This window comes from Oncorhynchus mykiss, chromosome 4 (genome assembly GCF_057628025.1).
Source record: "Oncorhynchus mykiss isolate SJ-2025 chromosome 4, ASM5762802v1, whole genome shotgun sequence".
NCBI lineage: Eukaryota > Metazoa > Chordata > Actinopteri > Salmoniformes > Salmonidae > Oncorhynchus > Oncorhynchus mykiss.
In genome coordinates this window covers 67631552-67745328 of record NC_143025.1, presented here as the reverse complement: position 1 = coordinate 67745328, position 113777 = coordinate 67631552, and the positions used below count along the sequence as shown (strand labels likewise).

General features: G+C 41.7%; 4 protein-coding genes across 9 annotated transcripts; 1 reads left to right on the top strand and 3 right to left on the bottom strand.

Moving 5' to 3' along the window:
• Positions 1-5790: 5790 nt before the first annotated feature.
• ccdc25 (coiled-coil domain containing 25) lies at positions 5791-10971 on the bottom strand. Its single transcript, XM_021600454.3, has 8 exons — positions 10752-10971; positions 10315-10362; positions 10164-10203; positions 8302-8429; positions 8080-8183; positions 6759-6961; positions 6606-6651; positions 5791-6455 (listed from the first exon to the last, which is right to left on the bottom strand). The coding sequence occupies exons 1-8, from the start codon at positions 10774-10776 to the stop codon at positions 6426-6428; spliced, it is 624 nt and encodes a 207-aa protein (XP_021456129.1). The 5' UTR covers positions 10777-10971; the 3' UTR covers positions 5791-6425.
• On the top strand, positions 10946-15464 carry esco2 (establishment of sister chromatid cohesion N-acetyltransferase 2). The gene is made up of 11 exons (XM_021600451.3): positions 10946-11102; positions 11628-11690; positions 11806-12694; positions 12796-12883; positions 12978-13017; positions 13192-13342; positions 13463-13594; positions 13797-13886; positions 14041-14184; positions 14602-14786; positions 14960-15464. The coding sequence occupies exons 2-11, from the start codon at positions 11641-11643 to the stop codon at positions 15090-15092; spliced, it is 1902 nt and encodes a 633-aa protein (XP_021456126.2). The 5' UTR covers positions 10946-11102; positions 11628-11640; the 3' UTR covers positions 15093-15464.
• pbk (PDZ binding kinase) lies at positions 15460-26517 on the bottom strand. Of its 4 annotated transcripts, none has more exons than XM_021600452.3 (6): positions 26367-26517; positions 25977-26167; positions 25521-25830; positions 24764-24893; positions 16137-16307; positions 15460-16026 (listed from the first exon to the last, which is right to left on the bottom strand). In XM_021600452.3, the coding sequence occupies exons 2-6, from the start codon at positions 26153-26155 to the stop codon at positions 15779-15781; spliced, it is 1038 nt and encodes a 345-aa protein (XP_021456127.1). In that variant the 5' UTR covers positions 26156-26167; positions 26367-26517; the 3' UTR covers positions 15460-15778. The 4 variants fall into 4 exon arrangements, with proteins under 4 accessions (XP_021456127.1, XP_021456128.1, XP_090088902.1 ...); XM_021600453.3 differs by having other exon boundaries at positions 15460-16011; positions 26367-26482; XM_090232776.1 differs by lacking the exon at positions 26367-26517 and having other exon boundaries at positions 25977-26179.
• Positions 26518-30402: 3885 nt separating this feature from the next.
• Positions 30403-84422, bottom strand: LOC110522231 (scavenger receptor class A member 5). 3 transcript variants are annotated; one of them, XM_021600448.3, is made up of 9 exons: positions 84019-84422; positions 81423-81541; positions 78947-79078; positions 62829-63503; positions 60239-60319; positions 59479-59586; positions 54507-54572; positions 40327-40515; positions 30403-32312 (listed from the first exon to the last, which is right to left on the bottom strand). In XM_021600448.3, exons 2-9 carry the CDS (start codon positions 81532-81534, stop codon positions 32179-32181), a joined length of 1497 nt encoding a protein of 498 aa, XP_021456123.2. In that variant the 5' UTR covers positions 81535-81541; positions 84019-84422; the 3' UTR covers positions 30403-32178. The 3 variants fall into 3 exon arrangements, with proteins under 3 accessions (XP_021456123.2, XP_021456124.2, XP_090088901.1); XM_021600449.3 differs by lacking the exon at positions 84019-84422 and adding an exon at positions 81795-81941; XM_090232775.1 differs by lacking the exons at positions 30403-32312; positions 40327-40515 and adding an exon at positions 49928-50368.
• Positions 84423-113777: the final 29355 nt, after the last annotated feature.

Sequence of the window (113777 nt, the reverse complement as noted above, 5' to 3'; positions counted from 1 at the left end):
AGGCTAGTTTTATTGCTTCTTTAATCAGAACAACAGTTTTCAGCTGTGCTAACATAATTTTAAAAGTTTTCTAATGATCAATTAGCCTTTTCAAATTATACACTTGGATTAGCTAACACAACGTGCCATTGGAACACAGGAGTGATGGTTGATGATAATGGGCCTCTGTACACCTATGTAGATATTCGATTAAAAATGTGCCATTTCCAGCTACAATAGTCATTTACAACATTAGCCATGTCTACACTCTATTTCTGATCAATTTTATGTTATTTTAATGGACAGAAAAGGAGCTTTTCTTTAAAAAAACAAGAACATTTCTAAGTGACTCCAAACTTTTGAACAGTAGTGTATATTGTCCAATGTATAATAATGAATATGTGATTATTATTTATTTATTTACTTGGGGCAGAGGATGGTGGTCCACATGTATCTGATGCCCATCTTAACATTTATTTTGAAAGAATGACCTGTCAAAATTCCAGGCACATCTCCCATCCATTGTTTTTTTTAATATTGTTTTCCCCCCCGTTGTGTTGCTGATGTATGCACCTTCATCATTCAGTAGACCTATTGGCAGTTTCATAAAATACTTTAGGCCAGATTATGAACGGACTATTAATTGTAGGTCTGCCTACCTCTGGAGGGGATGCGGTGGGTGGGAATGGAAATAGTCTTGTTGATGTTAGACTGCATATGTCTGTGTGTGTATCTTGTTTGTTTAATTTGGTCTCATCTGAATAAAGAAAGAAATGATATATATATATAAAAAGAGAAGCACAGTCCATGTTGTTGTATAGAGTGCTCTCTATCAACCCCATGTGCAAGCCATGTTTCCTTACATCAGAAGGAGGCCTTTCCAAAGACAGCACCCCGACTCTGCATTTTACGGCCTTGTTTGCTTTTGTTGGAGGCTTCAGCTGGTCAGGCTGGACACGGGGACCACAGCAGAGCAGGTGGGTCTGTTGGTCGGAGGGTCGGCAGTACATCATAGTCTGCCCTACAGAGCCAGACCCTCCATAAGTGGCGGTGTGTGGTCCCCCTGCCTCTGTCAGCCACAGGCAGATGTTATTATAACCAGCACAGGGGTAAAGCATAGCTGAAAGAAGCCACAGTTAGGGAAACTTTCCTCCTCTCTCTCTAAACAGGAAATTACAGGACTGTCTAGCTATAGATGACAATACATCCATAAAGCAGACATTTTTAGAGTAGGAGTTACAATGGGCCACAAGTTGGGGGCACCATCGTTAGACTAGGTGGTACCCCACTGTGGTAAAGCAGTATATATGTCTGATACATGTTGTACTGCAGGGAAAGGGAGATACCTAGTCGTAACTGCCTTGCTCAAGGGCAGAGCGACAGATTTTTTCCACCTAGCCGTCTCTGGGATTCCAACCATCTTTTGGTTACTGGCCCAACACTCTTAACCACTAGGCTACCTGCCACCCTGAATGGGCTGGTTTCCTGGACCCAGAATAAGAGAATCCCCATTGAAAATGCTATTTCTGTCCATGAACAGGGTTAATCTGGGTCCGGGAAACCACCAGCCCTAAATCTCAGCCATAAAGCACATAAGCATCTGGCTCAATAGTGTACTGCACCGAAGCAAATTAACAACAATTTGCTCCCACGCTCTCTCTAGTCATTTCCACTCTCCACCCCACTGCTGCACTGTGCTTGGGTTCTGTGAGAATTGGGCTGGAATGAAGCTGAAGCTGAAGCTCTGGCAGGGTCATGGGCTACTGGAGGAGATGATTGCATATTTCCAATAAACACATAAACATGCCTTCTCCACGTGGAGAGAAGAGGACCATCAGAGGTGGCAGCATTAAGAGGTAATTCTTTCCACAGGACCTTACGTCCTGCCAGCATGGCTGACGCCCTCCTCTGCAGAATAACTCCTTTCTCAGGCTTCCATTACTGCGTGTGCCATCTCTATGTTGTGTAGGCCAGCTCTTCTGAAATGTACCCTCTTAAATCTACTGTGGGAGAAACAGTCAATTCAGAGCTGTAAAAGCTTTGTAAGAGATTAAACGGGGCTACCTTCAGGTTTCTGAAGCAAAGGTACTGAGCACCGAGTTCAAAGTTATAGGAAACATAGGGCTTTTTGGCAGGATATTCGCTTGTAAATATGAAATTAAACTATTGTGACAGAGCTGGAAATGATCCCTAGTAGAGGCCTGTCCGTATTTGTCCTGGTTCAGTGCTTTACTTTTAGAATGTCACTGCCAAACTATTATTTTGTGTGATTTGGGTAACCGTTGCCTCCCGCTGCAAATTACATACAGCCCACCAAAAAAACGTTTTATTTTCCACAATATACAGGCTCCTGACAACAGCTAATTAGCCACCAAAATTCCTGGTTTTGTCCCCCCCCAAAAAAACATTTTAAAGTTACAATATATTTTTAAAAATGTACATATTAATTTATGCCAAAACAAGACAAAGGTGTAAAAATTGTGACGCTGAAAACATAGGCATATAGCTTTGTCTCTGTGAGATCATATTGAAGAAACACTTCGAAAGAAACAAATCTGTAGTCGACATCAAGTTTGATTATAGATCAAATCAATCAATGAATGACAAATTATACCATTTACCATGTCAGAGTGACCAACTCTAGCGTGATATTTAGTAAATGTGAACCTCCGGAAATAAAGCAATAACCTGCCATCTAGTGGTCTTAAAGAAAATGGAATCTCAAAATGTGAAATAAAGCAACAGCAACTATTTTTCAGACTTAGTACAAAGTACATGTTGCTACAATGGGTGTAGCATAAGTTCTTGACTCTGCACTCATAGCTGTAAATCTATGTAGATCTCATTATAAAAAGAACTGGGACGTCTTCTCAGTCCTGGAACTGACTCATACAACAGGACTAATAAAACGAGACAAGAATTACAAATTCTGGCTGAACTCTTAATGACTCTCTTGCAAAGGAACAACTGAACTGCCACAGCGGTACCTCTCAAGAAGTACATCTCTTTAGAACAATACAATGCAGGCTACTTCTAATCAACACTGAAACACGACAGATTCAAAGGAAATCTCTAGCCACCTTAATAATTGGATGTAATAAATTGATCACTAGCCACTTTAAACAATGACACTTTATTTAATGTTTACATACCCTACATTACTCATCTCATATGAATATACTGTACTCTATACCATCTACTGCATCTTGCCTATGCCGTTCGGCCATCGCTCATCCATTATTTTTTATGTGAAATTGTTAGATTAATTGTTAGATATTACTGCATGGTCGGAACTAGAAGCACAAGCATTTCGCTACACTCGCATTAACATCTGCTAAACATGTGTATGTGACAAATAAAATTGGATTTGATTCCCGTGTAGGCCTGTTGTGATAAGAGCAATTTAAACACACATCCAACTGTTAGGTCAGCTATAACTTCAATATCATACCTTTCTCCAACAGTTCATGTCTTGAAAATATTTTAAATAAATGCCTCAACCATGAAATAACTTTCATTCAAAAATGGATTGAAGGTGTTACCAATATTCCAGTCAGATTTAAATTATACTTGCATGTGACAAATATGCATATTCACAGTTAGTTGATGAACACACAGGGTCCTGTAGTTACATACAGTTGAAGTCAGAAGTTTATACACCTTAGCCAAATACATTTAAACTCAGTTTTTCACAATTCCTGACATTTAATCAGAGTAAAAAAGTCCCTGTCTTAGGTCAGTTAGGATCACCACTTTATTTTAAGAATGTGAAAATGTCAGAATAATATTAGTGAGAATAATTCATTTAGGCTTTTATTTCTTTCATCACATTCCCAGTGGGTCAGAAGTTTACATACATTCAATTAGTATTTGGTAGCATTGCCTTTAAATTGTTAACTTGGGTAAAACATTTCAGGTAGCCTTCCACAAGCTTCTCACAATAAGTTGGGTGAATTTTGGCCCATTCCTCCTGACAGAGCTGGTGTAACTGAGTCAGGTTTGAAGGCTTCCTTGCTCGCACACGCTTTTTCAGTTCTGCCAACAAATGTTCTATAGGACTGATGTCAGGGCTTGTGATGGCCACTCCAATACCTTGACTTTGTTGTCCATAAGCCATTTTGCCAGAACTTTGGAAGTATGCTTGGGGTCATTGTCCATTTGGAAGATCCATTTGCGACCAAGTTTTAACTTCCCGACTGATGTCTTGAGATGTTGCTTCAATGTATCCACATCATTTTCCTTCTCATGGTGCCATCTATTCTGTGAAGTGCACTAGTCGCTCCTGCAGCAATGCACCCCCACAATATGATGCTGCCACCCCCGTGCTTCACGGTTGGGATGTTCTTCGGCTTGCAAGCCTCCCCCTTTTTCCTCCAAACAAAACGATGATCATTATGGCCAAACAATTATATTTTTGTTTCATCAGACCAGAGGACATTTCTCCAAAAAGTATGATCTTCGTCCCCATGTGCAGTTGCAAACCTTAGTCTGGCTTTTTATTGGCGGTTTTGGAGCAGTGGGTTCTTCCTTGCTGAGCGGCCTTTCTGGTTATGTCGATATAGGACTCGTTTTTACTCTGGATATAGATACTTTTGTACCTGTTTCCTCCAGCATCTTCACAAGGTCCTTTTCTGTTGTTCTGGGATTGATTTGCACTTTTCGCACCAAAGTATGTTCATCTCTAGGAGACAGAACGTGTCTCCTTCCTGAGCGGTATGATGGCTGCGTGGTCCCATGGTGTTTATACTTGCGTACTATTGTTTGTACAGATGAATGTGGTACCTTCAGGCGTTTGGAGATTGCTCCCATGGATGAACCAGACTTGTGGTCTACAATTATTTTTCTGAGGTCTTGGCTGATTTCTTTTGATTTTCCCATGATGTCAAGCAAAGAGGCACTGGGTTTGAAGGTAGGCCTTGAAATACATCCACAGATACCTCCAATTGACTCACATGATGTCAATTAGCCTATCAGAAGCTTCTAAAGCCATGACATAATTTTCTGGAATATTCCAAGCTGTTAAAGGCGGTCAATTTATTGTATGTAAACTTCTGACCCACTGGAATTGTGATACAGTGAATTATAAGTGAAATAATCTGTCTGTAAACAATTGTTGGAAAAATTAATTGTGTCATGCACAAAGTAGATGTCCTAACCGACTTGCCAAAACCATAGTTTGTTAACAAGAAATTTGTAGAGTGGTTGAAAAACGAGTTTTAATGACTCCAGCCTAAGTGTATGTAAACTTCCGACTTCAACTGTATGCCATCCTGTCACTGAGAATAACCCACTTGTATTCATGTAGTGGGAAGCAAATCACATGCAGAGTGAAACAAAGGCCTTTTCTTCTGCTTGTCAGTTGTTTGGAGTGAAAATGTTTATGCAGATGTGAAATGAAATGTAAGTCTTCTTGGAGAATTAATTTGGACGCGCTCCTCATACCTTAACCTGCTCCACGCGTTTCAGTCTGTGTGATGTGGACCAGAGGTCAGCCACAGCTGCTTTCCATTCATACATACACAGCATTGAGAAATGAAGAGATGTCGTGCTTTATACTGAAAATCCAGCATGTTAAATCCTAGCTCTGATCATGACCCAGGAAAGAGAAACCTGATCCGTTACCCTGACAAAAAGCACTTGGAATAGGTAGGGGAGAGACTGGTACCCATATGACTAATAAAGGACCAAGTAGCTCAAACCATTCAAATGTCTCACTCTTCATTAGCAAAGCTACTTCAACATGTTTTCGAAATAATGACCTGGGCAATTACTCTACCTTCTGGGCAGTTCAATTTAAAACAAAAACGGAACTTTGCATGGATAAACAAGGGGAATTTTATTAATAACGTCAGCGCTCTTTCGGCTATTACAAAGAAACATTCAAGATAAAAACGTATTTTGCATGGCCTCATGGGGACACATTTACTAGACTCCAGTCTCTGGACAGGACAAAGTCTGCACCATCGGCCAGGTAAATTATAATAGATGTAAAGTACATATTCATTTCACCCATAGCTAGACATACTGGTCAGGAGATCATATATTCATTCATATCATTAGGTCAACATGCACCAATACTGAATTAGATCATAGAGCGTGTAAGGAATAGCAGTCCCAAGACTAAATCCTTGACAGCACTTGTCTAAAGATATCTGGAATTGCCGTTACCCTCGTCAGTCAAGCAGAGGATGTAAAAGTACAAGATACCAATGATGTTTGAATTTTTCCTTTGAAATTCAAGAAGCGTAGGGAAAACAAGCAGTTCACTATGGTCCTGAAATTGTGCATAATTGGCACGAGTACTGTTCCAAAAATACAGTAGCAAGTTTATCGATCTATACACACAATGTCAAAGCACTGTCCGGTATAACAGTGTGTATAACAGTGCAATCCAACAATGTCAAATTTCAGGGGATGGTGTCTCTCCGATGTCCCAGATTCTCTTTTTACATGAAGTCATCCGAATCATTTCCATCCTGAAAAAGACTCCATTATCCATTTCTGACATACTGAATGGTCGTATTGCAACAACAGTCATATAAACGATTAACAGACCAGTCTATTTCTGAAAGAAACAGATAACTCAGATTATAACTCGGATGTTCGGATTTTGTTAATCAACTCACCTCATTTGTTGTCATATTGTCACTCGTCATCAGCGAAGAATAACTTCTGTTTAGGAACAATTACAGTGTAAGTTCATATCATTCACAGAAGTGACACGTGGTGTTTTGGGATGCCAGTCGAACATAGATGATGTAGCTAGGGAGATAACTTACTTGAGCTCCTCCAGCTCTCTTTTCTTTTTTATGTCATCTTTCTCTTTCTTTTTCAGATCTTGTATCTGGGCCTTCTTCTCGTTTCTCTCCTCCCTGTCTCGAGACTCTTTCTCTGCTGCTAAATCAGGGTATCGCTCGTCCTTTGTTTTCTCCACCCTGTTCACTATCTCATTGACCTTTTTCTCTACTGCCACGACCTTCACCTACAAAACAGTTGACAAAACAGGTCTAAATGATCGTTTTATAGAAATGACCAAAACCTCACAATACGGTGCAGTGTTGGATTTGGCTGCTCTGCTAAAACCATTGACAACTACATGCCGTTTTCAAAGGATTGTTAAATAAATGTTATAACCATTTGGTTTTAATGTCATCACCTCTTGAAGAGCATAGTCAGAACTACACATGTCCAATTATTCCACATTTAGCTTTATAATTAGACGTATACAGCATGTAACTGCATCCCTTTCATGATCAGTAAACATAAATTGACAATATATTTTTTAGATATGCGAGGGTAGTCTATCCATTTGGCATGTAGCTAGCTACAACATGTGTCATTTAGCTTGCTTCATCAGAGATTAGGCTTTTGGAAAGAGCTTGACATCGGCAAATCCTCGTCCTGGTAAAGTTCTGTCGGACTACTGTCATCAGCACTGAAAGTTAGCTTGTTAACTAGCCATATTGACGTGATCTGTTATTAGCTAGCAAGCCAATTTGACATGGTCCATCAATCGATGTAGCCAATCATGTCTGTCAGCAGCAATTGTGATTTAACCCTCTTTAAAACAATGTTGAAGAGAATAATTTGTATGTGTCCTGCCGCTTGACAGGCAGAGCACACAAATTAACCTAAACCACACATACTTGTCAGGTAATTAATCCAATTAATGGAGGACAACATTGAGAGACATCGTGAGTCTACCCTCAGGTATCTGAAATTACATGATCAATTGATGTTTACTGATCATGAAATCATGCAGTTACTTGCTGTATAACTCTGATGACAGAGCTAAATGTGGAATAATTGGACATTTGTAGGTCTGACAATGCTCTTCAAGAGGTGATGATATTAAAACCAAATAGTTCACATTTATTTAACAATCCCTTGAAAACGACACGCAGTTATCAATGGTGTTAGCAGAGCTGAGGGTCTCCTTGCAACCCAGCAGGCAAATCCAACGCTCTGCACCTTATTGTGACGTTTTATTGATAACAACCTATAGAAACAAAGAACATATGAACAATACAAGATGAGACACATATAAAAGTGACAGATCTGAAAGTAACACAGATTAATTTTGCCAGAAAGATCACTGACCTCCTTGTGTCGATGGAAACCTATTTGGCCTACATCCATGTCTCCTGTTTTCTTTAGGTTAGCCCATGGTGTGTAGACAACATTGATGTTGTTCATTTTACAACCTGTTAAATAGTAATTAAGAGTTAAAAGGCTATCACCAAGTTTCCTGGAAATACTTGTGATATTGTATTAACTACTCTGTTATTTGTATCAAACTCACCAGGAAACTCAATGTATTACCTTGGATGCTGTTGTTTTTCACAAGCTGTGCACAGTCAATCAAGACTTCCTTGGGAATATCCTCTATTGTCAGTCCCTTAGGCATTCGCAGGTACACATGGGCAGAGGAGAGTTTATCCACATGAAACCTGTGGACACAATTATGATAGAATTATTATAACAGCCTTAAGGCACACATACTAAAATAATCAATGCCATACAGTACCAGTCAAAAGTTTGGACACACCTACTCATTCAAGAGTTTCTTTATTTTTTAAACTTTTTTCTACATTGTAGAATAATAGTGAAGACATCAAAACTATGAAATAACACATATGGAATCATGTAGTAACCAAAAAAGTGTGAAACAAATCAAAAGAATTGTTCAATTTGAAATTCTTCAAAGTAGCCACCCTTTGCCTTGATGACAGCTTTGCACACTCTTGGCATTCTCTTAACCAGCTTCATGAGGTAGTCATCTGGAATGCATTTGACTTAACAAGTGTGCCTTGTTGAAAGTTAATATGTGGAATTTAATTCCTTCTTAATGCGTCTGAGCCAATCAGTTGTGTTGTGACAAGGTAGGGGAGGTATACAGAAGATAGCCCTATTTGGTAAAAGACCAAGTCCATATATGGCAAGAACTGCTCAAATAAGCAAAGAGAAACGACGGTACATCATTACTTTAAGACATGAAGGTTAGTCAATACGGAACATTTCAAGAACTTTGAAAGTTTCTTCAAGTGCAGTTGCATTAACCATCAAGTGCTATGATGAAACTGGCCCTCATGAGGACCGCCACAGGAAAGGCAGACCCAAAGTTACCTCTGCTGCAGAGGATACGTTCATTCGAGTTACCAGCCTCAGTCATTGCAGCCCAAATAAATGCTTCACAGAGTTCAAGTAACAGCACATCTCAACATCAACTGTTCAGAGGGGACTGTGTGAATCAGGCCTTCGTGGTCAAATTGCTGCCAAGAAACCACTACTAAAGGACACCAATAATAAGAAGAGACTTGCTTGAGCCAAGAAACGAGCAATGGACATTAGACCTGTGGAAACTTGTATTTTGGTCTGATGAGTCCAAATTTGAGATTTTTGGTTCCAACTGCCGTGTCTTTGTGAGAAGCAGATTAGGTGAATGGAAGATCTCCACATGGAGCATGGAGGAGGAGGTGGTGCTTTGCTGGTGAAACTGTCAATGATTTATTTAGAATTCAAGGCACACTTAACCAGCATGGCTACCACAGCATTCTGGAGCAGAATGGAAAATGACCCAACACACCTCCAGGCTGTGTAAGGGCTATTTGACCAAGTAGGAGAGTGTTGGAGTGCTGCATCAGATGACCCGGCCTCCACAATCACCCGACCTCAACCCAATTGAGATGGTTTGGGGTGAGTTGGACCACAGCGTGAAGGAAAGCAGCCAACAAGTGCTCAGCATGTGGGAACTCCTTCAAGACTTTTGGATGGAAAAGCATTCCAGGTGAAGCTGGTTGAGAGAATGCCAAGAGTGTCCAAAGCAGTCATCAAGGGAAAGGGTGGCTACTTTTTTGGTTACTACATGATTCCATGTGTGTTATTTCATAGTTTATGTCTTCACTATTCTTCTACAATGTAGAAAATAGTTTCAAATATATATATATATTTTAATAGAATGAGTAGATGGGTCCAAACGTTTCACTGGTACTGTACATACTACCACAGCCCTATTAGCTGATATAGGACTACTGTACCTTTGCTTAGCTCTAGGTGCCACCATGTGGATATTTTTCAACACTGCATAGAGTAATGTATCAGACAAATGTTCAGACTCAATGGTCAAATCCCAATAAGAGGCTCATGGTTTCAGTTATAAGCAGAGAGATATATGAGTTTCTCACCAAATGTCTTCAGGCCATCCATATTTGATGAGATCTTCATCTAATTGTGAGAAAGAAGCAGACAGTTAGCTGAGTAGGCATCTTTAATGCCGCTGACAACATGAATCATGGTTTGTTAGAAAACAACACTTTAAAATGACCAGCTACCTACTTTCATATTTGTCTTTCCCCATGTAGATAGTGTAGGGAGGTGTAACAACTGTACAATAAAAAAAAAATAAAAAAAGCAAATGTTAGTTTTAGTTAGCTATATCAACAAGGCTTTGGGGCTAATAAAACACGAATAATATGACAATTTGCCTAGCTACACATTCCTGTCCATTCTCAGAACAGGACAATAACTCTGCCATCATCCACTCCACATGATTATTATTCCTAATTAAATGCCTAGCTTCATCTGCTGACCTGAATATGTCAACAAACATCCATGACGAATGACAACTCATGATTATATTTGTCAAGAAAGCTTTCTAGCTAGAAATCAAACGTAGCTATCTAACAAAATGATTCAAGAATATTCTCTAGGCTAGCTAGTTCAGTGCTAACTATGGGCGGGATAGCCAGCTAAAGAAAAGCTCACTTACTCACCGGCACTTGTGAAGTAAAACACCATCTTGCATAAATCGAAGAAACTGTTTTAAACTTTAGAAACAAAATAGGAATGGAGTACTTTACACACTTTCCAAATAACTAAATGTCCCTCATAACGAGATGATAACTGTGCTGACAGTCAATTTCGCATGGAAAGTTGACCCGGAAGTTGGCGGCGGTCACAAACCAACTATTTCCGCTTAGGTCATGCTGCTCCACTTTTTTTTCAAAGTGGGACGCGCTCATATGGTCATTGGGCGCGCTGTTCAAAAACAGTCTGCACGGGAACCGCGGGGAAAACAAGCCACACTCCAGAACTTTGCTACGTATTGGATCACTTTGGATTTGGTATGCATTTTTGAAGAACAATTTATTTGGTCAAAGTTAGCTAACTCTTTAGATGGCATTTTACATTTTGTCTTGCCTGTCAGCTGTTTGTTTGCACCAAAACGTTGCTAGCTAAAATAGTTAGCTCGCTAACAAGCCAATAATAATTTCAACCACAATAATAACAACTTAGCTAAAGTTAGTTTTTATATTAGTAACTTTTTAGTGAAAAGTCGCCGTCAAGTTTTATCATACAAAGGACATTCCCTCAAACATTTCGTTAACTTTGTAACTATATGCCACACAGTGTAATATTTGTGTCAGATCCATCCCGCCAATAATTATTCACTCAGACACTGAACTAACGTTAGCCAGCTGGCAACGGCTGCGCTGTCTATACATAATACACCATTACGTTTGTATTGCAATTATCTATTATTATTGCTAGATATGCTAGCTGATTCTGCGTGGTTAATTTATCTATCTATTGATTATCCAATGCGGGACCTAGCTAGCTAACGTTAATACTTCTACTTATTATTCCAGTGAAGTTACAAACATGCCCAATACTACAAGGAAGAGGAAGCACTCTTCATTTGATTCTGACAGGTGAGTGACATGATGTCTATTAGTAAGTAATGTGTTAAATCAGTTATTAATCAATAATTCATGCATAAAACATTAAGTAGGGCCTAACATCCTTGTAATTCTCCAACATTTTTAGTAACTCAGCCAAAAGGCCTGTTACAGATGGAGAATCTCCCCTAAAAAGGAAGTCATCTCGGTTGCCCGAGTCTCCACTAAAGATGTCCGTAAAACACCAGGAGAAAGAGAACTGCCCTTCTCCCCAGAGATCCCCAGCTCCATCTCCCCTAAAGATTGCTCTGAAGAGAGGCTCTCCGTTCAAGGCTGCTGTGGTAACAGGGTCCTTCTATGGTAAACGCAAACCTTTGTACCTGACACCCCTGGAGAGGAAGATGCTGAATGAGACCAAATCACCTCCAAGGCTGACCAGTGTGGATCCTTATGGAATGCCGACGGCTGCTGTAAAGAAAAGGATGAAGATTAAAAGTACCAAGGCCAAAAAGGTGGCCACTGTACACGGAATGAAGACTAGCGTAACGGGAAACTCCAAATCAAGCCTAATCAATTCCTCAAAGCCTAAAGCACCCGCCAGCACAGAGCAAGTGGAGCTGAAAAAAGGCATCACCTTGAACTTTGGCGGTTTAAAGCCTAAGCCTAAAATCTTCATTGGGGCTGCCTTTTTCAGCACAGGAAAAAAAACTTCCTCCATGTACAAAAAGTCTGCCTCGAAATCTACCAAGCCAGCTTTGAGATTTGAGAAAATAAAGGCCATGGTTCCTGCCTTAGAGGGAAAGCAAGAAAAAGTACAAGCCCCCTTTCCACAGCGACATGCTGTTGTAGTGAAGATACTGCAGGAAGAGCCAGAGTCTCTGCCCGGTGTGCAGGATGTACCAAAGAGTCCAGAGTCACTCAAGGCCCAGTCACCCAGAGCTATAGCAGAGAAATACGGCATGAACAAGGAAGTCAGGATTGTGTTAAGCCGATCTCCGTCTCCCACACGTCCAGCATCCCCAGAAATAAACACTCAGGTGAGCTGTATATCACTTGACTAGTGTTTAGCATAGGTCTCACTGTCTGTAAGCATATTGTATCTGTATTACATTTAGGATATTGTTCTTTCTGTTTGTAGGAGGAATTGATCACAAATACAGGTTCTGATGCCGTGTTTGATCTCAGTGACATTAGCCCATTAAACGGCATCATCAGTCCAGTCAAAGGTTGGTTGTTTATCGTTGGTCAATTAGCATTCATGTTTTTACTTAATGTCTTAATTTTCATTCATGGTTTCTCTCCCCTTTATGGAATCCTCAGCCGATGCTGTGTATCCAATCTTTGGATCTGCATCAACGAGGTAGGCAAAAACACTTCCATTTAATCTTTTTTTTTATAGCTAGAATGGTTTACTGCCCTCCAGGGATGGTATTATTTTCGGTCTTGCACATGGACAAATAGTAGTAACTCCACACACTGTCAACATGTGTATCGATGTATATATGCATTATCACTTTCTATTTTCTGCCTTTAGGCCCCAGAGGAAGGCAGCTCTGGACTCTCCAGTGAACTGCAGCACCCCCTCGACCCTTAGTCACCCCCTTCCCTCTGCTGCCAAGGAGAGGAGTGCCAGGAAGAAGAGGGAGACTAACAAACAGGCTGAGGCTGATGATCAACTCATCATCGTAAGTAAATCCTCTGGAAAGATGATGGATGGAAACATTGATGATGACCGTTGACTGCCTCTCACACTGTCATCTGTGAGCTTTGCCAATGCTCTTTGTTCTGTTCTGTGTTTACCTCAGGATGCTGGCCAGAAGCAGTTTGGTGCCACTGTGTGTGGGTCCTGTGGCATGATCTACAGTGCAGACAGCCTGGAAGACAACTTCCAGCACACACAGTTCCACCAGAGTTTTCTGGACGGAATTAAGTTTGTGGTACGTATGACTATGCATTTCCTCCCTTTCATCGACGCGTACAAGTTGCCCTAAGCATGTTGCTTTTAGAGTGGCTCCTTAATTTTTCCCCCCACAAAAGCTTAGCCAAAACCGTTGCCGTGGTTTAGCGAATAAAGTGAAACTGACCACTCACTCTTGATTTCTGACGGTTACTTAATCAGTGTTTCCTTCTCGTCCCCAGGGCTGGAAGAAAGAGCGGGTGGTAGCCGAGTTCTGGGATGGAAAAATCATTCTGGTTCTACCTGATGATCCAAAATACGCTGTCAAAAAGGTTTATCAATCATATCAGTGCCTGGGTCTGAAACAGCACCCTATTCCCTTCATAGTGCACTACTTTAGGCCCATAGGGTGAGCTTATGCACTTGGTGTGAATGGAATCGTGAACGCACTTGCTCATGCTTAATGATTTCTTTATTTTTTATTAGGCAGAAGATGTGAGGCGACTTGCTGACAACGAGTTGGGCTTCCAGCAAGTGTCCCTCCGCTGCCCCAGCCAGGCTAAAACCTACCTGTATGTGAACAGTGACGGGATGGTGGTCGGATGCCTCATTGCCGAGCACATACGACAGGTAACTTCTCTCTCCTCCTGTGCTGCTAAACTTTTGCACTCTGCTCCGATGTGTAACGTGCCAAACAAATGGTGGGTTTTTCAGTAATGGATCAGGAGTCTTTTTACCACAATATGATGTAATGGCCTGTGATAATGTACTTTTTTTGTGTGTGTGGTGTGCACGTGAAATATTGTCTGCTTGATCAAGAAATTAACAAATATACGCTCAGTCAAATACGATTAATCAGACGTTAGCTTTTGCGGACAGTAAAGGGGTGGTCATTACCTGGCTCATTGCAGAGCTTGTAAGGGACCACGGGTCTCCTTCAGAGATAGAAAGGTAGCACACTGGAGGTGATAGCAATTCACTCGCTATCTTACAGGGGTATTTAGCGGAGTGACTAAGTGATTAGTCTATCTTGCCCTTTGTTTCCAGGGCTTCAGAGTGCTGGAGCAGCCAGTGCAGACCAAGGACATGACCAGGGAGGACTTCATGGAGCACCACAGAGCCTGGTGCTGCTCTACCACGCCAGAAAAGGCCATCTGTGGGGTCAGCCGCATCTGGGTGTTCAGCCTGGCCCGGAGGAAGGGCATTGCCACACGCATGCTCGACACAGTCAGGTTAGGAAATTATTACAGGTTAGGTAGTGCAAACTTACTTTTGATTTGTTAAACCGAGAAGTACAACAATTAAAATCAGCCAATACTGGTTTGAGGGCCAATTTCAGGGACGTATAGCTAAATGGAAGATGTATGTATGGCTTTTTTAAAATCTCTATGTATGTCATTTTCAGAAACTCCTTCGTGTATGGGGGCCACCTGACCAAGGAGGAAATAGCCTTCTCTGACCCCACCCCAGATGGCAAACTGTTTGCCACAAAGTACTGCGAGAAGCCTGCATTTATGGTCTACAATTTCATTGGTTAACTTAAAGCACAAGTTCAGACTTTTTTTTTTTTAATGCTTTGAGTTTGATCAATGTTTGCCCCTTTTTGAGGAGTTTAATTTAAATCAGAAAGTTGGTTTGTTGAACATGCAAGTTATGGCTGTTGCAGTCAAATTCCATTAGTGTTGAACTCAAGTATATTCTCTTCTAAAGCTTATATATAGTTTTAATAAAATTTCTCACACTTCAAAGCCCAACTTCTTGACAAAATACATCATGCTCCATCAACACTAAATGGGTTTTTTTTTCTCCCCAAAATACACCCATTTCACTAGTTTGTCTGTAATATGACAGTTGTGCCACTGCTATTCACAGAAATGTTGTGGGAGCTAAATAAAGAGTATGGCAGAGCATCTGAGCAATTTATTTAATCACATGATTGACATTCATGACACTTTACAGCATATAATGAATCTACACTACACATTCCATTTTAGATTATGCAGCACAAACCATGTATGCTCAAGTATTAGTCAACTCTAGTTTAAACAACTGGAGGAAAAACCTACTTCTTTGAATTCCTTCTCATAGCAGTATACTGAAATGTAAATAAAATGATTTACAAGTTTCACCTGAAAAAGGAGTACAGGCATAGAGAAGAGTACAGGACAGAATAATATTACAAAAGTCAAGGTTTCTGGACACCGGTCTAGCTTGATGGGACTGGTCAGTCTATGACAATGACCTCACTATTTTTGTTGTCCACCTGCATGTTGGACTCCAGAACCTGAACTATTTGGGTAGCTGAGGGGCGTTTCTGTGGATTCTCCTCCGTGCAGAGCCAGAACAGCTCCACCATTCTCTGGTAGGCTCCCCCGAGACTGTCAGAGTCCAGCACTGGCCTGGTGCCCAACTTCTCATAGTAGGCATCCTCATCAAAGCCGTCCTCCAATGAATCATCTGAGAATATAACGTCTATCCAATTATTTAAAACCATTCTTGTTTGGAACAGAAGTCTTACATAAATCCAAAACAAGTGAAATTGCCTTTTTAAATGAGCTCTAGACATATAGAACTCTCCTTACCCCCCTCCTCACTGTCCAAAATCTCCATGTGAGGCATGGCCAGAGTCATCATCTCCCAAAGGGTCAGTCCGTAGGCAAAGATGTCTGCCTTGTCAGTGATCACTCCTCCCTCCAGAGCTTCCTTGGGCGTCCACGGCTCAGTCCCAACATACTCTGCTTTGGGGTTACTCACTGAGAGAGGAGCAGAAACAGGAAGAGGTTTAAACATGTCATACAGTGATTAAAGCATTGGTTTTTAGGCTTACTGGGCATTGGTATATTTGACCAACAGTTTATTTGTGAGTATTGGTGGTTCTCAGAAAATCCAAAAGTAGAATTTAAAGATCAAAGTTGGGAACATATGTGAGAAACACTAAGAATAAAGATTTTTTTAAATGTATTATTTATTTAACCAGGTAGGCTAGTTGAGAACAAGTTCTCATTTACAACTGCAACCTGACCATGATCAAGCAAAGCAGTTTGACACACAGAGTTACACATGGAATAGACAAACATACAGTCAATAATACAGTAGAAAAAGTATATACAGTGTGTGCGAGGGAGGTAAGGCAATAAATAGGCCATGGTGGCGAAGCAATTACAATATAGCAATTAAAACACTGGAATGGAAGATGAATGTGCAAGTAGAGATACTGGGGTGCAAAGGAGCAAGATAAATAAATGCAGTATGGGGATGAGGTAGTTGGATGGGCTATGTACAGGTGCAGTGATCTGACAGCTGGTGCTTAAAGCTAGTGAGGGAGATATGAGTCTCCAGCTTCAGTGATTTTTGCAGTTCGTTCCAGTCATTGGCAGCAGAGAACTGTAAGGAAAGGCGGCCAAAGGAGGAATTGGCTTGGGGGTGACCAGTGAGATATACCTGCTGGAGCGCGTGCTACGGGTGGGTGCTGCTATGGTGACCAGTGAGCTGCGATAAGGCTGGGCTTTACCTAGCAAAGACTTGTAGATGACCTGAAGCCAGTGGGTTTGGCGACGAGTATGAAGCGAGGGCCAGCCAACGAGAGCGTACAGGTCGCAGTGGTGGGTAGTATATGGGGCTTTGGTGACAAAACAGATGGCACTGTGATAGATTGCATCCAATTTGTTGAGTAAAGTGTTGGAGGCTATTTTGTAAATGACATTGCCGAAGACGAGGATTGGTAGGATGGTCAGTTTTATGAGGGTATGTTTGGCAGCATGAGTGAAGGATGCTTTGTTGCGAAATAGGAAGCCAATTCTAGATTTAACTTTGGATTGGAGATGTTTGATGTGAGTCTGGAAGGAGAGTTTACAGTCTAACCAGACACCTAGGTATTTGTAGTTGTTCACATATTCTAAGTCAGAACCGTCCAGAGTAGTGATGCTGGACGTGCTGGCAGGGATCGGTTGAAGAGCATGCATTTAGTTTTACTTGCATTTAATTTAAAAGCAGTTGGAGGCCACAGAAGGAGAGTTGTATGGCATTGAAGCTCGTCTGGAGGTTAGTTAACAGTGTCCAAAGAAGGGCCAGAAGTATACAGAATGGTGTCGTCTGCGTAGAGGTAGATCAGAGAATCACCAGCAGCAAGAGCGACATTGATGTATACAGAGAAGAGAGTCGGCCCGAGAATTGAACCCTGTGGCACCCCCATAGACTGCCAGAGGTCCGGACAACAGGCCCTCCGATTTGACATACTGAACTATATCAGAGAAGTAGTTGGTGAACCAGGCGAGGTAATCATTTGAGAAACCAAGGCTGATAAGAATGTAGTGATCAACAGAGTCGAAAGCCTTGGCCAGGTCGATGAATACGGCTGCACAGTAATGTCTCTTATCGATTGCGGTTATGATATAGTTTAGGACCTTGAGCGTGGCTGAGGTGCACCCATGACCAGCTCAAACCAGATTGCATAGCGGAGAAGGTACGGTGGGATTCGAAATGGTCGGTAATCTGTTTGTTAACTTGGCTTTCGAAGACCTTAAAGTCAGGGTAGGATAGATATAGGTCTGTAGCAGTTTGGGTCTAGAGTGTCTCCCCCTTTGAAGAGGGGGATGACTGCGGCAGCATTCCAATCTTTGAGAATATCAGGAGATACAAAAAAGAGAGGTTGAACAGGCTAGTAATAGGGGTTGCAACTATTTCGGCAGATCATTTTAGAAAGAGAGTAGAGGTCGACCGATTAATTAGGGCCGATTTCAAGTTTTCATAACAAAGTCGGTATTTTTGGACACCGATTTGGCAGTTTTTTTTTTTACACCTTTATTTAATCATTATTTAACTAGGCAAGTCAGTTAAGAACACATTCTTATTTTCAATTACGGCCTAGGAACCGTGGGTTAACTGCCTCGTTCAGGGGCAGAACGACATATTTTCACCTTGTCAGCTCGGGGATACAATCTTGCAAACTTACAGTTAACTAGTCCAACGCTATAACCACCTGCCTCTAGCTGCACTCCACAAGGAGACTGCCTGTTACGTGAATGCAGTAAGCCAAGTTAAGTTGCTAGCTAGCATTAAACTTAACTTATAAAAAACTCAATCAATCATAATCACTAGTTAACTACACATGGTTAATGATATTACTAGTTTATCTAGCGTGTCCTGCGTTGCATATAATCTGACTGAGCATTCAAGTATCTGACTGAGCGGTGGTAGGCAGCAGCAGGCTCGTAAGCATTCATTCAAACAGCACTTTTGTGCGTTTTGCTAGCAGCTCTTCGTTGTGCGTCAAGCATTGCGCAGTTTATGACTTCAAGCCTATCAACTCCCGAGATGAGGCTGGTGTAACCGATGTTAAATGGCTAGTTAGTTAGCGGGGTGCGCGCTAATAGCGTTTCAAACGTCACTCGCTTGGAGACTTGGAGTGGTTGTTCCCCTTGCTCTGCATGGGTAACACTGCTACGAGGTTGGCTGTTGTCGTTGTGTTCCTGGTTCGAGCCCAGGGAGGAGCGAGCAGAGGGATGGAAGCTATACTGTTACACTGGCGATACTAAAGTGCCTATAAAAACATCCAATAGTCAAAGGTTAATGAAATACAAATGGTATAGAGGGAAATAGTCCTATAATTCCTATAATAACTACAACCTAAAACTTCTTACCTGGGAATATTGAAGACTCATGTTAAAAGGAACCACCAGCTTTCATATGTTCTCATGTTCTGAGCAAGGAACTTAAACGTTAGCTTTTTTACATGGCACATAATGCACTTTTACTTTCTTCTCCAACACTTTGTTTTTGCATTATTTAAACCAAATTGAACATGTTTCATTATTTATTTGAGGCTAAATTGATTTTATTGAGGTATTATATTAAGTTAAAATAAGTGTTAATTCAGTATTGTTGTAATTGTCATTATTACAAAAAAAATAAAAAATTGGCCGATTAATCAGTATCGGCTTTTTTGGTCCTCCAATAATCGGTATCGGTGTTAAAAAAAATCATAATCGGTCAACCTCTAAAAGAGAGGGTCCAGATTGTCTAGCCCGGCTGATTTGTAGGGGTCCAGATTTGGCAGCTCTTTCTGAACATCAGCTATCTGGATTTGGGTGAAGGAGAAATGGGGAGTCTTGGGCGAGTTGCTGTGGGGGGGTGCAGGGCTGTTGATCAGGGTAGGGGTAGCCAGGTGGAAAGCATGGCCAGCCGTAGAAAAATGCTTATTGAAATTCTCAATTATTTTGGATTTATCGGTGGTGACAGTGTTTCCTAGCCTCAAGCTGGGAGGAGGTGCTCTCCAGATGAGGAATTGATGTGCCTAAAAGCCCAATTATATAATACATTGAGGTATTGTAAACTTTTTTAGACCCTTTTTGTTCATACCCATGTTAATGTCTATAACTATAATTAATTACACACACACATTGCTCAAAATATTTACTAAAAGAAGCATTCAAGTTACCATGATAGGCTCTTAGGATAGGATTTTACTCTAAATACAAGTATCGATATGCAAACAAAGCTTTTCTGCAGTTGGTTTGAGGTTAACAAAACTCTTATTGCATTTCACTTGACAGTTCAAATGATTCACTATTGTGTCTTGACATATGTATAGGCCTACAGCCTATTTCTGAAATACAATAATATATAGACTTGTATTGTCCTGCCTTTTTCTTTGAGAGGTTCGACAACCTCATGGACAAGAGGAACACCGATGTGAGAATGCTGTTCATGGACTACAGCTCAGTGTTCAACACGATGGTGCCCACAAAGCTTATCACTAAGCTAAGGACCCTGGGACTAAACACCTCCCTCTGCAACTGGATCTTGGACTTCCTGACAGGCCGCACCCAGATGGTAAGGGTAGGCAACAACACATCTGCTACGCTGATCCTCAACACTGGGGCCCCTCAGGGGTGCGCGCTTAGTCCTCTCCAGTATTCCCTGTTCACCCACGACTGTGTGGCCAAGCATGACTACAACACCATTATTAATTTTGCTGAAGACAACGGTAGTAGGCCTGATCAAAGACAAATATGAGACTGCCTATAGGGAGGAGGTCAGAGACCTGGCATTGTGGTGCCAGGACAACAACCTCTCCCTCAACGTGAGCAAGACAAAGGAGTTGATTGTGGATTACAGGAAAATGAGGGCCGAACACGCCCCCGTTCCTTGGTGTCCACATCACCAACAAACGAACACCAAGACAGTCGTGAAGAGAGCACGACAACACCTTTTCTCCCACAGGAGACTGAAAAGATTTGGCATGGGTCCCCGGATTCTCAAAAAGTTCTACATCTGCACCATCGAGAGCATCCTGACCTGTTCCATCACCGCCTGTTATAGCAACTGCTCGGCATCCGACTAAGGCACTACAGAGGGTAGTGCGTACGGCCCAGTACATCACTGGGGCCAAGCTTCCTGCCATCCAGGACCTACAGCGGATTCAGAAAGTATTCCGAACCCTTTACTTTTTCCACATTTTGTTACATTATAGCCTCTGATTCAGTGCAGTTTGGTTAAATGCAGGAGACATTTCAGTTGAAGGCATTCAGTTGTACAACTGACTAGGTATCCCCCTTTCCTTATTCTAAAATAGATTACATTGTTTTTTTCCCCTCATCAATCTACACAAAATACCCCATAATGACAAAGCAAAAACAGGATTTTAGAAATATTTTCAAATATATATATATTTTTTTTAAACTATCACATTTACATATGTATTCAGACCCTTTACTCAGTACTTTGTTGAAGCACTTTTGGCAGCAATTATAGCCTCGAGTCTTCTTGGGTATGATGCTACAAGCTTGGCACACCAGTATTTGAAGAGTTTCTCCCATTCTTCTCTGCAGATCCTCTCAAACTCTGCCAGGTTGGATGGGGAGCATTGCTGCACAGCTATTTTCTGGTCTGTCCAGAGATGTTTGATCAGGTTCAAGTCCGGGCCCTGGCTGGGCCACTCAAGGACATTCAGAGACTTGTCTGGAGCAATGAACCGCCCTTGCTGTCTCTGCCTGGCCGGTTCCCCTCTTTCCACTGGGATTCTCTGCCTCTAACCCTATTACAGGGGCTGAGTCACTGGCTTTACTGGGGCTCTCTCATGCCGTCTCTGGAGGGGGTGCGTCACCTGAGTGGGTTGAGTCACTGATGTGGTCATCCTGTCTGGGTTGGCGCCCCCCCCCCTTGAGTTGTGCCGTGGCGGAGGTCTTTGTGGGCTATACTCAGCCTTGTCTCAGGATGGTAAGTTGGTGGTTGAAGATATCCCTCTAGTGGTGTGGGGGCTGTGCTTTGGCAAAGTGGGTGGGGTTATATCCTTCCTGTTTGGCCCTGTCCGGGGGTGTCCTCGGAGTGGGCCACAGTGTCTCCTGACCCCTCCTGTCTCAGCCTCCAGTATTTATGCTGCAGTAGTTTGTGTGTCAGGGGGCTAGGGTCAGTTTGTTATATCTGGAGTACTTCTCCTGTCCTATTCGGTGTCCTGTGTGAATCTAAGTGTGCGTTCTCTAATTCTCTCCTTCTCTCTTTCTCTCTCTCGGAGGACCTGAGCCCTAGGACCATGCCCCAGGACTACCTGACATGATGACTCCTTGCTGTCCCCAGTCCACCTGGCTGTGCTGCTGCTCCAGTTTCAACTATTCTGCCTTATTATTATTCGACCATGCTGGTCATTTATGAACATTTGAACATCTTGGCCATGTTCTGTTATAATCTCCACCCGGCACAGCCAGAAGAGGACTGGCCATCCCACATATGCTCTCTCTAATACTCTCTTTCTTTCTCTCTCTCGGAGGACCTGAGCCCTAGGACCATGCCCCAGGAATACCTGACATGATGACTCCTTGCTGTCCCCAGTCCACCTGACTGTGCTGCTGCTCCAGTTTCAACTATTCTGCCTTATTATTATTCGACCATGCTGGTCATTTATGAACATTTGAACATCTTGGCCATGTTCTGTTATAATCTCCACCCGGCACAGCCAGAAGAGGACTGGCCACCCCACATAGCCTGGTTCCTCTCTAGGTTTCTTCCTAGGTTTTGGCCTTTCTAGGGAGTTTTTCCTAGCCACCGTGCTTCTACACCTGCATTGCTTGCTGTTTGGGGTTTTAGGCTGGGTTTCTGTACAGCACTTTGAGATATCAGCTGATGTACGAAGGGCTATATAAATAAATTTGATTCGATTTGATTTGATTTGACTTGTCCCGAAGCCACTCCGGCGTTGTCTTTGCTGTGTGCTTAGGATCGTTGTCCTGTTGGAAGGTGAACCTTCGCCCCAGTCGGAGGTCCTGAGCGCTCTGGAGCAGGTTTCATCAAGGATCGCTCTGTACTTTGCTCCGTTCATCTTTCCCTTGATCCTGCAGCTGAAAAACATCACCACAGCATGCTGCCACCACCACGCTTCACGGTAGGGATGGTGCCAGGTTTCCTCCAGATGTGAGACTTGGCATTCAGGCCAAAGAGTTCAATTGTGGTTTCATCAGACCAGATAATTTTGTTTCTCATGGTCAGAGTCTTTAGGTGCCTTTTGGCAAACTCTAAGTGGGCTGTCATGTGCCTTTTACTGAGGAGTAGTTTCCGTCTGGCCACTCTACCATAAAGGCCTGATTGGTGGAGTGCTGCAGAGCTGGTTGTCCTTCTGGGAGGTTCTTCCGTCTCCACCGAGGAACTCTGGAGCTCTTTCAGAGTGACCATCGGGTTCTCTGTCACCTCCCTGACCAAGGCCCCCTCCTGATTGCTCAGTTTGGCTGGGCGGCTAGCTCTAGAAAGAGTCTTGGGGGTTCTAAACGACTTCCAGTTAAGAATGATGGAGGCCACTGTGTTCTTGGGGACCTTCAATGCTGTAGAAACGTTTTGGTACTCTTCCCCAGATCTGTGCCTTGACACAATCCTGTCTCGGAGCTCTAAGGACAATTCCTTCGACCTCATGGCTTGGTTTTTGCTCTGACATGCACTGTCAACTGTGGGACCTTGTATAGACAGGTGTGTGCCTTTCCAAATTATGTCCAATCATTTGAATTTACCACAGGTGGACTCCAATCAAGTTGTAGAAAGATCTCAAGGATGATCAATGGAAACAGGATGCACCTGAGCTCAATTTCGAGACTCATAGCAAAGGGTCTGAATACTTATGCAAGTAAGGCATTTCAGTTTATGTTTAATACATTTGCAAACATTTCTAAAAACCTGTTTTCTGGTTGTCATTATGGAGTATTGTATGTCGATTGATGAGGAAGAAAAGTAATTAATTTTAGACTAAGGCTGTAACGTAACAAAATGTGGAAAAAGTCAAGGAGTCTGAATACTCTCCGAATGCACTGTATATACCAGGTGGTGTCAGAGGAAGGCCCCCAAAAAATTCAGACTCCAGTCACCCAAGTCAGACTGTTCTCTCTGCTACCGCATGGCAAGCCTAGGTCCAAAAGGCTTGCTACCCCAAAGTCCTAAGACTGCTGAACAATTAATAAAATGGCCACCCGGACTATTTACATTGACACCCCCTCTCCTTTCTTTTAACACGGCTGCTACTCGTAGTTTATTATCTATGCATAGTCACTTTACCCCTACCTACTGCACATGTACTAATGACCTCGACTAACCGGTACCCCTGCACATTGACTCTGTACAGGTACCCCCGGTATATAGTCTCGTTATTTTATTGTTTTACTTTTGATTTATTTATTTAGGTTATTTTTACTTTAGGTTATTTTGTAAATATTTCCTTAACTATATTTCTTGAACTGCATTGTTGGTTAAGGGCTTGTAAGTAAACATTTCACGGTAAGGTCTACAGCTGTTGTATTCGGTGCATGTGACAAATACAATTTGATGAATAAAATAGATTGTTTACATAGCAAACCACCTGCACATTGTTTGTTACTCTATACCCTTCCCTACTATGAATAGAAACGCTGTGTTTCCCAGAAAGCATGAGCATGATGTAACCACTGGGCATGTGTTCCATTAGGCCCAGGACATGAGTGCGCGCAACACTGTGAAAATCATCAACAGCTATGTTGCAAGAACAACAGATGTTTGGCATTACACCCCAAGACCTAAACTAAAGAGGGTTAGGAATGCATTTTGTTCAGGTCCTACATCCGGCTAATTTCTCAGGTTCACACTTTCTAAACAGAGACAAAGACAGGTTGTCTAACAACAGCAACAGACCAAAATACCAAGTCCTGCCTATTTTACCAGTGTTTGAGTGTATGTATTGAGCTCAGATGGTGATATCTACCTTTCATATTCTCATCCAACTGCAAGGAGACTCCCACATCACAGATTTTGACAGTCTCAAAGTTTCCCTTGATGACAACATTGCAAGACTTCATGTCGCCATGTAGTAGCTTCTTCGCGTTGTGAAGGTACTGAAGGTGAAACAAATATACATTTCAAGCATTTCCTTAATATATTTTCTATACCAATTGTACACAGCCATATGCGTTTGATTCCCATTAAAATATGGAATAACATGAAGCATCTGGTAACTGACAGTGAATGAGAAAACAGGAAAATCATTTCCATTTAAGAGGGGTGTTTCATGGTGGTTTTTCAGTTAATTTGGTCATAGCTAGGCCATGAATCAAAGATTCCTATACTCAGTAATGGTGCTGTTTAAGAACTGCTGCATAAAGCAACACCCCTTCAGGGGATTACAGAACATTTGAAATCCTAAACCTGAAATTGTTGACGTAATGACACTAATGGAGGAGAAACTCAAATACCCTTCATCACCACGTATTATTCACGTTGATTGAGGGGAAATGTATAACAGTAATCTTGAATTACATTTGCTTACATGACCTCTCTGCCCCAAAGCATGAGAATAGAGCCAATCCATATCGATGAGCTGGATGATCACATCCAGTCGACACTTACAGTACTCCTGGTATTACAGCTTTATATTACAAGCAATATCTCCATTCCTCCCCCTGTAACCCATTCCAGATCAATACCAGGTGAAAACTAGATTCAAAAGATGAGCAGGATGTTACCTGTAGGCCACGTGCCACATGTAAGGCCACTTTATCAATGGTGGCAGCTGGAAAAGCCTTCAGGCCCTCCTCTCTCCTCCTCTCTATCAGGTCGTTCAGGGACTGCTCCCCACCATACTCCATGGCCAGGCACTTGGAGCCATCCTTGGCAGTGGTGAAGGCACGGAATCCAACAATGTTTGGGTGGTGCAGGCCTTTCAGGATCTTTGCCTCGTCACTGAGTCTTCTCTGGAATACACCCACCTGTTTTGAGGCACATTTGCTGTTGATCTTTTTGACAGCCCATGGAGACTGGTTAAATGTACCAAGTCTGCAAAAGAGCACATAGGAACATGACATACCAACTCCATAGGTAATATTGAGAAGCTAAATGACAGAATATACTGTAAAGAGATGTATAGGAAAGATATACCAATGATGTGTATTTAACATATGGAGATATCCCACAAAACAAACCTGTTCATGAGATAAACATTCACCCCAGTTCCACATCCCAGTTTCTTCATGAAAGGGGAGGCAGGGATGATTATAGGGGTTCTAGGACTGGGTGCGCCATCAGATAGAGGGCTTTTAATCTTGTCTGGTTTGCAGGGCGTCTTAAATGCATTCACATCACTGGCAATAGAAGAGTCCATTCTTTCACCGATCTGTGAACACATAAGACAGAGTCAAAGTACCTCAATGCTAGCAAAGCTGGCTAGCTAACTTCAATAACAATCATAATCTATCGCAAGGACCCAAAATTAGCGATCAATTTACTCAAGTGCGAATATTATAGTTTTACGTAACTAACGTTACAGCATAATGTGATAAAGGTTTATGAACAAATTCAGTGATTATTCTAACCAATGTTTCTGTCCTGTATTGTCTTGATCACAAAAGATGCAGTAGAATAGGCGCCCAACGTTTAAAAATCCAAAATGTTTTCGTAGGTCAAATACAGGCACCCTAGAAGGACAAACTGCAATCTGTCAAAATTATTGAAAAAAGCGTTTCTAAAATATGTAGCCTCCCAACTATCTGAAATACAGGTCAGGGGCATTAACACATTGTTTTGTGTATAATATAAAGTACTGATGTAGCTAATGGTGTTTCTGGTTTGATTAAAACTCTGTTTATGCTTGTAGTATATTTGTAAATATTTGTAATGTAAAATACATTGATTACACCACCAGAGAGCAGACTTAGGCGCTAAATAGAGAGGAAAGTTGTGTGTGGACTGTGGGCACATCTATACTGAGTGTACAAAACATTAAGAACACCTTCACTACGGAACATTTCAAGAACTTTGAAAGTTTCTTCAAGTGCAGTTGCAAAAACCATCAAGCACTATAATGAAACTTCCTTTTTCTTACATTTTTATCTTTGGGCCCGAATCCTGGATTCCAGTAGTTTACAGATATCCATAATTTCAGATATTCTGCAGATCCAGGAACAAATTCCATGTTTCATTTGTTATTTATCCATCCACATTTGAGCAGATGTCTGCTGCAGCCTGCATGTGTGTCTACAATCATCCCAAGCACAGTTGGGGCTCATTGATAGTGTCTCGCCACATTTCTCCACATAGCCATGGGCAGACCATGCCCAAGCCATATTGCACTTCCAGGCGGTACTGCATGCTGTTTAATCCTTGGTAAAAAACTGATTTCAATAGGGACATACCTAATCAATTGTACAACTGAATGCATTCAATTGAAATGGCTCTTCTACATTTCAGAGTGGTGCCTTAATCAACATCTACATCATCAGCGCCCAGGGAACAGTGGGTTCACTGCCTTGCTCAGAGCAACAGATTTTTACCTTGTCAGCTCAGGGATTCGATCCAGCAACCTTTCTGTTACTGGCACAACACTCCTACCCGCCAGGCTACATGTAGTTTCCTCTCTTTCCTTCAACCTGATATAGCAGAAACATAGTATAATATGAAGAACACAGTACCTTGGTTAGAAAACAAACTAAACCTCAGAGGGAAATTAGCAAATTTGTCTGTGCTTGCTACATGTTGTGGTTGGTTTTATAGAAAAGTAGAGTGTGTTCCTTGGTCAAACCTCAGCATGGGCTCTGGTTGGGGAGAAGGAGCTGTCCCTGGCTCTGCTCAAATTGGGTAGATTCGGGGGAATCCACAATTGAATCATTTCATGCATGTTTTCAATGTCAAACATTGTTCTGTAGACATGGTTTATTTGTCCATTATTTTACTTGAATAATCAACTGCATTTTGACCACCGTCTTATTGTTTAGCTTTACAGTATTTTGGATCATGTCCAGTGTATACACAGTACCAGTCAAAAGTTTGGACACATCTACTCATTCAAGGGTTTTTCATTATTTGTACTATTGTCTACATTGTAGAATAACAGTGAATACATCAAAACTATGAAATAACACATGGAATCATGTAGTAAACAAAAAAGTGTTAAACAAATCAAAACATGTTTGAGATTCTTCAAAATAGCCACCGTTTGCCATGATGACAGCTTGCACATTCATGGCATTCTCTCAACCAGCTTCATGAGGTACTCCCAGTCACCTGGAATGCTTTTCAATTTACAGGTGTGCCTTGTCAAGTGGAATTTCTTTCCTTCTTAATGCGTCTGAGCCAATCAGTTGTGTTGTGACAAGGTAGGGGTGGTATACAGAAGATAGCCCTTTTTGGTAAAAGACCAAGTCCATATTATGGCAAGAACTGCTCAAATAAGCAAAGAGAAAAAACAGTCCATCATTACTTTTAAGACATGAAGGTCAGTCACTACGGAACATTTCAAGAACTTTGAAAGTTTCTTCAAGTGCAGTCACAAAAACCATCAAGCGCTATGATGAAACTGGCTCTCATGAGGACAACCACAGGAAAAGAAGACCCAGAGTTACCTCTGCTGCAGAGGATAAGTTTATTAGAGTTACCAGCCTCAGAAATTGCAGTTCAAGTAACAGACACATCTCAACATCAACTGTTCAGAAGAGACTGCGTGAATCAGGCCTTCATGGTCGGATTGCTGCAAAGAAACCACTACTAAAGGATACCAACAATAAGAGAGACTTGCATTGACCAAGAAACACGAACAATGGACATTAGACCGGTGGAAATCTGTCCTTTGGTCTGATGAGTCCAAATTTGAGATTTATGGTTCCAACCGCTGTGTCTTTGTGAAACACAGAGTAGGTGATTGGATAATCTCTGCATGTGTGATTCCCACCGTGAAGCATGGAGGAGGAGGTGTGATGGTGCTTTGCTGGTGACACTGTCAGTGATTTATTTAGAACTCAAGGCACACTTAACCAGCATGGCTGCCACAGCATTCTGCAGTGATACGCCATCCATCTGGTTTGCGCTTAGTGGGATGATCATTTGTTTTTCAACAGGACAATGACCCAACACACCTCCAGGCTGGCTGTGTAATGGCTATTTTACCAAGATGGAGTGTTGCATCAGATGACCTGAACCTCCAAAATCACCCGACCTCAACCCAATTGAGATGGTTTGGGATGAGTTGGACGGCAGAGTGAAGGAAAAGCAGCCAACAAGTGCTCAACATGTGTGGGAACTCCTTCAAGACTGTTGGAAAAGCATTCCTCATGAAGCTGGTTGAGAGAATGACAAGAGTGTGCAAAGCTGTCATCAAGGCAAAGGGTGGCTACTTTGAAGAATCTAAAATATTTTTTGGTTACTACATGATTCCATATGTGTTATTTCATAGTTTGATGTCTTATCATTCTACAATGTAGAAAATAGTAAAAAATAAAGTAAAACCCTTGAATGAGTAGGTGTGTCCAAACGTTTGACTGGTACTGTATATTAATACATTCTGTAGCTATATGGACATGTTGACAGAATGTGTGTTCCAACACAGCTCTCAGCAGCATCTTCATCTGAACATTCAATCATTCATCCTCCCAGACACAGGAGACGGAAGATTGTTCAGGAAATCCAGGCCAACAGCCACTGATAACTCTCTCTAGTTTACAATAGCAAACAGCCTTTGTCAAATCTCAAGGGAGGACTCTTTCTTATAGAACTTATCCTGTCCAGAATACACATGGACACATGGGGGAGTTCAGGAAGGCTCTGGGGAAGCTTACACTTCTAGCAGTGCTGATTACTGGAACTGCTCTTTCTCTCGCTGAGTTCTGTGATGTGACCCTAAACTGCTCTGAACAATGTAGTTTCTTTCTATAAATGGACTGAATAGGTATAGTTATTGAGCCCACTACCCCTTGCACAAAATCTCTATAAATGGTTGCACTGTTATTTCAAACCCCTCTTACAGAGCTGACTCAATGTGACAGCCATGGATGTTAATGCCAGAGAGAGGTCCTCTGGGAACTATAGAGGATAATGGAGTCCAACGGTTCCTGTGTCCATCTGTGAATTCCCCTGAATTATCGCTTCAGAAATATTGTCCTTGGTCATACCTTAAATAAAATACTTGTTGTTTGTCTGCGTTTGACATAAAACTGAGGGTAGAAAATAATTTGAGACAGTTCCAGATGCTAAGGACTTTTCACAATGGGAGTGTATGAAACAGATTAACCTAAACATTTCACAATGCAAAATTAAATATGTTCTTATTCAAACATTGTTTAGAAGCATCTTCCCCTCAGCCGTAATTCAGGGTCTTTGTTCTCCCTAGGCTCACCATATGCTGAGGTGATCAGGTGATTCTCCAGCAATCATTTCTATGTTCGTCCTTCCATGTGGAACCACTTTTTAGGTAATTGCTTCTCAGTTGTCAAACCAGAGATGACATACCCAACTTCCTCTATCCCTCCTCACCTGTTCTCTTGATGTACTGTATCTAGGGTATGGGCTAGGATTACTTAGCTTTCAACTGAACTGCCTCAACCATTTTCATCTTAATCAGAAAATAATCAAGTCCACATGTATAAACAAATGTATATTTTATTATTTCCATGGTACATGAACAATTAAAACATCTGAAAAATCTAGTACAAAGTATTGTTTAATGGACATATGAAATATTCTTGTCACATATTCACTGTATTTATTTATCTATTTCATACTACTTCAGGTATTGTTGTCTGGGTGTTATGACCAGCACAATCGATAAGCAGATATTTACATTCCTCAGCAGTCCCTTTGTCCAATAAAAGTGGTGATTAGGGCCACAGTATAACCAAGTATAACCATAGTATAACAAATCAACCAATCTCGACTTCACATAGCAATCATACCATCCTGGCATTTGATAGTATGTTCCCAAAGTGGAAACCTGGGTTTGTGGTCCCTATTATACAAAGCAAATGTGTGCAGTCTGCTCCCTTAAACGTATGTGAAAAAGCATTGCATGACAGTGATTCATTTCCAGCACAGTTGAAGATCCATGCAAGAATAACCTCTGTTATGTTCACAGACTAACTGCACCCTGGTTGAATATCTGAGACAGGATTATAATAGAGATGATCACGTACTGTAGGAATATCTATCAGAATAATATCTACCAGAATAAATGTTTTGTATGAAAATATTTTAGGTAGAAAACATTTTTTCTCCTTTCTTTTCTGTTGAAGGACCTTTCCCAAGAGGGAAGCATGATCAGTCTGAGTGAAAATATATAGAGATTGTAAGGTATTCTCCTTGGCTGTTGGCTTAGAAAACGAGTGCATTGCAACACCTCTATAGCACTTGTCTGCACATGAACCTAAGTTGATAAAAGTGAGGACCATTTCTGAGGGGAGCTGCTCTACTGCTCCAGATGAAATACTGAGATAGTCCAGATTCATGAGTCTGAGAGTGGATCAAACCTAGTCCTCAGGACCTCCGCACATTTCATTGTTTATCCCAAATCAATATTTGGCAAGGGATCATCTACAGAAATATTTTTCTTACAGCCATCATATCATGTCAACACGTGATTTACTTGTGAAAGTATCTTACATCAGGGGTTGGTTTTGTTTATTTCACACAATAATACATATTTCCCTGTTTCATTTCCTGTGAGAAACCTCAATACATTGTGCATGTTTTACCATTTCACTTTATTTTCCCCAAACTGTAACTTGCTCTCTTAGGCTGTAATTTGTCTTACTCATCGTTAGAGTCATGGTTTCCATACGTAAACCAAGCGTCAATCTTCCAACAGCCCATGCAATTATCGATGAAGAGGGTGACATTTTTGGGCTCTAACAAAAAAAAATGTTGAAGGGAGAAGCAAAAACGAGAGAGAGAGAGAAACTCTCATTCATGATGATAAAAAACAATGCTTGGCTCTACAGGCAGAAATAGTAAAATTGTCAGACACAAACCAATAAATCGTACTAGGGCCAAGTCATACATCCATTTAAAATGGCATCTCTTCCCCTTTCTTTTCTTTGTAATCGCTTTATCTATCAGAAATTTGACAAACATTTGTGACTGACCATTTTTTAAGTTGATCCATTTTTGGCACTGAATCTAGTTCAGCTAAGAAGTATCTGCTATTGATAAACCTACTTTACATGAACAATAGCCATCCAAGAGGCCCTAAGGGGTCTGAAATCAAAGCATGTTTGCACATAACTGTCAAATCAGTTGCCCACAGCGGTGGGTGGGTGTAGGACAGCAGGATACAGCTCTTCTGCTCTACCTCACGCTGCCTGTCAACTGCAACTAATCTCAGCAGTTTGTAACTGAACTCGGTGGGGGTTCAAATGGTCGGTGTTAGGTGTTGCATGTCACCCCCGCATCCTCCACGTGCCCACAGTTTGTCTTACCCCAGCCTGAGAACTTGCACTGGTGAATGGTGTCCTCGTTCCCAACGCAGGCCACATCATCCATCCAGATGAGCCCAGTACCTGTATAGAGAGAGAGAGAGAGCAACAGACAGACAGACAGACAGACAGACAGACAGACAGACAGACAGACAGACAGACAGACAGACAGACAGACAGACAGACAGACAGACAAATTAAGAGGGCAGAGATACTTTAGTCAAGATGAACCTAACAGTGAACATATGTCCTCTCAGCCTCCCACTGTTATTAATTTTAAAAAATCCAGATCGACTCCAGTATTCAGGACTTACAGAAAAGTATGATTCACAGCTAAGATGATAAAGGAGGGATATACAGGGAGGGAATATAGGGGCGGCCAAGTATCAGGCACCTGCTATTCTATTGTTTTTCTTCGCAAATCACAGCCTTTATCTGAATGAAAGAGAGTGTGATAGCAGTCTGGTCTAGTCATACTCAGGCTCCTCTTACTCATCACACTACTCTCCTCTGAGAGCCCTTGGAAGCGTCAATGTGAGGCAGATATCTGGCAGAGGGATGAGAGCATGTCATGGCTTCACAAACACAGAGGCTCTGGAGACTGGCGCAAGCCTCTCCTCTCTCCTCTCCCCTGTCCACAGGCACCAGGCAGGGTAGCCAAGAGCCACCAGAGGGGACCTCTGGCATGGAATCTATGTCTGAAATTGGGTTTATTGTGGTATCAATTACATTGAAGACAGAACTGAGAGGCCAACAAACATACGAGACGACACCCTCTAGTGCCTGTGTCCCGGTCCAAATTAAAATCATTTCAAGACCCAGTCAAAATCTCTCGATGGCTTAAGTAATAATTGCTGACTGAAGAATGATGTGCAAAATGAATGTCCAACGTATGGACACTAACTTAGGAACTCCATTGTTCATGATAATGAGTTGTGAATTACAACGGTAGATGTGGGACACTGAATTCATCATTGGGTTTGAGAACAAAATTCACTTTCAATCGTTATGTATAGGTTCAGAACATTTGTGAAACAGCACAGTTAAAATATATGGTAAATAGAAAACTAAACTGGATGGTCTTCAGATACAGATGGGAGGGGTTGAGGGTAATTGAAGGATTGTATTCAAAACAAACAAAAGATAACTAATGTAAAATACACTGTGTCCGATCTAATTTGCCTACTTGCCAAATAAGCAGGTTAGAGAAAGACATAGGACCTCAAATATACAGTGCATTCGGAAAGTATTCAGCCTTATTCTAAAATTGATTAAAATGTGTTTTTCCTCATCAATCTACACACAAAACGCCATAATGACAAAGCAGAAACAGATTTTAGAAAAATGTTGCAAATGTATAAATATAAAAAAAACGAAAATATCATATTTACATAAGTATTCAGACCCTTTACTCTGTACTTTGTTGAAGCACCTTTGGCAGCGATTACAGCAACGAGTCTTCTTGGGTATGATGATACAAGCTTGACACACCGGTTTTTGGGGAATTTCTCCCATTCTTCCCTGCAGATCCTCTCAAACTCTGTCAGGTTTGATAGGGAGCATCGCTGCACAGCTATTTTCAGGTCTCTCCAGAGATGTTCGATCAGGTTCAAGTCCGGGCCCTGGCTGGGCCACTCAAGGACATTCAGAGACTTGTCCCGAAACCACTCCTGCATTGTGTTGGCTGTGTGCTTAGGGTCAATGTCCTGTTGGAAGGTGGATCTTCGCCCCAGTCTGAGGTCCTGAGCCCTCTGGAGCAGTTTTTCATCAAAGATCTCTCTGTACCTTGCTCCGTTCGTCTTTCCCTCGATCCTGACTAGTCTCCAAGTTCCTGCCGCTGAAAAACATCACCACAGCATGATGCTGCCACCACCATGCTTCACCGTAGGGATGGTGCCAGGTTTCCTCCAGACGTGATGCTTGGCATTCAGGCCAAAGAGTTCAATCGTGGTTTCATCAGACCAGAGAATCTTGTTTCTCATGGTCTGATAGTACTTTAGGTGTCTTTTGGCAAACTCCAAGTGGGCTGTTATGTGCCTTTTACTGAGGAGTGGTTTCCGTCTGGCCACCCTACCATGATTGGTGGAGTGCTGCAGAGATGGGAGATCCTTCCAGAATGACTGCCATCTCCACAAAGGAACTCTGGAGTTCTGTCAGAATGACCATTGGGTTCTTGGTCACCTCCCTGACCAAGGCCCTTCTCCCCTGATTGCTCAGTTTGGCCGGGCGGCCATCTCTAGGAAGTATCTTGTGGGTTCCAAACTTCTTCCATTTAAGAATGATGGAGGCCACTGTGTTCTTGGGGACCTTCAATGCTGCAGAAATTTTTTGGTACCCTTCCCCAGATGTGTGCCTTGACACAATCCTGTCTCAGAGCTCTACGGACAATTCCGTTGACCTCATGGCTTGGTTTTTGCTCTGACATGCACTGTCAACTGTGGGACCTTATATAGACAGGTGTGTGCCTTTCCAAATCATGTCCAATCGATTGAATTTACCACAGGTGGACTCCAATCAATTTGTAGAAACATCTCAAGAATGATCAATGCAAACAGGATGCACCTGATGTAACGGTTTTCTTTATGAGAAGGAGAGTCGGACCAAAATGCGGCGTGTCTATTGCAATCCATGTTTAATGAATTAACACACTAAACACAAACACTACCAAAACAATAAACTTAACAAAACCCGAAACAGCCTATACTTGTGTATCCTAACACAGAACAATGACATCAGGACACTAAGGACAATCACCCACGACAAACTCAAAGAATATGGCTGCCTAAATATGGTTCCCAATCAGAGACAACGATAAACACCTGCCTCTGATTGAGAACCACTTCAGACAGCCATAGACTTAGCTAGAACACCCCACTAGCTACAATCCCCACACATACACACCACATACAAAAACCCATGCCACACCCTGGCCTGACCAAATAAATAAAGATAAACACAAAATACTTTGACCAGGGTGTGACAGAACCCCCCCCCTAAGGTGCGGACTCCCGAACGCACCTCAAAACAATAGGGAGGGTCCGGGTGGGCGTCTGTCCATGGTGGCGGCTCCGGCGCGGGACGTGGACCCCACTCAATCAATGTCTTAGTCCCTTCTCCTCGCGTCCCTGGATAGTCCACCCTCGCCGCCGACCATGGCCTAGTAGTCCTCACCCAGAACCCCACTGGACTGAGGAGCAGATCGGGACTGAGGGGCAGCTCGGGACTGAGGCAGCTCGGGACTGAGGGGAAGCTCAGGAGTGAGAGGAAGCTCAGGAGTGAGAGGAAGCTCAGGCAGGTTGATGAATCTACCTGGCTGGCTGGTGGTTTCGGCAGATCCTGGCTGACTGGCAGATCCTGGCTGACTGGCAGATCTGGAAGAGTCTGGTCGACTGGCAGATCTGGAAGAGTCTGGTCGACTGGCAGATCTGGAAGAGTCTGGTCGACTGGCAGATCTGGAAGAGTCTGGTCGACTGGCAGATCTGGAAGAGTCTGGTCGACTGGCAGATCTTGAAGAGTCTGGTCGACTGGCAGATCTGGAAGAGTCTGGTCGACTGGCAGATCTGGAAGAGTCTGGTCGACTGGCAGATCTGGAAGAGTCTGGTCGACTGGCAGATCTGGAAGAGTCTGGTCGACTGGCAGATCTGGAAGAGTCTGGTCGACTGGCGGATCTGGAAGAGTCTGGTCGACTGGCGGATCTGGAAGAGTCTGGTCGACTGGCAGATCTGGAAGAGTCTGGTCGACTGGCAGATCTGGAAGAGTCTGGTCGACTGGCAGATCTGGAAGAGTCTGGTCGACTGGCAGATCTGGAAGAGTCTGGTCGACTGGCAGATCTGGAAGAGTCTGGTCGACTGGCAGATCTGGAAGAGTCTGGTCGACTGGCAGATCTGGAAGAGTCTGGTCGACTGGCAGCTCTGGCTGCTCCATGCTGACTGGCTGCTCCATGATGACTGGCAGCTCTGGCTGCTCCATGCTGACTGGCTGCTCCATGCTGACTGGCTGCTCTGGCTGCTCCATGCTGACTGGCTGCTCCATGCTGACTGGCTGCTCCATGCTGACTGGCGGCCCTGGCTGCTCCATGCTGACTGGCGGCCCTGGCTGCTCCATGCTGACTGGCGGCCCTGGCTGCTCCATGCTGACTGGCGGCCCTGGCGGCTCCTTGCAGACTGGCAGCTCTGGCGGCTCCTTGCAGACTGGCAGCTCTGGCGGCTCCTTGCAGACTGGCAGCTTTGGCGGCATCCTGCAGACAGGCAGCTCTGGCGGCTCCTTGCAGACTGGCAGCTCTATGCAGACTGGCAGCTCCTTGCAGACTGGCAGCTCTATGCTAACTGGCAGCTCTATGCTAACTGGCAGCTCTATGCTAACTGGCAGCTCTATGCTAACTGGCAGCTCTATGCTAACTGGCAGCTCTATGCTAACTGGCAGCTCTGAACAGGCGGGAGTCTCCGGCAGCGCTGTAGAGAAGGAAGGCTCTAACAGCGCTAAACAGGCGGGAGACTCCGACAGCGCTGGAGAGGAGGAGGGCTCCGACAGCGCTGGACAGGCGAGGCGCACTGTAGGCCTGATGCGTGGTGCTGGCACTGGTGGTACTGGGCCGAGAACACGCACAGGAAGCCTGGTGCGGGGAGCTGCTACCGGAGGGCTGGGGTGTGGAGGTGGCACAGGATGGGTTAGACCGTGAAGGCGTACTGGAGATCTTGAGAGCGGTGCTGGCACAGGACGTGCAAGGCTAGGGAGGTGCACAGGAGGCCTGGTACGTGAGACTGGCACCATCTTAACCAGCCGACTAACACGCACCTCAGGACGAGTATGGAGCGCTGACCCAGGTGCCATCAAATCCCCGACACGCTCCGTCGGGCGAATTCCATGTTTAAAACACCAACACAGCAACTCCCTCATTTCTCTCTCCTCCAATTTCCCCATTAACTCCTTCACAGTCTCTGTTTCACTCACCTCCAACACCGGCTCTGGTCTCCTCCTTGGCTCCTCACGATAAACAGGGAGAGTTGGCTCAGGTCTGGCTCCTGACTCTGCCACACTCTCCCTGAGCCCCCCCCCAAGAAATTTTTGGGGCTGACTATGGGGCCTCCGTCCGCGCCGCCTTGCTTGCTTCGCAAACTCCATTCTCCTATATCCTTCCGCGCACTGCTCCATCGAATCCCAGGCGGGCTCCGGCACTCTCCCTGGGTCGACCGCCCACCTGTCTATCTCCTCCCAAGAAGTATAGTCCATACTGTACTCCACTTTGGGCTGTTCTTGCCTGTTGACACGCTGCTTGGTCCCTTTGTGGTGGGTGATTCTGTAACGGTTTTCTTTATGAGAAGGAGAGTCGGACCAAAATGCGGCGTGTCTATTGCAATCCATGTTTAATGAATTAACACACTAAACACAAACACTACCAAAACAATAAACTTAACAAAACCCGAAACAGCCTATACTTGTGTATCCTAACACAGAACAATGACATCAGGACACTAAGGACAATCACCCACGACAAACTCAAAGAATATGGCTGCCTAAATATGGTTCCCAATCAGAGACAACGATAAACACCTGCCTCTGATTGAGAACCACTTCAGACAGCCATAGACTTAGCTAGAACACCCCACTAGCTACAATCCCCACACATACACACCACATACAAAAACCCATGCCACACCCTGGCCTGACCAAATAAATAAAGATAAACACAAAATACTTTGACCAGGGTGTGACACCTGAGCTCAATTTCAAGGCTCATAGCAAAGGGTCTGAATAGTTATGAAAATAATGTATTTCTGTTTTTTATTTTTAATACATTTTAAAAAATGTAAAAAAAAACATGTTTTCGCTTTGTCATTATAGTATACTGTAGATTGATTTTAAAAAACATATATTTTAGGATAAGGCTGTAACGTAACAAAACGTGGAAAAAGTCAAGGGGTCTGAATACTTTCCGAATGCACTTTATGCCTAACATAACTACAACTTTGTTTGATTTATAACAACAAGGGATAATATACATGCAGGAAAACCATAGTGAATCCAGGTGAAAGCTATGATCCCTTCTTGATGTCACTTGTTATATCCACTTCAATCAGTGTCGATGAAGGGGAGGAGACAGGTTAAAGAATGATGTTTAAGCCTTGAGACATGGATTGGGTATGTGTGCCATTCAGTGGGTGAATAGGCAAGACAAAAAATGTAAGTTCCTTTGAACGGCCTAGTGGTGTAGTGGGTGGTAGTGGGTGGCAGGCACATTGGTTTGTGTCAATAACTGCAACGCTGATGGATTTTTCTCGCTCAACAGTTTCCCGTGTGTATCAAGAATGGTCCACCACCCAAAGGACATCCAGCCAACATGGGCCAGCAACCCTGTGAAAAGCTTTTGACACCTTGTAGAGTCCATGCCCAGACGAATTGAGGCTGTTATGAGGGCAAAAGGGGGGAGTGCAACTCAATAATAGGAAGGTGTTCTTAATGTTTTTTATACTCACTATATACAGTTTACCAAACCAATCCAGAATAATATATGTTTTAAATGCAATATGTCATAAGGATATCACTCTCCCCACAAAAGGTTCCCACAAAGTTAACATTAGCATAAGCATGTCTTTCTTATCCCACATTTGAATGAGATTTCACGTTATAATTCCTGGTCTTCGTTTGCTTCAGGGTTATATTCGAATGCTGGCATCATAATGAGCACAAAAAGTACAATATGCTTTTTATATCCTGAATCAGACATTCATTTCTTTCACTCTAAGATGACAGTTTACAGATGTGCATGTGGGCCTCATCCCCATAGGCCTATCGGGGCTGTGTACCAGTGAGGGGATTCATAGACGGACTTGATATAAGATAAGAGGCCAAAAAATATCCTACACTGGCTGGAGGTCGCAGACTAGACCATCAACCCTTTAAATGCCAGGGCTTGTCTGATATATCGTGTAAATATACGTCTACAATGAGAACTACGTGTGTAGTTAGGAACTAATGTCTCCATTTCAGCTATTTTATTTGATGTATTTGTGTGTCTTCCCTCACAAGTAGTAGTATCACTAATGCTCAAAGGAGGCCCTTTGTGTGTACGGAAATATCGTTCCGTATTGTTTTCCATATACTTTATGACCAGCAGTACTGTTGGGAAGGGACCAGGACCTGGTAGACCTACCGTCTGTCTACTCTATCCGTTTGTTCACAGAAGCATTTTGAACTTTGAGTGTGAGCAATATTTTCCCTCAGAATGTTGGCAAACACACTCTGTATGATCAGAGTTTCTGCTTTAAGGTCATTCTACCACATTTAGCACCATGAGAGAAGACTCCAAGTTTGAGCACCACCAACTACAGAACATTGAATAACTGAAACATCTTGAGTGCAGCATGAACTTGAAAAGGAAACTTGGCCAGGACCAGTATAGTATAGTGTACATTCACCACAGATGTTTGGACTGGGCCTAATACATCACTGTTGGGTTTTATTTTAACTAGACATGCCTCCTAAACTGGTTTACCCAGCATCTCAACACTTATTGTGAGAATAATTTATTGTATTGACCATGTACAATGTCACCTCTAACATTATTATAGATACAAATATGGGTCAGGATGATGTCAAGAATAAAGAAACAACATTTTGCTTCGCAAATGGGGTCTATGAAAGATACATTTACAACTGTTTAATTAATCCTCAAAAGTAAATGTGAATTATTGTTAATTTAAAAAAATGGTTATCGGAATTAGATTTTTTTTTTTTTTTTTTTTCCAGATTAATTTGAACTAAATAGTATTAATAAACCCTAATATTTTGATTGGACCAAACATAGATGTGTGTGTATGCATGATGTAATGATGGTTGTGGAAAATAGGTCATAAGAGAGGAAACAGATGGATATTACCACTGGCACATTTTTGATGGCATCTGGCTCCTATGATGTTCCCTATAAACGTATATGAATTTCAGTTGCTTTCAAATGCTTTGTGCACTAATACCCACCATAAAAAAGTACAATTACAAAAAAAAATGGTACAAATCCTAATCCGCCTCCACAAGTTTATCACAGTCTGCACTGTAGTTAGTTCAAATCTCCATAGAGATAAAAAACAGCCAAAAGGCTTACCTTGTCCAAACCGGCCTGTTTTATGGATCTCGAAGGCTCCTTTGTAGCCAAGCATCCTGCAGACCACGTCGCCGTCCTTCTTGTCCCAGACGTCATCACACACCGTTCCCCAGCGTCTCTCGTGGAACACCTCCACTCTCCCCTCGTGAGGGCCTGATCCATTCACCAGCCTCACCAGTGTCTCGTCCACTGAATCGCACGCATGCACACACACACACACACACACACACACACACACATGCACACAGCAGGGGAGAGAGACATGGATGGTGGTTCGAAAGGGGAAGCTGGTCATGTGCCAAACAAAACCCCTAGCCACAGAACACTGATCAGATTGAGGTGGCTTGACTCAGTGTATTAACCTCAAAGATGGATCATAGAGTGCATTTCTGTAAAGTCAACTAAATTACAGTAATATTCAGAGGACAATGGCTTGTTAATTTGCTGTTGATTTCCCAACCAGGTTGGTTTACCAGCATGTCTTGGATTAATGAAGTCATACCTTTTGGATTAGTTTGCTCAAAACACTGTTTGTACATTTCATGTAGACACAATAAATCCATCAGGTATGGAGCAACAAGCCAAACATCTTTCTAACTTTATTTAATGTCAATTATTTTTTCATAAGCGGGAAAATCAAACAAAACACTTGAACACATCTTTAGGAAATGCTTTCCATGAAGCTTGTTTGTTCAAAGGGGTTTGCTATTAGGGGTAATTACTGCCTCCATACTTGGTGACCTCCATAACTGCAGTTATAAAGAGTTTGGAGTGAAATTTGTGGTCTTGTCAGGGCAGGAGAAGGTGTTGAAAACAATTAGCACCTCTCATTGGAAGATTAACTCTGACTCAACTAGTCTTTATTGACCTTTTTAGGAGATGAATAGCCTGGGGCTCCAATGGCTGAACATGAATCTGGAGGATAGACTCGAGAAGAGCACAGGAACATCTTGTTAATGTGTTGCAGATGCTGCAGCCTGAGCTCCGCTCTAGTCTTAGCCTGAGACATGCAGCCAATCTGGCAGACTGAAACCATGTGTCTGCTGCAGATATGTAGGCATAACTTTACTCTGGTAATGGCTCAGATAACTTCAATCTGTCCAGTGAGACGCAGACCCAGGTTATCTCTGATAGGGGTGTGATGGGGCTAGGCCAGAGTCATGGTGGTATTAGCAGGGTAGGTAACATGGCACAAACTTTATTTGACTAAATGTGTTCATCAGCATTTTGGTTAGGCATACGCAATCTGTGTTCTAGATGGCCATCACAGGGACCAGTCTACAGTGGGGCCAAAAAGTATTTAGTCAGCCACCAATTGTGCAAGTTCTCCCACTTAAAAAGATGAGAGAGGCCTGTAATTTTCATCATAAGTACACTTCAACTATGACAGACAAAATGAGAGAAAAACAATCCAGAAAATCACCTTGTAGGATTTTGAATGAATTTATTTGCAAATTATGGGGGAAAATAAGTATTTGGTCACCTACAAATAAGCAAGATTTCTGGCTCTCACAGACCTGTAACTTCTTCTTTAAGAGGCTCCTCTGTCCTCCACTCATTACCTGTATTAATGGCACCTGTTTGAACTTGTTATCAGTATAAAAGACACCTGTCCACAACCTCAAACAGTCACACTCCAAACTCCACTATGGCCAAGACCAAAGAGCTGTCAAAGGACACCAGAAACAAAATTGTAGACCTGCACCAGGCTGGGAAGACTGAATCTGTAATAGGTAAGCAGCTTGGTTTGAAGAAATCAACTGTGGGAGCAATTATTAGAAAATGGAAGACATACAAGACCACAGATAATCTCCCTCGATCTGGGGCTCCACGCAAGATCTCACCCCGTGGGGTCAAAATGATCACAAGAACAGTGAGCAAAAATCCCAGAACTACACGGGGGGACCTAGTGAATGACCTGCAGAGAGCTGGGACCAAAGTAACAAAGCCTACCATCAGTAACACACTACGCCGCCAGGGACTCAAATCCTGCAGTGCCAGACGTGTCCCCCTGCTTAAGCCAGTACATGTCCAGGTCAGTCTGAAGTTTGCTAGAGAGCATTTGGATGATCCAGAAGAAGACTGGGAGAATGTCATATGGTCAGATGAAACCAAAATTGAACTTTTTGCTAAAAACTCTGTCGTGTTTGGAGGACAAAGAATGCTGAGTTGCATCCAAAGAACACCATACCTACTGTGAAGCATGGGGGTGGAAACATCATGCTTTGGGGCTGTTTTTCTGCAAAGTGACCAGGACGACTGATCCGTGTAAAGGAAAGAATGAATGGGGCCATGTATTATGAGATTTTGAGTGAAAACCTCCTTCCATCAGCAAGGGCATTGAAGATGAAACGTGGCTGGGTCTTTCAGCATGACAATGATCCCAAACACACCGCCCGGGCAACGAAGGAGTGGCTTCGTGAGAAGCATTTCAAGGTCCTGGAGTGGCCTAGCCAGTCTCCAGATCTCAACCCCATAGAAAATCTTTGCAGGGAGTTGAAAGTCTGTGTTGCCCAGCAACAGCCCCAAAACATCACTGCTCTAGAGGAGATCTGCATGGAGGAATGGGCCAAAATACCAGCAACAGTGTGTGAAAACCTTGTGAAGACCTCTGTCATTGCCAACAAAGGGTATATAACAAAGTATTGAGACAAACTTTTGTTATTGACCAAATACTTATTTTCCACCACAATTTGCAAATAAATTCATGAAAAAATCCTACAATGTGATTTTCAGGATTTTTTTTCTCATTTTGTCTGTCATAGTTGAAGTGTACCTATGATGAAAATTACAGGCCTCTCTCATCTTTTTAAGTGGAAGAACTTGCACAATTGGTGGCTGACTAGATACTTTTTTGGCCCCACTGTATGTGCTATCGTAACTGTGCTGAGACCATCTCTTCCATTACAGGTCACCTCCGCTGTGTGTGTTGATGCTAGACTGCCTTGTTTAAAGAGGGTTCTGGGTGGGTATTGTCATTATCCTCGTTCGTGTGTGTGTGTGTACGTGTGTGTACGTGTACGTGTGCGTGTGTGTGTGTGTGTGTGTGTGTGTGTGTGTGTGTGTGTGTGCGTGCGTGCTTGCTTGCGTGCGTGTGCGTGTGCGTGCGTGTGTGTGTGCATGACCGTGTGCCCCACAAGACAGCAGGCATCTCTTTCCCCCAGCACACACAGTGGGAGGTCCACCATCATGTTTGGGAAGATTTAGTAAGAATAGGATGGAGAGAAAATGCTATTTCTTGCCAGGATGTCATATTACAGCTCCCCTGCACATGAAGCCTAGTCCTGTAATGAAGCCTAGTCCTGTAATCCTGTAACAAAATACCTAATGAAAAACATGTTGCAGCCAGGTATGGACCTACCTTCAAGCCAGCATGAGGCTTGGTTTGTTCAAATCATTTTAGAAGTTCAGACAGAAACTTAAGTTAAGTTAATCACACATCCAACAGAAAACCTCTTAGCAGACTTCTCCTGAGAGACACTCATGCACAGTACAATACAGGGCCTATTAAAGTCCAGCTAATTGATAAGATGAAAACCAGTACTTCCCATCTCTACCACCACTCATGATATCTCTCTGTAGTTTCACAACTGAAGTATTTGTTCTAGAAAAAGAGTTGTTTAGTCTTATGGGAGAAAACACTAAAAACAGTGCTGTCAATACCTTATTAAAGCAGGCACGTTTCCAAATGTGCCTTTGACGATTAGAGCACTGGCCCACTTTGCTATACTTTACATCATCAAAACTACAATTTGAACTAGGTCTTTTCATTATGAAAATACACTGGGGGAAAAATTATATCTGACTTGAATTTAGCATGTATGAGCAACATAATTAGGACAAAAACAAGAACCGATTAAAGAACAAAAATGGCTACACTGACCTATGAAACTGGCAATCAACCAAACATTATATCTTCCTCTCTACTCTTAGGGGAGAGTAAGAGAGTGAATCTGAATCTTAGTGCAACAGCTTACAACATCTGGACCTTTTGCAACAAGATTTCTGGACTAATGGACTAAGACAATGCTGTGCATTTTGGGGCGTGTGTGTGTGCAGGTCTAAGTGCACGCGTGAGTGTGTATATGTTCACAACTTCAGGTTGTTCATGTGTAAATGCACCTCCCATTGGAAGATTAACTCTGACTCAACTAGTCTTTATTGACCTTTTTAGGAGATGAATAGCCTGGGGCTCCAATGGCTGAACATGAATCTGGAGGATAGACTCGAGAAGAGCACAGGAACATCTTGTTAATGTATTGCAGATGCTGCAGCCTGAGCTCCGCTCTACTCTTAGCCTGAGACATGCAGCCAATCTGGCAGACTGAAACCATGTGTCTGCTGCAGATATGTAGGCATAACTTTACTCTGGTAATGGCTCAGGAAACTTCAATCTGTCCAGTGAGACGCAGACCCAGGTTATCTCTGATAGGGGTGTGATGGGGCTAGGCCAGAGCCATGGTGGTATTAGCAGGGTAGCTAACATGGCACAGTGGATGAGGATCTGTGTGCAGTAGGTAGCTGAACCGACATGGAGAAGCCCACGCTCTTATAAACGGCTAATTCGGCACAATGATGCATAGGTCTACTTGACTGGCACTATGAGGTCAGATTGATTTAGCCCACAGAGCCAAATTAGAGATACGCGTACTTACTGTTGTCATGACGTTGGCCTGGGGGTAGGTTTATGACAGTCATAAATACCTCTTTCCCTCTTTTTCCTCTCTCTACCCTACTGATGTTACATTTGCAAAACCCTTGGTTAACATAGAGATTCTGGGAACATCAGAAGGTGGGGGGAAATGAACTATATTCTGGTAATCCGACCAATTGAACATATGTGGTGGTACTTAATGAATATGATGTCAGTTCGGTTGTCATCTGAGACATTCTCATCAATGATAAGATGACATAAACTCTACAGTGGAAAGTCTACACATCAGAGTTATCGGATTCACATGGAATTGTTGTTCAATTTAAATGTTTGAATATGAAATTATTCATGATGGGATGAAATGTGATTTTAGCTTCTAAAATGTGAGATTTGGGTTTTCATAAGATAGGGCTCTGCTCAATCAGTGGCCCGCCCCTGTGAAGGGACATTGGCTATAAAACTTTTCAAACACGCCCTCCTCTCCCTTCCTATAAAAGCCCTTGAAGACAATATAACCTCCTGTTCCGAGGACGTGAGGACGACGGTCCGATGTTAGAATGGTTCAGATAATAACTACAGAACGAAGCCAACATCAGCAAGAGCTTTGGTTGCGAATGGTATGAACTTTGAACTCTTATTCACTACAGAAGTGATACCTCCTAGCCGTTGAGTTAGCAACAGCCGCTGCAAACAAGGGTTAGGAAGGAACAGACAGACTATCCCGTCTACCACACAACGACGTTACTACAACGTATTCAATTTACCAGCAGAGACATTCTTCAAAGGACAAAGGCCTCGGTTGGGCAACACGGCCTTCCATCTACCACCAACCTACCGAAGCGCAGCTCAGAGTAAATATTTATTGCATTTTACTTTTCCAAATGGGCGGTAATTTAGAATGCATAAGATACTGTATTTACGATAGCACAGCTTTGCCCTTTGTTCCTCAGTCTTCCCGCTCTTTCACTCAAACTCAGCCCCTTTTCTTTTGTGTAACCAGCTGTCATATCTGTTCCGCCCGCTAGGGACGTTTACCTTTATGACGTAATTTGTAATCAAGTTATGATTTAAATATGTGTATGTGTAATTCTGTGTGATTAGTTAGGTATTTAGTAAATAAATAATTAAACCCAATTGTGTATTGCTGATTCAACTTGTTAGCCAAGAGTATACTCTGTAATCTAAAAACGTACCATTGTTCGATGATCCGGAAAGGATTTGAACATTTATGGAACTAGGCCACACGTCTGGGTTAAGTCAACATTATTGGAGCCCGCTGATAGGATTCTAAAATAGAATGACGCTTTCATTTTGATTCAGCCTGTATAAAATTGAAAAGCAGATTACATAATATACCAAGTTATTGTACACATTTTTGGAGTGATAAAGACAATAATTATTGTGTGTGTGTGCTGAAGATTCCCCGCCTCCATGTTGTTCGCTGACGTAGTCAGTGGGTAACGTAAGCGAACACATTTCTGTATGAGGGCCGAAAAAGCGAATTATAGAAATCTGAGAAATAGAGCGTTTGGCCAAACGCAGGGCTATTTCTGCCTGGAGCGTTTCAGATGCGGGTAGGCTCGGTCATTATTAATTTCTCGAGCGAGGACAAAGAGCCAGCCGATTTAAATTCAGGAGATATACGCTTGACCAGCGATATATATCTCTGTCTCTCCCACGAGTTGACCAAGGTGCATTTCCTTGTTTGTCGTGTGTTCCAGTTAAAACATTGTCAAAAAACGCCGAAAAGGGTTTGACCATAATACGTTATAAGCAAAACCTTTCCCTTGCCAAGGTAATCTATGTGCTGCATTCTCATGCACAAAGGAGGGTTTAGCTTGCATGCTAAAGCTAACAAGGGAAAGTAGCCATTTTGTTTTCTTGTGCTACGTTGAAATTCCTCCGCCTTGCGGAACGGAAGTCCCTCTCCGGATAGTTCCATTTGATTTCCTGACACGTGAAGAACATGCTTTAACCACTCCACAACCACATCTAGTTAAGTGGATGGGTCACTATTGTCTAGAAATGTACACATGTTCATGAAATACAATAGATGGCTGTAATCACCCGCAGACACACTTGGCTAACTTGATGGATTATGTAATCAGCTGGCGAAGTGGAGTCTTTTGTTTAGACATGTAGTTAGCTAGCTACACAATAAACCGGAATAAACTCATACTACTCCCAACACAAACATTTTCATAGCTGTAGTATAAATCTGCAGGTAGCTAAACAGCTAACCAACTAGGTGCAATGTTAGCTAGCTAACATTAGGCTATAACTAGCAATGCAAATGATATTACTACACAGATCATACACGTAAAGTTAGCTAGCGAGCCAGCAAGCTAATGTTCGCTAGCTAGCTAATAGTACGCTTTAACTTGATATGAAAATGACTTTCTGACAAAAATAGAAACATATAGTATCTGGAAATGTATCTGTGTGAAATCACTGACCGCTGACGTGTGCCCAGGATATTTGTTCATGAAGAATTATTCATGTCACACTCAAGTCATTACTTATGATATCCAGACGGATATCAATGTCTTATCCAATTGAACTAAAGTGTAAATCTGGCAATTTATATTCTGAAATAGACATTTTAAATAATATCCACATTGATGAGTTTTCTAAATAAGACATTGTAAACTTTTTCCAAACTAACCTAGATGAAGCAACTTCTCAGATTAATTAAAGTTGAATACCCAGATAGCCTACCCAGGTAGGATTAATCATTGGCATTGATTAATTAATTCAGTTTGCTTTTGCATATTCATTCACGTCCAACTTCCACATTACTGGTACAGTACTGATAGTTCGTCAACATCTATAAATAGATTAAACTTGTCTTTGCAGCTTCCAATGAATTCCAAACTTTGAAAGAAAATAGGAAAAATGTTCCTTTAAATGTTTCTAATAATGTGCAAGCTATCAAAGGAGGTGGTCACCACTCCTCTGCTAATTAGTGAACCTCCACCCATAAAAGCATTGATCTCTGACCTCAGCAGCGATACCAACCCTAATTATGCCATTAGCGAAAAAACAGCCGAAATTGCGAACACTCTCCAAAATCAACCATCAGGCTTTGTGACGGTTCTCCCCACTTTTGCACTGATGTATCGCCATAAAAATGTGGCATCGGTCCAATAACACAGTGTACAGCTGATGCACGTGCCAGACATGGCTAACATGAGGGGACAGATGGAGAGAACTGAGCAACTATTGACAAAAGCAGGAAATTAAAACATTCTGCTAGTCGAGGAACTGCGTTTGAAATCTGATCAATTAAAAGTAATTGCAAATACTTATGACGATGAACGAGCACAAACTCTTCAACAAAACCGTTGTCTCCAAGAACAACTCGATTTAGCTCAAACTAAATACGATGTAGTCCACTCCAAACTAGATCACCAAGAATTTACAACTTTCAGATGAGACTGAATTAAGATGACGATTAATATTGTAAAATATGACTAGGTCTTTAAGAGTTTATTCGAAAGATAACAGCTCTATAAATATAATTTTTTGGTGCCCAGTTAATTACATTTACATGATTAGCTCAATCAGGTAATATTAATTACAGAGAAATTATTTGATAGAATATCATGTTATATCACTTAATCCGGCATAGCCAGACACGACACTGTAGTATCACTAAAACTTAACAGTCGTACAGCTGTAAGTGAATCATGAAATACTTCCTTTAGGGAAGTGGGAAATGAGAAATAGAATTGAGTGCACTTTAGAGGGCCATGTTACACTGTTACAGAGAGACATTTATGACTATGTGCTGCAGTAGAAGGAAAGCCTCCCCTATCCGTTAGTGGAATTAGGTCTGAGAATGCTGTCACAAGAAATAGAGATGCAGGGACAGGATATCAGCCATATCATCAAGTGAAATGATTACCGTTTGTCAAGATAAACTAAATAGCTGTAGCCTACTGCAGAACAAGGACAACATAACAAACAATCTCCCATGTTGAATTTGTCAACTTGTACAAGCATTTACTCTATAATGTATCTCTGCTTGATATCTGTGCGTCTGAATACAAACACCACTACATCTCTCTGGCTTTCATTGACTAAATGTGTTTGTCAGTTCTTTGGTTAGGCAAACACAATCTGTGTTCTACCCTGGACTGTAGGTGCCCCTGCTCACGGTCCCTAAGGGAGTTTCATATGCAAGACCTCACCTCCCAGAGATGGCCATCACAGGGACCAGTCTATGTGATATCGTAACTGTGCTGAGGCCATCTCCTCCATCTCAAGTCACCTCTGCTGTATGTGTTGATGCTAGACTGTGTTCTGCCTTGTTTAAAGAGGGTTCTGGGTGGGTATGTCGTTATCCTTGTGTGTGAGTGTGTGTGTGTGTGTGTGTGTGTGTGTGTGTGCGTGTGTGTGTGTGTGTGCGTGTGCGTGCAAGCGTCTCTTTCCCCCAGCAAACTCAGTGGGAGGCTGATCTGGGTGCCTCCTGTCCACCACATTCAAAAAATGTGGGGTTCAACAAGGGTTCTTCTATGAACCCTAGGGTTCCTGGCACTGAAAATGCCCCCCAAAAGGTTCTTCCAAGAAGCCCATATGAGGTGGGGTTCATCGAGGAACCTCTTTAGTTGGTGGGGGTCCTTGCAGGAACCTAACTGCCCAACTGAAACATTTGGATTTGAATTTGAAAGGACAGCAAGTGCCGGCACAATTTAAGGTTTGGTTCTTGTATTATCTAAATTGACATTGTTTTATGATGATACCATCTACCTTTTCATATTGTGCATAAAGAAAAAGGACACAATTCAATGGATATCAATCAACAGAGAGGTAATAATATGTAGGCCATTAGAATATGTTGAAGGCTAGCTGTTTTGGGTGAAGATGATTGAACTGCTCACTTTTGTGTCTTTGTCTGCAGGTATAAAGACAAGGAGGCACACAAAGGTACAGTCCAGTCAAAAGTTTGGACACACCTACTCATTCAAGGGGTTTTTCTTTATTTTTACTATTTTCTAGAATAATAGTGAAGACATCAAACTATGAATAACACATATGGAATCATGTAGTAACCAAAAAAGTGTTAAACAAATCAAAATATATTTTAGATTTTAGATTCTTCAAAGTAGCCACCTTTTGCCTTGATGACAGCTCTGCACATTCTTGGTATTCTCTCAACCAGCTTCACCTGGAATGCTTTTCCAACAGTCTTGATGGAGTTCCCACATATGCTGAGCACTTGTTGGCTGCTTTTCCTTCACTCTGCAGTCCAACTCATCCCAAACCATCTCAATTGGGTTGAGGTCGGGTGATTGTGGAGGCCAGATCTTCTGATGCAGGATTCCATCACTCTCCTTCTTGGTCAAATAGCCCTTACACAGCCTGGAGATGTGTTGGGTCAATATCCTGTTGAAAAACAAATGATAGTCCCACTAAGCAAAAGCAGATTTGATGACATATCACTGCAGAATGCTGTGGTAGCCATGCTGGTTAAGTGTGCCTTGAGTTCTAAATAAATCATACAGTGTCACCAGCAAAGCAACTCCACACCATCACACCTCCCCCTCCATGCTTAAGGTTGGGAATCACACATACAGAGCTCATCCATTCACCTACTCCGCGTCTGGTGTGGAAACCAAAAATCAGACCAAAGGACAGATTTCCACCGGTCTAATGTCCATTGCTCGTATTTCTTGGCCCAAACAAGTATCTTCTAACTCTGGCTCTTCCTTTCCTGTGGCGGTCCTCATGAGAGCCAGTTTCATCATAGTGCCTGATGGTTTTTGCGACTGCACTTAAAGAAACTTTCAAAGTTCTTGAAATGTTCCGGATTGACTGACCTTCATGTCTTAAAGTAATGATGGACTGTCGTTTCTCTTTGCTTATTTGAGCAGTTCTTGCCATATATGGACTTGGTCTTTTACCAAAAAGGGCTATCTTCTGTATACGTCCCCTACTTTGTCACAACACAACTGATTGGCTCAAACACATTAAGAAGGAAAGAAATTCCACAAATTAACTTTTAACAAGGCACACCTGTTAATTGAAATGCATTCCAGGTGACTACCTCATGAAGCTGGTTGAGAGAATGCCAAGAGTGTGCAAAGCCATCACGTTTCAGGAGAAGAACCCGATGCAGACAGTGTCGAAGTAACAACTGTTTATTACTAGAACAGGGGGCAGGAAAAACGACATGTCAAGGGCAGGCAGAGGTCAATAATCCAGGGTGGTGTGGCAAGGTACAGGCAGAATGGTCAATAAGAAAAAGACAGGAGCAAGGGGAAAACCGCTGATAGGCTTGACAAACAAAACTAACTGTCAACAGACAAACAGAGAACCCAGGTACAAATACACTGGGGATAATGGAGAAGATGGGCGACACATGGAGGGGGGTGGAGACAAGCACAAAGACAGGTGAAACAAATCAGGGTGTGACAAATGCAAAGGGTAGCTCCTTTGAAGAATCTTAAATATAAAATATATTTGGATTTGTTTAACACTTTTTTGGTTACTACATGATTCCATATGTGTTATTTCATGGTTTTGTAAAGTAAAACCCTTGAATGAGTAGGTGTGTCCAAACCTTTGACTGGTACTGTATGTCCATTAGTATTGGTATGTTATGCAAATCACATCCTCCTCCCTTACCTCTTCAATGAAAATCACATAGGCCTCTCTACATTATGGACAAGGTATGCGTATGAAAACCATAATCCAAAGTTTTTTAATTCACATTTACCATAAAAACCAAGGTATGAATACGGTTGTGTTCGTGTTTTGTTAATCATCTGTATAATTACTATTTTTTGGATTCAAAGACATCACCCTCCATTCTGCTTTTCCACAAAAATCATAATCACTGCCAACTAAAATACGCTCATGACATCTCTCTGTAGTTTCACAACTGAAGTATTTGTTCTAGAAAAAGAGCTGTTTAGTCTTATGGGAGAAAACACTAAAAACAGTGCTGTCAATACCTTATGAAAGCAGGCACGTTTCCAACTGTGCATTTGGCAATTGGAGCACTGGCCCACTTTGTTATACTTACAGCTACAATTTTAACTAGGTCTTTTCATTATTAAAATACTGTAACGTCTGCTTCTAACTCATACTCTCAAACATGTAGATCCCCTGAACGCAGCTCACTCTCCAGCTCCCAGCTCCCAATCACCTGAATTCTGATCACCTGTTCACACACCTATATGCCATTTACACACACTATTTAGTTCAGTCCATTGCATCCCATCATTGTGAGGTATTGTTTGTTTTTGTCCACGGTCTAGGCGGAGCGCTGTTTAGGGCCATATTAGTCCTCCTGTGTATCATAGTTTTTGTCCATTTTATCCATTCACGAACATAGTTTTATTTTTTTCTTTCCTACCTGTACTTTTACCTATCAGATTTCCTGTCATCAACCTCTTGCCTGATCTCCCGGACTACGTCATTAGCCATTTTCCTTGGCTGTACTGTTACCTTTTTGTATTCCCTGAGTATGACCTTCTGCCTTTTCCTGGACCCAGCTACCTGCCTCCTCCTGTGGTCCTTTACTAAATAAACACCTGCTGTGCCCTGTGCTTGAAACAAGCACTCTGTCTCCCATCATACTCATTACAAATACACTGGGGGAAAAATGATATCTGACTTGATTTTGGCATGTATGAAGACATAATAAGGCCATAAACAATAACTGATTAAAAAAACAAAAATGGCTACACTGACCTATAAAACTGGCAGTCAACCAAACGTTATACCTTCCTCTCTACTCTTAGGGAAGAGGAAGGGAGTGAATCTGAATCTTAGCGCAACAGCTTACAACATCTGGCAGGGAACCAATGTTCGGCCCATTGCAACAACATTTCTGGACCAATGGACTAAGACAATGTTGTGCATTTTGGGGCGTGTGTGTGTGCAGTTCTGAGTGCACGCGTGAGTGTGTGTTATGTTCTCAACTTCAGGTTGTTCATGTGTAAATGTGACCGCTCACGCATGTGTATATGAGTAAAGTCTCTAACTCAGCACCGGGTTGACACTTCAAATGTGGAGAATGGAGCTTGTGCCTGTCCTGTAAAAATAATCTTTCCAATCCAAGCTTATTCCAGTTTCTGTTGGACTCTTGGGATATCGTATCAAAGTTCGGTACCCCCATCCTGAGAAGTGTGTGGATGTTAGGGTGAAAGGCAACGCTATGGCAACAATTACCAAGTAAGCTTTAAAGCACCTGACATTTTACAGCTTGTCACGCTAGTTACGGTATATGGGGCTTTAGGTTCAACTGCACCCCCAACTCTCAGCCCCAGCTCTCAGCCCTAACCCTCAGCCTGAGGTAAGCGCCAGCTCTCAACCTTCTAGGAGAAGCATGGTTGTCAGTTGTGACATTCTAAAAGTATAGCGGGGTAAAGAAGATAAATGAACAAGGGGACTGGGGGAGAGCCCCACGGTGTCTGAGCTGTGACAGACCTTCCTCTCACTACGAGGACCTATACTTTGTGTGACACCACTGCTTTCCATCAACCACTAGCATGAGAGCTTGACAATTATGGAAACAAATCCAGACCAAGTACCAGAAGAAAACCTCTTAAATCACATGGCTTTGAATGTGGAGTTCTGATCTTTTCCTGGTTGTAGCTAATGAAGAGAAATGTATTTCAGATGTTTGTAGCTGTCACTTTAAGAAGAACACCGTTCCAGCTCTCATCACACCAAAATGGGTTTAATGATGTCATAGAGAAAGAATAATATTTCCTGTGTGAGCGAAGAAATTGAGGTTTGCGGGTTTGTTTTCTTTCCCTGCTTGAAAACACATTGTGGTTTTATTGAAATTACCTGTCAGTGGGGGTGTGAGGGCGTATACTGTACAACGATACGACAGGCCCACTCAGTACAACCAGGCCTACTAACCAGTTTGCCCATGCTTCAAACTCGGTGAATAAATGTTTGGATACTTATTATTTGGTGAGGTAAGCCATATTGAGTGGTTTGGATACAGGAAGAAACCTGTAAAACGTCACGCTAATAACTGCTTCAACATATGAGGTGACCGTTCCATGTACAAGTAGAGCAGAGATTTATGCCTGTTGTGGCTCGGTCCATAAAATAGTTTATTTTTCTGTTTGATCCACTGGCATCCCTGTTTACAAGTGGGGTCTGCCAGGTGAGAGCCTCCAGCTACTGATGTAAACGAGTAATGAACTCACTAGACTGAGACCAGCATGTGACTTCAGCTCTGGTGCTGAGTTTTGGAATGTGTTGTGATGGAGTAAACAGCATTCCAAAGCAAAACAGAGAGGGAAAAGGACTCAAAAGACCCTCTGCACTCCTTCACCCCCCGAAGTAGTGCAGAGGTAGTGAAAGTTGATTGGTAGGTCAGTTAGGGTTAAATTCTATAGCCTACCTGGGTTTTATTACAACCTATTCCAATAACTCATTTTTCGATGCAGCAGTGACATGTACGCAGATAACAATGGACACCATCATCGACCAAGATCATTTGGAGGATGAGGAGGGATCAGCAATCCCATAACTCTTCACTGCTCACTGGTCTCACCTGTTTTTTCACCACGGTCACCTCGGTCTCCCTTCTCGCCCTTCAGTCCTCTGTCTCCTTTGTCACCTTGGAAATGAAAGACAGACAACTAAATATTGTGTTACGCTCAGTGGCAGAATAAGAAGTAACACAGATTAATATACTGCTCAAAAAAATAAAGGGAACACTAAAATAACACATCCTAGATCTGAATGAATGAAATATTCTTATAAAATACTTTTTTCTTTACATAGTTGAATGTGCTGACAACAAAATCACATAAAAATGTCAATGGAAATCAAATTGATCAACCCATGGAGGTCTGGATTTGGAGTCACACTCAAAATTAAAGTGGAAAACCACACTACAGGCTGATCCAACTTTGATGTAATGTCCTTAAAACAAGTCAAAATGAGGCTCAGTAGTGTGTGTGGCCTCCACGTGCCTGTATGACCTCCCTACAACGCCTGGGCATGCTCCTGATGAGGTGGCGGATGGTCTCCTGAGGGATCTCCTCCCAGACCTGGTCTAAAGCATCCGCCAACTCCTGGACAGTCTGTGGTGCAACATGGCGTTGGTGGATGGAGCGAGACATGATGTCCCAGATGTGCTCAATTGGATTCAGGTCTGGGGAACGGGCGGGCCAGTCCATAGCATCAATGCCTTCCTCTTGCAGGAACTGCTGACACACTCCAGCCACATGAGGTCTAGCATTGTCTTGCATTAGGAGGAACCCAGGGCCAAAGGCACCAGCATATGGTCTCACAAGGGGTCTGAGGATCTCATCTCGGTACCTAATGGCAGTCAGGCTACCTCTGGCGAGCACATGGAGGGCTGTGCGGCCCCCCAAAGAAATACCACCCCCCACCATGACTGATCCACCGCCAAACCGGTCATGCTGGAGGATGTTGCAAGCAGCAGAACGTTCTCCACTGCGTCTCCAGACTCTGTCACGTCTGTCACATGTGCTCAGTGTGAACCTGCTTTCATCTGTGAAGAGCACAGGGCACCAGTGGCGAATTTGCCAATCTTGGTGTTCTCTGGCAAATGCCAAACGTCCTGCACGGTGTTGGGCTGTAAGCACAACCCCCACATGTGGACGTCGGGCCCTCATACCACCCTCATGGAGTCTGTTTCTGACCGTTTGAGCAGACACATGCACATTTGTGGTCTGCTGGAGGTCATTTTGCAGGGCTCTGGCAGTGCTCCTCCTGCTCCTCCTTGCACAAAGGCAGAGGTAGCGGTCCCGCTGCTGGGTTGTTGCCCTCCTACGGCCTCCTCCACGTCTCCTGATGTACTGGCCTGTCTCGTGGTAGCGCCTTCATGCTCTGGACACTACGCTGACAGACACAGCAAACCTTCTTGCCACAGCTCGCATTGATGTGCCATCCTGGATGAGCTGCACTACCTGAGCCACTTGTGTGGGTTGTAGACTCCGTCTCATGCCACTAGAGTGAAAGCACCGCCAGCATTCAAAAGTGACCAAAACATCAGCCAGGAAGCATAGGAACTGAGAAGTGGTCTGTGGTCACCACCTGCAGAACCACTCCTTTATTGGGGGTGTCTTGCTAATTGCCTATAATTTCCACCTGTTCTATTCCATTTGCACAACAGCATGTGAAATGTATTGTCAATCAGTGTTGCTTCCTAAGTGGACAGATTGATTTCACAGAAGTGTGATTGACTTGGAGTTACATTGGGTTGTTTAAGTGTTCCCTTTATTTTTTTGAGCAGTGTATATAACATCATGCAAGTACAAAATTAAACTGAACACAAGTGATTCACTTGAAGAAGAACAGTATTACGTGTATGTCCCTAGAGAACCTTCCAGCATGCTACTTCTCTGAGCGGTGCCCTTTCCGTCTGTCATGGTTGACTCTGGGTGGGCAGGGATTAGGCCTAAAGATAGGCTATGGTTTGAGGTTTCCAAATTGCCTTACTGGAATACTTGGGAGACATGAGAGGGTATTTTTGCTCTTGGTTGGGGGAACATAAAGTAGCTCTAAAATAGCCCCCCTCACCCTGAGAAGAACGCCAGATATACCAACCTTAGGTCTGATTTTAAACATTATCCCTCAGCTCAATTTCCCTTTGGATACCTTATTATCTTGTTAACCTGAATTGAAGCCTCACGAACGAAATGTAATCACCTTGTCATTAGACATACAAATTATAGGACAACCCCCTTGTGAACTACAACCCCCTTCGGCTTTTGGTTTTCCTAGCCAATGCAGCGGACTAGAAACAGTACAAATAGCAAATATGGTCAGGGTGTATGTTTCCCCAAAAGTCAACATGAACCCATATGTCCTTGATTCTCTGTGATCTGAAGTCCATTATTGTGGGCCATTGTTTTGTTTGTTGCTCCGCTCTCAACATCTGAGGCAACTCAGCTGTCTGTGGATTGTATGCCAAATTTTGAAAGACAAAAAGGGGTCAGGGCAAAAGACAACATCAATTTAACGATTAAAGGATTTAATTAACAAAATGACTGGGATTGAGAGGCTGAAAGCACAGTTGTCCTGCATCTCCTCTTTCAGAGTGAGCAGAGAGAATCGTTATGGCATCTTTCTGGCTTGTCCGATGATGTTATATGCTTTACAGACATAGAAAAGCCTCACTACTTGAGGCCAGTTAACAGTCTTATAAATGCGATTGAAAGTAGATCCTCCTTGAAGACATTTGTGCCCTGAATGAGGGCATCTGATGTTGATCTGATGAGGAGCGGAGTGTGGACGCAGGGACATTCTGGAGCCTTGCAGTTTCATCTGAAATTCTAGATTTACTGTCTGGACTTGAGAGAGGCTGTAGAAAATGAAGTAATCATTCCATTTCAATCTTTAATTCCGCTCAATAAAATCTTCAGATTTGTTGTATTTTAATGTGTAATACCAGAAGTATGTCCATGATAATAGAGGACACCACGAAATCTGGCAAAAAGGAACATTATTGTACTATTTAGTAGAATATTCATGAAAATAACAAACTAAAGATATGCCTTTGTTGAAGTCCTACCGCTCAGTTCTGTGGGAACATTTCTCTGTAATTGCAAGTCTAAAACCCCAAGGTGTGGTTATGAGCTGTTACTGTAATAAAGTAACATTACACAATGATTATAAAGTGACCATTATCCCACGTTTACTTCGTGAATTTTCATATTCAAAATCACAGGAAAGGGACCAATTGCAGTGGCGCCCAGACCGAACCACCAAGTGTCGGGTAGTGCTCTGTGCTGACCACATCCTCATTGTAGGTTGAGAAATTGACCACTCTGGTTCAAACACCTACTGCAAACACCACTATTCACAGAAAAACAGACTTAATGAAACTGCCTGGCTATTCATAGGCCTGCTTTAACAAGCCCCAAAACACCTCTGCCTTTTCCACAAGGACCCTTTTGCAAGCATCACTGATATTTCTCTAACCCTGTTAATTGCGTGTTGTAGTCTCAGTGAGTCAGTCTAATAGAGCTGGGCCTGGGAGGCCTGGGCAGATAGACAGCACAGGGCATCCACATCCCATCTTAATGTCGTTGGCTCACAGGGGTTTGAGCCTCCAGCACCGGACAGTTCAGCCAAACTAAACTGATCCAGAACAGCTGCTTGGTTAGCATGGAGAAATAGAATAGGCCTATTGTGGAGAGTCAAATCTATGACCAATACGATAAGGCGCTGTGTCTCAAATCATGTGTGTGAGAGGAGTATCTCTCACACATATCTTTCAAAACAAGTGCTGCTTTCCAACACACAAGGTGACGAACGAGGAAACAGCCTTCTAGGAGGCTTTGAGACATGGCTATAGACTCCAATGGTGTCGAGGCACCATAGGAGTCTACAGCCAGTTCTCAGGGCTAAGGTTGGACCAATTAAAGCCCGGACATGGCTTTCCTCTATTAGTATGGTAAGAGCAAGACATACACTATATACACTACTGTTCAAAAGTTTGTTTTTGAAAGAAAAGCAAATGTTTGGTCCATTAAAATAACATCAAATTGAAGAGAAATACAGTGTAGACATTATTATTGTTATGTCTCATTAACCATGCTTACGCTGTATTTCTGATCAATTTGGTGTTATTTTAATGGACAAAAAATGTGAGGACATTTCTAATTGATCCCTGAAGAGCTCAGTGACTTTCAACGTGGCACCGTCATAGGATGGATTCCAACAAGTCAGTTTGTAAAATTCCTGCCTTTCTAGAGCTTCCCCGGTCAACTGTAAGTGCTGTTATTGTGAAGTGGAAACGTCTAGGAGCAACAATGGCTCAGCCACGAAGTGATAGGCCACGCAAGCTCACAGAATGGGACCGCCGAGTGCTGAAGTGCGTAGCGTGTAAAAATCTAACTGACTTGGCTGAATGGAAGCAAGTCCCCGTAGCAATGTTCCAGCAAAGGTGTAGGCAACTCCATATTGGGGCGGCAGGGTAGCCTAGTGGTTAGCCTAGTGGTTAGAGTGTTGGACTAGTAACCAAATCCCAGAGGTGACAAGGTACAAATCTGTCGTTCTGCCCCTGAACAAGCAGTTAACCCACTGTTCCTAGGCCGTCATTGAAAATAAGAATTTGTCCTTAACTGACTTGCCTAGTTAAATAAAGGTAAAAATAATAAAAATAAATATTAATGACCAAGATTTTGAAATTATATGTTCGATGAGCACGTGTCCACATACTTTTGGTCATGAAGTGTATTTCTATCTTCAAGGTTTTAGGTTGGCTCAGCACATCAGCTGATAAGGTAGGTCTGCTATGGGTTAGGATGGGAAGGCAGAGGGCCTGCAGATATAGTTGTCAATGAGACACAACAAATCAGACGGAATTGACCCTGATCCTCCATCCATCTGCCTTGGATTACCTTCTCTGGAGCCTGAGCCAAAGAGAGAGCACGGTGGCACAATCGGTGAGAGCACCCCTTTAAGGTTCAAAGAGACAGGAAGGTACAGATGATAGTTCAACTAATGATTCTACAGCTGTCAGACAGTAATAATATCAGACATACCTTTGGGCCCTTTGGGTCCCATATCCCCTTTCTCACCCTGTAGGCCGTCGGGGCCGCTCGGGCCTTTTAGTCCCCTTGGACCCTGGGTGCCTTTTTCTCCTGTAAAACCTGCCGGGAAGACATAGATACATGTATTTTCCCAAGTCTTTTCAAACAGGATATCTGGCATGCATTTCAAAGAATGAAAACAACCTATCTTATCGGGATATTTGAGTACGATTGCATGCCATAATAACATTTTCCAATGTTCTCTTTCTTTATTCATAATTTCATTATGTCATGAAAGACTATCTAATGGAATGCCCTTACTCCCTTTCCCAGGATGCTTTGAGCCCAGTTTGAGGGGCTGTTATTAGGTTGTTAGCAAACAGTGGATTTATGGGTTTGGAACCACCAGTGGTCCCGTTCACTAGGTATTGAAGATATTGTCACTGCATTACTCACAAGGTAATGTACTGGAGTACCCAACTCTTTAATGAGTAGGAATGAGTGGAACAACTGAGATTTTGAATGTGGTAGGAGGAGTGCTTTGGGTGGCTATAACAAATGTCCCATGTTCCTAAAGGGAGGCTTGCTTTCAGCATTCTTCTTGGAAATAAGTCTTTGAGGGTCCTTGAGGGTTTACATAAATCACAATTGGGACCTGGGCCAATTACAGTAAGATAAGTTTACAAGAAATTGGTTTAAATAATGGTTGAAGAAAGTAATGTATGTTGAAAGCTAGAATAGGACAAATGACAGTACTGTACAGTGTACGAACCGCTCATCCCTGTGAGGCCTGCCACACCAGGGGACCCAAGTGGCCCAACATCGCCCTTCTCACCCTTTGGTCCTGGAGGCCCTGTTGAAAACAACGTAATTAAAGCATTAAGTTGATCCCAAGATAATATAAACTGATTAATATACTGTAATATAAAGACAACATGATTATTGAAGTTGTGTAATCCCATAAATCACACTGGTTTCCTGTTGGTATGTCACTCTTGTTTCACCACACCCTCTGACTAAAGCAGAGGAGCTTAAGGCAAAATCTGAAACATGGTTAAGGGACATCGTTCAATGGTTTGTTGTACTTGGAACCAGTTGACTGACTTCAGACTTGTTGGTAGAATTAGCTTGGCCTTGATGGAAAGCACATGTTACACAAGGTACACCACAATGGAACCACAATGGAATAGTTCGACATTTGTCTTGTTTTGTCCAACTGACATGTTCCAAAGTAGCTTTTCACATAATGGTGTGATCTGATCCTTACAGATGTAGGATCTTAATTTGAGACAGTTTGCTACAGCAGGAAGATAATCCTGCAGTAACAGGAAATGTGCATTATTATGTGGATTATAATGAATTGACATTTTTTGTAGGGGTTGACATATTTTCCACAAGGGAAAATCAAGTCTGACGTTTCAAAGTGGAAATTAAAAAATTACAGAAGACTTTTTAAACCTCAAATACACTACAAGTTTTACATTTCCTGCTTTGCAGGAAATTTATCCTGCAACAGGGTGATCAAACTAAGATCCTACATCTGTAATATCCTAAAATACTGTCCTGGCCATGCTTTGAGCCACTCAACATCCCCTGGCCTGGCCTGAAACTTTACTGGGAAAATATTAATCTATTGGAGTGAAATAGTGACTAGTGAGAAGTCAGGTTGACTTGGAAGTCATATCATCCTGGGGGGCCTGAAGGAGAAAACACTGAATTGAATTGATCGGTGACTGGTTTGTTTTAGTAGGATCAACGGTACCACTCATCACTTCTTATTTAGAGTCTTCTATTAATTAAATTGAGAATGTTTAACATACAATGGGTCAGCAAATCTGATTTGGCTGAGCAGAATCCATATGTTAGTAATGGGCTAATTGCATGTCAAGGGAAAATGGCTGCAATGCAATCAGTTTTGACACGTTTAATATCAAGCTGATAGATAGATTATTTGAAAACATTAGACTGCTTTAAAAAAAATGTAGGCTATTTTAGGTGACTGATATTGTTTTACACCAGGATGTCCATTTCTCAAATTATCTAAAAGAACATTTTCCTTATTTTGTTTCACCATTTGTGCACAATGAAAGATCAATGTTATATAATGAAAATCACATTTCCATGAGAATTAAGTCAATAGACACACTGCTCCTCCCAGCCTGAAGACACTTCACTAAAACAGCAAACAGGTCACTCCTGAGGCCATTACTGTTAATCAAGTGGCTGTGTGATGATTATAAATGTTTCCATGCTAACGCTCTCCTCAGACCAACACATCACAGTTTCTTAATCCACCTCTCAACTTTGCAAAAATGTGTGTTTTTGCAATATGTTTTTTTTCCCTTCTCATTTGTCCACCGCTGCCAAATTGGAAGGTAGGCATGAAACATAAGCAAAAGGCATTGGGATAGAGGGAGGGAGAGGAGGCATCAGGCCAGAAACACCAAGTACCATGGCGAGGTGCAGCTTTCCTGGCTAAACCCACACTTAATGACAAACAAATGTGATGTGAGGGGGAACTAATGACAGGGCTGAGTTCCTTGGTTTTGGAGGCTTCTAAATGTAACCCACAATTGTTTCCAGCCTAAATAAACCACTGTCCCACCTACAAACAGTATACATCAGATACTGGTTTAAAGTCTTATTATGCAAAGATTAACATCACTCAACTCCTATCAACATGGAGGTGTAGGTTAAGATGACATAAGGAATTGTTTTAAAATGGTCATACTATGGATAATTTAGCTATTTGATTGTGAATTTTAGGACTCCTTTAGGTATACATTTGACATTTTTTAGTAGTTTTCTTTTGATAAAATATTGAATTTGGCCATTGAATAGCAAATTCATAAACGGCAAAAAGGACAGTCAAAAAATGTATCATAAAAACAAGATTTGAAAGTGTCTGTCCTAAATCTAGGAGATACAGATTTAACTCCTTTTTTGGGGTAGGTACAAAACTACCATCATACTTCCATTCGTTTTTTGAAAACTGGTAATGTGGGGGTCGTAGAGCAAAGCAGAGAACACCATCGTGTTTTTGACATCTTCCCCTTTCCATAGAGTGGTCATCACAGTTTTGTAGGTCAAACCGTTTGGATGCTACAGACTTCTATGTGAGAAGACTGATTTTCGGGATGTGTCATGGTCTGACAAACACTGCTCTAGCTCTGCCACCCTTTCACTGTGGAAGTGCGAGATATACAATAACACATACTGTGTCTCTAGCTTAAACTCACAGATTTTGCTGGGGATTTTTGTGTTATGTAACTTAGATTGATGACCCGGGGTGTCAATCGACTCTAGGGGGATAATCATGACATGAACTTCTAGCCAGTGATTAGTGTTGGGGCCGTTATTACCTTCTAGGAAGGTGATGTTCTTGAGGATATTGGAGTGCTCCCAGTCCTTGAGCCTCAGGTCCTCTGTGACGGTGCTGAGGATCTCCACCTCGTTCTTCAGTGTCTCCTCCATTTGCACCTGTGTCTCCCTCATGTACCGTGTGTCCTGGCTCACATTGCTGATCTGCACCTGCAGGTCCTGGATCTTCAGGTGATGGATGCTGATGTCACTCGTGAATTTGTGGTTGACCGCGTCCACCGTCCAGCCCACCTCCTCAAGCCTCTCCTTGAGCTGGTCCACCTGATCCGCTGCGCTCTTCAGCAGTAGGTCGTGGTCGTGCAGCGAGACAGAGGCCTGGGCCAGCAGGTTGCTCAGCCCACTCACGTTCCTCTGGGACGATTGGTTCAGGGTAGAGACACGGCCCCCCAGCTGCTCCACTGCACTGTCTGTCGACTGGGAGTGGCCCTGCAGATCCCTGATGTCCCTCTCCAGGCCGTGAAATGCCCGGCCCAGCTGCTGTAAGGACTCGCTGTGGTTCTGGAACAGGTTCTCCAGCTTCCAGATTTTCTCCAGGAGGTTTGCCTGAGAGGAGATGTCGCCCAGGGACTGCTGGAGCTCCCGGGAGCGGTCCCCCATACGGGTCATGTTCTCCATCAGTGCCTCCTGCTTCTCTGAGGACATCTGAGACCTGGACACTGAGGAGGACACATGGAGAGTGGAGAAAGGGGATTTTACAACGCCTACATGGAAAACACTAAAGATGAAGAATGCTTACTAGAGTAAAGTGTGAAAAAATTGGATCAATGTTATTTCCTGACATTTGCTGGTTGAAAATAAAATCTACATGATCTTCTAATCAGCAGGGTTTGAATGGGTGGAGTTTCGGCTTGCCTAATTCAGTTAATAGACCAATAACAAAGAGAGTCCCAAACCTATCTGCCAATTACAGCTAGTTTTCAGTTTTCAGGCGCCCTCCCCCTCCCACAAAAGCCATTATGTTTTTTTTTTTTTTTTACAATTTTAATGGAAAACTATTACAGTAAGGATCTTAATTGTTACACAGAAATGATTTGACATTGATATAAAAACAGCTGCATTGGGCCTTTAAAGTTTAGGTTCTGTTGGAGGGAAGTTTCTTGGTAACAGTGCAACCATCAGCCAGATAGATACAGTATGTTGAAACCAAATCCTCTCAGCTCTGCAATGACAACATCCTCTGTTATACTTTCAATGTAATGTAATGCTGCTCAATGAGAGAAAAGGAGAATGTTAGAGAAATGGATGGAAATGGCTAATTCCCAGCACAGATGCTCAGAACCCCTCTCATCCCTGTCCACAGCTATTATAACATTGTTGCCTATGTGTGTGTTGTGGGCCAGAAATAAATGAATTATTTCAATATGAGGGACATGTTGCCTACATGGCTGCACAAAAGGGACTTTATATTCCTTGTCATTTTATGTTGTGCACATTTCCAAAATTACAGTCTATCGTACAGTATGTTATTTCCACACAAAGATAAGCCTAATTTTTATTCATCGGGAATTCACTGACTTCGGTTCTAACGTGGCAAAAACCCCAAAACCGAAACAGATGGATTTGTTTCCCAGCAGGATAAATTAAGAGGAGAGAGATGTGGGTTCCTGAACTAGACTCGGGTGAATATAGAGTTGGTGAAGGTCTGCACTCATTTAGCATTCAATCACTCATCCTGGGTGACACCGAAGTCTCTGGTAACACATTGAGGCTCTTGGCGTGACCTGCTCTACCGAAGGCCAGTTGCAAGAAAACAGACACATTCCTTGAAATGCTCCAAAATGCACAAAGACTCCTATTTTTCTATTGCTCCTACTCATGTATTTCAGTTTCCAAGAATCTGGGGGCCCAATTAAGTTTCAAGCAATGCACTGGGAGAAAATCTAATGTATACATTTCAACATCGCCCATGCAAAATTTACCTGCGCACCAGAGCCAAACAAAATTGCAAACAGGGGTGTGGCGACCAGTAAACTGGACTGCTCATGGAAACAGCCAGCAGGTGAGGTCAACAACCCCAATCCACCACTAGACTACCTACCATGAGGACTGCGGAATGTGTAAAAGATATGGAGAGTCAATGTGTAAAACATCCCCTGTGAGAGTGTGGTGGCAGACCTGTTATTCCCAGAGTCCTCACTGTTCTGGTGCATCATGGGGTTTTACAGGATCTTACTGTGCAAGAGCATCTCTAGGACCAGGTGCTGGTCAGCTGTTTACTCTCAAACTAGTTAAAAAAAAAACAGGAGTCTGAAACACACCTCTCCTTTTCCTGTTTTAGGATTTTGCCTCTTAACAAGCCTCTTCAAATAAATTCTAGCCTCATACATGTTCTGTACCTGTCCCAGGAGTTCAGTATGCAGGAGACTTTTGACCTCGTGGAAGTGTGTTATTGGCAATAAGAATTGACATCCTCTTGTAAACGAATAACATCAATACCTCAATAAACAACCATATGTTTTTTTCAGCTACACACCTCCTCTACCAGTGAATGTACTGTAAATATAAAACCAAAACATACCCACCATAGCTCGTTATGGGTTCTATCACCAAATGACCTGGAACTAACAATAACATAGCCACTATGATTAGACAGATAAAGTTGACTAGTCCCTGGAGAACCATGAGTCTGGGGCGACTAGGGCTTCAACTCCCGAGGAGGGTTAGTAGAGGGGGAAGGGGGTACTTGCATTGCTAACTATCCATGGACAACCTGCTTTAAGCATGGTCCTCATTCCTGTCTCTGAGAAAAGTCCAAACAATATACAGGTTTTCGAAAAGGAGTAGTGGCAGTTTGACAGTTTGCCAGGCTCATAGCACCTGTGTGCACTCAGAGGCTCAAATGACCAAAGGGGGCTGAGGTTGGGGCTGATGAGGATTAGGGCCCCACACCCAGAGCTGGTCTGGAACCGGCCTAATGGACTACACATACCAAGTATGAGGAAGGCGATCGCCACAGCCCGCTGTGACTCATTTGTTCTCGAACAGAGAGAGAGCAGCCTCAAAGTGAGCGGCTTGGCCCACTTGTCTCTCCATCTAGCTCTCAGAGGATCACTGAATCTCTCCCTGAATGGGCATTAGTTGAGGGGATAGATTACAACAGTGCCTGAAACTCTAAACATGTTATGGCACAATATTCTAACAGTACAGTCTGATGTGGCTCATGTCTCTCTTTTTGGCCTTGGGTGTTCTGGTGAAAATCAAAAGTTAAACAAAACTTGTCACTGATATTCAGTATTTTAAGAGTTTAAATATGTCAAACATCCAATTTACAGAGTGTACCAGTTAATGTTAGACCGCACTCTATCAATAATACATCAAGATCATAACACACTTATCTAAAGTTCAAGTTAGACGTTCAAGTTAGACAAGTTAAGCTATATCCTACAAAAATTGTGTTCACAAGGATGAGTGATACATTGCTTCATTGTGTTATCAAATCAAATCACATTTTATTTGTCGCGTACACATATTTAGCAGATGTTATTGCGGGTGTAGCAAAATGCTTATGTTCCTAGCTCCAACAGTGCAGTAATACCTAACAATACACTCAAATCCCCAAAAATAAGCAATTTAGAAACATTAGAATGAGCAATGTCAGAGTCCGGAATATAAATATATATATATATATATATACATACAGTATATGATGTTGTGTATAGACATTATGGACAGTATATGAATAGAAAAGGTGTGTTCAGCAGTAGTTATATAGGATGAGCCTTGACTAGAAAACAGTATATACATATGAAGCTGGTAAACGGTATGTAAACATTATTATAGTGACCAGTGTTCAATGACTATGTACATACTGTTGGGCAGCAGTGTCTAAGGTGCAGGGTTGTGTACCGACTGGTAGTGTGATGTTGAGTTCTGTGTCACTGGACAACTGCTTACATTCCTGCAGCTGGAATCTTCTCGTGGATGAAGTCAATCTCATCGAACCATTAAACTGACAATATTATCATTTGCAATGCATTCCTCTACTGTCTCTGTCAATCAGCCTTTTATAAGAAATACCCTGAGGACGTGTGATATTCATTCATAGTGGGATATTTCCCAGTGCGTACCACATACAGACATGCATGGCAACCATTACAAAATACACAGAGTATACAAAACATTAAGAACACCTGCTCTTTCCATGAAATAGACTGATCAGGTGAATCCAGATCAAAGCTATGATCCCTTATTGATGTGACTTGTTAAATCCACTTCAAACTATTTAGATGAATGGGTGGAGACAGGTTAAAAGAGGATTTTTAAGTCTTGAGACGATTGAGACATGGATTGTGTGTGTGCGCCATCAGAGGGTGAATGGGCAAGACGAAGGATTTAAGTGCCTTTGAATGGGGTATGGTAGTAGGTGTACTGGTTTGTGCCAAGAACTGCAACATTGCTGGGGTTTTCACACTCAACAGTTTCCCGTGTGTATCAAGAATTGGCCACCACCCAAAGGACATCCAGCCAACTTGACACAACTGTGGGAAGCATTAGAGTCAACATGGGACAGCATCCCTGTGGAACGCTTTCGACACCTTGTTAAGTCCATGCCCCGACAAACTGTTAGCTGTTTTGAGAGCAAAAGGTGTTCCTAATGTTTGGTATATCAGTGTACAAGTAGTAATGCAGTCAAGGAGGTTTTTCTCATCTCTATCTGAACGTGCCTAGAGGAAGGGTGCAAATATATGAAGGTATCCATCACAGAATATAGAATTGAATAAGTTAAAGGGAACCTTAACCTACGACCAGGTAAAATATTGCCAACATATTACAGCATGAATCTAATACTTCAAAATATACAGCCTACAGTTCAATGTGAATATAAGGTAAACACATGGATTCTACAAGTTTGAAACGTTCCACAGCGATGTTGGTCCATGCAGACGAGATGTCACCAGCCTGTACCGTTGACACCAGGAAGGATGGGTAAATGGACTCATGCTGCTTACACCAGAATCTGACTCTGCCATCAGAATGACACAGCAGGAACTGGGATTTGTCGGACCAGGCAATGTTTTTCCACTCCTTCTACACCCGTGTTGGTGATCACGTGACCACTGTGCCCACTGGAGCGGCTCCTTCTTGTTTTTAGCTGATAGAAGTGAAACCCAGTAGCCCAACCGCGACAAGGATCAGCGAGGTGTGCGTTTCGAGATGTCGTTCTGCACACCACAGTTGTACTGCGTCATTGTTTGTCTGTTTGTGGCCTGCTTGTTAGCTTGCACGATTCTTGCCCTTCTCCTTTGACCTCTCTCATCAACAAGCTGTTTTCACCCACAGGACTGCCGCTGACTGGATTTTTTGGGTTTGTTGCACCATTCTCGATAAGCCCTAGACACTGTCGTGCGTGAAAAGCCCAGGAGGGTAGGTGTTTTTGGGTACCTGGATCGGGCGTGCCTGGCACCACAATCATACCACACTCAAAGTTGCTTAGGTCACTCGTTTTGCCCAGTCTAACGTTCAATCAAACAGTAACTGAATGCCTTGATGCCCGTCTGCCTGCTTTATATAGCAAGCCATGGCCACGTGACTCAATGTCTGTAGGAGTTAACCATTTTCATAAAAGGACGGTGTACCTAATAAGCTGGCCGGTGAGTCTATGTTCCACTGTACATCCATATGTAGAGTCTTTATTAATAAACAGTCAATTACCCACATCAAAGCAACCCCAACAGCTGTTTCTCGGTCTTACCTGTTACCATTCTCCTCCTCTGACCCAAGGTCAAGGGCCCTTCAGAAGAAGGGTTAGGGCTTAGAGGCATGCATTTAAGTGAATCACCCTGATAGAGAAAGACACTGTGCAGGGCAGGACAGGGCAGGTGCTGACAGTGTTCATGCTCCAGACAGACAAACAGTGCATCTGGACAGAGCAGGTTAAACCTGAATCTGGGGAAGTTTAAAGGTCCATCTATCAGCCCTGACAGTTATGGCTCCCTGTCCTCACATTTATCTGTTATGTCTCTGACTGGTTCTGGGTTCTGCATAGGCTCTGTCATTACAAAAACAAATTATATATCACATTCAGATATGTTCAACATAATTTATCCTATATGAGTCATTTACTGAAATAAGTGGAATATGAGTATACTTCTGACAGTGTCTAGCTACCAATAAGCTGATTTACAGATGATCTTGCACCTGATGAAATCATTACAAATTCTTCCTCCGTCGTCGCTCATTGCATGTGAGAAAGTACTCTCTCCAGGTGACAGACAACGATGCAGATTAGTTACAATCTCATGCACAGGTCTGGGTGTTTTAGACATCACGAAAGGGCTCTCTGGGGAGAATCAACAACCTTGTCCACCCAGCAATGCTCTGGAGCTCTGGTCTGGCCATGTCTTGGCAGGGACACAATAGGCCTACAACGGCGCTCTTGTTTTCTGAGGAGGACACAGTGTCACAGAATGTTTGAGTAGACACCAGGCCAGAGCCCAGTAGAAACCTGTACCACTACGTTATCACCCAGGCCTGCACTCCCATGCTGGATCCATGGTGGCACACCCAGCCATAGGGCTCAGCCAGCACACCCACCCCACAATAGGACCATTCTCTGGGAGTGGAGGCCATCCTAGATCCTGCTCAGACCAGCTTGGCTCTTTCATCCACAGTGTCACAGACTGGCCAAGAAGCAGCCCACTCTCAAATCAAAGGGATCTCAAATTGTTAAAGGGCTTTGAGAGAAAACATACAGACACAACCAGGCTCTTACAGTTGAACAACGTAATGTGAGCCATGGGACGCACAAACTGACATGACATTTACAGGGTGGCTCGCTGGGCTGGCTCCATCTGCGTCCACTTCACAGTGCCACTGTCAAGAAGATGCACGGAGAGGACTATTAGAGCCGCATTCCCCCGAGAGCCAATTTTGAAAGCAGTGAGTCAGTGGCGTCATTTCGTTCTGGGAATGCGTGTCAGGGCCTCGTCAGTGTTGCTGAGTGCTCCTCTCGGCGCCGAGAGCAGAGAGCAGCACAGAGCGCTGTCACAGGGTGCCAAGTCACTCTTTTTTTTAGCACATCAGAGTGTGTAGGCTGTGACATGACTGTCATCTGGAACACATTTCAGTATGTGTTCTGCTCTCGGAGTCACGCGCACATTAAACAGGGCATTAACTTGTACTCAGGCTGCAGTAAAAGTGGTGGGGAGGTCAGGAAAAAGAGTCTCATCGGATTGACTGAATACTGCACAGTGCATGTACGGACCTGACCCTGTAGGCATAGATGCTAAGCTGGCCGTTTAGGCCTCTCAGGGTTTTCAATAAGGTTATTAAAAGGGCCTACTGAATTTGCTGAGGTGGCCATGGAAATGTATACTGGCATAATTTATTTTGGACTGTCTTGCCCCAACAAACAGCGATATTGGACGCCTGAGTCAAGATTAATATTCCACTGGTGTCACATCTTCTCCTGCTCCTTCCCTCCGGCGTACGACGTCGCCAGAATACTAACCATCCGTCCTGGGATTCATCATTACGCACACCTGGCACTCATTATTACGCGCACCTGTTAATCATTATGATTCACACCTGAACTTCATTACCTTCATTTCCTCCCCTTTATGTCACTCCCTTATGTTTTCTCACCAGTTGGTATTGTTCCTGTGTACCGGAGTGTAGCCTTATGTAATTGGCTCGTTACTGGTTTTGTTGTTTTATTAAATGTTTCACCTGCACTTGCTTCCTGACTCTCAGTTCTGTTATTACAACTGGAGAAATCCTTTTTGGGTCAACCGTTATCATATTGACCTTTGACTAAGCGTTCCTGTTGAAATTAGCAACCTCTCCCAGGACAAAAATCCTTCTGTCGTCCAACTTTAATATCTAATAATAAACATTCTCTAATCGCAGTGTTCGATGCCATTAAACCCTTCCCCACCCTGGAGCTTTAATTAATGATAAAAGTTCCTCTGTGTGCCCAAGTGATCTTCAGAGTCTAAAAACATGGCCCATGCTTGGTTTACATTGGCCTTCACCAACTATGCTAAAAGCCAGTGTGTCACTTGAATGTTGACTCTGATACTGTCTACTAGCTATTCGTTATGTCCACCAGTCAAATGTATGTACATTTGAGCTGTTTGTGGGGGAGGATGAGTGAGCAGATCAAAAACAGCTGCCTGTGCTTCCAGTATGCCATCTATCCCCACAGTGTGAGTTCTGTTTGTGGTGGATACACATCAAGTAGTTCCATGTTGTGATGGCAACCTCCGAATGTAATACCCCAAACAGAGAGTCAGGTACTCCAGTGGACATCTGCTATGAAGGGAGAAATCTCATCTGGGCACACTACTGAACTGTCCGAGCAACTAGAGCTGCTTGAGAACTATAGAGAGACCTTGACATTTTCCAGGTGGAATAATACAATTATGGGAGGTTAAATCTGTTTTGTTTCACATCAGTGAAAATCCATTATTCATATTGTCTGGACAAGACAAAGGCTCGACTTAGTCCTGTTCCCAGAACAACCTTTCATACTCAGAAGCCTATGGGATTGAATGCGTAATTGAGGAGTGTGGGGTCGTTTGGACGGTATGTGCGCTAAACTGCTGTGGATTACATAGATCAGTCAGTGTCCCAGACAGGGAGTTAACCAACTCTATCTGGACCATGTGATCCAGGGGTGGCCATGAAGGGACTGTCTGCTGGACAATGAGAAGGTCAGACCTGACCAGCAGGCTGTAGCTAGCTCGGGATGTGTGGAATGGAATTTTAACCAGCTATCTGAAACCTCGCTGCTGGAATATAGAACCCAGGCTTTTGTTTGATTCTGCTTCACTTTCTCTGGTGTGAGAGGGATCAAAGCCAAGTCCTGCTGAAAGGGGGGTTGGCTGGTTGAAGTGATGTATTCTAGGACCACAGGGGGAGCTTTTCCCTGAAGCCCCTGAGGTAGAAAGCACCTGTTCTCGCTCTCTCCCGAGGGCTTTCACTATGGAAATTGAAAATGTCTTGTGCCTAAGGAAACTTATATGACAGTATTCTCTCTCAATTCATATGAGCTTATCTCTGCATCTATTCATTACTGCTTCTGACGTTCAGGGAGGGAGGGCATTATCTACATCATTGCCTGCAGGTTTGTCAACACTACAGTTTTATGAGATGCTGTACCTTGAAGAAGCATTGAGGCAAACAACTTTGAACAACACTGGTAAACCAAGTAATGAGACAGATGAAATGTCCCTCTTCAAACGTTCGTTTCCCGAGACTAAACACTATTTTTATAAGAATGCCGCAAAACAACTTTTACAGCCACAAAAGAAGCCCATGATGTTGATCTCAGAGGTTTACTGTAGAGTCAACACAAACCGATACCAGCCTCATGTAACTTTACTATCTATAACCTGGGGTTTGGACATGAGACAAACAATCCCTTCGGTTTTTGCTCTCCAACCGTTTGTTTAATTTGTCTTTGCCATCTCATCAACTCCCCATACACTGTTTGAAAGTAACAACTATGCAAGCCCCTGATGGCAGCCATCACACATTGTGTGTTTTCCCAGCAGTATAATCACTGAGGCTGGAAACCCTACGACGGCCAAGACACAAACACAGCCCAGCATGAGGCCTCGGAATCTCTTGTGCTTAATTACCCCTTTGTAAAACAGAGAAACATTTAGAGGTTTCATTTTGTAGCCTGCTGTGACATTTTAGTGTGATATACATTTATAGTCCTCTCCTGCAGACTTCTAGAATCACTGTCATCATTTGTGAAAAGTTGTATCAATGACACTGCTGGTTTATTGGACAGGCAGAGCTTTGGTTTTCCGGTGTAAATTTTTCTAAAACTTGAGGTCCTTGAAAGTGGAATAGTTTATATCCTATTAACCTCTTGACATGAAGGGGTTTTGTCCCGGTCGATTAGGAGGGACCACCGACAGCCAAGGAAAAACTAAGATTCAAATCAACAATTCCCAACAGAACGTTTTAATGAAAGGATATTATTAACATCCAGTCCAGATATTGTGTCAGAGCTTATCGGCCCTTTCGTCACTAACCCCTGACTGTTTTTGATAGAACAGCTGACAAAGCTCTCTGCGTGGAATGAACTCAGCACATGAGGACAACTCATTATAACAGTGAGGAACTGCAAAGTGCACAGTCCAGCAACGTGCCAGACCAATTATGGCTACAATGTTAATTGACATGCTGTTTAGCTCTCTGTCTGAATGGGCATCTTTTTAGCATTCATGACTTCCTAGTAAGCCTATAGGGAGCAGGACTTATCCAACAGGAACCCAAGGGTTCATCCTTGTCTGTAATGAGTTCAGCACAAAGGAGCCTGAACGTCAGCTCAGAAGTTCATTAGAGGGGCTTTTCCAAAGAAGAATGGACAGAAACTGGGGCAAAAAGGGGCACTTGGAAACTAGAGAGGGTTCCAGCCAGGGCTTTAACTCTGTTGCCAAGCTACACGTGTTTGCGGAAAATCTTTGTCTTCTTCGGAATGCTTATGAAGCCCATATAAAAGTTCACTTCTCACTAATATCAAACGTAAACACATAAAAATGTGCACGAAAACCCAATAGTTTTTCAGAGTTGGGTGTGGCAGTTCAATTGATGTTCTCTTTCAGCTATGAGGAGAAAGTTACTCTATGGGTGAACTGGGCATGACATGTGTTATAGATTCATGCTTTTTAAAATCTTGTATCATGTTATATGAAATGTGTAAATATGGTCATAAATAACTTCAGACACCATAAAAAACTTGTCTGTGGTTATGTTAAGCTCAACTTCTCATTATTTTCCCAAAAACTCAGACTGGATATGAATGTCTCCTGCCTCGCCCAAGTCCTACACTTCTAATAATTTGGCTGAGTAGTGCCTTTCTAGTTGGTCACAGATAATGAAAACGCCACAAGGTTGGCATCAGACCACAGACCTTCCTTTAATCTGTCAGTTTGTGGTTATGTTGGCCAGCAGTGTGGTTGAGAGTAAGCAGAGAGGTTTGGGACTAAGCTTTACTGCTTTACACAAACTGGGCCAAGAAAGCCCCAGCGCCCTGTCCAGACCATATCCTGCAAACATCATACCGAAGACAAGGAAGATGGTTTCATTGGTCCAAATTGACTTCGGCAAGGCAGGAGAAGTTCAATAGCACACGGCTCTTTTACAATCATATGACTTCAAAATCACATATAAAACCAATTAAATATTAAACCCTAGAAAGATTTTGCACCATAGAGTTGGGTGTGGTAGTACTACTGAGGTTATCTTTGAGCTATGAGGAGCGGCTCAATTGACCATCCATGCAGAGTCGAGGTCCAGCCCAAAAAGCAGAACATCTAAGGAATGCCATGTCATAAAAAAACAAGTTAAGTGGAAAACAAAATCGGAGGTCTGATTTTTCATAGCAGAAACCTACAGTATTATGGTCATTTATGCTAACCAGCAACTTGTAAGGAAAATCAGCAGCCCTCAACTTTTCCAACGATCCAATTCGGGATAAAAGCCATAAGTAAAAATGTGCACAAGTTTGACTGGTTCCATACAGTACATTCAAATGGAGAACATTACTCAAATGTATAGGGGAAACAGAGGCATACAGGAAATGGTTCCTGTGGTAGAGAATCATGCCATATAACATGTATTAATACACAGGGGTTGGAGGGCATTTCTAAACATTGTTTGTGGACGCCAATGATTAGCAATAGCCTAAGTCTTAGCCTAATAGCCTAAGTATGCCTACAGTAAAATACTGTAGATGCCTGTATCTATAAAAGGTCATTTCCTCTCAACAGAAGGATGTAAGTCTCCATCCAGACAGCCTAGCAGGGAGGAAGGTCCAAGAATAGGGACTCCTAAATATAGCAAAACTCTGATTGAGAAAAGCAAATAACTAGACACTGGTATCAGTGAACGGACCAATATGTTTTTACCAAGACTATAAAAACATGGACAGCGAGTGGTGCCTTGATCTTGATCTCTCGAAACTGCTTAGACATAAAAAAAACAATATCATCTCAGGTCTGACTGCGTTCCTTATAAAGTAGCCTCAGAGCATGTTAAGCTGGTGCTGAGCCTGTAGAACTAAATCAAGTAACCATCGTTCCAACTAATAACCATCTGGGGAGAAGTGACGGTGAGGCCGTCATGACTCATGACAGAGCAGAAAGGTTTTCCTGTTGAATGTTCTCTCTCAGCAGTGCTCCTCTGTTTAACTATTTACACAGATGGATGAGGTTTAGTTGATGGAACTGGGCTTGCACAACATTGAAACACGCCCAACAACGCTCTTTTAAATCTCTTATATTTCAAATGTATGCCAGACAGGCCTATGGAAAACGTTGTCCTACAGCTTCAAAAAAATCTGTTTCTCTCAAACCAGGAATCTGCTGGCTAAATGAGGTAAGTAACAAAAAAAAGTGACTGTTTAATTGAATTAAGCTTGTAAGAAACATACATACATTGACACACCGAGCCCAAAACAGGAGGTAAAATACCGACGTAGTTTGGCCAAATTCGAGAACATAACTTATGTCTTGTCAGAAAGAAACTAGGTAAACAAAACAGGAAGAGGACTTTAACCACCAATCGATGTGATGACATTGAATCAATGTGGAGAACTGCTTGGATTTGCAAAAAGTCATCAACTTAGGTGCATTTCGTCTTTTAACCTAAATCCAATAACATGGTGACATTTTTGATTGATTTCACCTTGAATTCACATTAGGTTGAAAACTCAACCAAATGTAAATCAAAAGTACACATTGAACTGATGCCTGTGCGCAGTGGGTTATGACCGTATCAAGGAATAGGCAACTAGTCGGCCTTCAAAACAATAGATGATCTGAACAGGTCCATGTGGTTTATTTCATATGTAGAGAGACTGTCCAGATGACTTGTAGGCATTTGGAACAGGACTATGCAGGAAAAAGGTTGGGAAGAGCAGTTATTACCAGCAAATCCTGGTGTTTTCACGCTTTGAAACATGAACCCACTGTAAGGGGGTAATAGCTCCCAATGCCTGAAGCTTAACTAGGCACTTGATTATGATTCATAGGGGCCATTTATACAGACTAATGTAGCCAAGTTAAAAACATTTTTGAAAGCAGCTGCAATTTGTTTAGCTATTGAAATAGAACAACTCTAACACGACACATTGGTTATGTACCTGGAATAGGAAGCTGCCTCTCTTCACGCTCAGTTGTTGACAGTAGGAAAGCATGAACTCTCTGTGACATCCTCCTTCACATTTATCCTACATACAGTTTTTGGGTTGGCATTTCATTTATTTTTTGCAGCCTTTTCCCTCTTGACTGCACCGGTTCCTTCCCATCTAAAAACACTGGTCGAACAAGTGCATTACTTTTACACATAAACATGGAGGATCAAAACTATGAGAGACAGTAAGGATCCTAAAGGTTGTTAAACTCACTGGAACACTTTCAGGCAGCTGAGAGAGCCAGACTTAATCAGGGAGGACCCCACTGGAACCTAAATAATAGCTGGGTCACTCACTTCTCATATACTCTCAACATCATGTGCTAAGGTCAAGTAGCCATAGAACAAGTGCTTCAGGTTTACTTCACTGCTCTGCCAAGCTGAACCCTGAGATTTTAGACTGTTATACAGTATCCCAATTCTCCATTCTCTCCATATGTCCCTCCTTACTGTCCTTGGCACTTCCATTCCATCTCAATTCCTGAGGAGGAGGGTGATAGTTACTGTGATGTCCCGAGTAATATGTAGTTATGCTAATCCTACTAAGTAGCAGATTTATTTGATTGTACTGTATGTAAGCTGTTCAACTGTTTAACAGCTGCAACAGCCATTCTCAGTCAGTGTGCAGTGGCCAGAGGTAAAGCAACAGAGGTTGTTTACGGAAAGCGTGTGAGCATCCTCTGATACAGTCCACAGGGTTCAGTTCTGTATTCCTGCCGTGCCTTCTCCGACCTTACAGAGATGTAATCGCTCAGCATGGGTCAACGAGTACATCTGAAATATTGAGTGATATGACCCCTCTCTCTTACAGTATCTATCTAAAAGCATAGATTAAAGGTTCAGATGTCAGGTCTGCATATTTGTGCTGGCTCGGAGATTGAAGCCCAGGTCATATAGGGAGACGTCATAAATATTCACATATGAACGCAAAGTATATGTATGAATGTGGATTAAAAAGTGCACTGGGTGTTGGTTCGTGTTCACACTGGAAACTTGGCAGGATCACTATGTAATTTTCCCCTCCACAGCGGTCCTCATGTTATGTTAATCTCATTCAGCATCTAATGATCCACATGTCATTCTATAGGGACTATCTGAAAGCTCTGTTTGATTAGTTTTTAAGTTAGCTTAAATTTAAACCACAAATGACTAAATACCTACATGACAGTGTTTGTCTCATACAGTTTTCAGGCTCCTTTTCAAATGATGTCACTGGTATTGCATGTCGGTCCCAATAATGCCTTTGCCTGTATCAACCTATAGAACTGCAGTTATTATGGTCCTGATGGAAGGAGTTGGAAAGGCCTGCTTCAAATTACATAGAGATTACACAGAGTTTATCCATTCAGATTCCCGCTGTTCACCAACCCAAACACTTAAGTCTGTGTCCGGGAACTGCCCCCCTTTAAGAATAATGCAGAGGTGTGATTTACAGGGAAACACTGCAGGGTTTCACTGGGCTACAGACCTAGTATCTACCAGTGAAACATTATTCATTTGTCAGCCATGGCTACCAAGAGCCTCATTCTTTTCAGATGCTTTGGATTTTTCCAAATCAATCAAAAAGCTAAAACAAAACTGGTGCTTATGTTTGTCCTATTTCACACATGTACAGGCGTGTAATTCATTCGCATGTTGGAATTGGAAATTTGTTTTTTTGCAGATCCCACTCTTCCTGAGACACCCTCGGGGAGTGGGGTCACAGCTAGTGTTAATCAATCTAGGCAACAATGGTATAATTCAAAATCGGTGTAAACGACAACAAAATACATTAACATAAATCCAACTTCAAACTTTCCACAGTTTTGCATTCATCCCACCAGAGTGGTCATTAGTCTTGAAAGACCTGTCAAGACAGTGACTTCACATCACTCCCCTGTTCAAGCCCCTTTCTGTTAGTGCTGCTGCTCTTGTCTAAGTAAAGCACCAAGGTGTTGCCCACGTCTGACATATCAGCGTTGCAGGTCACCAGAGTATTGGTTCTAACCCTGACAAGTCACATTATAGACATTCTTCCACAGACACACACAGACTCAGGCCTGGAGGAGGGGAGAGGCTCTGGACACGGCTTGACAGGAGAGTCGTTCCGGAACCATCTCATCAAGCCATGACACCCACCATCTCAGATTGTTCTGAAATTGTTGCCGTTGTTAGAAAAAGATAAGATTAGCATTCCTGCAACATTATTTTGTTGAAATTTAATTTCATCTGACAAATTAAGATAATTAATTGCACCAAAATTGGCCCTTTTAATTTATAGGATTTGCATAATCAATAAATATACACACAGTGGACAGTTTATTAGGTACACCCATCTAGTACTGGGACAGACCCTCCTTTGCCTCCAAAACAGGGAATGTAAATGTTGCCTGTTTCAACCTATAGAACTTCAGTTATTATGGTCCTGATGGAAGGAGTTGGAAAGGCCTGTGTCAAATTACATTATTCCATATACTGAATGAGACAGTTACTTAAATTTAAAGTGGAGTACAATTGCAAAGCATAATCCTTATGTATTACCTCAGACAGACTAACTGTTTTAATGTCACAGTACCCATACATTTACCAATTCATTCTTCATCTTAATCTTAATCTAATGTCATTGGTTGCAAACGGCTGAAGACCAGAGTTCTCAAGTGAAGTCAGATGTACTAACAATTTGGAATTTCACTTGAAGAACTTGAGAACTGAACACATCTGAACACAAGTCAACCAGAATACCTGTTTCAGACAGTGTACATCATTGATTTCGATCACATTTGATCCCACAAGGAAATATGTAAAGGATATTATTGTAACATCCACCATTCACCTCTTGGGAACTAGAATAACATTGACAGTGTCCAATATAGTATTTTATCTTTTTTTAACTACCCAGATAGGGTCGCTGTGGTTGTTAATTTAAACTCACAAAGAGCCCGTTTGTAACTCAAGTGATTTGACTTACCTGCTAAACAGAGGCCAAGGATACACAGGAGTACCAGGATGTATAGAGACACGATGGCATACTTGATGGCAGACAGGGAGTTCAGGTGGCTGCAGCAATTGTCTGACTTTCTTCTCCTCTTGGCAGAGCCGGCTGAAAAAGAAAACATCTCTTTAGAAATGGACGACAAAGACGAACATAAAGGCTCTTAGGTGAGGTCTGAAGTGAGGGGTAGAGGATAAAAGAAGTCGGATGAAATTAGGATAACATGTCATGAGGTAATAAAAATGTCCTACATGAAAATGCATGCCTGACCGTAGACTGAATGACTTGTTGCGGTCAGATACAATATGAGCATCTCTCATACTATAGGACAACTTTATGAGTGCAAAGAAATCCCCCCAAATGATTGTGTTATTGCTCTATTAGTACTGACGTAGCGACTTGGAGGCCTTGATTCCCCACTGGGCTGATATTGTAGTGAGCATGAGAGTCAAAACAAAGTCTGCAAGTCTGGCATTTGGCCTATTGGCCGCTGTTGCACCACCATACATCACAGGGCTGCCACCCAGATACAGAGCAATATATACATTCATTAAACACTTATTGCACTGTCCAGGTCAAACGGTTTCAGGGGAATTCATTCTGATAAAACTGTCATCGTGACATTCCAGTTGGAAGTGTGTGCGACATGTGTGTGAGCAAGCAAGGATTACTGAGCAAGCAAGGGAACATTCAGTGCTGGTCAAATAGGCCCCCAAGAAATGGTGACAGAAGACATCATTAGTCATACTAAGAAGATTTCAGTCTAATAGGAATTTGGTATCAATTCCAGAGTGTATTATGCTATTAGGTCATGAAGCACATTGTCTTATTTCAAGGCGACATAAGCCCTGAGAGAGACCCGAGAGGAAATTACTACACACTTTGATTTTATGTTCTCCTGGCAACTTATCCCAGCCACAAGACAAAAAATGACTTGTTTTTAGAAACAGCCTGAAACATGGTTCTTCTATGGTCTTTCTCTTCCTCTCTGTGGAACATGTAGCTCTGAAGTCACTGAGAAGCCTGCTTTAGAAGACAAGGCCTTCAGCCTATTTTCCATAAACAGCCTTGTGCCTGCTCTGCAGCCCGGTTTCAATTGTACTAAGACTGGTGATGTCATGTCAGTGGAGACAGGCAGGGATTCTGTGTGAACAATAACCTCGCAGAAGACCCACTTCACATCACATCCCACTAGGCTGAGCTCCATGATAAAGTACCTTTTCTTAAGGCAAAATAAAAAAAACACGGCTGTTTAAGCGAGTGAAATATATGGAATGTATAGAAATGTTGAGGCCTTTGCATATTTGAGCCGTGCAAACGTGGACCTCAATGATACAAATACTAAGCATTTGTTTGTTGAAATGTGCCTTTTTGAATGTTAGAGTGAAAACATAAAATACATTTCCATTTTGGAAGGTATGCATGCTGGTCATGTAAAGGGTGACTCGTTTGACATTTTTCAGTCAAATTTGCCTGCTAACTAAACCACACTAGTTTTTCTGTGGAAGAGAAACGCGTAAATAAAAATGTTCCACAGAAAAACACTGGTGCTTTAAAGTGTTTACTTCATGGCATCATGTGTATCATATATCCTACCATACACCCTGAGTATTTACCACATATAGTGTACTTTACAATATCTACTTATCTTAGATATTCATAGGGGTCAATAAAGTCTAAACACAAGCTGACATCAGGCAGCGCGACTGAATATTTATAGAGGAAGTGGAGCAGAACAGCTTCGACTTTTAAAAAAATCCTGCAAAATGAAGACAGAAATTGTAATACGTTTAGACACAACACCAAAGACCACAAGTTAAATTGGCAGTATGTGGCTGCATATACAGCCTAACTTTTTTTAAAGGGGGTGTGATGGCAACAATGTCCTTCAGTGTTTACAGTGTGTATGCTTGGCAAGTTTAGGGACAAACTAGTTGACTTGGGCAAGAAGAGGCCAACAGAATTATAACCATTTCACTGGTAAGGCTCGTTAAGCCTTTCCCACCAGCGTGCCATGCCGGAGGTCATAACTTGAGAACACTAAAGTAGATTTTCTCCGCTACACCTGTCCAAGCCCGAAACCCTCACACATTAACACACACAACATTCTATCAGCACTTAGTGTTTTTTCACCGCTCGCTGGGTGAGAGAACTCTTCAGTCCCCAGGAGGGTTGGGGGACAGGAGTCAGATTTCCCATGTTTATCTTTGCAGTTACAAGCATATCCTCTAAAAAGGTCATGACTAAGTCGGGTCAAAGGAACTCTGCTTGCATCCCTTCATGAGCTGAAATATGAGCACCTCACATATGGAGGCACTAAATGAATTCTTCCATCAATGGCAGAATTCAAAGAGATTCTAATATGCTGTGATTATACATGGGCCTGTGGGCCCATGTGTGAAAGGTCAAGGGGCAAGTATTTATACAGAACATAAGGGAAACTGCTTCTTACCGTCTTCACACAGGTTCAGCTTTGATAGGTTCCTGCCATCGTAGCCCTCCTCACAGAAGGATCCGTTCTCCCTCTCTTCGTATGTACTCAGGTACATGGCCTTATTCTCCATTCAGGAACTGTAGGGTGGACAAAACAGATGATTTCCATGCAATCAAAGCAATATGCAAGAGAACAATAAAAATCTCTGTGTATGCATGTACTTCCATAGTCATTCATGGAACAGAGAATCACAGCCGAAATGTAATGTAAAGCACGTGAGCTTCATCATCTTGACATGCTGATTCTAACCCCTCTGGACAAGATGATGTATCTCCTTCAGAAATGCTTGTCTTTGGCATACAATAGCAGACACCAGACTAACCACACTACCTTCCAGTGTAATAACAGCTATTACAATCAGGCTGTAATGGTCTGGCAGTCCATAGCAGCTCAGGAGCACTAAAGAGACCAGACCACTGCTCTATTCTACTGGCCTATTTTAGATTTAGTGTGCCACTGCCATGCCCCTCCCCCCCTTTGCCTGTTGTTCTGATTATGAACTACTTGGATGAAGTCACTGTCTTTGCTTTAGGGGAGAGAAAAAATACTTGCAATGAATGCACTCCAGATTGCATGAATAGATGAAATGTTCCAGTAAAACCTCTGGCAGGACAAAGCTGACTTATTACATTCTATCAAGCTCTATATCTCCCCACTCTTGTTTCCAACATTGATCTGAGTGATCTGTCTCTTATACGCCATGGCTAACAATCTCAAGTCTCACTAATGTGGCAGGCTGTCAGTGTCAAAGCGTTCGTTATTAACTTGAAGTTGAAGTGTGGATGTAGGGCCGTCGGTCGAGCACTGTACCTGTCTCTCAGACTACTACATATTATTACAAGTATCCTTACCAATCTATTACCTTATCTTTTTAGCATGGAATACAACACCAAGGTCATAACTTTTGTCTCTAAAGCAAACAGCAGAGAATCTAAAACATAAAGCAAGGGGCATGGGTTGAATTATAATAATCAATGACAAGAATGTAGAGGGTTCAAAGCCTCCTGTGCTGCCATCTAGTGCCATAAATCAGACTGTAGTCAGAGAGAGAGCGAGAGAGAGAGCGAGAGAGAGCGAGAGAGAGAGAGAGAGAGAGAGAGAGAGAGAGAGAGCCGAACATTCCCATCTGAACAGCTGTGAGAGAGAGAAGCACTCCCACATTCCTGGGCCACAGCAGAGGCAGACCTATAGACTCCTCCCCCTATGAACAAGTAGCAGCAGGAAATAAACTAGTACCTAATAAAATATTATAATAATCCACTAGATTTAGGAGAAAGGTGCATGTACATGTACAGTATGCTATGGCTGAGAAAACAGTGCCATTTGGACTTTAGTGGGTGGGGAGTAGGTCATTAATAACTCCGTAATAGAGAATAGATAGTGAATACAGAGACGGATGTGGGACTGTTGAACAAAGTCATTAAAAAGAGTTCAATCTGGCCTTTTTCATTACGCAGAGGGAGTGTCAGTTGACATTTTTGGATACAGGGCAGACAGCCATTACCGAACCAGGCTGCTAGGAAACCTGTACAGTATGCTAACATGAGAATGTACACCCCTTCCATCCTGCCTTCATTCACATCTCTGTGTGTTTTTCCCCAGAGGCAGGGCACTGATAGGTTCCCACCACGGTATTTTTCCTCTGTGGTCGGAAGCTACAGTACAACTCCTCCATGGTATTGCTTTACTTGGCAATGAGTGCGCCTTGTGATGTCTCCTCAAATACAGGAACAAACCCTTGAGCATGTCCAATCTCCACGAGGTCATTATGTATCATGAAAAATAAAGTCCCTATAGGCAAAGGGAGAAGACAGAGCTCTCCATCCATCACTGTGACAAAAAGCCACACTGTGGGCTATGACTATGCCATTGTAATATTTGCCTTCTCTCTGCCAGCCAGGTAGGTCTGAATAGATTAGACGCACTGAAAACCAGCATACTTGGATAGTGAAGGAATCTAAAGGAGCGAAAACAATTCAAATGTCCAATGTCCTCGGGTGCACCTCACAGCTGAGTGGCGTCTCTCTGCAGAGTGCACTGGGTCAGCAGTACATGTGGGCTCAGAAGTCTCACATCAGCGGAAACCTTATAGAGACATCCCATGTCCATCTGTCCATGGGGAATTAACCCATTTCCCAGTTAATTAAACGCGCAGACATTTCACCCATGAGTGGAGAAATATAGAACAAAAAACGTTCAATGGTTTTGGATGTGCATTTTCTTGGCATGAAGTCAACGAGAAACACAGACCCGTTATTTTTTTGGATACCAGAGCACAGGTGTAAAATAACGTGTCCACACAATAATTTAATTCAGATGCCATTATGAAGAGGCTACAGGTGAATTGTCTCGTTTATCTTTTTTTGCAATTTCAAAGTCATGATGCAAAAATACTGAAAATAATGTATCTATGGACATACATAAATGTAAGAAGGTCCGCGGGTATAAATGCATTTCAGGTTCACTCTGTTGATGTTTTCAAATAACTCATAGAACAGGTGTCACAATTACACGACAGAAATTGATGCAACTTTTCGAAAAGTTTGTCACTCACCTTGTCGACGTTCTGACTACAAAGTATTACAGATGCACATCTCAAAATGTTATCTAAAAAGGGTGCATGTTTTGCCAATGAACTGAAATCTCAATAAATGTTTCCTCTCAACATAAGACAATTCACTGAAGTCTCTCTCAGCAGATAAACGCAGGGTGGAGATCCGTGCAACAGCCAGTCTGTGATGCTTGGGTCAATTAATCCCTGTTTAAAAATTGTAGTGGAGGCATGGAGACTACGATGTGACGAATACCGCTTCCTGGACAACTCTGATTAGATGTGTTCGTATCTCATTCTATATAGTATCTAGTTTCTCAATTCATGCGCCCGGGGCAGGGTCCAGTATAAATTTTGTACCGCGGTAAAACTTTTTTACACATTTCTGAACAAATGCGCCATCCTCTGGGCATTTAAGCATGGCACGTCAGGCCTACAGAAAAGGCGCAATGTATCTCTACAGATCCTACCAAGACTACCATCCTAATTCCTCATAAGATACATACATTATAGATAGTTCAATATCGTCAGAGGAAAATAAACTATTCTTAATCGAAAGTAATTCGTCTGCAAAAATATTAGAATAGACTAATGTTAATTTCTGTCTTTAGGCCTATTTTGTAAACATGACTCTGTGGGCCCAGTATATAAATAGCCTAAATTAAAGCATGTCCGTCATAAAATAGCCTTTATTGCCTCTGCGTGAAATGCGATTTTTATTTGGATGAATATGGCTGTGGTCCAAGATCACACGAGGCCGCCCTCGAGTAGCGGTTCTTCCTCCAACCAGGTGCGCAGGACGCGGGCGTAACAGACACAGATAGGGTTGGGCAGGTAAGATCTGACTGCCGATAAAACGATGAACTGTACTTGATTAAACACTACAACAACTTTTACTTTAACTGTTATGAATTTCTAGCCTAGTAGATAGTGAATAGTGAATAGTGATAGTGAAAGCAGGACATCGACAAGGACTAGCCTACTCAAGTCTGCCTTACCAGAGCCAGGTTTACTTTACAAACACGACGTGGTGGGGTTTACGGTAGATTGTATACTAGTGGCACTTGTAAACAAAGACTACCGATTTGGTTTCATCACTTTTAGACCTTTATCGGTTTTTAGTGCAGTTCAATACATTTCCGGTGAATGGCACATACCATTACTTTAGAGGGAGTGGGGTCATTTAGTTAAGTTGAGCCCTTTTTACATCCAGCACCACTCCATCAAGGGAAATATAGTATTCTTCCAAAAAAATGATGTCTACATATATTTCAGGGTGTTGTGTATCCCTGAAAATATTCAGAATTCATATAAACATTACAGTTTTGATCACAAAGTTAAGCATTTGCCTGTATTGAATGAAATATTACCACTAAGGTTACCTTTTTAAAACCATGTCTACACCGAGCTCCAAAAGTATTGGGACAGTGACATTTTTTGTTGTTGTTTTGGCTCTGTACTCCAGCACATAATTTTTGAAATTATACAATGACTACTAGGTTAAAGTGCAGCTTTAATTTGAGGGTACATACAGTGCCTTGCGAAAGTATTCGGCCCCCTTGAACTTTGCAACCTTTTGCCACATTTCAGGCTTCAAACATAAAGATATAAAACTGTATTTTTTTGTGAAGAATCAACAACAAGTGGGACACAATCATTAAGTGGAACGACATTTATTGGATATTTCAAACTTTTTTAACAAATCAAAAACTGAAAAATTGGGCGTGCAAAATTATTCAGCCCCTTTACTTTCAGTGCAGCAAACTCTCTCCAGAAGTTCAGTGAGGATCTCTGAATGATCCAATGTTGACCTAAATGACTAATGATGATAAATACAATCCACCTGTGTGTAATCAAGTCTCCGTATAAATGCACCTGCCCTGTGATAGTCTCAGAGGTCCGTTAAAAGCGCAGAGAGCATCATGAAGAACAAGGAACACACCAGGCAGGTCCGAGATACTGTTGTGAAGAAGTTTAAAGCCAGATTTGGATACAAAAATATTTCCCAATATTTCCCTTTAAACATCTCAAGGAGCACTGTGCAAGCGATAATATTGAAATGGAAGGAGTATCAGACCACTGCAAATCTACCAAGACCTGGCCGCCCCTCTAAACTTTCAGCTCATACAAGGAGAAGACTGATCAGAGATGCAGCCAAGAGGCCCATGATCACTCTGGATGAACTGCAGAGATCTACAGCTGAGGTGGGAGACTCTGTCCATAGGACAACAATCAGTCGTATATTGCACAAATCTGGCCTTTATGGAAGAGTGGCAAGAAGAAAACCATTTCTTAAAGATATCCATAAAAAGTGTCGGTTAAAGTTTGCCACAAGCCACCTGGGAGACACACCAAACATGTGGAAGAAGGTGCTCTGGTCAGATGAAACCAAAATTGAACTTTTTGGCAACAATGCAAAACGTTATGTTTGGCGTAAAAGCAACACAGCTCATCACACTGAACACACCATCCCCACTGTCAAACATGGTGGTGGCAGCATCATGGTTTGGGCCTGCTTTTCTTCAGCAGGGACAGGGAAGATGGTTAAAATTGATGTCTGTAAAAGACCTGAGACTGGGACGGAGATTTGTCTTCCAACAAGACAATGATCCAAAACATAAAGCAAAATCTACAATGGAATGGTTCCAAAATAAACATATCCAGGTGTTAGAATGGCCAAGTCAAAGTCCAGACCTGAATCCAATCGAGAATCTGTGGAAAGAACTGAAAACTGCTGTTCACAAATGCTCTCCATCCAACCTCACTGAGCTCGAGCTGTTTTGCAAGGAGGAATGGGAAAAAAATGCAGTCTCTCGATGTGCAAAACTGATAGAGACATACCCCAAGCGACTTACAGCTGTAATCGCAGCAAAAGGTGGTGCTACAAAGTATTAACTTAAGGGGGCTGAATCATTTTGCACGCCCAATTTTTCAGTTTTTGATTTGTTAAAAAAGTTTGAAATATCCAATAAATGTCGTTCCACTTCATGATTGTGTCCCACTTGTTGTTGATTCTTCACAAAAAAATAAAGTTTTATATCTTTATGTTTCAAGCCTGAAATGTGGCAAAAGGTCTCAAAGTTCAAGGGGGACGAATACTTTCGCAAGGCACTGTAGTCCCCCCCATTTTATGGGAATATATTTCAACTCTATATCTGACATGGTACAGGTGTCTTCTTTTTTCTAAGCCCATAACCATGTGTGTGAGGTTTATTCTTTTGTTTCAAAGCAGATTTGTTTAAGACTACCAAGAAAAACTCTGTGGGACCCTGATTTAGCCCACTGCAGTGAAAGGTTAATTAAATGTATACCTGTGTCGCGCTTGAACATACACTATAACGTTATTGAATGACAGTCAGTAGTAGAATTTGGGAGGTGAATGTTCTGTGATATTACATGTCACCACTAGGTGGTGTATTTCTCACATTGGGCCTAATGTTGTTCAGTAAAAACCCACTGGGAGTTCTGTTGGCAAAAGACTGTCCGTAATATATATACACTTCTTGTATACCCAGGTCCTTCAAAACATTAAACATCTGTTTAAGGTATGTTCAATTACTTGGCAAGTTTGATTAATTAGCTGAGCAAGGGTAACCTACTGTATGCACCTCCTCACATAGAAACGTACTATCATCTCCCTCTCATTTTCCCTCCTTCTCCTCTTACCTTCTCTATGTATCTTTATTCCACCAACCCATATAATGTTTATTGAACCTTTTTCCTATAACATTCCAGGCCCGCAGAGCTTTACTCTAAAACTGATATATAGTATTTGATTAGGTCAGTCTTAAGTGAAATTGACTCCAAACCTCATACCCCGTCTGGTCCGTGGTCTACTCTCCAAGAGTTTGTGAAAACAAACAGAAGGGAACTGCCCAAGGGGAGATTTGGGGTTGGGAGTAATGGTCAATATGCACAGGATGTCTTTTTCACGACTTAGATCCTATCTCTCCAGTATCATGTGATTAACCCGGGTGTATTGTAAGAAATGAAATACTCTACACTTTGAATCACACAAAACATCGAATTACACACCAGTCAGAAATGCACTGGGTCAGATTATGTGGTTTCATTCCGGTCAGATCAGGAAGATGGTGATGTAATCCTTCTGGAAAGCAGCAAGACTGATAAAGAAAGGTGCTTCTCTGCTCAGATTGTTTCATACAGGTTGTCGTGAGGTTTGTATACAGATCTAATCCCACTGCCCCTAGCTCCGGGGAGAAGATCTTACTGCAACATTTCAGAGTGTTTAGAGCTTTCTTAATGTGGGCAGGAAAAACTCCTGGTGATACGTACTATACAGATGTGGATCTTAATTTGAGCCAGTTTGCTACATCAGGAAAATAATCCTGCAGTAACAGGAAATATGAATTATATGGATTATAATTAATGGACACTTTTGTAGGGGTTGATACATTTTTCGTAAGGGAAAATCGAGTGTGAAATGGAAATTACAAACTTCAGAAGACTTTTTAAACCTTCAATACACTACACGTTTTACACCCTGCAACTGAGCGGTCAAATTACATCTGTACAAGGAGAGAGGTTCTCATTGTCTGGTCTGACTGTCCAGTAATTACTCATATGGGAGCTCATTCCATCATAGATCAGTCTCTTTGTTAAATCAGAAAATTACATTCCTATATATCCAACATCACAAAAACAATACTATGCCCCACAGCATGTAAAGGCCAAATAAACATTGATGCAGTTTTAGCTCTATAAAAGTTACTGGTTGAACCCTAGGTGACATGACTGAGGAAATAGTACTATAATGAAGTTGATTTACAAAAGCAACAATCTCACTGTCATAACATTTGTGAATGCAGTATTAATTTGTTTTAGCAGGGAGTTCCATTGAGACCAAGGTCTCTTTTACAAGGGAGCCCTGCATATACACAATTCACTAATCCAACATAATACAAATATACACCATTTCAAAACACACTCAAGAGGAACAATCCCATTCCTCAGCAAAGATGTCCCCAATCAACATGTTGAACTGTCTGAGAGGCACCAGTACATCTAGTTGTAGGGAACTCTGTAGATTGTTTGCACCCCATGTATGGAACAAACTAAAAGCAGAATTACCTAACTCTGTGGAGACCAAAGGAGTCTCCAGAGTTAGCCAACCCTAACACCGGGCATGGTAATTTGTACGTCTAAAGACGGAAGTTTTTGTAAGAGAGCTTTATACATAGAAAGACAGAAATGAATCGACCTACTGTACATGACTTCAAAGAGGACCAGCCTACTTTCTGGTATAGAATGCAGTGATGTACTGAAAGTGGGTTGCCAATCCAAGGATCCATTGTGTGATGCTAATCTCCGATTTACACTAGATTCTTGTGCTGTTTATTCCTCCCCTGGCATATACATTGCAGCCCATGCTAGAAATCCACAATGAGCCTCCCTAAAAGGGTCTCCCTCTGGACCATGGTGGACGTGTTTGACTGGGTCAAGGAGAAGCACCCCTACCAAAAGAGTGTCCTCCAACTGGCCATCGTGAAGCATGACATATCCGGTAACTATCTTCAGTAGCTCCTCTACTTACCAAATCTTGTCTTAGAACAAAACAAGATATGGTCATGTATATCAGTCATTATTAATACACTGCTATGATCTTAAAAAATATTTTTTTAAATTGTGAATATATGTGACATTTTATCCCTGGCCTACTCCAGCCCTGTACTGTGTGCATCGGATGCCTGCAGACAGTTCACCACAAAATGACATGGAACATTAACTGCCTCCAATGATCTTCCCAATTGCTGTTAATCATACCGAACACAGATCTCATGTTTGACACAAATAAAGTTGATCATGCAATTCAGACAATTTTCAATTTAAAATCCATGTACCCAGCCTGAATTGACAGGCATAATTTTGCCTCCAACTCTAGTGGCCTCCCCTCACTACCTCTCTTGTCTCCTTGCTCTGCCCCTCCCCAGGCCGAGCACTGCTGATGATGGGTGAGCATCAGTTGGAGAGGATGGGGGTGAAGGGGGAGCACCTTCAGGACATCCTACTGGACATTCTTCGCCTCAGGGTCCAGGAGAAACTGGAGAACATCAACAACATCTTCTCTGGTGAGGGATTCTAGAGTCTCCTCTTAAAGAGATAGTTAGACATTTAGGCAGTTAAGCCATTTTGTAATCTTACCCAGAGTCAAATGAACTCATGGATAAGGGAGAGTGGGATAAGTTGAGTCAAAAGGGTTAGTTGAGCCGTCCTTGTTTCTAGGAAACCATACACAAAAGTAATAATTTGACCAAAATGTAGGAAGAGGTCATCATGTCATGGAGTCCGAAGGAAGAAATCCCATGGAAAAAATGGTAAGCAAGTTAGGTCCAAAAAATGATTTTCAACAAGTCAAATTAATTTATTGTGTTAGATGTTTCATGATGCTTGTATCTAAACCAAAGTAGATAATTTTAAGATCTTCTATGTATCAGTTGGGGTCTCTATAAGCTTCAATATGAGGTCCTAAACCTAGCATGAAAGTGCCTCCTTGTAGCTGTGTGGGATTATAGTCAAAATGTTTTCCTTGGGATACGTTGTGGCAATGGTTGTGCCAATGGCAAGTTTAGAAAATGGAAGTGTTTTCTTTCCAGGCATAATAGAAGGCATTATCGCTGGGATATGAGGTACCAAAAGGGCCTAGCCTATATTAAAAGTGTTTTTTTAAAGTACAAAGGTTTTGGTAATTGTTAAGCCTGTGTTAAATGATCCTTAAAATTATTAAAATACAAAAATGATTGTGATTGAGTTAAATTGTGTTTGGGGAAATAAAGATAGACATGGTTTTAAAAAGGTAGTGGTAATATTTCATTCAGTACAGAAGTTTGTAGGGGGCTCAACTTGGCTCAACTTAACCCATAACGGGTAAGCTGTGCCAAGAGACCACTTTTTTTGGACAAGCTATTTTTTCAAAACTGTAATGTTTAAATTAATTCTGATTATTTCCAGGGATACACCACATCCTGAATATATATATATATATATATATATATATATATATATATATATACAGTGTCTTTGTTAGAAATAATACTATATTTCTGTTGATGGAGTGATGCTGAAGGTAAAAAATGGCTCTACTTACTCCACTCTACCATTTTTATGTCTGAGTGCAGTTTGAAGGAAGTTGAAGGTCGTTTCTGGATACATTGCTAACTAGCATTAGAGCAATGACTGGTTCTCTACTGGTGCAGCTAGAAGGATTTCATCTGACTCTGAGTAAGTAGAAAAAAGGGGTTTAATTGCCAGAATGACGAACTATCCCTTTAAACTGTATCAGGAATACAGTTGTAGCCTATATCAACGGCATCTTCTTTGATGAAGAAGTAACTACTGTATTGTCTAAAACTGTATCATAAAGGAACAGACATATACTGTGTCCTCTTAGATTGCAGAAAAAAATTCACTTGTAGCCTATATCAGTTGGCTCATATAAACTCAGACAGTGCAAATACTGCGAGAGAGTCATACAAGGTTCCATCATCAGCCAACATGATTGACAGACATGTATTTCATCAAGAGGGTTAGCTTAGAGATACATATCCCCTGCCAAGAATAGATTGACATCGAAAGAGAAGAGAAAGCCTCTGATGGATTATTTAACAGAACTGAAAAGAAAAGACAGAACAAGTTACGCTATTTGGCGTGGATACATAAAACAAGTTCAAGTTCAATGCTACAGAGAAAATACGTTCACCAGGGTTTTTGTTCACAGTGGGGTATGCTTGCATTTAAAATGTATTTTTAACCAAAGGTTTCTTTAGCTCTTTCTCTTTTGAGTGTTTCTCTTCATGACTAGGAGAAGATGTCTCTGATATTCTTATGTTCCCCATCTACGATAGAGAAGACAAAAGCATTTGCTTTCAGGAATCATTGACCTGAAGAAAAAAGGCCAGATTGGTTTTGGCACAGTGGTATTTTCACGGACACTTCTGTGAATCAAGTCCTTGCCTCTCGCTCTGTGCTGCTCTTGCAGTCTTATTTTGTATTTTTTTTACAATACTCAATACATTATGTGGCAGTTATTGCAGAGGGAGAATATAATTCCCCATTGAACAGGGGATACAATGCATCCCTCATCTGGACTAAATGTTGCAATCCCATACCCAGCAGTGATTTGGCTAGCTAATGGCCTGTTATATTACTCTCAGGAGATCCAGTGTGAATTAGAAGGGAAAGTAAGTCAATTAGTCTCGAGTTAAATGTAGGGACACATGGCCATCATTTAGATAACATCCCAAATGCTGCTCCAGCCTATTAGGTCTATCACATGGAAGGTAATGGGGGATCATTTAATGGGAGGTTTCCGGCAGAGACAAAATATCGAATGTATTTGATTATAAGTTCGATGCTGGAGCAAAGATGTTGTGTCTTCTGACTGACATCGGTGTCGTCATCTTTATTTGTCTTTTGTTGCCCCGAACCTCATGCTTGCTTGTAAGATGTCGGCTGTGTTTTTCTGTCGATCACATACAATCACTGACACATCTTGGAATGAAACACAACTATACATAGAAACCGTCCAGACAGAGACGTGTGTATAGGCAGAGATTTCCTCTTTTATTTGGTGCCGAATCATATTCATATTACTGTAACAGTCCATTGTGTTATCATGTGTGTATTATATGTGCTAGTTTAAAGTGCATCGAGATACTGGTTTGGCATATTAAGGATGTTTTCAAGTTGAGCAAATAAAAGTGCTACATTTGCAAATACTAAGTCTGTTTCTTTTAAATCCTTCTTGCTCAGAGCAATCCCTCCCCAGACTTAAATGTTCTGCCCATAGTATAATGATAACATTTGTTTGCACCAGCTTGAAGTATTTTGGTGCATCCCTAAGGTTCTCCACGTTTCACTAGACCGTATATGCACATGAAAAACTGCAGGACTGTCAAATCTGAAGCTCATACCTTAGCGTATTTTACAATGCAATCCAACTCTAAACCACTAAACCTGTATTATTGTGTAGTATTTTCAAAAACAGGAAGACATCCATTTGCTATATCCAGCCTAGAACTCAGGAACGAAACAAGGTATGGCATTTGAGAGCTCCATTTAGTGGAGGAATCTGACACCTTATTTTCTAATGAAGACCAAGTCTGATCCTTGTTTGTTTGAAATAATTGTCTCCACTGATAGTTATCTAAAAATCAATATGCAGAATCAGCCAGTGGCCTAAATCTTGAGAGGCATACTGTTGCCCTAGACACTGTCCATTTGTCTTTATTACATGACTCACAATACATCTTTCCACTTCCCCACAAACTTGTCAGACAACCCAAACTTGCAATCTCCTCGTTATTCTGAAGGGCAGACCAAAAAAATGGAGGACAGCCAAATGTAAACAACAACATGTTGTTCAGTGAAAGTAACACCTCTACGGGAAGTTCAGATTTGTTTTTCTTTGTTCAGTAATCCAGCCCCTGAAAAGTGCAGCCCAGTCCTGACGTGCTGAATCTGATGTGCCCCATAAAAGGAGTGTTTACATTTTCTCACCTTCCATGGACATTAGCAAGTGCTGAGCCTGTGGCTCTAGGGTCCCAGCGGGGGGGTACACCAAATTAGACGGGCTGATTAATATCCCTCAGAGATGCATGGCATTTGATTTCTTCCATTCAGGGCAGTGGTGCATCAGGAAAGCGCTGACTCACATTAAATGTAAATATACCTCGGGGAGAGATACTAAATCATAGCTGACAGAAGGAGGGCTGCCCGAATATTCCAAAGGTTAGCAAATCGTGCCGTCGACCCAAAGAGATTAAACAAAAAAATATGAAACTGGGCTGAGTATTGTTTGGCATGCAACAAATGAGAGATTGAATTTTTTTTTTTTTTTGGGGTCCATACTCCAGCATTTTGGATTTTAAATGATACAATGAGGTTCAAGTGCAGACTTTAATTAGAGGGTATTTTCATCCATATCGGATTAACCGTTTAGAAATTACAGCCCTTTTTGGACGTAGTCCACCCATTTTAGGTGACCTAAAGTATTGGGACACATTCACTTACAGTACCAGTCAAAAGTTTGGACACACCTACTCATTCCAGGGTTTTTCTTTATTTTTACTATTTCTACATTGTAGAATAATAGTGAAGACATTTCAACTATAAAATAACACATATGGAATCATGTAGTAACCAAAAAGTGTTAAACAGATCAAATTATATTTGAGATTTGAGATTCTTCAAAGTAGCCTTAATGACAGCTTGGCACACTCTTGGCATTCTCTCAACCAGCTTCATGAGGTAGTCACCTGGAATGCATTTCAATTAACAGGTGTGCCTTTGTAACAGTATAATTTTAGACCGTCCCCTCGCACGAACCAGGGACCTTCTGCACACATCAACAGTCACCCTCGAAGCATCGTTACCCATCGCTCCACAAAAGCCGCGGCCCTTGCAGAGCAAGGGGAACTTTTACTTCAAGGTCTCAGAGCAAGTGACGTCACTGATTGAAACGCTATTTAGCGCCCACGCTAACTAAGCTAGCCGTTTCACATCCGTTACACCTTGTTAAAAGTAATTTGTGGAACTTCTTTCCTTCTTAATGCATTTGAGCCAATCAGTTGTGTTGTGACAAGGTAGGAGTGGTATGCAGAAGATAGACCTTTTTGGTAAAAGACCAAATCCATATTATGGCAAGAACAGCACAAATAAGCAAAGAGAAATGACAGTCCATCATTACTTTAAGATATGAAGGTAAGTCAATTACGGAACATTTCAAGAACTTTGAACGTTTCTTCAAGTGCAGTCGCAAAAACCTTCAATCGCTATGATGAAACTGGCTCTCATGAGGACTGCCACAGGAATGGAAGACCCAGAGTTACCTCTGCTGCAGAGGATAAGTTAATTAGAGTTAACTACACCTCAGTAATTGCAGACCAAATAAATGCTTCACAGAGTTCAAGTAACAGACACATCTCGACATCAACTGTTCAGAGGAGACTGCATGAATAAGGCTTTCATGGTCGAATTGCTGCAAAGAAACCACAACTAAAGGACACCAATAATAAAAATATACTTTTTTTTCTTCTTTTTTTACACCTCCATTAAAGAGTTTGTTTGGTAATGTATTGTTATATATAAAAGTACCATGTATGTCAAATGTATATTTAAAATGTATATGTAAAATGTATAGGTAAAATGTATGTATATGTAGCAAGAAAAGCTGTCCTCTACGGAGGACAAACATCGTTGTTTTTTTGTTGTTTTTTTGTTACATATACATACGTTTTACATATACATTTTACATACATGGTACTTTTATATATAACAACAATACATTACCAAACAAACTCTTTAATCCCAACCCTCAGCCACTCTCAGCCCATCCCACCTATCACCATAGACCGCCCTTGTTTGGTTTCCAGGTGCCATATATTTTTTTATTATGCTGTGATGTTTTACTACTTTTTTAAATCTTTGTAATCGTATATTATCCACAGATTGTTATCTAAAGATGAAAACCTTTCATACAAGTATTATTATATTATTTATGGACTGACTATGGCTTTCCAGATCACCCAACACTGCTGTTTGTAAGGTTCATTTTAAGAGCATGTTGTGATTTTTTAACCGTTCCTGAACCTGTGACCAGAAACAAGCTACATGGTGGCAATACTAGAATAAGTTATCTATTGATTCTGTCTCTTCACAACAAAATCTACAGAGCTGAGATTGTTGTATGCCCCATATATATAGCATTCTGTCGGTGGCAAGAATTTTATATAATAATTGAAATTGAAAAACTCTTAAGTGTTGAATCAAGTGCAGTTTTTTTTGTACCAGTTCATAAACCATATGCAATGGAATTGGTACATCAGATCTCCTCCCATTTATTTTGCAACCTGTATGGCGCAGCTGTCAACATTTTTGTCCTCAAATTAAACTGGTATATTTTTCTATTTATGCCAGCTCCTTTCAGCCAATTTGTATCTTTAATATATGGCAGGCAAACAAGTTCCCTACCTCCTCCCTTTTCCACTTGCCTCCTCCATTGTTGTGGTTGTGCTGCAATCAGTTGGTTGTAAATTTGTATTGAGCAGATATTATCATATATTTTCAATAACTGCATATGTGACATAACTCCTCCATTTGTATTCATAATTTCATTAATACATATAATACAATTTTTAAACTTTTTTCCATAAAAAATGTTTATTTTTATTTTAATCAATACATTTTAGTTTAACCATAACATTTGTATTAATATTTGTTCTATCTTTTCTGGAGGATAAAACTGAAATTGTAACCAGCTTTGTATGGCTTGTTTAAGAAAGGGCAATACTTTAAACAAAATGTAATTTTCAAATAGTCGGAAATGAGAAGTTGTAATCTGTATGGAGGCAAAAAAAGCAATTTTTGAACAAAGGATGAGCTTTTCTTAATATTCTACTGGAGAACCATTTTGGGTTTAAGTATAACTTATGTATGAGTGAAGCATTTAGTGAGGTTTAAAGCTTTACTATTTCATAATTGTAGCCCATAAAACTCATATTCATTATATAAATTGGCACGTTTAATTTTGTCTGGCTTAGCATTCCAAATAAAATTAAGTATTTTTTGCTCATTTGATTTTAAAAACGAATCATCTGGAATAGGCAATGCCATTAGTAAATAAGTAAACTGTGATAGGACCAAAGAGTTAATCAATGTGTCCATAAATAGACAAGTATTTTCCTCTCTATGGTTGCAAAATCTTATCTATTTTTGCTAACTTTCTATTGAAATTAATTGTGGTAAGTTCATTTATATTTTTTGAGATATGAATGCAAAGTATTTTTACTTCACCAACCGCCCATTTTATTGGCAAACTACAAAGTAGTGTAAACACTGTATTATTTAACGATCCAAAATGTAATATGGTACACTTGTCATAATTAGGCTTTAATTCAGAGAGGCTAGAAAAGTGATCAAGATCTTCAATGAGACTGTGCAGGGATCCAAACTAGAGTCATCAGCATACATTGACACTTTTGTTTGTATCCCCTGGATTTCTAACCTCTTGATGTTCTTCTTGGATCTAATTTTAATAGCTAGCATTTTAATGGCTATAAAAAATAGAAATGGAGACAACGGGCAGCCTTGTTTTACTCCTCTTAAAAGCTCAATACTTTCTGAGCAGTAACCATTGTTTACTATTTTACATCTGGGGTTGCTGTACATAACTTTAACCCATTGTATAAGAGATTCACCAAAATGAAAGTATTCCAGGCATTTACATATAAATTCTAATCGTACTTTATCAAATGCCTTTTCAAAATCAGCTATAAAGACCAGACCTGGTATCTTCAATGTTTCATAATGTTCAATTGTTTCAAGTAATTGTCAGATATTATCCCCAATATATCATCCATGCAAAAATATAAAAAACCTGTCTGATCAGGATGAACAATATCTGGTATAACCTTTTTTATTCTATATGCAATGCATTTCGCCAGGATTTTCGCATAACAACATTGAAGTGTTAAAGGCCTCCAGTTCTTTAAACGGACTGGATCTTTATACTTACCACCTGGGTCCTGCTTTAGTAGTAATGAAATCAGACCTTCTTGTTGAGTACTTGAAAGTCTACCATTTGTATAAGAGTAATTAAAACATGCTAATAATGGATATTAGAGTATATTAAAAAAGGTTTGATATACCTCTACTGGTATACTGGTATACCGTCAAGCCCTGGTGTTTTTCCAGACTGAAAACATTTTATTGCCTCAAAAATTACCCCTTCTGTGAGTTGGCCTTCAAACCGGTCTTACTGTAAATGTGTTAATTTGACATTATTATTATTATTAGGAAATAATTCCTTACAGTTAACATCATTCAGTGGACATGGAGGAGACTGAGAAAAAAAAACACATGCTTAAAATATTTTGCTTCCTCTTTCAAAATATAATTTGGTGAATCATGGATAACTCCATAATTTGTAACGAGTTTCTGTAAATTATTTTTGGTAGAATTTCTGTGTGGAAGAATCAAGAAAAATGTTTTGCATTTTTCACAATTTCGTTTTATTTTTGTAAAACATTACACTTAATCGTCCTTGAATAAGTAACTCCATTTCTTTTTGTTTTTCCTCTAACCTATTTTGTGCCTCTATAGTACAGTTTCCATTACCATCTACCTGCGCTGTTACTTCCTCTATTTCCTTTATTAGTCTAATCTCTTTTGACCTAAACTACTTTTGTTTTAATGATTAGTATTGTATTGAATTGCTTCTAAAAGTACATTTGAAAGTGTCTGCTGTACCTATGTCGTACAAAAAAAGTTAATTATTAATTATTTTGTCTTAGTTAAGAACAACTTGTCAGCCAAAAAGCTTTGATTCAATTTCCAAAATCCCCATCCACGTGGAAATTCTGTAAGAGTTATATGGAGGCCAATTAGATGGTGGCCCGATTGCATTCGGTCTCCTATTAATACTTTTTAAACTTTTGATGACAGCAAGAACGAGACTAGGAAGTAATCAAGATGGCTAGCTTGATTAAGCCTCCTCCAAGAATATCTCACTAGGTCAGGGTTTTTCAACCTCCATATATCCACAAGTTCTAATGTATCCATGATTTTTGTAATCCTCCAATTGTCCTAATGTTCCACCCACTAAAACCTCCCCCCATGTCTAGGTCTGTTGTCACTAAGACCATCAGACCCTCTCCCTGACTCATGACGCACCTTTGCGTCCTAAGGCAAACCCTTGGTCGCCAAATGGCATTGGCCAGAGGGAAATATAATTGAATAACATAATTATCTATGAGGGTGCTTATAGGAACTAACCAAATAACATGGAAAACAGTCAGAAAAAAATAAATAGTAAAAATAATATATAATATTAATATAAAAAATAACAGCACAATCTTAAACATGCATGCTCAAATTTGAAAGTCCTAGCAAGGCTATAAGCATGTCAGCCCAGCCTGCTCAGTTCATTGGATTCAATTGTTTGTAAAAAAAAATTAAAAAAAGAGAAAAAAAAGAGAAAACATAATATACCGCAAGACCAGTCACCTTTTTTTTAGGCCAATTACATGCAAGACATATTTCATGTAGTCCTCATTATATCCTGTTGTATTCCGACCAAAAAGGAAGAAGGAAAAAGGAACATAGATTCTAACAATGCAAGTTAAAAAAATTGTCTTAGGCATCACATTATATCATTATCCTGTTGTATCGTGCCATGGCTGTGCCAGAGCCGACCGCAAGCCAACCCCGGTCACTTCCTTATGGGAAGGCATATTCAAGTTCAACTCACAATCGATTCTGACACAGCCATGGCACGACAGCCAAGAACACATGCAGTACTGACAATCTAGAGCAAGTAAACCTGTAAAACCAACGCTCTCTCCACCCTACACATTGTTTTTTATTCCAGGGTCGTTGCTCTATTACCTCGGCTGTTTTACACCTAGGCCTATATCATTAGGATCAGGAATAATAAAGGTAGCATAAAAAGCTTATATAGAAATATATACTATACCTTTCTCTCACTTAGAGAAGTGCTTTCATAAGCCAGTTTTTGTATTAGTTCTACCGTTAACTTTAATCACTTTATCCCAGTGTTAACCAGCCCACACACACTAGAGACAACAACCCTGTTGACAATACCTAATCCATCCATTTATCGGAAGAATAATCATCCTTTACATTTTTTATATTGAGATTTATTTTTTAAATGTAAAAGAGAAATAGCAAATATTTTAGGATCGTATAGGCCTATTCCAATAGAGAACCTAGGCAGGTTTTTAATTATATAATCCTTTATCCTAGCCCTATAATACATCTATACATATTTATTAGGTTTTAGCTTAAAAGCTAATCATTCCGATTCACATCGGCGAACAAGGGCCGCTCTATATAACAGCTTTAAAGTCATAATATACCCAACCTCTACAATTAGGATATATTATTTTAAACTAAAAAAAGTAACTTGGTATTTCTTATGTACAATCTTCAAATTAAATACATAAAAAATCATGAAGAAAAAAAGGTCAGCCATTCCCATCCTCACCTTCCCCTAAATCAAAACCTGATATTATGTCCATATAGTCCAAAGTTCCATATTGCCTAAATAGAAAAATGATAAGTTCATCATACCCATTCTGCATTACCACAAATCCAACCTTATTTTAAGTCCACAGTTCCATAATGCATGAATATAAAACAAAACAAAAAGTAGTTCATACCAAAAACATTTTTTTTTTGTAAACAAATCAATGAATCCATATTTGTATTGCATAATGCGGTGCAAATATGTATCGGGGACTACTTCAACAGGAGGTAGAGATCACTCACAGCCACGTTGTAATCTTCGAGTCCTTGAACATTTGATTATTTACATATAATTTATCAACCACGAGACAAACATTCTGCTTCTCGGCTCGGAGCCTTTTGAAAGTGGGGTACAGGGCACGTCTCTCCACTATTTCATGAGGAAATTGTTCATTAACAGAGAAAAAAAAGAGAATGGGGTGTTCTTCAATTCCCTACCCTGGCAATTTTCATTTTGTAGTGGGTTAGCATAGCTACGATCGGACGGGGCCTTCCCTCTGCTCTGCCACCAAAACGTTGAGCTCTTTGAAAATCAATTGTTTCCACCTGTTCGTCCGTCATCTTGAGATTACGTTTCATGAACACCTTGACTTTTTCCTCCGTTGACTGATAGTTTTCATCCTCCTTTATTCCCATTATAACAATATTATTTCTCCTACTTCTGCACTTCAAGTAATTCAGCTTTCATTGTTTTATTGTCATACTGTACCCTCTCTGTAGTGTCTTTTAGGGAGTTTTCAATATCTTATTTTACGCTCGTATTATTTCCATCATTTATTACTGTAATCCATTCCTGTTTTTAAGGCCTCAACCTAACCCAGTAGCCCAGGCAATAGCTCCTGGTTTTTTGAACTGCTTGCTCATGCTTGTAAGCAATGCTCTATCTTCTGGAGACATAGTTACAGTGCCTTGCGAAAGTATTTGGCCCCCTTGAACTTTGCAACCTTTTGCCTCATTTCAGGCTTCAAACATAAAGATATAAAACTGTATTTTTTTGTGAAGAATCAACAACAAGTGGGACACAATCATTAAGTGGAACGACATTTATTGGATATTTCAAACTTTTTTAACAAATCAAAAACTGAAAAATTGGGCGTGCAAAATTATTCAGCCCCTTTACTTTCAGTGCAGCAAACTCTCTCCAGAAGTTCAGTGAGGATCTCTGAATGATCCAATGTTGACCTAAATGACTAATGATGATAAATACAATCCACCTGTGTGTAATCAAGTCTCCGTATAAATGCACCTGCACTGTGATAGTCTCAGAGGTCCGTTAAAAGCGCAGAGAGCATCATGAAGAACAAGGAACACACCAGGCAGGTCCGAGATACTGTTGTGAAGAAGTTTAAAGCCGGATTTGGATACAAAAATATTTCCCAAGCTTTAAACATCCCAAGGAGCACTGTGCAAGCGATAATATTGAAATGGAAGGAGTATCAGACCACTGCAAATCTACCAAGACCTGGCCGTCCCTCTAAACTTTCAGCTCATACAAGGAGAAGACTGATCAGAGATGCAGCCAAGAGGCCCATGATCACTCTGGATGAACTGCAGAGATCTACAGCTGAGGTGGGAGACTCTGTCCATAGGACAACAATCAGTCGTATATTGCACAAATCTGGCCTTTATGGAAGAGTGGCAAGAAGAAAGCCATTTCTTAAAGATATCCATAAAAAGTGTTGTTTAAAGTTTGCCACAAGCCACCTGGGAGACACACCAAACGTGGAAGAAGGTGCTCTGGTCAAATGAAACCAAAATTGAACTTTTTGGCAACAATGCAAAACGTTATGTTTGGCGTAAAAGCAACACAGCTGAACACACCATCCCCACTGTCAAACATGGTGGTGGCAGCATCATGGTTAGGGCCTGCTTTTCTTCAGCAGGGACAGGGAAGATGGTTAAAATTGATGGGAAGATGGATGGAGCCAAATACAGGACCATTCTGGAAGAAAACCTGATGGAGTCTGTAAAAGACCTGAGACTGGGAGGGAGATTTGTCTTCCAACAAGACAATGATCCAAAACATAAAGCAAAATCTACAATGGAATGGTTCAAAAATAAACATATCCAGGTGTTAGAATGGCCAAGTCAAAGTCCAGACCTAAATCCAATCAAGAATCTGTGGAAAGAACTGAAAACTGCTGTTCACAAATGCTCTCCATCCAACCTCACTGAGCTCGAGCTGTTTTGCAAGGAGGAATGGGAAAAAAATTCAGTCTCTCGATGTGCAAAACTGATAGAGACATACCCCAAGCGACTTACAGCTGTAATCGCAGCAAAAGGTGGCGCTACAAAGTATTAACTTAAGGGGGCTGAATAATTTTGCACGCCCAATTTTTCAGTTTTTGATTTGTTAAAAAAGTTTGAAATATCCAATAAATGTCGTTCCACTTCATGATTGTGTCCCACTTGTTGTTGATTCTTCACAAAAAAATACAGTTTTATATCTTTATGTTTGAAGCCTGAAATGTGGCAAAAGGTTGCAAAGTTCAAGGGGGCCGAATACTTTCGCAAGGCACTGTATAAAAAGGCTCCCCTCCAATGTTAAGTTTAGAATTTAGACGGCGGCTTTCCTCCCGTTTCGCTCTCAGAACTCGAGGAAAGATATTCTTGTTCGCTTCGATGTATTCGTTTCTTTTTCAAGCATATGAAAATGCTGATCAATAAATACTTCCAGAATCTCTATATTATCCAGAATGTTTGTTTCGTAGTTATCAGCTAATCCTCTATTTTTGTGATTAATTCATGGAACAAGGTGTGCCTACCACGATGCCACCTGCCACGCCATCCACCCTGTGTTGAAATGTCTGTGCCTTGAGCCTTCTTGGATGGGCACTTCTAATGTAACTCTATGGCAGCACTTGCTTTGGCCAAGAAACACTAGCAATGGACATTAGTCCGGTGGAAATCTGTCCTTTGGTCTGATGAGTCCAAATTTGAGATTTTTGGTTCCAACCGGCGTGTCTTTGTGTAGGTCAACAGATGATCTCCGCATGTGTGGTCCCACCGTGAAGCATGGTGGAGGAGGTGTGATGGGGTGGGGGTGCTTTGCTGGTGACACTGTCAGGGATTTATTTATAATTAAAGGCACACTTAACCAGCATGGCTACCACAGCATTCTGCAGTGATACGCAATCCCATCTGGTTTGCGCTTAGTGGGTCTATCATTTGTTTTTCAACATGACAATGACCCGAAACACACCTCCAGGCTGTGTAAGGGCTATTTGACCAAGGAGAGTGATGGAGTGCTGCATCAGATGACCTGGACTCCACAATCACCTAACCTCAATCCAATTGAGATGTTTTGGGAGGAGTTGGACCACAGAGTGAAGGGAAAGCAGCCAACAAGTGCTCAGCATATGTGGGAACTCCTTCAAGACTGTTGGAAAAGCATTCCAGGTGAAGCTGGTTGAGAGAATGCCAAGCGTGTGCAGAGCTGTCATTTTTATTTGTTTAACACTTTTTTGGTTACTACATGATTCCATATGTGTTATTTCACAGTTTTGATGTCTTCACGATTATTCTAGAATGTAGAAAATAGTAAACTAAACCTGGGGGAGGGGGATTTCTGCAACCTACAGTATTGGTCTGGTTTATTTTGGACTCAAATGTCAGTTCAAGAATGCCATCAGGGCTTTGTTGATGTGGAGTCTCTGGTCTGTCTTATATTCCATATCTAATTGACAACCTGTTGCCATAAAGAGAGTACACCATGCAAAGGCCTGACTAAAACCTATACTTCCCTCTACTAAGAGATAATGCATAAACAGTTCATTGTCTGCACCACTGGATCAATATTTAATGCAGGCAGCAAATAAAACAGGGAAGCTTTGTAGCATCTATTTAATTATTAAGGATTTGTTGAACTTTTAACATGACCTTCTGATTCTCATTTTAGTTGAACATTAACAAGATGTTTACAAAATTACTTGAACCAGGAGTCAATTAAAGGTTATACGTTACTCATTCTTCATTATGCAGCTACAAAGATATTTATTTCCTGTCTCAACTTCATGCCATGATCTTATTGCTGAGGTTACAATCTTAATTCAGGCGATGTAGCAGGGCTGCACGGCAGAGCAGACGACTCACAGATTATCCTCAGCTACACTGAGACAGACAGAACATCAGAGGAATGCCATTACAGATCTTTGTGCATGTTGATCATGACTGCATTGGGTCAGCACATCGCCATAGAGATGTGTTTCTAATGGGATACCTGGGGAGGTTCAGAGGAGATGGGCCTTAAATCTCAGCCTGACAGACATTGCTTTTACTCTAATGACACTACTGATGCCTATCGGTCACACAGACAGGCAGCCAGGGGTTGGGGAGACTTTAGATTGGGAAAAGGATGACAGGGCTCTTTTCAGAATAATGAACCAATTAGTTCTCTTGTCTTTGAAAGTGGGAGGAAAAAACACTGTTGCCGGGCCGGACAAAGAAGTGACATTTCCCTCAGCAATTAAATCATTTGCTGCCAGTAAGGGGCTAAATGTCGTTGTTTTTCATCACAACCCTGTATTTTTGTCTTCGCTCCCTGTTTGCTGTGTTCGCATTGTAGAAATGGCAGTGCATCCCATCCCTATCACCCCCAAGTCAGCTAGCCAGCAGTACATCCATCTGATGCCACTGCAGACTGTTTGTCACGGTCTTGTAATTTATTCATAGCTGCAACTGCAAGAAAAAGGATCAATACATTCTGACAGAGAAATGAGTTAGTGGCAGGGCATGCGATGCATCCATCTTTGGATTAGAGAGAATAAACAGTGGAAACAGTCCTGGAAGTGATATTGAGGTTGAAGAGGCCATGCCAGGAAGCTGCTTTATTTTGGCCCCCTAAAGTGGAGTGAGAAGATTTAACCTGTTCTCTGCTGATGTGTTTTATGCCAAAGAAATAACTCTGACGTTGGTGACCAATGTGTTAGTTGCTCCATACACCCACAAGACAAACCATAGAACCCAAGTGAAATTATTTTCAAATGTTCCATGGAGGAAATGTGTGTGTGTGTGTGTGTGTGTGTTAACATACAGAGAGAGAAGCTACATTAACATGTAGGTTTAGAGTGCAGGCAGACAGTGACATTATAACAGAATGAACCACCAAAACACGTTTAACTGCACCCAAACTGTCACTCTGAAGCAACAAGATAAGAAATCATATTTATTCGATTTTCTCTGAGTGTACCTGCTTATGAAATCAAGCTATGTTCACTGAGGCCTGGGGGCTGGTAAACTTGTTGAATTAGACTGTAAATTAATTTATTTGTGAAACGTAACAAATATCCTCTCATATCCCCTACATGCTTCTATACATTTCCTGTCCTCCACATGAGAAACTCATATGAAAGTATATGTATGTATGATCTACTGCATCGGAAAAATAAAGCAAGGAGGTTGGTGCATCCGTATGCCTACAGACAATTTACATCTTGCAGTTTATTCATTTGGCCCTAAATATCCTATAAAAAGGAAAGATATGGAAATGACCTCCCTTGCTATTGCTAACATGACAAATAGTTAGAAAATATCTGAATTGGAACATAAATTGTATTTTTTATTTTATTTCACCTTTATTTAACCAGGTAGGCAAGTTGAGAACAAGTTCTCATTTACAATTGTGACCTGGCCAAGATAAAGCAAAGCAGTTCGACACATACAACAACACAGAGTTACACATGGAGTAAAACAAACATACAGTCAATACTACAGTAGAAAAATAAGTCTATATACGATGTGAGCAAATGAGGTGAGATAAGGGAGGTAAAGGCAAAAAAGGCCATGGTGGCGAAGTATATACAATATAGCAAGTAAAACACTGGAATGGTAGATTTGCAGTGGAAGAATGTGCAAAGTAGAGATATAAATAATGGGGTGCAAAGGAGAAAAATAAATAAATACAGTAGGGGGAGAGGTAGTTGTTTGGGCTAAATTGTAGATGGGCTATGTACATGTGCAGCAATCTGTGAGCTGCTCTGACAGCTGGTGCTTAAAGCTATTGAGGGAGATAAGTGTTTCCAGTTTCAGAGATTGTTGTAGTTCGTTCCAGTCATTGGCGGCAGAGAACTGGGAGGAGAGGCGACCAAATGAAGAATTGGATTTGGGGGTGACCAGAGAGATATACCTGCTGGAGTGCGTGCTACAGGTGGGTGCTACTATGGTGACCAGCAAGCTGAGATAAGGGGGGGACTTTACCTAGCAGGGTCTTGTAGATGACCTGGAGCCTATGGGTTTGGTGACGAGTATGAAGCGAGGGCCAGCCAACGAGAGCGTACAGGTCGCAGTGGTGGGTAGTATATGGGGCTTTGGTGACAAAACGGATGGCACTGTGATAGACTGCATCCAATTTATTGAGTAGGGTATTGGAGGCTATTTTGTAAATGACATCGCCAAAGTCGAGGATCGGTAGGATGGTCAGTTTTACGAGGGTATGTTTGGCAGCATGAGTGAAGGGTGCTTTGTTGCGAAATAGGAAGCCAATTCTAGATTTAACTTTGGATTGGAGATGTTTGATGTGAGTCTGGAAGAAGAGTTTACAGTCTAACCAGACACCTAGGTATTTGTAGTTGTCCACATATGCTAAGTCAGAACCGTCCAGAGTTGCTGGACGGGCGGACAGGTGCAGGCAGTGATCGATTGAAGAGCATGCATTTAGTTTTACTTGTATTTAAGAGCAATTGGAGGCCACGGAAGGAGAGTTGTATGGCATTGAAGCTCGTCTGGAGGGTTGTTAACACAGTGTCCAGAGAAGGGCCAGAACAGTACAGAATGGTGTCGTCTGCGTAGAGGTGGATCAGAGACTCACCAGCAGCAAGAGTGACATCATTGATGTATACAGAGAAGAGAGTCGGCCCAAGAATTGAACCCTGTGGCACCCCCATAGAGATTGCCAGAGGCCCGGACAACAGGCCCTCCGATTTGACACACTGAACTCTATCAGAGAAGTAGTTGGTGAACCAGACGAAGCAATCATTTGAGAAACCAAGGCTATCGAGTATGCCGATGAGGATGTGGTGATTGACAGAGTCGAAAGTCTTGGCCAGGTCAATGAATAAGGCTGCACAGTATTGTTTCTTATCGATAGACGTTAAGATATTGTTTAGGACCATGAGCGTGGCTGAGGTGCACCCATGACCAGCTCTGAAACCAGATTGCATAGCGGAGAAGGTGCGGTGGGATTCGAAATGGTCGGTAATCTGTTTGTTGACTTGGCTTTCGAAGACCTTAGATAGGCAGGGTAGGATAGATATAGGGCTGTAGCAGTTTGGGTCAAGAGTGTCCCACCCCTTTGAAGAGGGGGATGACCACAGCTGCTTTCCAATCTTTGGGAATCTCAGACGACACGAAAGAGAGGTTGAACAGGCTAGTAATAGGGGTTGCAACAATTTTGACAGATCATTTTAGAAAGAAAGGGTCCAGATTGTCTAGCCCGGCTGATTTGTAGGGGTCCAGATTTTGCAGCTCTTTCAGAACACCAGCTGACTGGATTTGGGAGAAGGAGAAATGGGGAAGGCTTGGGCGAGTTGCTGTGGGGGGTGCAGTACTGTTGACCGGGGTAGGGGTAGATAAATGCTTATTGAAATTCTCAATTATAGTGGATTTATCGGTGGCGTAGAAAAATGCTTATTGAAATGTTCAATTATTGTGGATTTATCGGTGGTGACAGAGATTCCTATCCTCAGTGCAGTGGGCAGCTGGGAGGAGGTGTTCTTATTCTCCATGGACTTTACAGTGTCCCAGAACTTTTTTGAGTTTGTGTTGCAGGATGCAAATTTCTGCTTGAAAAAGCTAGCCTTGGCTTTTCTAACTGCCTGTGCATATTGGTTTCTAGCTTCCCTGAAAAGTTGCATATCACGGGGGCTGTTCAATGCTGATGCAGATCGCCATAGGATGTTTTTGTGTTGGTTAAGGATAGTCAGGTCAATGAATAAAGGAAAATTATGTATGGCGTCTGTATCTATGACATCCTTTCTGGGTTTCATCCCATTAATTGTTAGATTTAAGCTAGGTTGAGATAAAGCTTGAAGAATGGAAATCTTGAATCCTTAGTTCTTAAATCCGTTACATCCGTTAATTATATACTGTATACCCCATTGACTCTTGAAGAATATACAATACCTCAAGAGCTTAGTTCAACTCGTACCCCATCAGAACCCCCCCCCCCCCCAAAAAAAGCTGGTTTAACTTCAATGTTTGTACGTCATTTCAACAAAAACTTAAAAAGTGATGTTGAATCAAAGTGGAATACTGTTTGGATTTGCAAAAAGTCATCAACGTAAGGGGATTTCTTTTTTTCACTCAACATCTAATCTAAATCCAATGGCAGGGGGACATTTTTGGTTGATTTCACGTTGTAATGTTGAATTCACGTTTGTAACTCAACCAAATGTAAATCAAAACTAAACATTGAAATTACATCTGTGCCCAGTGGGAATGTAAATGTAAACAAACACTGTATAGTCTCAAAATATGGTTAAAACTACAATTTTGATATCATGAATGGCCAGTCCTTGCATTCATAGCTTTTTCTGTGAATTTGAGTGGTTACATTTATCTAGGCCCATTCCTCAGCTTTTTAACAAAACTGGGGGGTCACCTCTTTGCTATTGTTTCAATTAAGGACTCTAGCTTTAAGGTGCCATACTTAATTTTGACTGACATGAATGATTATTAAACCATTTTTAAAGTAAAACCCATAAAATCTTTGGAAAGTATTTGGCAGTAGGGCAGAAAAGCTACATTAACTTGTTCCTTGTTCCGATGTTTATTAGGATTCTTGAAATTCTTATTGGATTCCTGCTGCAAGGCTGCTTGGCGATTGAATTTCTGTGGGGAGCAAATCAAGTTCCTCCAGGAGACATTCGGGATGGCCTTCATATCCTCATAAGACATTGGTTCGATGGGTTCTCTGTGATTAACGTGGCGTAATTTGCAAGTCATCCATGCATTCAGTCAAACCTTCTCTCCAGGTGAGAGGAAAGGAGAGGGGGAAAGAATGTATGATTGAAGGAAGCAATCAAACAAGACATTGGTACTTTTATTAGCATAGAGTACACCAAGAAGCAGTCTGCACACTAACTCCAGATTAAAGAGCACAGCCTGTTATTGAATATGCCCATTTGTCAAGACAAACGAGGTACACAGCTCTGGGTCTGATGGGCATGCTTCTAGCAAGGCCAAACTACCATGTAGTTTATTACCGGGGTGAGGAAAACTAGTTCTCTCAAAACACAGGCAAGGGCAATTTATTTGCCTGACATCAATGGACCTTTGGCAGATAATTTATCTTTGGTGTATTCAAACTGATTGTGTGAGAGCATCTACAGGTGGCTTGTTGGAGAAAGGGTTTCAGGACAGAGCTGCCTTGGCTCATTGGGTTGTTGTAATTTATAGTTGCAAAGCATTGCAAAAGTTCTGATAGAGAAATCTTCCATTTTCATTGGCTTGGCATGTACTGTCTATATAAAGAAAAAAGGAATGCCTCTGGTAAAGATGCTGTATATATTTGGCAAAATCTTATAAAAGTCTATTTAATAAAATAATGGCTCTACAACCTGTTACAAAGCTGAGCAACATGGACATAGTCTTTTTGGGGCTTATTTTTAAAGGATGTATAGATATTCCTCTATCAAGTGTTATCATCGATCTTTCCCATCATATGCATGTTTGGCTATAATTTTTTCGGCAACTTGAATGCCTAATATGAATGAATGCCTAATATGGATATCTCCTCAATTACTCTTGTTTCCAAACTAATTTTAAATGTATGAATATGCCATTCATATGGCATTGCATAAACATTTTACAGCGGTTGGTCAGTGAAGCACATCATATGCAATACCTTTTGCACATGAAGTTCAAGGGGGAAAGGAGGGATTGAAAAATGTATGGTGGCAGGGAGATACGTAAAGTGTTGGAGGTAATTGGTGCTCTGATATGGGTGCTTCATTTTCTAATTATTTTACAGTTAGTATATCAGGTCTGGTCCTTAGTGGCAAATATCTTTATGGAGATGTTTAGAAAATGCTATATCTTGTTGAATGATGATACAAAAATAGTCTGAATAGTCATAGTTCTCAAATGATATGTTTGCATCCAGTTTCTGTCTTGAGTTTTTGAGTGTTCTTGTGTTTGGGAGAAATAAAATTTCATTCCCATCAGCTTCTTGACAGCATTGACAGATTCTGTCAGTCTGAGACATGATCTTCTCCCAGTACCTCTTGTTATTGAAAATTAAACTTTGGAATCATCTCTTGTCTGATGTGAAAGAGATACTGCCTTCACAGGGCATACAAATCAAGCTTCAAGACCTGTCATACATGGGATATAGCACTTAATGTCCCTGTCAAGAGTGGGCATGCTAATGAGAATGGGTGAGTTTAATTCAAGCTGAGCTGTCAGAATGAAGATAAATATTCACAACTGGTGAAGAGGGATTGCACACTAGAGAAAGCGAGAGAGAGCGAGTGAGCGAGTGAGTGAGTGAGCGAGTAAGTGAACGAGTGAGCAAGTGAGCGAGTGAGCGAGTGAGTGAGTGAGAGAGAGTTGTACTTTATTGAATACAAAACATGGATTATATTCTCCTGCTCACATCACCCTAGTGAACGGACTGTAATAATACCAGTATAATCTTACATATCCTGTTGGAAATTCCTGTGATCATCCTACTGGAGCTCTGAGGGGATATGTGAGATCAGGATCTCTCATTTCTGTTAATTACGTAATCCCTTTGACGGAGTGTCTAGTTAAAATTAAATTAAGAAAACACAAGATGTGGTGGTCATCTGTTTTAGGTCAAGTGTCCAAATGTTTTACTTGGATTCATGCTGTGAATAAAACCAATTGAAGTCTGAATTCTTAAGTCTTTATTTTCAGGGCTTTTCATGAGTAAAACTGAATTGTTACGCTGCTCTATGTTTGCTACATACGTCAGTCTGAGACTGCCATCGTTGAAGTCGTTTGGGGACGTCAAAACAAGGGCTGTTGTACAAAACAAAGTTGTACCATTCAGAGTATCTAAGCCAGTGACACATTTTCAAAACGCTGCTTTACCCACGTGTTCTGGCTCTGGCCCTACCCATCAGTTTCTGGGACTAATCAAAACTGTTAGAATGTGTTTGCGTTCTAGAAATCATCAGGGAGTAATTTAGATCCAGACTCATTGCGGAGAAGAAACTAACGTCCGTGGGCATGGTGTAGAGTTAGGCCGGAGCAAGGAGTCTGGGTAGCCAGGCAAGAGTATGAGAGCATTTCCACTGATAAGTGTCCATATCAAGCAGTGACCACACACAGAGAAGTGATTGAACCATTTGAAACTGGGTTTCAACCAACATTTACTATAGTGCAGCACATTCAAGTCAGGATTCAATTGTAAGAAGACATCTCCACAGGTAAAAACAGCCTGACTCTAACTACCTTGTTGATGTCCCGACAGTCCTCTGCATAAATATAAATTGTCACAGCACAAAACATTGGGAGTCCACCCCAACACAAAGCACTTTCCATCCTCCAGTTATGATATGAGGGGCTATGCTAGCATCAGCAGCTCTCGCTGTAAAACAAAATGCCTTTGTTATGAAAAATATGATCCATTCTCAGAATGTAAGATTTTCCCTGGCTTTTAAAACATGAAGAATGAATAGTTAGCTCTATCTTTGGTTCACTGCTTCACCCTTATTTTCCTCTCAAAATGTCTTCATTCAACAGCATCCAGATGACAATGTTTGGTATATGCAGCCACTATTAGCCTCATAGAGTAAATATAACAATTATATTTATGTTAAGTTCAAGTTTGTCCTTCCACTATTTTGTCAGAGCGCTGTCAGATGTTTGCAGGGGAGAAACGGCTATTGGTTCATCCGTAATAAATACAGTCCTACAATATGTATAAAGAAAATGTCTAAATATGTTTTTCCGAGTGGTCACAAGCCTCCATTATATCTCAATTTCAGGAAATCCTGTCTGAGGCTCCCTGCTGAGAGTACATGCAGTTTAACCAGGTGTTTGTAGCTGGTCTGGGAGTGGGCCCCACAGAGCTGTGGCCATGTACAGGCTCTCCCAGTGAGTGTGAGAGAGGGGTGTCTAGATCACGGGTGTTGGCCAGGGGTACCGCTGGCTTCTTTGCTGGCCCTGGTGCTTTTCACTGGGAGGGAGAGAGACGCATGCTGTGGCCTTGTCTGGAGGGGCCAGATGGTCTGGCTTCAGATTTCATCTTCCAATGCTCCTGGCCAACCATACATACTTGTAGTGTGCAAAGAGCTGCATGGTAGGCTGCATGGTTTTCATAATTCAAATTGACAACCAGCATTGAAACTAAATATCTACAGTATATCTTCATTCCACACATGGAATTATTTTTTTTTGCGTTTTGTGTAACTTATTATTTAACTTATTGTGTACATAATGTTGCTGCTACCGTCTCTTATGGCCGAAAATAACTTCTGGACATCAGAAAAGTGATTACTCACCACAGACTGGAAGAAATTTAACGAGTCCGATGAGAAGGATATCCTGCTTTCACTGGAACAGGCCCAAATCCATGCCTTTTGCATGAAGAAAATATGCCGGAAAAGGGGACGAAGATCGGCGATCCTTCTGAAAAGCCGGAGGAGAGCGAGTAAACTCCCAATACCTTCCATTCTCCTTGCTAATGTTCAATTGTTACAAAATAAAATTGATGACCTACTATTAAGATTATCATACCAACGGGACATTAAAAACTGTAACATTTTATTTTTCACCAAGACGTGGCTTAACGAAGAAACGGACATTATAGAGCTGACGGGATTTTCCTTGCACCGGCAGAACAGAGACGTTACCTCTGGTAAGAAGAGGGGTGGGGGTGTGAGTATTTTTTGTCAATAACAACTGGTGCGCAATGTCTAATATTAAAGAAGTCTTGAGGTATTGCTCGCCTGAGGTAGAGGACCTTATGATAAGATGTCGACCACACTATCTACCAAGAGAGTTCTCATCTGTATTATTCGTTGCCATCTATTTACCACCACAAAGAGAAGCTGGCACTAAGACCGCTCTCAACCAACTCTATAAGGCCATAAGCAAAGAAGAAAATGTTCACCCATAGGCGGCGCTCCTAGTGGCCGAGTCTTTAATGCAGGCAAAATTAAATCAGTTTTAATTTTTTTTTACCAGTATGTCACATACAGTGCCTTGCGAAAGTATTCGGCCCCCTTGAACTTTGCAACCTTTTGCCTCATTTCAGGCTTCAAACATAAAGATATAAAACTGTATTTTTTTGTGAAGAATCAACAACAAGTGGGACACAATCATGAAGTGGAACGACATTTATTGGATATTTCAAACTTTTTTAACAATTCAAAAACTGAAAAATTGGGGGTGCAAAATTATTCAGCCCCTTTACTTTCAGTGCAGCAAACTCTCTCCAGAAGTTCAGTGAGGATCTCTGAATGATCCAATGTTGACCTAAATGACTAATGATGATAAATACAATCCACCTGTGTGTAATCAAGTCTCCGTATAAATGCACCTGCACTGTGATAGTCTCAGAGGTCCGTTAAAAGCGCAGAGAGCATCATGAAGAACAAGGAACACACCAGGCAGGTCCGAGATACTGTTGTGAAGAAGTTTAAAGCCGGATTTGGATACAAAAAGATTTCCCAAGCTCTAAACATCCCAAGGAGCACTGTGCAAGCAATAATATTGAAATGGAAGGAGTATCA

Coding starts and splice junctions, on each gene's coding strand:
- ccdc25 (XM_021600454.3), bottom strand. CDS start 10,776: ATGGTGTTTTACTTCACAAGTGCCG. Junction 10,204..10,314: donor GGGGAAAGACAAATATGAAA/GTAGGTAGCTGG, acceptor TCTCACAATTAG/ATGAAGATCTCATCAAATAT. Junction 6,652..6,758: donor AGAGAGCTGGAGGAGCTCAA/GTAAGTTATCTC, acceptor GTTCCTAAACAG/AAGTTATTCTTCGCTGATGA.
- esco2 (XM_021600451.3), top strand. CDS start 11,641: ATGCCCAATACTACAAGGAAGAGGAAGCACTCTTCATTTGATTCTGAC. Junction 12,695..12,795: donor CCCCAGAAATAAACACTCAG/GTGAGCTGTATA, acceptor TTCTGTTTGTAG/GAGGAATTGATCACAAATAC. Junction 13,018..13,191: donor TTTGGATCTGCATCAACGAG/GTAGGCAAAAAC, acceptor TTCTGCCTTTAG/GCCCCAGAGGAAGGCAGCTC.
- pbk (XM_090232776.1), bottom strand. CDS start 26,179: ATGTGTTCACAGATCGGTGAAAGAATGGACTCTTCTATTGCCAGTGAT. Junction 25,831..25,976: donor AATGTTTATCTCATGAACAG/GTTTGTTTTGTG, acceptor GCTCTTTTGCAG/ACTTGGTACATTTAACCAGT. Junction 24,894..25,520: donor ATGTGGCACGTGGCCTACAG/GTAACATCCTGC, acceptor TTTCACCTTCAG/TACCTTCACAACGCGAAGAA.
- LOC110522231 (XM_021600448.3), bottom strand. CDS start 81,534: ATGGAGAATAAGGCCATGTACCTGAGTACATACGAAGAGAGGGAGAAC. Junction 79,079..81,422: donor GCTGAACCTGTGTGAAGACG/GTAAGAAGCAGT, acceptor TTTCTTTTTCAG/CCGGCTCTGCCAAGAGGAGA. Junction 60,320..62,828: donor GAACATCACCTTCCTAGAAG/GTAATAACGGCC, acceptor TGTTTTCAACAG/GGCCTCCAGGACCAAAGGGT.